This window comes from Pithys albifrons, chromosome 2 (assembly GCF_047495875.1).
Source record: "Pithys albifrons albifrons isolate INPA30051 chromosome 2, PitAlb_v1, whole genome shotgun sequence".
NCBI classification, from domain to species: Eukaryota; Metazoa; Chordata; class Aves; order Passeriformes; family Thamnophilidae; genus Pithys; species Pithys albifrons.
The window spans coordinates 120,461,480-120,600,628 of NC_092459.1; the positions used below are offsets into that span (position 1 = coordinate 120,461,480).

The 139,149-nt window shown below is 58.9% G+C and overlaps 5 protein-coding genes across 11 annotated transcripts in view; 3 read left to right on the forward strand and 2 right to left on the reverse strand.

Moving 5' to 3' along the window:
• The window catches only part of OTOF (otoferlin), a 66,181-nt gene extending 55,732 nt beyond the window's left edge, over window positions 1-10,449 (forward strand). For all 4 annotated transcript variants that reach the window (XM_071547635.1, XM_071547637.1, XM_071547636.1 and 1 more), the window contains 7 exons: window positions 928-1,070; window positions 2,978-3,066; window positions 5,137-5,235; window positions 6,352-6,593; window positions 7,830-8,008; window positions 8,175-8,275; window positions 9,346-10,449. In XM_071547635.1, coding sequence (XP_071403736.1) covers window positions 928-1,070; window positions 2,978-3,066; window positions 5,137-5,235; window positions 6,352-6,593; window positions 7,830-8,008; window positions 8,175-8,275; window positions 9,346-9,526 — 1,034 coding nt within the window. In that variant the 3' untranslated portion in view covers window positions 9,527-10,449. The remainder of the gene's footprint in view (window positions 1-927; window positions 1,071-2,977; window positions 3,067-5,136; window positions 5,236-6,351; window positions 6,594-7,829; window positions 8,009-8,174; window positions 8,276-9,345) is intronic.
• A 1,914-nt stretch (window positions 10,450-12,363) lies between these two features.
• On the forward strand, window positions 12,364-25,708 carry URGCP (upregulator of cell proliferation). Its single transcript, XM_071547639.1, has 3 exons — window positions 12,364-12,504; window positions 14,464-14,648; window positions 18,187-25,708. Exon 3 carries the CDS (start codon window positions 18,189-18,191, stop codon window positions 23,949-23,951), a length of 5,763 nt encoding a protein of 1,920 aa, XP_071403740.1. The 5' UTR covers window positions 12,364-12,504; window positions 14,464-14,648; window positions 18,187-18,188; the 3' UTR covers window positions 23,952-25,708.
• A 1,759-nt stretch (window positions 25,709-27,467) lies between these two features.
• Window positions 27,468-97,178, reverse strand: ASXL2 (ASXL transcriptional regulator 2). 4 transcript variants are annotated; one of them, XR_011696992.1, is made up of 13 exons: window positions 96,973-97,119; window positions 76,115-76,197; window positions 66,475-66,583; window positions 64,136-64,286; window positions 53,429-53,541; window positions 47,965-48,103; window positions 45,364-45,498; window positions 43,153-43,316; window positions 41,143-41,239; window positions 39,295-39,400; window positions 37,225-37,861; window positions 28,347-35,628; window positions 27,468-28,060 (listed from the first exon to the last, which is right to left on the reverse strand). XR_011696992.1 is itself a non-coding variant. In XM_071547641.1 (12 exons), the coding sequence occupies exons 1-12, from the start codon at window positions 97,027-97,029 to the stop codon at window positions 33,364-33,366; spliced, it is 4,056 nt and encodes a 1,351-aa protein (XP_071403742.1). In that variant the 5' UTR covers window positions 97,030-97,178; the 3' UTR covers window positions 27,468-33,363. The 4 variants fall into 4 exon arrangements, 2 of the variants coding, with proteins under 2 accessions (XP_071403742.1, XP_071403741.1); XR_011696991.1 differs by having other exon boundaries at window positions 28,102-35,628; XM_071547641.1 differs by having other exon boundaries at window positions 27,468-35,628; window positions 96,973-97,178.
• A 2,085-nt stretch (window positions 97,179-99,263) lies between these two features.
• On the reverse strand, window positions 99,264-116,574 carry KIF3C (kinesin family member 3C). The gene is made up of 8 exons (XM_071547644.1): window positions 114,979-116,574; window positions 107,880-107,981; window positions 107,678-107,800; window positions 107,453-107,571; window positions 105,453-105,569; window positions 104,528-104,636; window positions 103,355-103,530; window positions 99,264-102,520 (listed from the first exon to the last, which is right to left on the reverse strand). The coding sequence occupies exons 1-8, from the start codon at window positions 116,389-116,391 to the stop codon at window positions 102,427-102,429; spliced, it is 2,253 nt and encodes a 750-aa protein (XP_071403745.1). The 5' UTR covers window positions 116,392-116,574; the 3' UTR covers window positions 99,264-102,426.
• An 11,883-nt stretch (window positions 116,575-128,457) lies between these two features.
• RAB10 (RAB10, member RAS oncogene family) overlaps window positions 128,458-139,149 on the forward strand; it is a 50,924-nt gene continuing 40,232 nt past the window's right edge. Inside the window, exon 1 of the mRNA XM_071547662.1 lies at window positions 128,458-128,986. Within this exon, the coding sequence (XP_071403763.1) occupies window positions 128,860-128,986 (127 nt within the window). The 5' untranslated portion in view covers window positions 128,458-128,859. The remainder of the gene's footprint in view (window positions 128,987-139,149) is intronic.

Here is a 139,149-nt window from a genome sequence, read left to right on the forward strand (position 1 = left end):
GTCAATGGACATGGAAGGGATCCAGACTGGGATGGGGATTGGACCTTCTGTTGAGATAGAGAGAGTAGGAGAGGAGTCAGGAAGTGCTGACTGAAGGACAAACTGCACACAAGGAAAGGAGAGGACTGGGCAGTTCTTCACCACTGGAACAAAGCCCATCCTGAATTTTCCAGGTGTTAGGAAGCTCTGCTCCATGTGACTGCACCCCCAAACACTGGGAGAGGGGGGTTGTGCCCAGGAAAGAGGGAAGAAGGTCAGGAGGGCAACATCGTCAATGGACATGGAAGGGATCCAGACTGGGATGGGGATTGGACCTTCTGTTGGGATAGAGAGAGGAGTCAGGAAGTGTTGGCTGAAGGACAAACTCCACACAAGGAAAGGAGAGGACTGGGCAGTTCCACACCATTGGAACAAAGCCCATCCTGAATTTTCCAGGGATTAGGAAGCTTTTCTCCATGTGACTGCACCCCCAAGCACTGGGAGATGGGGGGCTGTGCCCAGGAAAGAGAGAAGAAGGTCAGGAGGGCAACGTGGTCAATGGGCATGGAATGGGTCCAGACTGGGATGGGGATTGGACCTTCTGTCAGGATAGAGAGAGGAGTCAGGAAGTGTTGGCTGAAGGACAAACTCCACACAAGGAAAGGAGAGGACTGGGCAGTTCTTCACCATTGGAATGAAGCCCACCCCACCTTCTCCAGGGGTTAGGAAGCTCTGCTCCATGTGACTGCACCCCCAAGCACTGGGAGATGGGGGGCTGTGCCCAACACTCTCAGTGTGCCCAAGAAAGAAGGAGGCAGGTCGGGAGAGGTGAAGACAAACCGTGCACAAGGAACTGGGGAGGACTGGGCAGTTCGGTGGCAGTGGAGGCACAGGGAGGGTCCCTGCTGTCCCCCTGCCCCGTTCTCCAGGCTCTGCTGTGCCCCCCAGGCCAGAAGAAGCCGACGGACGAGCACCTGGCGCTGACGGTGCTGCGGCACTGGGAGGACATCCCGCGGGCAGGCTGCCACCTGGTGCCCGAGCACGTGGAGACGCGGCCGCTGCTCAACCCCGACAAGCCGGGCATCGAGCAGGTCCTGGGGGCCCGGGGGGCGGGGACAGAGCAGCCCTGACCTCCCCTCAGGGTGGGCAAAGCAGCCCTGACCCCCTTCAGCATGGGCAGGGCAGGGGGGTGGTCACCCCAGAGCGGCGCGTGGGCATCAACACCCCTTTGAGGTCACCCTTTGGTCCCATCAGACTCAATCTCCTCCTGCTCCAGCCGCACCCATTCCATGCCCTCAGTCCCTGATCCTCCTCCCCTGAGCACCTTGGGAACCCACCAGGGCATGGGGCACTTCTGCAGGGGGTGGAGAAGGTCTCATGGCACAGGAGAACCTTGTCCTGCCCCACATCTGGAGGGTTCAGGATTGCAGGTCCTGCCCCACATCTGGAGGGTTCCACACTGCAGGTCCTGCCCCACATCTGGAGGGTTCCACACTGCAGGTCCTGCCCCACATCTGGAGGGTTCAGGATTGCAGGTCCTGCCCCACCTCTGAAGGGTTCAGGATTGCAGGTTCTGCCCCACATCTGGAGGGTTCAGGATTGCAGGTCCTGCCCCACATCTGGAGGGTTCAGCACTGCAGGTCCTGCCCCACATCTGGAGGGTTCAGGATTGCAGGTCCTGCCCCACCTCTGGAGGGTTCAGCACTGCAGGTCCTGCCCCACCTCTGGAGGGTTCAGCACTGCAGGTCCTGCCCCACCTCTGGAGGGTTCAGCACTGCAGGTCCTGCCCCACATCTGGAGGGTTCAGCACTGCAGGTCCTGCCCCACATCTGGAGGGTTCAGCACTGCAGGTTCTGCCCCACATCTGGAGGGTTCGGCACTGCAGGTCCTGCCCCACATCCAGAGGGTTCAGCACTGCAGGTCCTGCCCCACCTCTGAAGGGTTCAGGATTGCAGGTCCTGCCCCACATCTGGAGGGTTCAGCACTGCAGGTCCTGCCCCACATCTGGAGGGTTCAGGATTGCAGGTCCTGCCCCACATCTGGAGGGTTCAGGATTGCAGGTCCTGCCCCACATCTGGAGGGTTTTCAGCACTGCAGGTCCTGCCCCACATCCGGAGGGTTTTCAGCACTGCAGGTCCTGCCCCATATCTGGAGGGTTCAGGATTGCAGGTCCTGCCCCACATCTGGCACGACCAGGCTGCTGTTGGAGAGGAGGAGGAGCTGGGGGTGGTCTCTGTGGGCAGAGGGAGCAGGGAGGGCCAGGGGGGTCTGACTGTGGGCAGGGGGAGCAGGGAGGGCCAGGGGGGTCTGACTGTGGCCAGAGGGAGCAGGGAGGGTCAGGGGGGGTCTGACTGTGGGCAGGGGGAGCAGGGAGGGTCAGGGGGGTCTGACTGTGGGCAGAGGGAGCAGGGAGGGTCAGGGGGGGTCTGACTGTGGGCAGGGGGAGCAGGGAGGGTCAGGGGGGTCTGACTGTGGGCAGAGGGAGCAGGGAGGGTCGGGGGGGTCTGACTGTGGGCAGGGGGAGCAGGGAGGGTCAGGGGGGTCTGACTGTGGGCAGAGGGAGCAGGGAGGGTCGGGGGGGTCTGACTGTGGGCAGGGGGAGCAGGGAGGGCCAGGGGGGTCTGACTGTGGGCAGAGGGAGCAGGGAGGGTCGGGGGGGTCTGACTGTGGGCAGGGGGAGCAGGGAGGGTCAGGGGGGTCTGACTGTGGGCAGAGGGAGCAGGGAGGGTCGGGGGGGTCTGACTGTGGGCAGGGGGAGCAGGGAGGGCCAGGGGGGTCTGACTGTGGCCAGGGAGAGCAGGGAGGGCCAGGGGGGTCTGACTGTGGCCAGAGGGAGCAGGGAGGGTCAGGGGGGTCTGACTGTGGCCAGGGGGAGCAGGGAGGGCCAGGGGGGTCTGACTGTGGGCAGGGGGAGCAGGGAGGGCCAGGGGGGTCTGACTGTGGGCAGGGGGAGCAGGGAGGGTCAGGGGGGTCTGACTGCACCTCTCCAACCCCGCAGGGTCGCCTGGAGATGTGGGTGGACATGTTCCCCATGGACATGCCAGCGCCAGGCCCTGCCATTGACATCTCTCCCAGGAAACCCAAGAAGTAAGGAAGCAGCCCCGGGATAAGGGGAGCCTGGGGGTCAGCCCAGCTCTGCCCCTCCTGCTGCTGCCCCAGCCCAGCCCTCTGCTCAGGCTCCTCAGCCACATTGGCATTCCCAGAGACCCCAAGGCTGGAGGCACTGAGGGGTGTCCTCCCCTCCCAGAGCTGCTCCTGGGGGGGTGTCCCACCCCTCCCATGCCCTGCAGCCCCCCCATCTTTCTAGAGTAGGAAATCAAATCATTCCCAGTCCTTGGCACAGGGCCAGGGCAGTCAGAATGCCCAGCCCTGACTGTCTCCTATGCAGGATGGGTTAATCCCAGGGCATGGCATTCCAGGCAGTTTGGAATAGCCTTTTCCAGCAGGTGATGAATGAACCAGAGCCCTGGGGCTACAAGGACAGAGCTGGTTATTCCAAGCAGGACAGGGCAGTGTCTGAAGAGCCCTTTCATCCCCACCCTGCCCTCTCCCAACTCCTTCAGAGAGAAGAAAGACATTTTTTCCCTCAAAATCCCCCCTAGTCCTGCCCTGCCCAGCTGGACTCTGTCCCTGTGTCCCTTTTCCCACCACCAGGGCTGGAATACAGGAGTGATCCAGGGAGTCCTGGTGGGAGCCTCTTGTGCATCCCAGGCAGAGGGAACATCCCTGGATCCCACCTGGAGGTGCTGGAGAGGCAAAGAATGGGATAAGCTCCCACCTGTGGGTGCAGCCAGGAGGGGGCTGGAGGAGATGACAGGAGTCAGATGGGCCCATCCAGGGCACTGCCAGAGGGAGATCCCAAAGGGAGTGGGATTAAGGCAGGTGTAAGTCTCCTTCCCCTCACCTGAAGGACTCCCTGGGGTTGTGCTTGTGGCCACACATCCCTCAGCATTCCCACGCTGAGCTGGGAGCTGGAAGGAGCCTGGATTCTGCTCTTCCCACACCCAACCCCACCAGAGCTGATCTCTCCATCATCAAAATTCCCAGCCAAGCCAAACAGGACTGGGAACCCCCAGGTTGCTGCACACAATGCTGGGAATACCCTGGAGGGTCTGAAGCTCCTGGAGTCCTAACAAGGACAGGGAGCCTGTTTTGGGAGGGACAGAGCCCTTGAGTAAAATAAAGGAGCTGCACTCTTGTTGTTTTGCAGACCCAGTTTTGGCCACAAATCTCCAAAACCCCAAGCCTGGGCTGTCCCCTCAAGCCTTTGGCTTGGGCCTTGCAGGGGTTCAGAGCAGAGGAGGAGAAGCTCCCCCTGCTGCTCTGCTCACACTGCTGGGGCTGATCTGAGCTCTCATGGAGGTCATGGAATGGTTTGAGTTGGAAGGCACATTAAAGATCATTTAATTTCAACCTCCTGCCATGGGCAGGGACACCTTCCACTATTCCAGGCTGCTCCAAGCCCAGTCCAGCCTGGCCTTGAACACTTCCGTGAGAGGAGATGGGTGAGGTCCAAACCACCTTGGATGGACATGCCAGGGTGACCCTTTGCAGATCCTGCCCTGACCCTGCCAATGGGGAGCTCTCCCAAAAGCTCCTTGGGAATTAACAGGGGCTGTTAATGACAGAATCACAGAATTCCTTGGGTGAGATGGGTCTTTAAAGAGAATTTAATTCCACCCTCTGCCATGGGCAGGGACACCTGTCAATGTCCCAGGTTGCTCCAAGCCCCATCCAACCTGGCCTTGGACACTCCCAGGGATGGAACAGCCAGAGGTTCCCTCCCCATCCTTTGCCAGGGTCTGCCCACCCTCACAGCCAATATCCCATTTATCCCTGCCCTCTGGCAGTGAGAAGCCCTGTTGGCTCCCTCCATGCCTTGTCCCCAGCCCCTCTCCAGCTATCCTGGAGCCCCTTCAGGCACTGGAAGGGGCTCTCAGGTCTCCCTGGATCTTTGTCCTCTCCACCTGAGCAATCCCAGCTCTCCCAGCCTGTCCCATAAGAACAGTCCCATCCCTCAGATGCATCCATTGTCCCCTCCTGTTCCTGCCCTCGTGATGCCTCAGATGGATCCCTGGGAGCTCCCTGTGATGCTGGTCTCTGGCAGCACCCCCGGTGCCCTCCCCCTGTGCCTCACCTGGCTTTTCCTCCTGCCAGGTATGAGCTCAGAGTGATAGTGTGGAACACAGACGAGGTCATCCTGGAGGACGATGATTATTTCACTGGCGAGAAATCCAGTGACATTTTTGTCCGGGGGTAGGTACAGGGTGACATTCCAGCACCACCTCCTCTGCTCCTCGCCGGGGTGGGGGGTCTGGGTGCTCACTGGGGTCTCCAGGGTGGTTCTGGGGTGGGAAGGGGAGTATGACACGGATGGTGGGCAGGGTGCCAATGCTGCCCGTCTTTCCTGTGCTGTTTTCTGCCTCTCCATCTCTCTTGGCTGCTTGGCCTGGGCTGGTGCCCAGCTCTGAGCTGTGGGTTGTTACCTGGAACACCTCTGAGGTGGTTTGGGAAGATGACACCTTGCTGGTGGGAGAGGAGATGTCTGACATGTCAGTCAGGGGGCAACGGCCACGGCCTCCCTGTCGGTCCTGTCTGCCCCTCTCTGGCCTTGCCTTGGTGCCCCTCTTGGCATTTCAGCCCTGCAACCTCCACTTCACTTTCTGCACCAAACTGTGGTTTGTTCCCATCTCTGCTTCCCTCTCATGCAGCAGGAGGAGAAAACCCCTTCCCAAACCTGCACACATCGTGGAATCACAGAATCATGGAATGGTTTGTGAAGGAAGGAACTTCAAAAATAAATTCCAACTCTCCTGCCATGGGCAGGGACATTTCCACTATCCCAGAGTGCTCCAAGACCTGTCCAGCCTGGCCTTGGACACTCCCAGGGATGGGGCAGCCACAGCTTCTCTGCCCAACCTGTGCCAGGGCCTGCCCACCCTCCCAGGGAAAAATTCCTTCCCAACACCCCACCCATCCCTGCCCTCTGGCAGTGGGAAGCCATTCCCTGTGTCCTGTTCCTCCATGCATTGTCCCCAGTCTCTCTCCAGCTCTCCTGGAGCCTCTTCCAGCCTGCTCTGCTCCAGCAACACTCCCAGCTCCTGCCCACCTCTTTAATGTCTCCCTGCCCAGAGACAACCCATTTCCATCCCTTTCTCCCAATCTTCTCTGTTCCCCCTGGAACCCTCCTGACCCCACTCCCACTGTGCCCCCTGGAGATGCTGCTGCAGTGACTGGAACAGCCCCAGCCCTTTGCTCACCTCTTTTAGGTCCTTCCAATCCTGAAGCCATCCCAGCTGCACAGACAGGATGGTCCTGTGCCCCCTCCTGCCCCATATAAGCTGTGCCCCTCCTCTCCCCTTGGCCCTGCAGGTGGCTGAAGGGTCAGCAGGAGGACAAACAGGACACTGATGTCCATTACCACTCGCTGACTGGTGAAGGCAACTTCAACTGGAGGTACATCTTTCCCTTTGACTACCTGATGGCTGAGGAGAAGATTGTCATCTCCAAGAAGGAGTCCATGTTCTCCTGGGATGAGACTGAGTACAAGATCCCAGCTCGCCTCACCCTGCAGGTCTGGGACGCCGACCACTTCTCAGCCGATGATTTCCTGGGTGAGTGGAGGGGCCACAGCATCCTACAAACCCCTTGAGATGTGCTGGTGAGAGCAGCTGGGATGGGAGGGCAGGAGGACCCTGCAGAAGGATCTGGACAGGCTGGATCCGTGGGCTGACCATGTGAGGGTCAAGCAAGCCAAGTGCCAGATCCTGCCCTTGGGTCACAACAGCCCCTTGGAAGGCTCCAGGCTGGGGCAGAAGGACTGCAAAGAGGGAAAAGGCCCTGGGGGTGCTGTGACAGCAGCTGGACATGAGCCCAGGTGTGCCCAGGTGTGCCCAGGTGTGCAAGAGGCCAGTGGCCCCGGGGCTGTGCCAGCCCTGCTGTGGCAGCAGGGCCAGGGCAGTGCCCGTCCCTGTGCTGGCCCTGCTGAGGCACCTCCAGGGCTGGGGCAGTTCTGGGCCCTCAGCCAAGAGACACCCGGAGGGGCTGCAGCGTGTGCAGGGCAGGGAGCGGAGCTGGGAAGGGGCTGGAGCAGCAGGAGGGGCTGAGGGAGCTGGGGGGGCTCAGCCTGGAGCAAAGGAGGCTCAGGGGGCACCTTCTGGCTCTGCAATCCCTGCCAGGAGGGGGGAGCCGGGACAGGGGGTCGGGCTGTGCCCCAGGGCACAGGGACAGGAGGAGAGGGCACGGCCTCAGGCTGGGCCAGGGCAGGGGCAGGGGGCACAGGAGGAGGAATTGGTTGCTGGAAAGGGTGGGCAGGCCCTGGCAGGGGCTGCCCAGGGAGGTTTGGAGTGCCCAGCCCTGGAGGTGCCCAAGGCAGGACTGGCCGTGGCACTGAGTGCTCTGGGCTGGGGGACAAGGTGGGCATCGGGCACAGGGTGGGCTCCAGGGGCTGGGAGGGCTTTGCCAAGGTGGGCATCGGGCACAGGGTGGGCTCCATGGGTTGGGAGGGCTTTGCCAAGGTGGGCATTGGGCACAGGGTGGGCTCCATGGGCTGGGAGGGCTTTTCCAAGGTGGGCATCGGGCACAGGGTGGGCTCCATGGGCTGGGAGGGCTTTGCCAAGGTGGGCATCGGGCACAGGGTGGGCTCCATGGGCTGGGAGGGCTTTTCCAACCCAAATTCCCTGATTCTGAGAGCCCTTGTCTCCACTGCTCCTGTAGCACCATCAGCATTTTCCTTCCCAGAGCCGGTTCAGAGCTGCTCCCCCGGGCAGGAGAGGCTGGTCCAGCCCATTCCAGCCAAGCACTCGGCATTGTGGGGGTGCCAACCCCTGTGCTCCCCTTTCTCCCTCCAGGGGCCATCGAGCTGGACCTGAACCGCTTTCCCCGGGGGGCCAAGACGTCCAAGCAGTGCAGCCTGGAGATGGTGACCAACGAGGCAGAGCTGCCCATGATCTCCATCTTCAAGCAGAAGCGGGTGAAGGGCTGGTGGCCCTTCGTGGCCAGAGATGAGAACGATGAGCTGGAGATCACTGTAAGGATGGGCAAAAGGGAGGGGTCTGCACCCTGGGGGTGACACTCTTGGCAGACACCTTCCATCCCCTCCCACTGCATCTCCTGAGGGCCCCTCTGTCACCCTGTCCTGGGGGCTGAGGTGGGAGCGTGCCCCAGGTCTCAGCACAGCTCTCTGCTCCCTGCAGGGCAAAGTCGAGGCTGAACTGCACCTTCTGACAGCTGAGGAGGCTGAGAAATCCCCCGCTGGGCTGGCTCGGAACGAGCCTGATCCCCTGGAGAAACCCAAGTAAGTGGGAAACCCTTGCCCAGAGCAGGCATGTGGGATTCTGGGCTTCTGCTCCCACCTGGAGTGCTGCATCCAGCTCTGGGCTCTGGGAATGAGTGCAGAGGCCATGGAGATGCTCCAAGGGCTGGAGCCCCTCTGCTCTGGAGCCAGGCTGGGAGAGCTGGGGGGTCACCTGGAGAAGAGAAGGCTCCAGGGACACCTGAGAGCCCCTGGCAGGGCCTGAAGGGGCTCCAGGAGAGCTGGGGAGGGACTGGGGACAAGGGCTGGAGGGACAGGACACAGGGAATGGCTTCCCAGTGCCAGAGGGCAGGGAGAGATGGGATATTGGGAAGGAGTTCTTGGCTGTGAGGTTGGGGAGGGGCTGGAATGGCATTCCCAGGGAAGCTGTGACTGCTCCATCCCTACAAGTGTCCAAGGCCAGGCTGGAAAGGACTTAGAACAATCTGGGCTGGTGGAAGGTGTCCGTGCCCATGACAGGGAGAGGAATGGGATGAGCTTTAAGGTCCCTCCCCACCCAAACCACTCTGGGATTCAGTGACTCTGGGAGATGTGGTGGGATGATCCCTCAGGAGGGACACAGGTATGGGAAGTGTGGAGGAGTCACACTGGGGGATGTGGGAATGACTGAGAGTCATGGGCAGAGCCACTGCTGGTGCCCCCCATTGCCTGCTCTTCACTGCCCCACTGCTTTGCCTTCATCCATTCCTCCTCTGCCTCTCCTCTTGGCTCCATCTCCTTCCCTTGGTCTTCCACCCCCTCCTCCTCCTCTCTGCTCCTCCCCACCAGCTCCAACATTGACTGGAATCTTCCTCTTCCCTCAATAGCCTGCAGTCCTTCTGCTGGCACATGTCATAGAATCTTGGAATCATGGAAGGGTTTGGGTGGGGAGTGACCTTAAAGCTCCTCCTCTTCCACCCCCTGGCATGGGCAGGGACACCTCCCACCAGCCCAGGTTGCTCCAAGCCCCGTCCAACCTGTCCTTGGACACTTCCAGGGATGGGGCAGCCACAGCACTCCGGGCACCCTTCTCCGTGGTGCTGAAATAACGCCGGGCGTTGCTTCCCCCGCAGCCGCCCGGACACGTCCTTCATCTGGTTCCTGAACCCGCTCAAGTCCATCAAATACCTCATCTGCACGCGCTACAAGTGGCTCATCATCAAGATCGTGCTGGCGCTGCTGCTCCTCATCATGATTGCCCTCTTCCTCTACAGCATGCCGGGGTACATGGTCAAGAAGCTGCTGGGAGCCTGAAGAGCAGGAGCCTCTCCCACCTCCCAGCCCTGCGGCACAGCCTGCCCGGGCTCCACATCCTTCTCCTCCCCGCAGCCCTCGGCAGCTTCGGGGGGCATCTCCTTCCTGCTGGCGCTGCTGGGCCTCCTCTTTGATTCCTCCTCTGCAGGTTCTTCAGGCTCTGGCCCCAGAGAAATGGGGCTGGGGGCTGCCATCCATCCCGGGGCTGTGCATCCCTCGCCGGGGCTGGGAGAGGTGCCCAGTGGGCTCAGGGGGCTCAGAGGCCTCTGCCCACTGGGGTCGTGGCCGGTGCCCTCTTGGGGACCTCAGTCCAGTCCCAGGGGAAGGAGAGGGGAGCTGGGGCTGCACGGATGGAGCTGTGGGAGTGCTCTCAAAAGGCTCCTGGAGGGATGTTCAGAAACCAGGATGGAGCAGGGACCTGGCTTGGAGCAGCTGGGGACATGCCAGTCCCACCAGTGTGAGGGCACAGAGCACCCCCAGTGGTGTCCCCCCTGCCAGCACCATCCCTGCCCCACTCGTAGCTCTGGAGGTCACAGTTCCCTGGCACAGGGATTGGTCCCACCACGGGGACACCTGACACGGTGCCCCAGCAGCCACCGCGGCCCCACAGGGAGCCCTGGGGGTGGGTGAGGGCCAGACCCTGCCCTTCCCTCCCCATGGGGGTGTCCCTCAGCTCAAACACCTTCCTAAAATAACCCCCCACACGTGCTGGTGGCTGCAGGTCCCCAGGGCTCACAGGATCTGTGGCACAGTGGGAGCTCCCCGTGTCCCTCTGGATTCTCCACGTATTTTGTTTGGATTGATGACCATGGCTGGAGTCTTTCCTGCCATGTATGTTCAGGAAGGGCTCTTCTCCATGATATCCAGCTGGTGAAGAGCCACCTTTCCCAGCCTCCAGTGTGCAAGACCCTCACTGAATAATTAAGGACATCTCAGAGGTGTTTTGAGGATATTACTGTTGAAATCAGTCAATAAAAAGCACCTTCATGTCCGGGCTCCCTGTGCAGGTCTGGTGTTAGTGGGGAGGCTGCTCAGGGCTCCTGCTTTTCCAGAGGAGCCCTTTCCTCCCTTTCCTCCTGCCCTCCATCTGCCCTGTTCTTTCCTGGTCCCCCCTGCTTTTCCTGCTGCCTGTGCCCTGTTCCTGTGCCCTGGGTGAGGGGGATGGCTGGGCAGGGACACCCCAGTCACTGCCCTCCTGTGTCTGTTGGAGAGAGGAAGGAGGTGAGGAGGGACCGTGGGGCTGCATTTGTCCCACTCAGGGGGTTGCAATGTCACTATCCTGAGCTTTCTCCAGCTCTTAGTACCATAGAATCATGGAATCACTCAAGTTGGGAAAGCCCTCCAAGACCATCCAGCCCAACCATCCCCCAGCACTGCCAAGGCCACCACTGACCATGTCCCCAAGTGCCACATCCACATGGCTTTGAAATCCCTGCAGGGATGGGCACTCCAGCCCTGCCCTGGGCAGTTGTGCTGATGCCTGAAGAGCTTCCAGCAGGTCCAGTCAGGCTGAGGTTATGTCCAGGGACTCCATCACAGCAGCTCTGACCTGGTCTCAACCCCAAAATTTGCCCCTTGACCCACATCTCCTGGCTCCCATGGCATCTCCCTTCCAGGAGCTCTTCCCCTACCCCAACTGGTTTGTCACTGCTGAACTCCACAGGGCTCTCTCCATTGTGGGGAACAATCTCAGCTGGACCAGAGGGGCTGTGGTGGAGCAGGACAGACCCCACACCCTCTCTCTGCCTTCCCCTGACTGACTGGGTGATCTCCCAACTTCCTGGAACCAGCCCTGGGGTGCTCTGGGGCAGGTGGGGTCTTGGGGACACAGGGTGAGGTGGAGAGAGGATGAAAAGTCCACCAAGGGAACAGGTTTTGCAGGGAGAAGCTGTCAGGCAGCATAACCCACCCATGGAGCAGCAGCTGGGAGGTCAAGAACCCTCTGCAGCCCCCTCCCCTCTAGGAAACATTGACCAAATACCCCAAAAATCACTCCAGGAAAGTGTACCCATGATTAGTAAGCTGATCCATAGAATGCCAGAATGGGTTTGGTGGGCCAAGGGACAGGGACACCTCCCACTAGCCCAGGTTGCTCCAACCTGGCCTTGGACACTCCCCGGGATGGGGCAGCCACAGCTGCTCTGCCCAACCTGTGCCAGGGCCTGCCCACCCTCACAGGGAACAATTCCTTCCCAACATCCCATCCATCCCTGCCCTCAGGCACTGGGAAGCCATTCCCTGTGTCCTGTCCCTCCATCCCTTGTCCCCAGTCCCTCTCCAGCTCTTTTTACACATATTTGCCCTCAGCTATCACAGTTTACAACATCATTATCAGCCATCAGTGATATCACACTGCAACTGTGATAACAATCCATTCTACCAGCAGCCACTTCTAATTAATTATGTTATTTAACAGCAGCAGTCAATACCAGTATTAGTGATATTATTTTATTATTATATATATCCGTAGTCAATAGCACTAATAACAACAGCAATCAAACACACATTATATTAAGGATCACTACAATGTTGTCACTAGTGAAGGAAACTTCTAAATGGTAGAACATTAAATAAACTTATAAACAATTCTGCATAACCATCTCTACAATGGTGGTGCTGAGCTCCCCCTGCTCCTTTGCCTGCTGGAGCACCTGGCACCGGGACGGGCATGGCCACACCTGCCTTCAGGTGATAACTCAGCAATCAGGGCTCAGGTGTGTTCAGCAGGGAAAGGTTAACTGAGTGTGACCCGACCCTCGGCCAGGGAGGAAACTGGGCTGGAACAGAATCATCTGACTCCAAAAACTGTTTCGCTTTCACACTCGGCTGCAGAAAACCACCCGATTTCCCGGAAAGCAGCAGCCGCCCCACGACCCCTCTGAAAGGGGAAGCAGCAGCAGGGGCAGAGCCGGGGCTGGCCGAGGAGAGGGGAGCGGGGGCTGCCCCCAGCCCGGGAGCTGCGGGCACCGAGGGACACGGTAGGAGCGGGGGCTGAGCTGCGGGGCTGGCACCGGCACCGGCACGGAGCGGCATCTGGGTGGGCTCCTGCTTGCCAGGGCAGGGCTGGGGCCGGGGCTCGGCACATGCCAGGGAAGCAGCAGAGCGCTCGGGGGGCAGCGGGCGGGTGGGCTCTGCTCCGACAGGGGCTGCACGAAGCCGCCTGTGCTCGCAGCCGCTCGGAGGGAGCTCGGGGGAGCCGAGTGCGCTGCGGGGGCTGAGCGGGGACGGTGGGAAGGAGGCGGGGGGGGGAGCGGGAGCGGGGCAAGGAGGAGGGTGCGGGGGGCTCCGGGGGCAGAGCGGGGGGTGCAGAGGCGCAAAGCCCGGCCCGGCGCCGGCAGCGGGGCTGGCTGGGGACACATCCCTTGCGGAGCCCCTGCCCTTGGCGGCCCGTGCCCCGCTGGAAGCGCTCCCCGCAGGCGGGGCCGCTCCTGCCCGGCCCGGGCACCACCAGCCCCACGCCGGGGCCGGGGGGCTGCGCTCCCCTGCGGGCAGGGGCGGCGGGTGCCGGGGCCGGGCTGGGGCTGCGGGTGCTGCCTTTGCCCCGCGCCGCTCCTTGGGGAGCAGGGCAGCTCCGGGGCTGGGGGGCTCTGCTGGCACATCCTGCTCTGGCCCCGGCGCTCGGGGGAAACTTCTGCCTTTGCCTCCGCAGGGAGGGACGGTGGGTTTCACTTCTCTTACGGTCTAAACTTCACCGCCCAGAGCGCTCTGCCCCCTGGTGCAGCCTCTCAAAGGCACAAGGGCTTTCAGAGCCCATCTCCCTGGGGCAGGAAGAGAAGTTGGGAGGGGACACAGCTGGGACAATTGTCCTGAGTGGAAAACATCCGGCAGTGGCCGTGAGCCAGGAGTTGCCTTCCCGAGCAGCCGCCCCGCACGCCAAGGCTGTGCTGCCCAGGGAGCAGCTGCACATCTGCCCCCGGGGGCAGTTGCGGACTAAACTGCCTCCTTTGTTCTGCTGCACACCCAGTTTGCAGCCTCAACTCCCCAGATCTCGACCCAGCCCCTTCTCTCCCCTCTGCTGTTCCCCGTGTCTCCCCCATCACAGGAGCTGCTGGGGGGGTGTCAGTGCCTGGGGCGATCCAACCCCGGCGCTGCTTCTGCCCCCTCTCCGCGGGCTGGAGCTTCACCCCCAGCAGCAGATGCACCATGTGGGCAGTGTGGGGACGGGGCACCTGCTGCCACATGGTCAGGGCTGTTCCCCCGGGCTCTGCCACCTCCACCCCTGCTCTCATGCCCGGGGAGCACAGATGTTCCCTGCACAGCTGTCTGTGTAGCTGGGGCTGTTCTGCAGCTCTCCAGCCTTTGCCCTCCCACACCAACCTCCTCCCCATCCTCTGCCCTGCTCTCCATCCATCACTCCGTGCCTTTTCCCCTCGGGAAAGCCGGAGGGAGCCCTGCACTCTGCCTTGCTGCTGGTGCTCCCTGGTGGCAGGAGGTGGGCAGGGAGCTGGGCACTGGGGGAGGCTCCCTGTGCTGGGCATCCTTTTAAATTCCAGTCCCACTGAGCTTTGCCTTTACGGCCAGGCTTGCTCTCCCTGCCTGGGGTGTTGTTCTGGTGTCCAGGAATAGAGCTCTGTCCTGAGGCACCTTCTGGGCACCTTTGGCTGTGTGCAGGAGACACTCTCAAAGCAGGAGATACAGACCTTGCTCCCTGTCCCTGGATAATGGACAGGATGGGAATGGAATCAGAGAATGCTTTGGGTGAGAAGGGTTTGCACTGTCCCACCTTTCTGGTATGTCCAGGTCCCTTTTGCAGAGGCATAAGGATTTATGTCCCAGGTGAAACTCTGCTCTGGGCACCACCCCAAAAAGGCCCTGATGAGTCTTTGCTGACTGGGCAATCCCCACTGGAGGAGAAGGCTTGGCCTCCACTGCTCCCTGGAATGAATCCTCCATAGTGATGGGTTGCCATCTCCTCACTCTCTGCTCTTCTCCTTTAGGATTTGGGCCTTTCCTTCCTGCTGCTCTTCCTCCAGAATTCTTGAGGAGGTTCCCATTTCTCCACCTCCTGCAGTGTCCCCCAGGCCTGTGGTGTGACAGGGCTGTGTCACCTGAGCTGGGGACCTTTGCTGCCCTTGTGCTCTGGGAAGTCAAGGCTTGGACCAAGAGGAGCATCTGCTGTCAGGTGGGTGAGGTGACTCAGAGCCCACAGCCATTGCCCAGATTGCCCAGATCTCCACTGGCTGGAGAGGGCAAGCTGACACTTGAGCCTCTGGAAGGGTCCAGCAGCCCAGTCCAAAAAGGGTCCATCAATTGGCTTCCTTTGATCAGCTACGTGGGTTAATGTGTCATACCAGGAAATCCAGTTTAATGAGCAGCACCTTCCCCTCATTACCCTGTGCTGGCTGTGACCAATGACTGCTTGTCCTTCAGGACAACAGGCAGGCAGGGAAAAGCCAAGAGCAATTCCAGTGGGTAATGGGGACCCTGCACTGGTCAATAAGGCCTGGGCTGGTGGTATTGCAGTGTCCCTCTTGATTCCCCCAGCCCTTTCAGGGGTGTCCCCAACAAATGCACATGTCCCTTATTAATGTTCTGACTCTGGATAAAACCATGACTCTGGAGGATCTCCTGGCCCTTCTTTACATCTACTGGCATCATCCTGGGAGATTCATGTTGAGGCTTTAAATCCCTGTCACGCACCATTTGCAAACAGGCAGATTTTTGTACATTTGCCACTATTTGATCAACAGTTCCCATTATTGCCAGGGTGGGTTTCTGCCCTTTCCAGGGCACTCAGTCTGCCAGCCCAGTAAGCCACTCTTTGAGTGAGGGACCAGGGCCCACAGTTGTCCCCTGCAGTCAGGAGGACTCTGGCTCCCCACTAATCCTTCAGCTTCCCTCTCTGACCACAGAATTTGGTCGGCTCCAGTGAGTGAGACTCTGCAAACCTTTTCAGTCTCAGACCCCACAGGGACCCGACTCTGTTCTCTTTTACAGCGTGGCCAGTTCAGTCGCTGTGTATGGGACTTCTTCAGCAGGTACCTGTGGTGTGCCACCCTCTCAGCCCCCAAACACCTGTTCTGTCTCAATCAGTCGTTGTAGCCAAACTGGCAGTTTATCCTCGTTCCCCCAAGGGGTCCAGGTCAGAATGGGGGGAAATGGGTGTTTCTCTGGATGACACCCTTGGAGTCATTGTCCCTTCTCTCATCAATCGTCCATGCAATTCTTCCTGGTGGTTGAGCCCTTTCCTCCTCCAGCTGTGCCTGCAAGGTTTGAACAAAGCCTTGCAAAGCTGGGATGGTTTCCAGCTCTGTGTTGTTCCTCTCTTTCCTTTGTAGCAGCCATTACAGCTGTGCCCAGCATAGCACATGCTACAGGTTTGCCTTTCCCTTTTGAGACTTTTCCCCTGGCCCACAGGGCAGTGATTCAATCACCAATTCCTTGTATGTTCCACTGGTTTTCTTGAGCCCACTCCAACCTGGAGGGGATGGCTTAGTGCCAACCTCTTCCCACAAATCTGTAAGATCTTTGTTTTCCATACTGCAACAACAAAGACATCTCCTTGAGGGGCACCTTTATTTAATTTCAATGTCCCACTCCTCACCTCGAGGGGTAAAATAAAAACTGTTGATCTATTTTGAGCTCCCGAGGATTCGGCGCGAGAGTCAAAGACGTTCCCTCCACAGGAGTGTGGTCAGGGCTCAGATTTATTGTTTCCATTACACACTCTGTATCTCAGACTTCTAAAAGCACGTGAGTAATACAGGCACATTATTGGCTAAAAGGGTTTATGCTTCACAACACAATTCGATGGGTCTTTGCTATTGCAAGTCTGTTCCCTTTTATCTCAAGGACACAGACTTTGCTGCATAGACTGGGTTGTGCACCAAGCTTCCAAGTTCAAATTTCTCCCAACAGAGGGTACCAGCTTTCAGTCACTTCCTATTCCTGCCCACTTTGAGGGTGTTATGGGTTCCCCCAGGTGGGCCTAGATTTGGGCTCTGAAGTCTGGACTAGGCTGAAGCTGTCAGCTGACTTGAGCTGGGCTGAGCCAACAGCTGACCTCTTCTAGCCAGTAATTTTGTATTCCATCCCACACTATGGCATCATCTCCAGGGAAGTAGGAACCAGTGTGGGAGTGGTTAAGGCAGGGAAGTAGGAACCAGTGTGGGAGTGGTTAAGGCAGGGAAGTAGGAACCAGTGTGGGAGTGGTTAAGGCAGGGAAGTAGGAACCAGTGTGGGAGTGGTTAAGGCAGGGAAGTAGGAACCAGTGTGGGAGTGGTTAAGGCAGGGAAGTAGGAACCAGTGTGGGAGTGGTTAAGGCAGGGAAGTAGGAACCAGTGTGGGAGTGGTTAAGGCAGGGCAGTGGGAACCAGTGTGGGAGTGGTTAAGGCAGGGAAGTAGGAACCAGGGTGGGAGTGGTTAAGGCAGGGCAGTAGGAACCAGTGTGGGAGTGGTTAAGGCAGGGCAGTAGGAACCAGTGTGGGAGTGGTTAAGGCAGGGAAGTAGGAACCAGTGTGGGAGTGGTTAAGGCAGGGAAGTAGGAACCAGTGTGGGAGTGGTTAAGGCAGTCTCTTCTCAGCCTCCTCTTGGGAGGACACACGATGCTGTCCCAGGGGGGATGGAGAGGACCAGGCCCACCACTGGCTCACAGGGTATCTCAGGGAAGTAAATTGTGTTGTTCTGGGTCTCTCCTTTCTGCTTGGGTTTGTCTCCCTGGGGAATAAGTATTTTCTTAAGTAATGTGTAGTTAGGACAGTAGAATTTGTGTGTTCGTTAAGAAGTTGAGGTGGGGATCTTGTTGTTGCAGACTTGTGTGAGTGTGTATTTGTACTCTCTTCTAATTGTCTCTTTCTTTCTGTGAAAAATATATGTAGTTTTAGTATAAATGCAGTTTGAAGTGTTTTTTTTTTCTTTCCCCTCTCTTTTCCTCCCTTTCCCTGGTGTTGGGAGGGAGGCTTTTCTCTCTGTGCTTGGGGGGGTTGGCAGTTGCTTATCTCAAACCAAGACAGAGGGGCACTTGTACCTCTTCATTAAACAAAGAGTTATACAGGAACCTTACTTTAGTTGGGGTTTTAGCAAATAATACAATTACAGTTTTGGAACCAACACTCTCACTTTTACGATTTCCTGTCTGTGATGCCCTTAAATGTCCCAATCCACAGAGTGCAGAGAGGCAAATTATGTCTTGATCTGCCTGGGTGGAAAAGAGAAAAGTTCAAATACACTCAAAGTGAGATTAAGACACAAAAAAGGTCAAGTGTTGGCATCCAAAATGATAATTCATCTTTATCTTCTATGAAAGAGGAGAGAAAGAAGGAGATTGGGAAAATAGGAGAAAACCAAGAACAATTACAAAAATCAAAGGATAGAAACTTCCATGGGTCCAACAGGTCCTATACACCCCTTCCTCTTCAGTGCTACAGTGGGGTAAGCTCCATTGGGCTTGCCAGGTGCTGCTTATACATACTGTGGGAAGGGAGAAAGTGCTGGGGTGGGGCTTGGTACATTCTATGGGATGCACACTGAGATTCAGCACTGATACAAAAACAGGCACATCCATTTTCCCCCGAAGGAGATCCCAAATTTTATGACATCCCAGGCTGGGCTCCAGCAGCCGGGTTGGAGCATCCCCAGGGCTGGAGCTGCTGCAGAGCCTCTTAGAGGGGGCTGGGGCCTCACAACAAACCTTAGGGAATGTCTCTTCTCTTCCTCCACAGCCATGGCTTCACACAAGGACGCACGAGAGGAGGATGGAAAGGCACAGCTCCTGGCAGGGGCACTTGAGAAGGAAGGGCTGGAGGCTGCATACTGGCTCCCCAGACTGTCCCAGCTACTGGGAGTCCAGTGCATACAAGCCCTGCAACATCTGCAGTATCAGGAGTACCTTGAGCTGGAGCGCGAAGTGCGGCACCCCTGGGAGAAAAGGGCGCTCCAGAAACTCCTGCAAATAACAGATGACAGAGGAACACCCGGGGAGCTGCAGAAGCAGCACTTGGAGAGGACAAAGCAGAGACAAGAAGTCTCTGATTTTGAAGAGCTCATGGCAATCCTGCAGCAAATGATGGAGCACATCCGTGATGTCGCCGACACACCAGGGACCTCTGGCTGTGCCCTTCAGGAAGCAAAGAGAGAAGCCACCCGGACTACGAGCCTCGCGACTTATTCCTTGCTCCAGTCTCTCCAGGAAAGGGCTCAGAAGGACGTGGAACTCTTGGTGCTCCTAATTGTGACCAGCACGGGGTACCAGGTGGAAAGCAGCACTTTTCAGCACCTCCTTGGACAAACAGAAATCCAGTACATGGCCAAGGAAATGGCAGCGGCACACGAGGAGTATGTGAGTCTGAAGGAGCAAGATGCTGACAGAGCTCAGGCCTCCCTTCTGCTGACAGGTCTGACCGTGACACCAGAAAGTAAAGAGCTGTCCCCTGAGCAGAAGAGGCAGCGTTTGGTTTTCATGGAAGGTCACATGGAAGGCTTATGGTCCACAGGGATAAAGAATCTCCTCCAGAAACACAGTGAGCACAACGACTGGGAGATGCTGGAACATAACTTGAGATCCCTCATCAGTGGGAGCTTTGATGATACATGGGATGATGTGAGGATGCAGAACATACTCAAAGACATGGAAGACACTTTACAAACACCAGAGCCTTCCAGTCTCTCCAAATCCCAGTCAGGTGGCAGCAAATCCAAAGCAAATGAAGCCACTGCAAACCAAGAGTTCCTCCACTTGCTCAAGCGCCTGGGACTAGAAAGTCACTACCCAAGGAAAATGGGGACAAGACATTTCCACATCATCTGCAAGATATATCTGCACGACAGCCAGCCCAGCAAGGACCAGGAACTGCCATTTTACTTCTTGCAGAAGCTCTTAACTGTGGATTATCGGGTGAGGTACCTGACTTGCAAGGACAAGAGTAATGCAGGACCTGCCCCCGAGCCAGAAACCACAGAGCAAGAGCACAAACCCTCAGACTCCTTTGAAAACTTTCTTGGTGATTTCGAGGAAGCAGCCCCTGAATCTGCACCCAGGCACGGCCACGTGCACCCCATGGACCTCCAGATGGCAATTTTCCACTGTGCTGATGACTTCCTGAGACAGTCCATTGCAACCAAGCTCGCCTTCTGGCAACTGGCGCTGCCTCTGCTGGTGCCCAAGCCGGGCACTGCCCAGATAGAGTTCCCGCTCTGGTCCCTCACCCAAATCAAAAGGAGCTGGAAAGAGGCTGAGAAGTCGGGAAAGCAGCCCGGAATGAAAAGCTACAACAACAAGCTCCTTTATCGGGCAGAGACACCCATCGTGTCCTTCATCCGCATTGGCACCTCTGCCTCCTCTTCCAAGTCTCAGCTCCTCAATGCCCTGCTGAGCAAACAAAGACACGACACCTTTTTCCACCGCCATTGCCGAGGCAGCACCAGAGAGCGTTTGCTGCTGGCAGGGGTTGTGGAGATCGCCTGGTACTGTCCCCGGGGCAGCCCTGACGAGCCCTTTGAGTGCTGTGTGGCTTTCTGTAACCTGCGTGGGGACGCCAGGGATCACGGGGAGCAGCTGCAGTTCCTCCAGGAGATCTCTGCTGTCAACGTGGCTCTTGTATCCGAGTCTGAGCCTCTGGATGACAGGGGGAAGAAACTGCTGCAGGACCTGTGGCAGTCGCCAAGGCCTCTGGTTTGTCTTCTCACTGACAAAGAGAAGGTTGGAGCTGGACGATCCAGCACAAACATAAAAATGGGAATCAAGAACAGAAACGAAGCAGAACTGGTGGACGAGCTGAGCCAAACAATCAGGAATCTCCTTGCAGGGCCCAAGCCACGTTTCAGCCTGGACGCCTGCCTGGACAAAGCTCGCCAGCACGGATTCTTAGTGGATGAAGATCAACCCCAGTGTGTGACAGCCAAAGCAAAGGCAAAGGAGCTGGTGGGCCTTCTGAAGAAAGAGAAGCTGTCTGAGATCAAATCCCAGCTCCTGCCTCTTCAAGGAAAACTGTGGCACCAGTGGTGCAAAAAGGACAAAGAACTCACTCGCTTGCAGGAGAAGGTGGACAAGAGCATTGAGCATCATCGGAGCCAAATTGAAGGTGAGAAGGCAGCAATAAGAAGAAAGCAACTAGAGAAAGCTTTCCCTCTCAATCAGCTGATGAGATCATTCCTCAGCTTTCTCCAGTCCCAGCCAGCAGACACCAAGAAATACTTCCTGCAGTGGATGAAGGTCTTTATGGATGACCTGTCCTGCAGTCGCCTTGAAAAACTGAGGAGAGAATATCACAAGTTATGGTCTGAAATCCTGACAGTAAAGAAAAGCAAGGAAATCACCAATGTGAACCCTGAGTGTCTCAGTACTCTGAATACTCTCTCTCATGAAATCAGTGATTCATCCATTGGCCTGGAGCACCTTTTGAGAGAGGTTGGGCAGATTTATGAGGCTGTGGAAGTGATGAGCACAAACAATTACAATGTTGTCAAACTGCCCAAAATTGCAGCAGATCTGATGGTTTCGGGGTACCCTGTGGAGCTGATGGACGGGGACGCTTCTTACCTCCCCCTGCGCTGGGTGGGAGCAATCTTTGACAGCCTCATGGAGAGGCTGGGGGACAAGAGAGTGTTTGTTCTCTCCGTGCTCGGCATCCAGAGCACGGGCAAGTCGACCCTGCTGAACGCCATGTTTGGGCTGCAGTTCAGCGTCAGCGCCGGGAGATGCACCCGCGGAGCGTTTATGCAGCTCCTTCCACTGCACGAGGAGCTGCGCCGAGACCTGGGCTTTGATTACATGCTGGTTGTTGACACGGAGGGGCTTCGTGCCACAGAGATGGCCAGTAAACAGTCCCTGAACCACGACAACGAGCTGGCCACCTTTGTCATTGGCATTGGCAGCATGACCCTGATCAACATCTTTGGGGAAAACCCCTCCGAAATGCAGGATGTTCTTCAGATTGCTGTGCAGGCTTTTCTGAGGATGAAGAAAGTAAATCTTTCCCCAAGCTGCCTCTTTGTCCACCAAAATGTGGGAGAAGTCACTGCCAGGGAACAGAACATGGAAGGACGGCGCCGTTTGCAGGAAAAGCTGGATGAAATGGCCGTGACAGCTGCCCAGCAGGAATTCTGTGACGTCTCCTCCTTCAGCGACGTCATCCGCTTTGATGTCAACACCCACATTCACTACTTTGCCCACCTGTGGGAAGGAAACCCCCCGATGGCACCACCCAACCCCACCTACAGCCAGAACGTCCAGGAACTAAAGAGCAAAATCCTCCAGGCTGCCAAGGAGGCACAAGGCAGCATTTTGAGGCTCTCCAGCCTGAAGGTTCGTGTCGGGGACCTCTGGAATGCTTTGCTGAATGAGAACTTTGTTTTCAGCTTCAAGAACTCACTGGAGATTGCTGCACACAGGAAACTGGAAACTGCCCTTAGGCAGTGGACCTGGAGGCTGAGGAGTCACATCTTAGATGTACAAATGAGACTGAACAACAGAATCCGCAACGGGGACTTGCAGGAAATCACCACAGAACACCTCGAAGAACCTGTGCAAGAGACAATTGATGCCATCATGAAAGACGTGGAAAAGTATTTCAATGAAGATAAAGACTGTGAGATCCTGGTCCAGTGGAGAAGCAGCACAGAGCGGAAGCTGGAAGAGCTAAAAGAGACTCTTCTGCATGAAACAAGAAAGAAATGTGTGAATCTTATTGAGCTGCAGAAGAACCAGAGTAAACTGGATGCAAAGAAGTCAGAATATGAAGACGAGCTCCTGGAAAGGAGCAGGCAGTTGGCTCGGACTCTGAAAGGCAAAAGCCTCAGTGACAGAGAACTGAGAGACAACTTTACTGCTGTCTGGAACAAGTGGATTGCTGAAGTTTCCCGTGCTGTTCCCACTCCGGAGCCCGTGGACATCGATGCAGAAATAGAAGATGTCCTTCGAAGGCGCTTTAACGAGCCTGGTTTCCAAGCACAGATCACGCCATGTCCCAAAGGCACAGAATTTTCTTTCCACTTGGAGAAACACGCCATGAAGAAAAGAAAATTCCCTGGCTTCTCTAGTACTGTTAGTGAGACTGAAGAGAACAACTTGCAGGACATCACAGAAAACATCAAAAAGCGTGTGAGGGCAAACATTAAGAAGAAGGAACAAGAGAAACAGGATTACAGTCAAAGTTTTGTTCATGAAATACTCGAGGAAGTACAGAAAGGTGTGGACTCTGTCCCCAGCAACTCACCATTTGTGTTTAACAATGCTTACACCATGGAATTATCCCTGTACCTGTGCAGAATGGCAGCAGGAAGCTTTAAAGCCATGCACGAGGAGTTCCGGAAGGCAAATGACCCAGTGCGCTACCTGAGCACCAAGAGAGAAGATTTCTTCACCTGTTTCCAGATTTCCTGCCAAGGAGCCACTTCTGTCACAACCTTTGCTGTGTTCCTTTGTGACAAGATTGCCCCAGCTCTTCGCCAGGCCGTCTGTGAGAGGGCAGCTAAAGCCATTGCTGGAGACATGCAGGGGAAAGTCCCAGATTTCAGGGGCAACAAAGCCGATCTGGAAGTTTGTATCCTGAGATTCCTGGCACAGGAAGAAAACTTTGAGTATTTCAAGCAGTACCTTAAACACCCAAAAGAGTTTTTTCAGAGCTACATTGAGACATGTGTTAAGAGTTACTGTTTAGATGAGAACAGGAGGCTGGAGAAGTTTTTGGATTCCTCTCTTGATCTCCTCTGTAGAAGCATCCTGGCAGCTGTTTCTGTATCAACCCACAGTGTCAAAGACAGGAAAGACAGAGAAGACAAAATGTCTCTCTGGCTGGATGAATTTTGCAGGGAACTGACAGAGGTGATCAACTTGCCCAGAAGTGACCTGAAGGGCCTCGAGCACCAGGAGATCACAGACATCGAGTTCCTGAGAAATGCCATGGCAGAAGCACTGGATGCCACGAGGGACGGGCTCAGGAAAGAATTTGCTGAGGCTGATCTGAGCTTGTTTGAAAGGCAGCCTCACACCATCCTGGCGGAGCAGTTCTCGGGCTGCTGGGAGCAGTGTCCCTTCTGTGGGGCTGTCTGCACAAACACCATGCAGGGACACGATGGAGACCATCAGCCTGTCCTGCATCGCCCACAGGCTGTGAATGGTTGGACGTGGCTCTACACAAACCACATGACAATCGACATTTGTTCCAGCCTTGTTGCCAGTAACCGTAGATTCGTCATTGATTCTTGGAGAAAGAAAAGTGTCCCCACATTCAGGTATATTGTGAGTCTCATCATTTTCGATGACAAAACAATCCCCTACAAGAGATACCGGGATGCAGGACATCCTTATTCCACTTGGAAGATTCTTCCTGATCCATCCAGACAAGCCTACTGGAAATGGTTCGTGTGTCGCTTCAGCACAGAGCTGGAAACTTTGTACCGTGGGAAATTTTGGGGCAGAGGAGAAATCCCTGGTGCCTGGTGGAGAATTCCCAAGCAGGAAGCACTTGCTGAGCTGGACAAGCCTTAGGCCACGCTGATGGGAAGGGAGAACCCGAAAGGCTTTGCAGTTTAGGAGCACAGAGCACAAGGCTGTGCACAAGATGCTGTAGCAATGCTTGTGCTCTCAGCCACATGAGGACAGTGGGGTGGAACTGCTCCCAGGCTTGGGTGGAATAAGGCTCGTTACTGCGGCCATCGCTCAGAAACTCCCTCGCTCCACCATGAACCAGAACCCTCCTCCCTTCCTGCCACGAGCGTTTCCCTCTGCTTTGTCCTCCAGCAAAAATGCAAACCCTCCCTGCAGTGATCACTGCCCTGGCCCGGGTGGAACCCGAGTGCCAGGGGAAGTGCTGCAATCAAGAGCTGCACAGAGAAAATCTCCCTGGAATAGGGGGCAGGGGCTGGATTTGCCACGTGGAGGCCGTTGATAAACTGCCTTATCCCAGTCCACGAGTTCCATCTTCTGCTCTCTCCCTTTATGGCTGGGGAGGGGAGTGATGGAGCAGCTGGGTGGGCACCTGGCACCCAGCCAAGGGCAACCCCCACAGCTGGGAATAAAGGTGGTTTAAGGGGGTCCTTTGGGTTGTAAGTGTTGGGAAGAAGGGATTTCAGTAATGAGAAATAAATACAAGGCCATAGTTAGAATCTATAGGTGCACATATAATTAGGGGGGGTCTGGCTGTGACAGAAATGGTGTGCACAGAGATGGAGATGGTATTTAGTCTGGTGAGCTGGAGTTCATTTCCCACAGGGGCTCTCCCAGGGCTGTGCTTTGCACTGGAAGCAGGGAAGGTGTTGGAGTTTTGGCTCCTGCTGGGCAGGGCTGGCACAGCATCAGCACCAACTCCCCACATTGCCCCCCATCCAGGGACTTGGAGTGGGCAAGATCCTGCGAGAGGACCCAGCCAGGCCAGCTGACCCCAAGTGACCAGAGGGATGTTCCAGACCTTACCATACAAAAGCTGAGATAAGGAGCAGTGTTATGGTTTAGCCAAGTAGGCCTAACATTTAAGTTTTAAGGTTCAGACCAGGCCTGGGATTGTCAGCTGCCTCGAGCTGGGCTGAGCCAGCTAACAGCTGATTTCTTCTAGCCAGCAATGTTGTGTTCCATACCATATTACCACACCATCTTAAAAGGGGTAAAATCCAGTGTGTGGGTGTAGCTCAGTCAGTTCTGCCATGGCCGAGGAACAAGCCAAACGTGGTGCAGCTCCTGTCTCAGAGTTGGCCTTGCTCCTGCTGCTGCTGCTGCTTGCATTTTGTGTGAGTTCAGGGAAGTAGAAACATTTTGTTGTTACTCTTTCTTGCAGAGTGTCTTTTAGAGTGCTTATGAATCCAGAGTAACAGACTTTTCTTTGTATTAACTGGGGAGTAGGAGCTTATTTCTTGTTATATGTAACTTGTGTAAATGTGGGTTATATTGTAGTTTTCTCTTAATTTTCTCTTTCCTGTATGAATACACATAGTTAGATTCAGCATAAACCTGGTTTAGAGGGTTTTTTTCCCTCTCCTTCTTTTTCTCTGGGCTGGTGGGGGGGGAGGAACATTTTTCACTCTTGTCTTGGACAGTTGGCATTTTCCCAGCTCAACCTGAGACAAGGGGGTATTTGTTATTATCAGCATTGGCTTCCACAGCAACCTCTCCATGTGCCAGAGTTCTGCTTGCTGGGAAGTGGCTGGACATTGCCTGCTGGGGGGAAGCACAGAATGAAATCCTTGGGCTTTTCTCTTGGCTTGTGTGTGCAGAACATTTGGCTTTTGCTTCAGTAAAGTGCCTTATCTCAACCTGTGAGTTGTTTTCCACCTTATTTTCTCGCCTGGGGGGTGACAGCCTTGAGAAGCTCTTGAAGGGTTGAGGGAAACCCCTCAGCCCCTGCAGGGGGGCTCCCAGAAACCACTGTCAGAGGACAAAGAAGCCCCAGGGGCTTTCCAAAAGTGCTCAAGCCAGACTGGTAAGATTAACAAAGGATGGAGTGTTGCAGAAAAAGCATGGCTTTCCTTTGCCACATCTTCTGGGAACACAGGGAGCCACTCCTTAGGCCTGTGCCATCTGCCTATCACCCAAAAACAATCACTGACCATAGTCACTCAAACTACCTAAGAAAAAAGTCCAAGAAGAGATGGGACATGAGCAAATACTGGGGGGGAAAGTCCATCATGGTTGCAGGAGTAGCCAGCGAGCTGCCCTGTCTGCTGCACCTCCCTCAGACAGTGTAGGGTGAGCAACCATGTCCTCTGTTTTCCTGAGCCCATCACTTATCCCCTCACCCTTATGTTCTCTTCCAATGCCTATTCCCTTACACTTGCCCTCATGCCCCTGTAACAGCTGATCCCTGATGGAATACAGCCCTTCACGTTTCCCCTGTATCTGCCTTATTCAATCCTCTTCCCTGGCTCTCTCTCTATTTCAGAAACACCTTATTTACTAACTGGACTCTGCTACTGATTTTCCTTTGCCCTACACTTTGTAACTTTCTGGGTATAGAGCTTACTTTTTATTTGTTGTTTTGGTTTGTTATACTGTCACTTTCTTACCTTAGTTCCTCTAAAAGGTGTGGGAACTGATCCCTCGGGGCAGAGAGACCCAGCCCGGCTGGGAATGTTTTTGTTTTTGTGAGGGCAGGTCGGGGCTGGGGTATCAGCAGGGCACAGGGACCTCACCTGGTACCCATTAAACAGTGGACCAATTTCCAGATTGCTCCTGTGCAGGGCAGGGGCTGCATCCCCACAGACACAGGGATTGCTGCTGGGCTGGGAAGGGCAGGACTGCCCTGGGAAGAGCTTCAGGAGGCTGTGCTGGGATTCCCAGCACGTGGTGCTGTGTCTCAGCTGGACCCCAGAAACACCGGGACCCCCTTCCCTGCCCATCCCTGCCCTTCCCTGCCTTTTCTGCCCTTCCCTGCCCATCCCTGCCCTTCCCTGTCCATCCCTGCCCATCCCTGCCCTTCCCTGCCCATCCCTGCCCTTCCCTGCCTTTCCCTGCCCATCCCTGCCCTTTTCTGCCCTCTCCTGCCCATCCCTGTCCTTTCCCTGCCCCTCCCTGCCCATCCCTGCCCATCCCTGCCCTTCCCTGCCCATCCCTGCCTTTCCCTGCCCATCCCTGCCTTTCCCTGCCCTTCCCTGCCTATCCCTGCCCTTCCCTGCCCTGGCAGTGCCCGTCAGGGGGAGCATCTCTGGGTGGGACTCCCCTCCTGATGGGAATTCCCTCCAGGACTCACAGCTGCAAAGATGGATCAACCTCTGCAGGGGGATTTGCACCACAACCCCTGCAAGGCAAACCAAAGTCCTCTTCTTTGCTGGAGTTCCCCAGAAATCCCTGGAGGTTCATGTCTGGATTCCCTGAGGATGCTCCAGGTGGTCACGAGGCAAAGGAAAGGTGAATGGAACACGGACAGGGAAGTGTCCTGAAGGCTGTGGAAGTGCTAAAGCCTCCCCCACCCCTTTGCTCTGGACTGTGGCTCCCTGCAGAGCTCACAGACCCTTCTCCCTCCCGGCTCCTCTGCCCTTTCTGTGTGTTTAAAACATTATTACACCTCAGAGCCAACCAGCTCAAATACTTTTTAATACATTGAAAATGTAAAATAAAGCATATACGAAGTACATACAGTATATATATATACACATATTTCAAATACTTAAAATTCTTATGTAAAATATGATTTTTTTTTCTATATTATTTGTGTAAAAATACATTTTCAAATGGTGTCACCTCGATTTCACTGTACAGACCCTCGAGCCCAATTGAAGTCCCTTTTAAAAAGGCAGAAGACAAAGGTTTAGGATTTTTGGAACTGTGTTTACATGTCTGTTGTCCACACAGGAAAAGCCTCTGGGAAACAGTGTTGGATTGCTTTGTTGTGAGAATTCCCATTTTTATTGCATTAATGGCAAACACTGAACCTTTTCAGTTTTCCTGCAAGAAACCCCCCTTGGCCTCGCTGAGGAACTGCTCCCTCCTGGACCCTGTTACCCTCCTCAGAAATCATCCCTTGCCCACGATTTTTACAGATACTAAAATATATATTACTTAAAATATATTACTGTAAGCTCTTAAACTCGCTCTGCAGTTATAGCAAACTTATAGCATTAAAAACAACCCAGGGAACACCTGGGGACACCCTGGGCACAGGGACCCACCTGGGGGCTGTCCCTGGCTCACCCTGGGCACAGGGACCCACCTGGGGACTGTCCCTGACACCCCTGGGCACAGGGACCCACCTGGGGGCTGTCCCTGGCTCACCCTGGGCACAGGGACCCACCTGAGGACTGTCCCTGGCACACCCTGGACACAGGGACCCACCTGGGGGCTGTCCCTGGCTCACCCTGGGCACAGGGACCCACCTGGGGACTGTCCCTGGCTCACCCTGGGCACAGGGACCAACCTGGGGACTGTCCCTGGCACACCCTGGGCACAGGGACCCACCTGGGGACTGTCCCTGACACCCCTGGGCACAGGGACCCACCTGGGGACTGTCCCTGGCACACCCTGGGCACAGGGACCCACCTGGGGACTGTCCCTGACACCCCTGGGCACAGGGACCCACCTGGGGACTGTCCCTGGCACACCCTGGGCACAGGGACCCACCTGGGGACTGTCCCTGGCTCACCCTGGGCACAGGGACCCACCTGGGGGCTGTCCCTGACACCCCTGGGCACAGGGACCCACCTGGGGGCTGTCCCTGACACCCCTGGGCACAGGGACCCACCTGAGGACCATTCCTGACACCCCTGGGCACAGGGACCCACATCCTGAGGCCACCCCCGGGTGGCTCCGCAGGGAGCCCAGGAATGGTGTCTGTGCCCCTGCAGTTCATCTGTGCTAACCCAAGTGGTACCCTGGGGAGCAAGTGCCACTCCAGCCCCCCCTGCCCCTGCAGCCACCCACATTCCCACAGCCACCCACATTCCCACAGCCACCCACATTCCCACTCCAGGGCCCAGCTGAGCCACCTCCTCCCAGCTGAGCCTGAACACAACTCCCAAGGGATGCAAAGATCCTTCCCCCAGGCTCCAGGTGCCTCCAGAGGCCATTCCTGTGCCAAACCTGAGGCCCTGCAGTGGGAAAAGCCCCATCCCGGTCCTGTTCTCCAAACCTCCCTGTGGTTCACCTGAACCACCAGACTGAGCCTCCCCCAAGGAGAGAAGCCCCAAACCCGTTTCCAATCCACCCTCCTGCCCCAGGATGGGTTTTGCTGCCTCTGGAGCAGCCTCTGGAGCAGCCACATCCATCAGGGAGGGCCTGGGGATCCCTCTGGCTGCAGGACCTGACCTGGAACTGCTGCCCAGCAGCTGTTCTGTACAACCCAACCAGAGATGTGACTCCCCAGGCAGTGCAACTGCTCCCAACCTCCTTCCAACCTGAGCATTCAGGAGGGACAGTGAAATTCCACAACCAATCCCTCCCCTGCTGCCCACCCGGCTCAAACCTCGACCTCCCAGAGCTGCCCTGGCCCTTCCAGTGCCACCACCTGTCCGGGGGGTTTGGGGCTGGGGAGGGAAGTGCTGGTCAGGCTGTGATTCCAGTTCTTTTCCCTGAACAGGGAAACTGAAACCTGAGTCTCTTTCCTCACGGAGGTTCCTTTCCTTTCCCTGCCACAAGCACCCCAACATCAGGCTCCAGAATCATTTATTCTGGATTGGGATGCAGCATTCCCTGCAGTGCTGTTAAAGGAATTCCTTGGGAACCAAAGTCTAATGGCTTATCCTACACCACATCCCTGTGTTTATAAATCCACTGGGAATGTGGTTTATTGTCTTGCAGGAAGGTCAGAGGATGGGAAGGAGCCTCAGTGGTGGGGCAGGAACTACACAGGCCACAGGATCCCCCTTCCAAAACATCATCCCACAACCAGCCACAGCTTCCAGGGCTTTATCCCTCTGCCAGGGGTGCTTACAGTGATTATTACACCAAGCCAATTATCCCAAACGATTCCCTCCCATCAGTGCCCTCTGCACACCCCAGAGCTGCTGCACCGACTGCCCCCGCAGCGGGTCAGGACCAGGGATGGGCCTAAGGGAGTTTATGTTCTTAAAAAGAAACAGAAGCCCAAGCAAAGTGTTGATCCATGAAATGGAACTAAGGCACAGACAGAGGTGTAAAATTCCCAGTCACCAACCACCATCCTGTGCTGGTCAGTGCCAGCCTGGGGCCACCACGATGTCCGGGGTCACCAACCATCCCACCCCAGATCTCCAGCCATCCCACCTTGGATTTCCAGCTGTCCCATCCCAGATCTCCAGCCATCCCACCCTGGATCTCCAACCATCCCATCCTGGGTCACCAGCCATCCCACCCTGGATCTTCAACCACCCCACCCCAGATCTCCAGCCATCCCACCTTGGATTTCCAGCCATCCCACCCCGGATTTCCAGCTGTCCCATCCCAGATCTCCAGCCATCCCACCCTGGATCTCCAACCATCCCACCCTGGATTTCTAGCTGTCCCATCCCAGATCTCCAGCCATCCCACTCTGGATCTCCAGCTGTCCCATCCCAGATCTCCAGCCATCCCACCCTGGGTCACCACCCATCCCACCCTGGATCTCCAGCCACCCCATCCCAGATGATCAGCCATCCCACCCTGGATTCACTAACCATTCCCCCTTGGATCTCCAGATATCCCATCCCAGATTTCCAGCCATCCCACTCCAGATCTCCAGCCATCCCACCCTAGATCTCCAGCCATCCCACCCTAGATCTCCAGCCATCCCACCCTGGATCTCCAGCCATCCCACCCTGGATCTCCAGCCATCCCACCCTGGATCTCCAGCCATCCCACCCTGGATCTCCAGCCATCCCACCCTGGATCTCCAGCCATCCCATCCTGGATCTCCAGCCATCCCATCCTGGATCTCCAGCCATCCCATCCCGGATCTTCAGCCATCCCATCCCGGATCTTCAGCCATCCCACGCTGGGACAGTGAGGGCAGGTCAGGCACGTTCCATGGGGCAGCTCAGGGAACAGCAGCTCCCTGCCCTGCCAGGGAACTGGCACAGAACCCCAAATCCATGGACAGCAGAGGACACTGCTACAATTTAATGGGAGGGATGAGCTGGAAGTGCAGCTGGGGCAGGGACAGTTTGGGAAATGCTGGAGGAGCACCAAGACAGCCTCTCCAGCAGCAGCCTGTGCGCACTCAGGGCACAGCAGCTCCCTCCTCATCCTCTCCTTCAGCCTGGAAACCACACCAAGGAGAGCCAGGGGGGGACCAGAACTGCTCCAACTGTGCAGCAGAACCTCTCCCTCTGTGCCAGTTCACTCTGTAACCAGCACCAGTCTGCAAACTGGATTCTCCCAGGGCTGTCCCAGGCAGGAATGGGTGTGTCTGTCCAGGATTACACTGCTGGAACCTCCCTCACATCCACACATGGCCAGAGTTACTCAGGAATGGACAGACCCTGCTCTCAGCCCCAAACCTTCTACACTGTTCCCAGGTTTACAAAATACAGGAATTCCTCTTCCAGAACATGAGCTGAAGGTGGGAACTGGTGGGAATACACACACAGACTGGGGCTCTCCTGGGCTACACCCACCACCAACTCAGGGGTGAGATGCTCATGGGAGCAACTTTGTGCAATTCATTTGAGATTTCAGGTTTAGATTTAAAAAATGGAGTTTATTTCTAATCCCTAAATCCTTCTCGCCATGGGATGCCTGAGCAGTGATGTGGAATCAGCCAGTGTGGGGTCACTGCTCTGCAATGGATTTAAGAGGAGCAAAACCCACACCAAGAGATGGAACTGCAGCTCCTGCAACTCCCTCTCCCTTACCACCACCAAATAAATCACAGAATCATGGAATATCCTGAGCTGGAAGGACCATCCAGTCCAACTCCTGGCCCTGCACAGACACCCCAACAATCCCACCCTGTGTCTCAGAGCGTTGCCCAAACGCTCCTGGAGCTCTGGCAGGTTTGGGCACCAGCCACTCCTTGGACAATCCCCCAGACCACCGTTCCTGCTCCTCCCCACCATGTGCCGGGTTCCCAGGGGCAGAAGGGAGGGGAAGCAGCAGCACAGCCACAGGGCAGGAGGGGAGGGCTGAGGCCCCCGTGCACCACACGCCGTCCCACTGCTGGGGGAATATTGCTTCAGCTTAGAAAGGCCTTTGGATTCAAAGTGAATTCAGTGCTTTCCACCAGACTCACCCACAGCCCTGCTCCCTGAGCAGGATCCAGCAGGGCTGTGTGTGAGCCCATCCTCAGCTCCCTGGGGAACACGGGCACTCCTGCCTGCTCTGCCTCCCATTTATCCAGGGGAAGGACTCCATGAAGGGACAGTGAGGACGGGCAGCCCCAGCTGTGCCTGTGCCCTGCGTGCAGCCCTGTCCCCACCCCACCCTCAGCTGAGCCCCATTGGGTATTTCACACACAAAGAGCTGCCCAGCCAGGCCCAACCAGACCAGACAATTGTTTGCCTTTCCCTACACCAAGTAAATCCAAAGTCTTGGATGGAAACGGGGGATGTGTGACCATGGAGGGTGTGGGTCAGCACAAAACTTCCCAGAACACGGCAGGTCCCAGGGCAACACCTTGTGCCCCTCACCTGCCCCCATGTCCCACCCCCTGCTGGCTCTGGGCTGCAGGATGGCCCCTCCCAGCTCCCTGGGAATGCCCAGGAGAGCAGATTCCTGCCCATCCCAACAGTCCAAGCACAGCTGTGTGAGCTCTGCCCTCAGTGGTTCCAGAGTCACCAACAGTCCCAGCCACTGAGTGTTCAGTGACTCTGGACCCACGGCCAGGACAGTTGCCCCAGCAGCACATCCAGACACCACCTCCCTTAAAGGTGGTGACTGGAGGTGCCTCCTGGGAGAGGGGAGGATTTGCAGATCAGAAACACCAGCCCATATTGCACAGCCCAGGAGCCTCCTGGGAACAGCCAGGTCATGGGGAAAGGCAATGACTGGAAAGGCTGGCACCGCATTGGCAGTGCCTTCCAATTCCCAAAGATTGGAACCAGAGAGCAGCCAAGGGAGCCCGCTCAGGGCTCCTGCCAGGGCGCTCCATCACCGGGCAGCACAGAGGGATGGATTTGGATTATCCTGTTCTCTTTGCCAGGAGAAGACCAACAACAGGCTGCGGGTTGGATCCCCCGTGTCAGGCAGAGCTCAGCAAACACGCTCAGAGCAGGCTGGGGTTACTGAAACTGCAGCACAAGTCAAACACTATCTCCTAAAAGATTGAAAAAATATCTTTAAACAAAATAACGTGACATATTTACATAATTCCTTAAGTGCAAACTCTTGTCACAATTCACGTCGTCGGGCGCGACTTCGACTCCCTGTACAAGGTGCTCTTTCATTAATGAAAGAAGGACTCTACTCTGTTTTCCTGATTCAGTAACGGGTCTCTTGTGCAAGGCAGTAAAATTCCTGTTTCTTCCCAACATACTTCTGAAAGCAAACCCTCCACCAGGGCGTCCTCGTCCCCTCCCCGCCCCGGTTACCGCACCACGAGGCAGGAGACGCAGAGCTTGGAGGGGCCGATGCAGTCGTCGTGGCAGAAGGCCCCGCAGCCCTTGCACATGATCATGGCTTTCAACCTGCAGTAACATTTGGAAGGGGAATCCTCCACGCTGCCGTCCTCGGGGAAGGCCTGCACCGGGAGGGGCTGCCCGTGCGCGCCAGAGTTCACGGCCTGGCCGGCGGGGATGGTGGTGACAGTCACGGAGAAGGACATGACGTTGCCCATGGAACTGGCCAGCTGGTTGCACTCGGACAGCCCAGTGATGAGGGAGCCCTGGCTCACGTCGGGCGAGGTGGACACGTTGATGGTGCCGCTGTAGCTGTGCCCCAGGAGCGGCGCCCCGGCAGCCCCGGGCAGCGTCGGGGGGTGCGGGGCGGGCAGCAGTGGAGGCTGTGCCGGGTCTGGGGCAGGAGGCCCGAAGAGCTCCGGGCTGCTGCGCATCCTGCCCCTCATGGCGTGTGCCATCTGCTCCTGCGCCGCCTGCAGCAGATCCCGGGCCAGCGCCGCGCCCGCCAGCGCCGCTGTGCTCTCCGTGGTGCCGCCTCCGGGCACTGCCGGCGCTGCCTCGGCCTGCCCAGCCCTCCTGCCCGGGGCACCGGGGTCTGCAGTGCCAGGACTGTGCAGCTCCTGCTCCTTCCCACACGGACCGGGTGCCCGCGGCTCCTCTTTGACACCAACGGGCTCCCGCTCGTCACCGGTGCTCTCGTCATCCGCATCCTCCTCGCTGCTGCTGCTGCTGCTGCCGCCGCTGCCGTGCCCAGCCACGTCCTCACCCTCCCCAAACTCTGCTCTGGGACCCTCCGCAGGACTGCTCAGCCCCAGGCGGTGCTCGGCGTTCAGGGAGAAGCCTCTCCTCACGCTCTCCGAGCCACGGCCGTAGGTGGAGATGTTGAGCAGGTAATGCCCAGACATGGCAGGCTTGGACGTCCTCCTGCCCGTGAAGCCCAGCATGAATCTCTGGCTGGTGGAGCTGTTTTCCACCGGGAGACCTGAGTGTGGGAGGTTCAGCTGCGAGGGCTGAAGGACGGGAAGCAAGTTCTGCCTCTGCACCCTCTTGATGAGGGTCTGCAGGATCTGCTCCTGCGTCGCCTTGCTCAGCGCCTCGTGGCCCTGCTGCTGCTCATGGCCGGGCTCCTTTCCCGAGGGCAGCGGGAAGGTCCTTGGAATGTGAGGCAGAGGCCTGTTCTGGCAGAAGATCTTCCCGAGCTGCTGTGAGGGTGCACCCGGGGGTCTGTCCCCTGCCTCGGCCCCGTTCCCCGCAGCAGCACAGGGGGCTGCCACCCCTCTCTCCTCCGGAGGAGCCCCGGGGGCCGTTGTCACGTCTGCTTTGGTGAGGGGCTTCGGCAGGATCTGCTCCAGAGGGACGCTCTTGCCCTGGAGCAGCTGGGTGACCAAGGGGTTGTTGGCAGGAATGCTGGAGCTCGGCCTGGGCAGGGGCCCCCCCGGGTGGGTTTTAAGGCTGGGCGGTGTCGGGGCAGCACAGGGGGGTGGGAGGGGGGCAGCAGCGCCCACAGCCCCAGCCTGGGCTGCAGGGCCTGCAGGTGGGACCGAGGGCACCACAGGGGAAGGGGATTTGCCTTTGGAAGTGTCACAGCTGGTCCCTCCTGAGGCTGCAGGTGCTCCCGTGGCTACGCTCGTGCCGGTGCCACAGCCAGGCCTGTCCCTGAGCGCTGGGGCAGGAGGGGCTGGGGCGGAAGGGGCTGTCCCTGGAGTGTCCCCAGTGCCTGTCCCCGGGGTCACCGTGACCCGCGGGGGGCTCGGCTTGGCTCCCACGCTCCCTCCTGCCGGGGTGGGGGTCCCGGGCGCTCCGGGGGCGCTTGGCTGTAGTTGTGCTCCAGCAGCACCGCGAGCAGCTCCCTGTGCCGTGGCCGGGCCCTCCATCTGGGAGCGCGGCCCCGGGCAGGGGACAGGAACCCTTCTCGGACCTCCCCCGCCTCCAGCTCCTGCCAGTTCCAGTGCGTTCCCTGCCGTGCCAGCCGCGGTGCTGCCGGTGCTCGGGTGGGTCCCCCCGCCCGGGCCGGGCCCTGGCACGGTCCCCCCGGCAGAGGCGGCGGCGCTGGCGGCGGCGGCGGCAGCAGCGGCCGCTGCCCTCTGAGCCTTGGCTTGCTGTGCTCTTGCCTTGATGTCTGCCAAGGTCCTGGCCCCTGTCCTGCCCGGAGTGGTGAGGGAGAAGGGGAAACGTGCCCTGGGAGAGACCTGGCCCGCAGGAAATGGCATCGGGGAGATCCTGGAGACGGGAATCTGGAACAGAGCAGAGCAAAGCACAGCTGAGACACGGCAACGTTCCACCCTTGGGTTTGAGAACGTCAGTGTCTGCAGTTTAGTCTCACAGAACTAACTGTAGTTTTGGAGAAAGGCCCCCTCTCCACACAAGCAATAGGAGAGGGGCAGGACCCCTGGGTGCCAGTTAAGTGCAGTACAGGCCCAGTGGCTCAGAGGGGAGCTCATCCCTCGCAGTCCCAGCCAGAACCACCAGAGAGCATCACTCAGAGCCCATCCCTGTAGGGCTGTTCCAGACCCCAGCCCCTGCTGGCCCTTCCTCTTTGACACACTATTCAGATGTATTTCTGCCCTTTGACAGGTCAGTGTCACCATCCTGCTTGTCCTGGTCTTGCTCTTCCCCCTGCACACCCACCACTCGTCTTCTCAGTGTCTTTGTACAACACCATAAAACCCCCTCCACTGGCCAGTATTAAATGCCAATATTCAGTCCTTTCTTCCAAAGCATTTCCCTCGATGTCCCAGCTGACATTCCTTACATTTGCTCTTCCCAACGTGCTGAGCCCTGCACTGCCCCTGGTGCTTCCCTGTCCCCCCTGCAGGACCTCAGGGAGTTTATCTGAGCTTACATTTGTTTTCTGTACCCACAAAACCTCAGAGTCCCACTGAGCTCTGATCAGCCACTTCACCACTTCTCTCTCTTCTGGGAATGACACACCTTGGGGACACATCTGTCCCCATGTTCCCCTCCTTTTGCAGTCACCATTTGCAATCACCTTTAACTCACTCTGCTAAATTAAATCCCTTTATTTCCCTGGCAGACCAACCCTCCTTCCTGAATGGTATTCCAGGCCTCTTATGGACAATTTTCCCCCAGTTCTGTGTCACTGACAATTTCCCTGAAGTTTTCCTGCCTTGGTGCTGTACTTGGTAACATGGTGAGGATAATGAACCTCTTTCAGAGTACTGAGTTTGCAGCCCTCTGGTACATAAAGGATATTAACAGGGGAGGAATGCAGGAATTAACCCATTTCCCATCTTCTGCCTAAGGCCCCAGACCAGCAGGTTCAGCAGCAGGTGCCTGGTCCTATGACCTGGCTCCCAAACCCAAGGGGCTGCCCTGTGCAGGCAAAGCCTGGAATGTTCCTGTCCTGCCTGTCCCAGCAGTGACCGATGGCTCATTTTCTTTCCCAGGTGGGTTCTTGTCAAGTCTGGGCAGCTCAAGGGCCTCTGAACTGTTCTCCAAACTCTGTCCCTGCTCCTCACCTGGCACTGCTGTCCTCAGCTCTACAGACACATGGTCTGCTTCAGACACAGGAATACCTGAGTGTCTGGACTGGCTCTAAGGAAGCTGTGGATGGCACTCCTTCCACAGCTGGACCTCCCACACCTGCAGGGCTCTCTGCACTCCTGGCTACACCTGCCCTGTCACTACAGCCTTGCAGTGCCCCTGCAGCTCATCCTGGTTTCCAACCTGGTACCTGGGATAGTGGGAGGTGTCCCTGCCCATGGCAGGGGGTGGAATGAGATGAGCTTTAAGGTCCCTTCCCACCCAAACCCTTCTGGGATTCCATGAGAGCCCCTGTGTGAGGCCAGGCCGTGGCTGTGCCCCCTTACCTTGAGGGGTGGCACTCGTGGCACGGCGTTCCCGGCACCAGGAAAGGGCTGGGGCTGGCTCCGAAACGCCTGCTGGTGCTGACAGGTCTCCACGACCCGGGGCTTCTTCTCAGGAGTGGCTGCAGCTTCCTCCTGACTCTCTGCCTTCCTCTTCTGGGCCTCCACACTGACCTCCATGTCTTCACTCACCGGGGGCTTCTTCTCCACCGGGGCCGGAGCCACCGCCGGGCTTTGCACCTTGGCTGCTACTTCTCCTGCTTCGGGGCTCTTTGGTTTGCTGGGGGCACCCACAGTCTCTTTCCCTGGCACCTCCTTGGCTGCACTGTGCTTCCTCTCCTCCTCTGGCTTCTGCCTGGGGGCAGTTTGGGGTTTCTCCTGAACAGACTCTCCGTGGACTCTGACAGGGAGACAACGGTCGCTGGGTTTTGCCGCTCGCCCGTCTGGGCACGCCGAGGCCTCGGGGGGCTTGGCTGGCTTTGGTGTGTCCTCTCTTCCTTCCTCTCCTCCTCTTCTCACTGCTGGTGCCTCCTGGGCTGCCTGTGCCCGGGGCTCGGGGGCAGAGGGGCCGAGCTCCCGGCGTGGCTCTGCCTCGGCGTGCGCCGTCAGCCGCTGCGACTCCTCGCGGCTCAGCCCAGAGCTGGGGAGAGAACACAGGCTTTAGGGGCAAACACTGGGGCAGAACACACACCAGCCCCGGGGAAACAGGCAGGATGCCCTGCACCCCACCCTAAACAAGTGTCTCACCCACCTCCGAGAACCTTCTGTCCTGTTACTCCTCCCACAGAGAACAGGAATTGGTAGCAAAGTTTAAAAGCACCAAAACACAACACGTGGGACACCAGGCAGCTCCAGGCCTCTGTCCAGACTCCAGTTTTCCAGGCTACAAATCCAATGGGTTTGGCCAACAGTGCATATTCCCTGTATCAGCCACCAGAGTCCCTGCAGGGTGAGAACAAGCCCCTGGCTCGGGGCTGGCCTGGGCTCACACGGGGACTGTGGCAGGAAGGGACACTGAAAAGGGGCCCATTTTTTCCAGAGCAATGTGGAATCCAATCCCCAGAGTGATTCATTTCATCCACCCCTCTCAAAGAACCATTACATTCTACTTTTTCCCTAAGCATGACTCCATGAAGCCCAAGTAAGGCACTCCAATGAATCTCTGGGGATGGTTTCTACCAGACAAGCTCTCAGGAGCTGAAGGGAACTGAAGATCTGCAATTCCACATGTGCCCTCCACACTGTCCCCTGTCCCCCTAAAGCTCCACCACTGTGGCTGTTGCCACCTTTCAGTACCCTGTGGGGGACCAAAGCTCTTTCCAATGCACCAGGTCACCTGCAGCCCCAGCCTGGTGAATTCCTGTAGTTGGTACCACAGCCTGTAGGTACACTCAGAGCAGCCCCTGGCAAACCCACAACATCCCAATCAGGCCATGGGGTGGCAGAAATAATGGTTTGGAGGGTTAAAACAACCTGAATAACTGGGAAGCAAATGGATTTGCAGACACAGACCAAGTAGAAAAGCTGGCACGATGCAGAGTAAGAAACTCCTTATCAGTTATTTGTATTTATCTGCTCCTTTCCAGGTCTCTCAGTAACTCACACAGAAACCTGAAAACCTCTCCATAGCCCCAAAGGATGGGAAAACCTTGAACCAGGAGGAAACACACAGTACAAGACTGGCAGATTTGGGATAACCAAGTACTGTGGGATTGAAGATGTGGGGAACACACCAGAGGTGGAACATGCTCAGCCACCACAGCTCCAAGGACCTCCAGAGCCCCAGCACCAGGAGAACTGTGGGGGTGGCTCAAAGTATTGGAGCAAGGAGTGGGAAAAGGTGTAAATCCAAGGACATCCTGCCCAAGGAGAACAGGCTGAAGCACAGGGTATCATGGCAGCAAACACCTGACACCTGAGCAGGATCCCCTGGCATTCCCACCCCTGGCAGCCTGGGGAAGCCACAGACCTCCTTCAGGTTTCAGGACTAATGAAACCCAGTGTTTAGTCAGTGGACAAACACACACAGGTACCCCTGGCCAGGCAGGGCACAGGTACAAGCTCAGTTCTCACCTCTGGCCATAGTAGCTCTCAAAAAAGTGTTCCTTCCACAGCTCCACCTTCTTCTCCTTCTCGATTTCTTGCCGGATTCGGAGCTGCATTTCTGGAGTAAACTCACCTGCAGGGACAACAGGGATGTTGTCAGAGCCAGGACACGGGGGGTGAACCAGGGAGCCCCAGGAGCCCTCACAGCCCCAGGAGAGCCTGTCCCAGGTGGCCCCAGCAGACTGGGATGCTGCACCCCCCCAGCCCCTCCTGAGCCCCAGGGGCTCCTCTGGACACGATGCTGTCACAGGCAGGAGTTTGTGGCTGCTCAGAAACGTTCCCCTGTGCCCTGGGAGCCCTTCCCAGCAGCTCTGCACTGGGAAGGTGTGTGAGATGTGAGCCAGTCCCACGAGGGCATTACAGGCACCACTGCAGGCTGAGAGGACCTGGAGCCTCAAGGCTGAGAGGACCTGGAGCCTCAAGGCTGAGAGGACCTGGAGCCTCAAGGCTGAGAGGACCTGGAGCCTCAAGGCTGAGAGGACCTGGAGCCTCAAGGTTTCAGTCACTCTCCAGGTTTATCTCCTTCCCACACCATTCCCTTTGTGCTCTCCAGCACTGGAGGGAAGTGACAGGAATCAGGTCTTTTCCAACACTGCAGTTACCAGAGAGGGGGTTCCCTAAAGAGATGCACAGAAATGGGATGTTTCCATCACTGCTCAGTTTGACTCTCAACAGTTTTCTCAAATAACAGGATTGGAAGAAATTCTTGCTGAGTTTGTTCTTTGTGCAATGACTGAAATCTGTCCAAAGGAAACTGAGTGTCCCTTGGGAGCAAAGATCCTGTCAGGGTGGAATGGGGACAGTCCAGGAAGGGGCTGGAGCAGCAGGAGCAGCTGAAGGAGCTGGGGGGGCTCAGCCTGGAGCAAAGGAGGCTCAGGGGGCACCTTCTGGCTCTGCAATCCCTGATGGATCCAGGGGAGGGCCGGGCTCTGCTCCAGGGCACAGGGACAGGAGGAGAGGGAACGGGTAAGGGGAATCCCCTGGGCATGAGGAACTGAGACTCCTTCCTCCTAAAGGCAGTCAGGATTTGCTGCTGCAGCCTTTGCAACCCTCTGGGAACAGGCCATGCTTCAGTTCCATAGAGGAGGAGGTGCCTGCCCACAGCCAGTGATGTGATTGGATCAAATGATGGAATTGAGCACCTCTGAACTCAAGTTAAAATTAATTTTGAAGGTGCAGGAGTCTCACAGATCAGTAAATGGCTGACTCTGTGTTACAGAAGATCACATCACCAGGGCATGGTTTGGGTGGGAAGGGACCTTAAAGATCATCCAGTCCCACCCCCTGCCATGGACAGGGACACCTTCCACCAGCCCAGGGTGCTCCAACCTGGCCTGGGACACTCCCAGGGATGGGGCAGCCACAGCTTCTCTGGGCACCTGTGCCAGGGCCTGCCCACCCCCTCAAGGGAGAATTTCTCCCCAGTATCCAATCCCAGTATCAGAACTGCTGTCTCAAAGGACACCCCACTGACTGTGGCTGATGACACTGTCCATTGCTCTGGGAACAGAATTCCCCTTCCCTCCTGAGCTCAGCAGGGTCTGTATTAGGCACCATTACTCCAGAATGCCACAGCCTCACTGTCATTTCACAGAGACTTTAAGCACATTTTCCCTTATTTTCTCATGTTTTCCAGAGATCTGCTCTGTTCCACATGGTAAGTGAAACAGAGAACTCCTTCTGAGCCCCTTGGAGCTCCCCAAATTCTGACAGTGAGTCCTGCAATGCTCCAGCTTTTCCATGAAACACCCTTGAGGCATTCCCAACTCATTCCCCAGCTGGAAGCCTGCTGGGGTTGGTGTGGGGAGGCTTTACCTTCCGACAGCCTCTCCTTCCAGCCCTGGGCAGCCGAGGTGAAGAACTCGTTGTTGAGAGCGGAGCCACTGAGCTTCATCAGCCCGTCTGTGCCGACCTGCAATGGGCACAGCTGTCACCTGCTGGCATGGGACAGCCCCAGATCCCTTGGGAATGCAGCACAGCTGGCACCTGCTGGCATGGGACAGCCTCAGATCCCTTGGGAACACAGCACAGCTGGCACCTGCTGGCATGGGACAGCCCCTCACACACAGCTGTCACCTGCTGGCATGGGACAGCCCCTCACACACAGCTGTCACCTGCTGGCATGGGACAGCCCCTCACACACAGCTGTCACCTGCTGGCATGGGACAGCCCCAGATCCCTTGGGAATGCAGCACAGCTGTCACCTGCTGGCATGGGACAGCCCCAGATCCCTTGGGAATGCAGCACAGCTGTCACCTGCTGGCATGGGACAGCCCCTCACACACAGCTGTCACCTGCTGGCATGGGACAGCCCCTCACACACAGCTGTCACCTGCTGGCATGGGACAGCCTCAGATCCCTTGGGAACACAGCACAGCTGGCACCTGCTGGCATGGGACAGCCCCTCACACACAGCTGTCACCTGCTGGCATGGGACAGCCTCAGATCCCTTGGGAACACAGCACAGCTGGCACCTCCTGGCATGGGACAGCCCCTCACACACAGCTGTCACCTGCTGGCATGGGACAGCCCCTCACACACAGCTGGCACCTGCTGGCATGGGACAGCCCCTCACACACAGCTGTCACCTGCTGGCATGGGACAGTCCCTCACACACAGCTGTCACCTGCTGGCATGGGACAGCCTCAGATCCCTTGGGAATGCAGCACAGCTGTCACCTGCCTGCATGGGACAGCCTCAGACCCCTTGGGAATGCAGCACAGCTGGCACCTGCCTGCATGGGACAGCCCCTCACACACAGCTGTCACCTGCTGGCATGGGACAGCCTCAGATCCCTTGGGAATGCAGCACAGCTGGCACCTGCTGGCATGGGACAGCCCCTCACACACAGCTGTCACCTGCTGGCATGGGACAGCCTCAGATCCCTTGGGAACACAGCACAGCTGGCACCTGCTGGCATGGGACAGCCTCAGACCCCTTGAGAATGCAGCACAGCTGGCACCTGCTGGCATGGGACTGCCCCTCACACACAGCTGTCACCTGCTGGCATGGGACAGCCTCAGATCCCTTGGGAATGCAGCACAGCTGGCACCTGCTGGCATGGGACAGCCTCAGATCCCTTGGGAATGCAGCACAGCTGGCACCTGCTGGCATGGGACTGCCCCTCACACACAGCCTGAGCCCCAGCACTCACAGACCCCTTGGGGGCCTGCCTGGAGCTCCCCTGGGGGAAACCAACAGCCCCAGTCTGGCTGTGCCTGGCCAAGGCTGGATCTTGGAGGCTGCAATGGCTCCTCCTCATCCTCCCCTCAGCCCAGCCTCCCCAGTCCTGCTGCTGCCCCAACACCTGTGGCAGCAACGAGCACCCAAACGAGCCCCAGGAGGATTTTCCAACTTTTGTGCTTTCTGCACTGAAGAAAAGGTTGCTCCCATTGATAGAAATTCAGGATTTGGATGTCTGGGATCATAGAATGATAGAATCCCAGAATGGTTTGAGTTGGGAGGGACCTCAAAGCCCATCCAGTCCCACCCCCTGCCATGGGCAGGGACACCTCTCACTGTCCCAGGTTGCTCCCAGGGAATCCAACCCGGCCTTGGATACTTCCAGGAATGGAACATCCACAACCTCTCTGGGATTTCCAGATCCTTGTGTCCCATTGTCTGTGCTGGGATGAGTCCTGAGGGGTGGGAGGGTCTGGAAAGCTCATCCAGTTCCACCCAAGGACACCTCCCACTGTCCCAAGTTGCTCCAAGCCCCATCCAGCCTCCCCTTGGACACTCCCAGGGCTGGGGCAGCCCCAGCCCCTCTGTGGCAGCCCCCTGGGAGTGCCCTGGCTGTGCTGCCCTGCCCTGCCCAGCCCGTACCTGCCTGTCCACCTCGGGCAGCAGCAGCAGCAGGCGCTGCTGGCACTCGGAGGGCAGCACGGAGAACGTGTGCTTGTTGATCAGTGCCCGCAGGTTGGTGTTCACCAGGATGGAGTCGGGCGTCTCCACGTCGATCTCGGCACACTTGGCTCTCTTCAGCTGCCCTGCAACAAACCACAGCCCTGTCACACCCCACCTGAGGGCTCCTCTGGACTCCCCTGCACGTGGCAGTGTCCAAATGCCACTGCAGGGATCCATTCCATGACTTGGAACACACTCTGCAAAGCAAAGGGTGGGAGGTCCTTCCCAGCACAGAAGGTCCCACCCTGATGCCCTGCAGCCTGTGGCAGTTATCCTCTCTTTCTGGGATCCTGGCTGGCTGGGCCCTGGCAAGAAGGGGTTCTCAGGAGGGTTTCTAGAACTCCCTTTAGACACACCAATTTTCTATTCTAAGCCTCCAGTTAAGGTCAGTTTGATCCTCTGGATTTTCTTTTGGACTTGCCTACTTTGTTCACAGGAAAAGCATTCCAGAAAAACTCATCAGCTCATCATGTCTGCGTGGAAACCCCAAGACCAGACACAGCAGGAAGCCAAGGAGTACCTTGCTGGTCCTTTCCTTTGCTGTGTGAGAGCCACCACGTTCAGTTTATGGCTGTGCTGCTGATTCAGGGGTGAGTAACATGGGAAGGATGTCATGAAATCATGGACTGTCCCGAGCTGGAGGGGACCCACAAGGATCATTCCAGTCTAGATGTTTAATATCTCCCATTTTGCTGAAAATGCACATTTGATTGAAGCTTCAGACCCCAGGTGTGTGGCCAGTCAGAGTGGATGCATCCAAAGGAAATGGAATACAACTGTATCACCTGAGGGAAGGGCTCGAGCTGTGCCAGGGCAGGGACAAGGCACAGGGAAGGGCTGGAGCTGTGCCAGGGCAGGGACAGGGCACAGGGAAGGGCTGGAGCTGTGCCAGGGCAGGGGCAGCACCCAGGGAAGGGCTGGAGCTGTGCCAGGGCAGGGACAGCACCCAGGGAAGGGCTGGAGCTGTGCCAGGGCAGGGACAGCACCCAGGGAAGGGCTGGAGCTGTGCCAGGGCAGGGACAGGGCACAGGGAAGGACTGGGGCTGTGCCAGGGCAGGGGCAGCACCCAGGGAAGGGCTGGAGCTGTGCCAGGGCAGGGAGAGGGCACAGGGAAGGGCTGGAGCTGTGCCAGGGCAGGGAGAGGGCACAGGGAAGGGCTGGAGCTGTGCCAGGGCAGGGACAGGGCACAGGGAAGGGCTGGAGCTGTGCCAGGGCAGGGAGAGGGCACAGGGAAGGGCTGGAGCTGTGCCAGGGCAGGGACAGGGCACAGGGAAGGGCTGGAGCTGTGCCAGGGCAGGGACAGGGCACAGGGAAGGGCTGGAGCTGTGCCAGGGCAGGGACAGGGCACAGGGAAGGGCTGGAGCTGTGCCAGGGCAGGGACAGGGCACAGGGAAGGGCTGGAGCTGTGCCAGGGCAGGGACAGGGCACAGGGAAGGGCTGGAGCTGTGCCAGGGCAGGGACAGGTGGGATCTCAGGAAAAGCTCTTTCCCCCAGAGGGTGGTGGGCACTGCCCAGGCTCCCCAGGGCAGTGGGCACAGCCCCAGGGCTGCCAGAGCTCCAGGAGGGTTTGGACAATGAGACAGGGACAGGGGGGATTGTTGGGGTGTCTCTGCAGGGCCAGGGGTTGGACTGATGATCCCTGTGGGTCCCTCCCAGCCCAGGATAGTCTGTGATTCCATAAGAAGAGGAATTCCACCCTTGGTAAATGTAAAAAGAACCAGAAAGCTCAGGAGGGCTGAGAAAGCCTCCAGTGAGGGGCCAGGCACCAAACCACAGCAGGGTCTGAAGGATGAGGACCTGGGAAGGAATTTCTTTGTCCTTTTTAATGTTACCAGAGTGTGCAAGAACATTAAAAAGCCTGATAAATAATGCAGGTCCTTTTGTGCTCTCAAACAGCTGCACATTCCCGGGAGAAAGCGCCAAGGATGAGGACTGAGAAAGGCTGATTTGCATACGGAAGGTTGAATAATTTATCCCAATTCCCACAGCAGACTGGCAGCACCTTCCTGGGCTCTCCAGAAGTGCCCCCCAGCAATGGAATTAACACACTTCACTCAACTTTGCAGTTTGGGCTTTTGTTCTGGCTCTGGAGCAGCCAAACCCCTGGGAGCAGGACAACCAATCTCTTACTTGCATGGAGCCTGTCGGACCTCTGGAAGGGCTTCTTCCCCAGCCCTGGCAGGGAGTTCTCGAGCTTCCCAGAGGGAGAGCAGCTGGAGCTGGAGTTCTGGGGGCTGCTGCACTGCCCGTGCTTCCCTTCCCAGCCTGCCCGGGAAAAGGACACGTTGGAGCACAGGGAGGGACAGAGCAGGGCTGGGGGGCATCTCCTGGGGTGGAACACGGTCCCCCAACACACAATCCCAGCCCTGGGACAGGCACTTCCAGGACACTGACACCCCTCTGTCCCTGTAGCACCTGCTGGCCAACAGGCTGAACATGGGACACCCCTCTGGAACCACCAGAATACCCCAAAATAAAGGGATGGACAGCCATGCCATGTGTGGTTTGAGTCTATTTCCCAGTTAGTCCCCATTTATTTTCTCCCTGGAAGGTGTGAATCCACCCCAGGAATGGTCTTAACACTTCCAGAGTTAACAGAGTTCCTGTCAGAATTCACCACCAGGAAAAAGCTCTTCATACTTTGTGTCCTTTCTAAACTTCACTGTCACAGCTTTTGTTCCCTCAGCCCACCCCTGGGAATTCCTCCTCCCCCTTCCAGTCCTCGGGAGAGTTTCACACCCAACCCACCACTCAGCCAAACCAGACAGATCCCACCCTGATTCTCCTCACACATCCCTGCCCACATGCTCTGGACAGCAGAATTCCTGCTGCTGGGAAGAGCTTCTCCCCAGGATCTCCTGCCTCCCTGTCCCTCCTCCTCCTCAGGGAGAGGAATCAACCTGAGCTGCTCTTTCCTCTGCTCTCCTTAGTTTATGTGAGTACCAGGCACTCCCTCAGTATGGAAAGGTGCTCTGGAGTCCCAGACCTTGGAAGAGAAACTCCACAAGACAGGGGATTAAGTCACAAACTAAACAAATTCAGGCTCTGATTAATGACTTGCACTAATCAGTTCCTTCCCCTGCTGTGCCAGCTGTTTATCCCTCCCCCTCCTCTGGGCCTGGTTCCCTTCCCTCCCTTCTCTTCCTCACAGTGAGCTGTTCCAGCTCTGACTAAATCCTGGGAATTGTGGAATCAGTGCATTGCTTTCCATGAGAATATTGTGCCCTCCCCACCTGACATTTCATTTACTCCTCCTGCCCCTCCTGTCCCACTGGGGAGCTGTCCCTGAGCACTGTCCCAGGGACAGGAGAGGGAAAAGGGACCTCGTGGGTGCTGCTAAACCACACCAGAGCCACTCCTGCCACAGGAACCTCCAAAGCTCTGCCAGGAATGGATTTACAGCCTGACTGGGGCTGCTGCACACCCACTGATCCCACTGGAATCAGACAAGGAAATCAAGAAAAAGCCTGGAAGCAAGAAAAGATCCTGATCTGAGCCTAAGGACAGCATTTTAAGGCTGAAGTTGCCAAGCAGGAAGGGCAAAACTTGCTGGGAATTTCTGGCCTTTGCACCTGTAGCCCCTCTCAGAACAGGCTGGAGAAACATCCCCCGGGAATGAATCCCAATCCTGCCCCGAGGACAGGCTGAGCCTCCAGGGGCACTCCCAGGCTGAGCTTCCCATGGCTCCAGGAAAATCCTCAGCCTGCACAGGGAGTTCAGCTGAACATTCACACAACTACACACAGAATATGCAAGAGAAAATGTTTTTCATGCTAATCCTGTTCTACTGCTGTTCCAACATCTTCCCTGGCTGCCTCTACTCCAGGGACAGAATGGGGACACTGGGAATCCCCCTGGCCTGGAGAGGGACTGGCACTGGCTGGCCCCGTTCCACATCCCAGCTGCCTGCAGGGAATGGGGGTGGAATGCCCAGCCCTGCCAAGGACTGCCTGGGGGACTGAGCCTGTCCTGAGCCAACCCTGTGCCAGGGAATCCTCTGGTAACAGAGCCAGGACAGGATTACCAGCCTTTTAGTCCTGCAAACAGTGACCACTTTTTATTTTCTCTTACAGTTCATTGAAATAAATGGAGGTTCTTTGCCATTTCAGCTCTTGCATTAGTGAGAAAGCTGAAGCAGAAACACTGGGAGATTCCCACCTCTGCTTTGGAGCCAGGCTGGGAGAGCTGGGGGGGTCACCTGGAGAAGAGGAGACTCCAGAGTCACCTGAGAGCCCCTGGCAGGGCCTGAAGGGGCTCCAGGAGAGCTGGAGAGGGACTGGGGACAAGGGATGGAGGGAAAGGACACAGGGAATGGCTTCCCAGTGCCAGAGGGCAGGGAGAGATGGGATATTGGGAAGGAATTCCTGGCTGGGATGGAGGGCAGGCCCTGGCACAGGCTGGGCAGAGCAGCTGTGGCTGCCCCATCCCTGGGAGTGTCCTAGGCCAGGCTGGACAGGGCTTGGAGCAACCTGGGATAGGAGAAGGTGTCCCTGTCCATGGCCATCCCCATCCCCACTCCCATCCCCATCCCCATCCCCACTCCCATCCCCATCCCCCTCCCCATTCCCATCCCCGTCCCCCTCCCCATCCCCATCCCCATCCCCATCCCCGTCCCCATCCCCGTCCCCGTCCCCGTCCCCGTCCCCATCCCCGTCCCCATCCCCGTCCCCATCCCCGTCCCCGTCCCCATCCCCATCCCCATTCCCATTCCCATCCCCATTCCCAAGGTACCTGCTCTCCCAGGGGGGGTGTCTCCTGCTGCCTTGACAGCCTTGAGCAGGACGTGCTGGTTGGAGGGGACGGGCATGCCCGCCCGGCACTGCTGCTGCTGCTGCTGCTGCTGCTGCTTCTGCTGCTGCTGCTTCAGGGCCTGGGGGACAGCAGGGACAGGCCATCAGCTGTGTCCTTGGACAGGGCACACACCATGGGGTCCCTGCTGTGCCACGGCAAGGGGTGCCCACACATCAGCCCCCTGGGAGCTGCTGGGTGTGCAGGGGATGCAGTGGCAGTGAGTGTGACACAGGCACTCCCTCTGCACCTAAAGCTCAGAGCTGGTGGCCACAGAACATCCCAAGCTGTGCTATTTCATGAAAAAAGGATCTCCAGAGAGGGGAATCCGAATGTGGAGATGGTTCAGGAAGTAATTACACAAATAACTTCAAAGCAGAAGGATCACTGTGTCCTTCACTCCCTCTCTGGGGAGAAGCAAACAGCAACTTCCTAAAAACCTTCAACAGACTCACTGCCCATTGGAGAGGGGTTTTTAATTCTAGGAAAGTAACAGATTCAAACACTAAAGGAAAGCAAATAAAATCCTTTGTTTCAGGAAAGACTCTTCAAGCAGCAACCAGGACACAGCCCAAAGGGAACTCCTGGCTGAGACAAGGAAGGAGGGAGGGATTGGGTTAAACCAAAGGGTCTGTTGTTTGCAAAAGCTGAAATGCAAACCCAACCGACCCCAAGAGCAGAATAAATCACAGCAGCTCAAGGATCCCCTGGAATTCCAGAACAGGAGGTAACAGGATGTGCTGTGGTGCAGAGACACAAATGAGTGGGACTGTTCCCTGAGATCATCCCTGTCTCAAAGAACAACATGAACAAGGACATCAATAATAACACAGTTAGAAGTAGGAGGGGGGAACAAAACCACACAGGAACCTGCAGGATGTGCCTCCTGAGGAAGGGAGAAGGGACTGACTTTGACTGTGTAAAGACAAAGAAGGCAGTGACAGCAAAGGGATCTGCACAGCCAAGAGACACCTCAGATCCCATTTATTAAGTAGTTCCTGTTTAGCCCTTCTACCACAGGTTACAAAAACATTCAGCCAAAGAGAAACAGCAAAACTGAACTGACCTCCTGTTACTGAGGGCAAAAGCTTTCAAGAAAAAAAAAGAGAAATAAAAATAGGAACCTGGCAAAAATCCATGAACAAGTCCAAGAAAGCTTTTCCAACTTGTCCCTTTTGAAGATGGACCCCAGGGAACAGTGACCATGAGGAAAGCACTGACTGAGCTCTCTGCTGTGCTCAGGGTTGGGTGAACAAACCCCACACCCCACTGTGCAAATCACTTCCCATATTGCAGGTTCCACACCCTGACTGCACTTTTCTTGGCTTAGGTGAAACACCTCTGGGTTTGTCCCCCGTGTCCCCTCAGCTCTCAGCTGGAGGTGGAATGAACAGGAAACCACAACTCATTAGATGCCTTTTAAATTCCCTGCCAGCTTTGCACTTCTGCTCTGTTAGGAACTCCTGGGGGTTCCTTTGATAACTCTAAAGCTCCATGGAGTGCTGTCAGAGGGCTGGAGCAGCTGTGCCATCAGGAAAGGCTGAGAGAGCTGGGAGTGCTCAGCCTGGAGGAGGAGAGAAGGCTCTGGGGTGACCAAACTGTGGCCTCCCAGGACCTGAAGGAGCCAACAGGAAAGAGGGACAGAGACCTTTTCCTGCAAAGCTCCAGCTCAGGACCCTCCCAGGGGGCTGCCAGGAATGCAAACTGGGTAACCTGCCCCGTGGAGGGGGACTGGCACAGCAGGGCAAGGCTCAGGACTCACCTGCATTTTCCAGGTTTAGCCCCAGTGTGTTTATGAACCAAATCCTGTCCTCGTTTCTTCAATATCCCAATGCCCTTCCCAGTCTGGCAGAGTGTGGAGTGCCAGAGTTAAAGGTTCTCCCTCAGAAACCCCCCTGACCCCCAGGAATGTTGGGATTGCTGAGCATGGAGAGGGGAGGGCTGAGCCCAAGCACTGCCAAGGAGCAGCGAGGGGCACACAGAGCCTGAGGGACAGCAGAGCTTCCCCTGACCCTCCTTTCCCTCAGGGTTGTTCTTCCAGCCCTGCTGCCTCCTCCCCACCATCTCTGTTTGCTCTGTGTTTATCTCCTTTCTGTGACCTGTCCTGCCCACAGAGGCTGCCACACTTGGGAAGAGGTGACAGCTGGTCACAGTGGCAGGAAGGCGGAACCAGAAGAGCTCCAAGGTCCCCTCCAGCCCAAACCCTTCCAGGATTCCAAGAGGAGCTGCTGAGCATGGGAAGGGAAAGGGGTTTGTAACAAACCCTGAGCCTGCTTCACAGAATCATCCCATCCCAGACTGGTTTGGGTGGGAAGGGACCTTAAAGCCCATCCCATCCCACCCCTGCCATGGGCAGGGACACCTCCCACTGTCCCAGGTCACTCCAAGCCCTGTCCAGCCTGGCCTTGGACACTCCCAGGGCTGGGGCAGCCACAGCTGCTCTGGGCACCTGTGCCAGTTTGATCATTCCCTGAATTACAGGCCCTGCTGAGCTCATCCCCTCTCCCTGCAGGTCCTTTCCCAAGGCACAGTCACCTCTGGAATGCCATCCTGATGCTGCTCCTCAGCTGCAAAAACTGAGGGAAACAGGCTGGGCTGGAAGAGGGAAATCCATGTGGACACATCACAATCACAGCAGCTGTGACAAGTTCCCAAAATCCCTGACTCCAACCCCTCTGCTCTGGATCCATAAACTCCTCACAGCCTTTCACTCCTCCAAGAAGTAAATCCAGCCCTGATAAAGCATTTCCTTTCCAAGGATCACGGGAAACTGAGCAAAGCACTTGGGGAAACACCTGCAAATCCAGCACTGGAGACAAATTCATCTGGAATTCTTCATGAGGAGAAGCAAACCGTGTGAAGCACAAACACTTCCCATTCCATGCTGTGCTCAACATGATCCACAACAGTCATTCCCAAGCATGGAAAAGAGTCAGTTCTTCTCTGTCCCTTACAACAACCAGCAGAGATGCAACACCAAGGCAGAGTGTTCTCCTTCCCCTCACACAGAATTCCTGGTGTTCCCATCACACTCTGCACCCACAGAATTCCTGGTGTTCCCATCACACTCTGCACCCACAGAATTCCTGCTCCTATTCCCTCACACCCCCTGCACCCACAGAATTCCTGGTGTTCCCATCACACTCTGCACCCACAGAATTCCTGCTATTCCAATCACTCTGCACCCACAGAATTCCTGCTATTCCCTCCCACCCCCTGCACCCACAGAATTCCTGCTATTCCCATCACACTCTGCACCCACAGAATTCCTGCTATTCCCATCACACTCTGCACCCACAGAATTCCTGCTATTCCCTCACACCCCCTGCACCCACAGAATTCCTGCTATTCCCATCACACTCTGCACCCACAGAATTCCTGCTATTCCCTCACACCCCCTGCACCCACAGAATTCCTGCTATTCCCATCACACTCTGCACCCACAGAATTCCTGGTGTTCCCTCACACCCCCTGCACCCACAGAATTCCTGCTCCTATTCCCTCACACCCCCTGCACCCACAGAATTCCTGGTGTTCCCTCCCACCCCCTGCACCCACAGAATTCCTGTTATTCCCATCACTCTGCACCCACAGAATTCCTGCTATTCCCTCCCACTCCCTGCACCCACAGAATTCCTGTCCTCCTTCCCTTTCCCTCCATACACTCTCTCAGCACCCACAGAATTCCTGCTCCTATTCCCTTCCTCCCACATGGACACACAGCTCCCATGGAATTCCTTGGAATGGGATTGCTGCCAACCAGGGGCACCAGTCAGGGCATTTCATGTTCCCCCAAAGATTAAATTCACTAAAAATATTTCCTAAACCAGAGTGTGGAAAACTGTGGCCACTCATCACAGGGGTGGGGGGAAAGAAATCCCATTTTACAGCCATTCCCTAAAATCAGACTATAAAAGAGTCCAGATGCTTATTCAGGGGAAAAGCAAAGGAAACACCTTTGGGAGAGAGGGAAGTGTCAGTCAAAGGAATCACCTTGAGGAGGGAGGGAAGTGTCAGTCAAAGGAATCACCTTGAGGAGGGAGGGAAGTGTCAGTCAAAGGAATCACCTTGAGGAGGGAGGGAATTGTCAGTCAAAGGAATCACCTTGAGGAGGGAGGGAATTGTCAGTCAAAGGAATCACCTTGAGGAGGGAGGGAAGTGTCAAAGGAATCACCTTGAGGAGGGAGGGAAGTGTCAAAGGAATCACCTTGAGGAGGGAGGGAAGTGTCAAAGGAATCACCTTGAGGAGGGAGGGAAGTGTCAAAGGAATCACCTTGAGGAGGGAGGGAAGTGTCAAAGGAATCACCTTGAGGAGGGAGGGAAGTGTCAAAGGAATCACCTTGAGGAGAGAGGGAAGTGTCAAAGGAATCACCTTGAGGAGAGAGGGAAGTGTCAAAGGAATCACCTTGAGGAGAGAGGGAAGTGTCAAAGGAATCACCTTGAGGAGAGGGAAGTGTCAAAGGAATCACCTTGAGGAGAGGGAAGTGTCAAAGGAATCACCTCCAGGAGAGAGGGAAGTGTCAAAGGAATCACCTACAGGCCAGAGGGAAGTGTCAAAGGAATCACCTACAGGCCAGAGGGAAGTGTCAAAGGAATCACCTACAGGCCAGAGGGAAGTGTCAAAGGAATCACCTTGAGGAGAGAGGGAAGTGTCAAAGGAATCACCTTGAGGAGAGAGGGAAGTGTCAAAGGAATCACCTTGAGGAGAGAGGGAAGTGTCAAAGGAATCACCTTGAGGAGAGAGGGAAGTGTCAAAGGAATCACCTCCAGGAGGGAATTGTCAAAGGAATCACCTTGAGGAGGGAGGGAATTGTCAAAGGAATCACCTCCAGGGGAGAGGGAAGTGTCAAAGGAATCACCTTCCAGGGGAGAGGGAATTGTCAAAGGAATCACCTCCAGGGGAGAGGGAAGTGTCAAAGGAATCACCTTCCAGGGGAGAGGGAATTATCAAAGGAATCACCTCCAGGAGGGAATTGTCAAAGGAATCACCTCCAGGCCAGAGGGAAGTGTCCAAGGAATCACCTCCAGGCCAGAGGGAAGTGTCCAAGGAATCACCTCCAGGCCAGAGGGAAGTGTCCAAGGAATCACCTCCAGGCCAGAGGGAAGTGTCCAAGGAATCACCTCCAGGCCAGAGGGAAGTGTCCAAGGAATCACCTCCAGGCCAGAGGGAAGTGTCCAAGGAATCACCTCCAGGCCAGAGGGAAGTGTCCAAGGAATCACCTCCAGGCCAGAGGGAAGTGTCCAAGGAATCACCTCCAGGCCAGAGGGAAGTGCCAGCCCGACCCTGTTCCCAGCCACCAGGAATTCCTGGATTCCCTCCCTGCACGGGGCAGTTTTCCTGACAAACACCATTCCCCAGGGAACAGAAGCACTGCAGAGTCCCCAGGGAGCTTCCAGAGCCACTCACCTGCTTGAGAGCCTTCTTGCTGTGCTTCTGGGAGGAGGAGAGGCCCTTGCCCTGGATGGAGGGGGACGGGCAGCCGGGCTGTGGCGAGGCCGTCTGGGCCAGGCGGGACGACACTGCGGGGGCAAAGGAGAGTTATGGTTGGGGCAGGTTGGGGTGGGTTTAGCTGGGCCTCAGCTCAGCAGGCTCAGAATCCACGTAGATCAGGAGAGACAGGAGTCACCTGGGTAAGTAACCACAGAATGTTTCATAGCAGATGACACGAAGCTGAGATACAAACACAGCAGAGCAGGAGTGCTCTCCCAGCCCCAGCTCTCTGCAGGGGAGACAGGACACACTGCCCTGTCCTGCTGTGCTGGGCCTTGGCTGCTGCCTCTGCTACTCTGCACTTTGTGTGAGTTCAGGGAAGTACAAACATTTTGTTGTTATTCTTTCTGTTCTTTTGGGGTGTTTTACCAATCTAGAGTAATGAAATGTGGTTTTGGTGGGAGGTGGGAAATGGTTGTTATTTCTAACCTGTCTAAGTGTGTGTTACATTGTAGTTTTCATTTTCTCTTTTCTGTATAAATATATATAATTAAAGTATATACCTAGTTTGAGTTTCTAGTTTTTTCCCTTTCTCCCTTTTCTCAGCAGGGGGAGGGAGGCCTTGACTCTGGACTGGGGTGTTGGCATTTCACCAGCCCAACCCAAGACAGTGGCCATGGCCCAACCTCTGTGCCTTCTCCTCACCAAGGCACAGCATCCCAGGAGGCTCCCAAAACCAGCACCTCTGCCAAATGTTTGCTGAGGGATCCCTTCTGCTCCCTCCTCCCCGCAGAGGGATGCTCTCCAAGAGCCAACAGCAACTCCAAGCCCACCCCAGATGTCCATCCCTGCTCTGGCTTGCTCATTAATCTCACAAACAGCTGCTGTCAAACCCCAGCACAGTGTGAGGAAAAGCTCTGGGTGCAGCCAATTCCAGCTGGGAAGCACAGACAGGCCATGTTCCTCTGGAGTGACCTGTGGTTGGGGACCCACGGACAGCAGTGCCTGCTCAGGGCAAATCTGAGGCCCACAAACAGTGGGAACCCCCACGGGATGTAATGGAAGAGGAGCTGCACTGGCATTGACTCCTGCTTAAAAAGAAACTTGGGAATACACAGGATATCCCAGGAAGTGAAGGTGCAGTGCCAGTGGATGAGTGGAGACACATAAAGGAGTCTGGTCCAAGCCAGGAGGAGTCCTGGAGTGAGGGAGGCTTCCAGTTCCAGGAGTCTCAGCCTTTGAGGAGCCTCATCACAAGCACAGACTGGGGATGGGAATCAAACAACAGCTGCCTGTGCCACTCAGATAAACCTGGGCTGGCACAGGACACCCAAAGTGCCCAGCTCTGGGGACACCTCCCACCACCCAGGGTGCTCCAAGCCCTGTCCAGCCTGGCCTTGGACACTCCCAGGGATGGGGCAGCCACAGCTGCTCTGCCCAACCTGTGCCAGGGCCTGCCCACCCTCCCAGACAGCAATTCCTTCCCAATATCCCATCTATCCCTGCCCTCTGGCAGTGGGAAGCCATTCCCTGTGTCCTGTCCCTCCATCCCTTGTCCCCAGTCCCTCTCCAGCTCTCCTGGAGCCCCTTCAGGCCCTGCCAGGGGCTCTCAGGTCTCCCTGGAATCTTCCCTTAAAAACAAAACCCCTGAGTGAGCGAATTCCTGGTCTGTGTATTTGTGGGATAACAACAAACACTGGAAGATCAAGGAAAACAAGCGAAGAGTGAAAGGGTGTTTGATGCTGGGCAGCCCTGCCATGGGGGATAATTAATACATTCACATGCAAACCAATTAGCACTTCCTGAAGCAATTAGTGCTCGAAGACACCAGATCAAGGCAGCAAAGGAGCCCGGGGATAATGAGGCAGCTCTTCATGGAGCAGAGCCAGGGGGATCCCGCTGGGATCCAGGGAGGAGAGGGGCAGCCCCTGGAACGGGGCAGGGACCGTGAGCAGCAGAGAGAGCCATTCCAAGAGAACACACAGAATTAGGGACAACGAACCACAAGGAGGGAAACCCTCCCGTGTGGCCTGGCTTGGATTAGCTGCAAAGAGCAGGTTTTCAGAGGAGGCAATTCCAGCCTCTGAGATGCCTCCAAATGCAGCAGCGATTGAAAGGTTTGGGTGAGAAATGGGTCACTGGAGGGGCACTGAGGGATTAACCACACCCAGAGATCCCTGCCCGGGACAGAAGGTGGCACAGAGAGCAGAATCACCACTTCAAAGGCAGAAATAACCCCAAAGCCCTGATGTTACACCGGGAGCTGCCCAGCAAAGCCTGTGCTGAGACAGCACAAAGTCTGCAGCCCTGTGTCTGTCCCCCTGTTTGGGTGGAACTGGAGAGCAGAAGATGCTGGAAAAGTTCTGAGTCTGCCCAGCACCTGGAGAGGCAAAGCAGATCCCAAACCCACCGGGATTCTCTGAACACTTGGATAAAGAGAACTGGGAGAAGATCTGTTGTTGTTAAGATCTCACTCACATGTCCAGGGAATGTCAACAAAAGGCTTCTAAAAATTGTTTGCCCATTGTTTAAAAAACAAAGAATTGACATAAGTGATGCTGGATGGGACAGAAGGAAAGAATGGAATAAGGGGGTAACTGGGCAAGAAATGGGCAAAAGTCCTGCAGGGTCATGGACCAACAGGGGCAGCTGGAGGCTGGAAATAGGAAAATGGGAAAGTTCAGTTCAGTTCCAGTCAGAGAGAATTGTGTGGGAATACAGAGGAACAGAACCCAAAGAACAAAAGACCAAAACTACAGAGGAAACCATCAAAAAAGGGAAAGTGCATTTCTGGAGGAAAACCCCGAGATCCTCAAGGAACCTGCAGGAATCTGACTGGGCTGTGCCACCAGCAGGGACAGTTTTGGCCAATGGGTGAGCGAGAATGGCAGGAAGATCCCAAAATCCCAGAATCCCTGAGGTTGGAAAAGCCCTCCCAGCCCATGGAGCCCACTCTGTGCCCGATGCCCACCTTGGCAAAGCCCTCCCAGCCCCTGGAGCCCACCCTGTGCCCGATGCCCACCTTGGCAAAGCCCTCCCAGCCCATGGAGCCCACCCTGTGCCCGATGCTCACCTTGGCAAAGCCCTCCCAGCCCCTGGAGCCCACCCTGTGCCCGATGCCCACCTTGGAAAAGCCCTCCCAGCCCATGGAGCCCACCCTGTGCCCGATGCCCACCTGTGCAGCAGCATCTTCTGTGCTGGTCAAACCACACAGCTGGCCAGGAAACAGTTATTTTAGACTACTTAGGAGTTCTCTAAAAGACTTTTATGCAGAGAAAGTGATGAAGAAAATAAACCACCAAGTCCTAAATTTGCTTCCAAGTCCTAAATTTGGGGTCAGAGTTCAACCAGCACTGGTGAACTTAAACTGTTTCCCTCATTCCCTGCTCTGCTCTTACCTCCTGTCACTCACACAAACCAGCAGTGAGTTCCCCTGGGCAGGAATCCTGTGCAGAGCACCCAGGCCCGGGGCCTCTGATCCAGGAGCCAGCACAGGGGGCAACACTTCCAGCCAAGGTTCACTGTTAGAACTTGGAATCATCCAATCCCAGGAGGGTTTGGGTGGGAAGGGACCTTCGAGCTCATCCCATCCCACCTCTGCCATGGGCAGGGACACCTTCCACCAGCCCAGGGTGCTCCAAGCCCTGTCCAGCCTGGCCTTGGACACTCCCAGGGATCAGCCAAGATGAAATTCAGGTTCTTCTCTGCCACTGAGAGCAGTTTCCAGCCAGCACTCTCAAAAGCCATCCCACTGAAGCCATTTGAGCTCTTCCTCCCACAGTTGTTTGCAATTAACTCTTCCTGATTCGCTCCAGATGGGAACAGCTCGGAACAGGAGGGTCTGCCTGTGGAATTCACTGTCAACAGCACTCCCAGCTCACACCCCAAGCTCCTGTTCGTTAATTTGCAGTATTAAAAAAGGCCAAGGAGCCTCCAGTGCTGGCTCTGACCCCACAGCCCAGGCCCATGGGCAGCGATTCCCGATGGGCAGGGGCAGCCGGAGCAGCCAATCCTGCACTCCAACCACGGATCCCACAGCCCAGGGTTGGAACAGGGGAAGGTCCCAGCGAGGTACTCACATTCTGGTGGAACTCACAGCACCACAACCCTCCTCTGTGCGACCCCAGAGCCCTCCCAGCTCCGGCTGCTCCGCCTGGATCCTCCATCCCGGAGCGGCCGCGGGGTCGGGGAAGCAGCAAAGGGGTGGGTTGTTTTTCTCAGCCAGGAACTACAGCCAGCTGTGAATCCCCGGGCTGAGGCACTGCCATGGCAGGGGATGGCACCAGAACATGGCTGGGAACGGGACAAAGCCCGGCCCTTCCCCTGCAGCTCACCCTCAGCAGCCACTGCAGATCCTGCCCGTGGCAGAGACACTCCCCTTCCCCAGACAGACACGAGAGCCTCCGGAGGGAAGTTTGGCAGGAGAAGAAGGTGTTTAAAAGCAGATGGCTGGGCAGCTCCAACCACAGGCACTCCCACTGCCATGGCCTCCCAAGGGCACCACGGGAATGCCGGAGAGGGAAGGGGAAAGTGTCCCTGGGCCCCTCGGGCTGCCACCAGCACTGCTGGGACGGGACAGGGACAGGGACAGGGACAGGGAGCATCCTCCCCACAGGACAGGGAGCATCCTCCCCACACCCAGCCTCTGCTCACACTTACTGAGCTCTCCCTGCTCCGAGCCATGGGCTGCTCCCGACCCAGCACGGGATCCAGCAGCAGGAACCTCGCAGGCTGACAGGAATACATGGAATGAGAGTGGAAATTCCCGAGTCGGGAGCTCCTGCAGCCCCACGGGAGCACCAGCAGGGGCTTTGATGCTCCTGGAAGTCAGGAGATTGCTGCAGGCCATGTTTCGGGAGGGAAGGATTAACTATTAACTATTCTTTAACTATTATCCAAGTCTTTAGCCATTAACTCCTTCTCCCCTGGGAGGGTGGGCAGGCCCTGGCACAGGTTGGGCAGAGCAGCTGTGGCTGCCCCAGCCCTGGGAGTGTCCAAGGCCAGGCTGGACAGGGCTTGGAGCAACCTGGGATAGGGGAAGGTGTCCCTGCCCATGGCAGGGGTGGGATGGGATGGGATGAGCTTTAAGGTCCTTCCCAGTGCAAACCACTCCACGTTCCAGGAACTCCTGGCCCAGATAAACCACCCAGGCTGTGGTCAGTGAGGGCAGGGATGTCCAATGCACTGATACATGTTCTTCCTTTTAAAAGACTTAACTTCCCACAAAGGATGAAAACAGAACCAACCTCACTGCTGAGAAAAACGTTGCCAAGAAACACAACTGAAAACTGCACCTTGTTACGAGACACTAATCAGAGCATGAGGCACCACAGGGAATGGTTTCACCCACAGGAAACAGGGAATGGGACAATCCTCCTCCTGGAGGAGAAGCAAAGGAAGCAGTTTGGATAAAAAATGTATTATTTATGGCTATGAGACCTTCCCAGGTGAAGATGATGGCCCAGCTGGGAGTGTCACTGCAAGCTGGGACTCTGCTGATACTGATGTTAAAACTCCTGCTGGGGCAGCGTTACCCATTTCTTAAAAACTCCATTTCAGGAAGGTTAAAAGCATTTTATCCTGGACTGGTGAAACTGGATGTTTTTTATCCCCCAGGCCAAGCACTCCAACTCCCAACAATGGTCCTGAGGACTCCTGATGCCCCTACAGCCAACACTCTGTATGTCTGTCTATACAGATGGTGTTCCTACGTTGTGCTTCTACTTTAAATAATGGTTGGACAGGAAATTCAACCAAATTCAGAGTGCTCACAACAACCAGCAAGTCCCACCAGAGACACATGATTTGCATGGAGCTGGTGCTGCCACTGATACCTGACAGTGCCAGGTGTGAAACACAAACACCCTCAGATGCCCAAAATACCCCTCAGACCATGGAAACAAACAGAGCTCTCACAGGGGCAGGTTCTGCCCCAAACACCAGCCAGGGCCATCGCTCTGTCACAAGGCACAAGCAACTGGCCAAGAGGCCAATGGCCCCGGGGCTGTGCCAGCCCTGGTGTGGCAGCAGGGCCAGGGCAGTGCCCGTCCCTGTGCTGGCCCTGCTGAGGCACCTCCAGGGCTGGGGCAGTTCTGGGCCCTCAGCCAAGAGACACCCGGAGGGGCTGCAGCGTGTGCAGGGCAGGGAGCGGAGCTGGGAAGGGGCTGGAGCAGCAGGAGGGGCTGAGGGAGCTGGGGGGGCTCAGCCTGGAGCAAAGGAGGCTCAGGGAGCACCTTCTGGCTCTGCAATCCCTGCCAGGAGGGGGGAGCCGGGACAGGGGGTCGGGCTGTGCCCCAGGGCACAGGGACAGGAGGAGAGGGCACGGCCTCAGGCTGGGCCAGGGCAGGGGCAGGGGGCACAGGAGGAGGAATTGGTTGCTGGAAAGGGTGGGCAGGCCCTGGCAGGGGCTGCCCAGGGAGGTTTGGAGTGCCCAGCCCTGCAGGTGCCCAAGGCAGGACTGGCCGTGGCACTGAGTGCTCTGGGCTGGGGGACAAGGTGGGCACCGGGCACAGGGTGGGCTCCATGGGCTGGGAGGGCTTTGCCAAGGTGGGCATCGGGCACAGGGTGGGCTCCATGGGCTGGGAGGGCTTTGCCAAGGTGGGCATCGGGCACAGGGTGGGCTCCATGGGCTGGGAGGGCTTTGCCAAGGTGGGCATCGGGCACAGGGTGGGCTCCATGGGCTGGGAGGGTTTTGCCAAGGTGGGCACTGGGCACAGAGTGGGCTGAAGAGAAGCTCCCCTAACCCACCCAAAGGAGAAAGGCACATTTATCCCTGCCCTGTGTGTGCCCATCCCCGGGTGAATCACTCAGTGGGACCCTCAGGAAGCAGCTTCTTCCCTTGTCACACGCACAGGCAGGAACTGGCTCTGCTTAGAAAAGCTGATTTTTCTACCACATCTTCAGCAGGAAGAAACAAAGTGACAGCACCAAAGAGCACCCACGTGGTATCTCTTTTCTTTCTAAGCTGTTTCTGGCAGCTGTTTTGGGTGGCAGCAGTGCCTGGGCAGGGCCTGGCAGTTGGGGACACCCAGAGCCACTGGCACACAAAGCTCTTACAGCAAGAGGTGCCACCCTCCAGCTGTGACCTGACCCTGCTGTGACTCCCAGGGGGCTCCTCAAGTCACAATGCACAAAATCTCAGACACAGAGCAGTGTTTTGTCCCTCATTCCCACTTCCCTAAGCAGGGCCCACTGGCAGTGCACACAGCACAGACTGAAATTGCTCCAGGTATTCTCCTTCACTGCCCCACTTCAGAAAAGTTGATGATCATAACCTGGTTCAGCCTTGCCCAAACCTTCTAACCAATTTTCAGTACCTGACATTTTGCCAAATGCAGAGGGTTGTCACTCTGATCTGGTCAAACAGACCTCTGGGAGCCAGGAGGGACCTCCAGTTGCACAAAGATTCCAGACAAGCTGATTGTTGGCCAGTGGAGAAGGATCACCCACAACCTTGCCCAGTTCATTTCCCCCCTTTCCCCTCAAGTTACAGAGGAAACTTGGGTTGGGTTTTGCTGGAGGAGAGCCACGACTGCAGCTGTTTCTCATGATCACAACAACCACCTGCACCTGGTCCTACAGAACACTGGTGAGATGGTGCTAAAATCACCTTATTGAGGCGTTTTCACACTTTAACTTTCAGAATGGTTTAAAACACCACAGAACCCAAAATGACTCACCAGCAACTTTTCAGAATCATGGAATTGTTTGGCTTGGAAAAGCCCTCTGAGATCGAGTCCAACCATTCCCAGCACTGCCAAGGCCACCACTGACTCATGTCCCCAAGTGCCACATCCACAGGGCTTTTAAATCCCCCAGGGATGGGGACTCATGTCCAGCCAGGATTGCACAACTCTTTCCATGAAGGAATTGTTCCCAATATCCAAGTGAAACCTTCCCATGGTGCAGCTGGGGCCGTTTCCACCAGCCCTGCATCCCAAAGGAGCTGCTGGAATCCCCCAACTCCAAGGATGACCCCAAGTAGCTGCTCCACTTCCAGGCCCAACAACGGGGTCTGTCTCCCCTCTGATGGGCACCGAGGGACCCCCAAGGCCCTGCAGGGGGAACTGTGCCAGATCCCCCAGCTGGAGCAGCCCCCCCTCCCCTTACCTGCACAGAGGGGCAGTGCCCAGAGCCGCTCCATGAGCATTCCTGCTGCTCCCGGGGCTGGCTCTGCCCCGTGCCCGCTGTGCCCCATGTGGGGCAGCAGCTGCCCCTGTCCCTGGCAATCCAAGTGTCACTGTGCTGCTGGCAGAGCCCTTCAGTTTTGCACATATAAGGAAGTGGCTGTCGATGCTATCTGAGCACACACTTCCTGTTCGTGCGGGGTGAGCACAAACCGCGTCTCGGCTCCTCCATCCTCTGCCTGCCCCGCGTCGCATTCACTGCCTCCATTCTTATCTCACTTCTGTCCTCTCACAGTCAAACTGTCCTGCAGGAACAGCGAGCTGGGCCCTGTCCAAGTGCTGCTTCCCACCAAACCCTGAGGATCAGTGGGATTCCCAAGGCTTGGGGATGCTCCAAGCCCCAGTGTCACACAGGTGACACGGGAACAGCACCCACGTGGTATCTCAAGACACCTCTGGCTGAGGTTGGAATTTAACTATTCTGGAATTTAACTCTGAGGTTCCAGGGGGGTTTTTCCCTGAGGAAGGAGGTTCTGGGTGCTCCAGGTCGGCACAGTTCAGGGAGCAGCCATGTAGGAGGGATGCATTCCAAGGCTGGTGCTCCACAGCTCCAGCCCAAGGAATCTCCCCAGCTGGAATGTGACGCCTTGCTGGTTAAAGAAGAGCAAATAAATGCACTGAGTGAAAATAAAACCAGCAGGAAAGGGCAAGGAGGGATCTCAGGGATCCCTGCCAGCACCAACCCCACATGGCCTGAGCCCCAAAGCCAGGATGTCACTGCTGGGGACTCCTGGGGCTGCACATCCCACCCTCCCACCTCCACTGCCCCCTGACTGCAGCGTGGGGAGATGGACCCAGGCTGGGTGGGTCACCAGCCCACCTTCTGCTTTCATTCTGCTCTTCACTGGAATGGGCTGCCCAGGGAGGGGGTGGATTCTCTGACCCTGGAGGTTTTTAAGATGAGACTGGACATGGCACTGAGTGCCAGGATCTGTGATCACAGTAGGGTTGGACCAATGGTTGGACTTGATGATCTCAGAGGTCTCTTCCAACCCAACTGATTCTATGATTCTATACTGGTGATGTCTGCTGTGCCTGAAACAGTGAGACAAGTGGCACTCCCTTCCCAGGGACAAGTGGGACAAGTGGCTAATAGTGTGCTGGCACATTATAGACAAGATGTGATGGTGTTATGGGTGTAGCTAAGTAGGCCTAAATTTAGGCTTTACATAACAGTCTAGGCCTGGGACTGTCCCCTGACTTGAGCTGGGCTGGGCTAACTGACAGCTGACTTCTTCTAGCCAAGAGTGTTGTACTCCATACCATATAATGACATCATCTTAAAGGGTAAGAGCCACTGTGGGAGTGGTTTGGTCAGTTCCTTCACAGCTGAGGCCCTGGGAGGACCCACCACGATGTCCCAGAAGGGACAGGAGGGCCAGGCCCAGCACCAGCTCACCACCATGTTATCTTAGGGAAGTAAAATGTTTGGTTTTAGTCTTTCTGCTTAAGTCTGTCTCTCTGGGGACTGAGTTCTCTGGAGTGATTTGTAGTTAGAATGGCAGAATTTGTGTTTACTGGGGAGTGGGAAGTTATTTCTTGTTATTTCTGACTTGTGTGTATGTTACATTGTAGTTACTCTTTTCATTTTCTCTTTTCTGTATAAATATACATAGTTAGTTTAAGCATAAACATAGTTTGAAGGTTTTTTTCCCTTTCCTCCCTTCTCTTGGTGAGGAGAGGGAAGCTCTGACTCTGTACTGGGCAGTTGCCATTTTGCCAGTTCAACCCAAGACAGGAGGTTTGATCCAGGCTTTCCCTGGTAACCAGATGGAACCAGGGAGGGGCTTGTCTCTCAGGTTTTCCTCACCCCTTCTTTCCCCTCCCACGGGACAAGGGAGGATGTGAGAGGAGACAGAAGTGCTGGTTCTTTGGTTTCCAGCAAGGGTTGGGGAGCTGGGAGTTTCTGCTGCTCTCAGTCCCTTGTTCAGAGCCAGGCAGAAGATCAGAGAGAAGGTGTGAGTGAGGGGGTGTGAGAGAGGGGTCTGGCTTTCCTCTGGGAGGGGTTGGTGGGATTGCATTGTACTGGTTTACTTGGAGGGGGGTGAGGGTGTTTGTTACCTATTGCTTTTGTTTTCTCTCTTTGATGCCCCTGTTTCCCCCTTCCCTTTTCCCTTTCCCTACTGTGGGTGCAGATTGTATACACATAATTGTAAACGTTTAGAAATATACATATATATCTCCTGACTTAACTCAGTTTCTTTCAAGTTTTTTTCCCTTTTTCCCTTTTCCCTGCTTTGAGGAACGGAGGGAAAAGGGGGGCAGCCCAGGGCTGGGAAACCAAAATGATAAAATTGGATAAAAGTAGATAAAAGTGAAGCTGTAACTAAAAATAAAGTCCTTTGTCTTCAGTGTGAGCCTTCGGATCAAACTGCAGCCTGAGCTGTCTCTGCCTGCTCTGACCACCACAAATCCCCCTTACCCCGACAGATAAACGCTCCCAGTCCCTCCCAGACACAGAGCAGGTCACAACCCTCACTCCCCCACGGGAACTCACCTTTCCTTTTCCACCTGCTCTTCCTGCCATCCTTGTGGGCGCAGCCGTCGCTGCTGCTGCTGCTGTGGCCGGAGCTGGGCGAGTCGGACGGGGCGTCGCTGCTCTCCTCGGAGCCCTCGGACAGCTCCTTCAGCCCGTCCGGAACGTCCTTCTGCGGGGCACAGTCACAGTGTCACAGAGTCACACGGTGACAGTCACACCCTCATAGTCACAGTCACACGGTGACAGTCACACCCTCACAGTCACAGTCACACCCTCATAGTCACAGTCACACGGTGACAGTCACACCCTCACAGTCACAGTCACATCCTCATAGTCACAGTCACACAGTCAGTCACACAGTCACACGGTGACAGTCACACCCTCACAGTCACATCCTCACAGTCACAGTCACACAGTCAGTCACACAGTCACACGGTGACAGTCACACCCTCACAGTCACATCCTCATAGTCACAGTCACACAGTCAGTCACACAGTCACACGGTGACAGTCACACCCTCACAATGACAGTCACACAGACATACACCATCACAGTCACAACCACACAGTCACACCCACACACCCTCACAGTCACACCCTAACAGTCACATCCTCACAGTCACACCCTCACAGTCACACCGTGACAGTCACACCCTCACAGTCACACCGTCACAGTCACACCCTCACAATGACAGTCACACAGACATACACCATCACAGTCACAACCACACAGTCACAGTCACACACCCTCACAGTCACACAGACACATACACCATCACAGTCACCCCCTCACAGTCACAACCACACAGTCACACCCTCACAATCACAGTCACACAGTCACACCCACACAGTCACACCCACACAGTCACACCCACACCCTCACACCCACACCCTCACACCCACACCCTCACACCCACACAGTCACACACCCTCACAGTCACACCCCCTCACAGTCACACCCCCTCACAGTCACACCCCCTCACAGTCACACCCCCTCACAGTCACAGTCACACCCTCACACCATCACAGTCACACACCCACAGTCACACCCTGCCAGCTCCACCCCAGGGCCTTCAGACAGAGGGGTTACTGACCCAGCAGCAACTGGGCATTTCCTGATGCTCCAGGGCAGTGTCACCACTGGCCTCAAACTCTGCTGCCCTCTGGGAGCCCCCATGGAACACTTAATGAGGTGACAGGTCCTTAACACCACCCTCATCATCTCTCACAGGTGACTTTCACTGCCCTTCCCTGACCTGTCCATCCCTAAGCACCAACTCCAGCGCAAGGGCCCAGAGTGCCAGGACACAGGGAATGGCTTCCCAGGGCCAGAGGGCAGGGTTAGATGGGATATTGGGAAGGAATTCCTGGCTGGGAGGGTGGGCAGGCCCTGGCACAGGTTGGGCAGAGCAGCTGTGGCTGCCCCAGCCCTGGGAGCATCCAAGGCCAGGTTGGACAGGGCTTGGAGCAACCTGGGCTGGTGGGAGGTGTCCCTGCCATGGCAGGGGTGGGATGGGATGAGCTTTGAGGTCCCTTCCAACCCATCTGTTCCTTGGTTCTATAATATACTCCAACTCTAGGAGAAATCCAGGCAATTTTTGAACTTCAGGACAGAAGAAAATTGGTTTGAGGGCTTAAAGCCCCTGGTGCCAGAAAACATTCTTGTTCCCACCAGACCAGAGCACCCCTGACTGCCAACACAAGTCCTTGTTAAAAACACACCTGGCAGGGGGTTCACTGAGGTCCCCAAGTCCTGTGAGGAGCAGCTGAGGGAGCTGGGGGGGCTGAGCCTGGAGCAAAGGAGGCTCAGGGGGCACCTTCTGGCTCTGCAATCCCTGCCAGGAGGGGGGAGCCGGGACAGGGGGTCGGGCTGTGCCCCAGGGCACAGGGACAGGAGCAGAGGGCACGGCCTCAGGCTGGGCCAGGGCAGGGGCAGGGGGCACAGGAGGAGGAATTGGTTGCTGGAAAGGGTGGGCAGGCCCTGGCAGGGGCTGCCCAGGGAGGGTTGGAGTGCCCAGCCCTGGAGGTGCCCAAGGCAGGACTGGCCGTGGCACTGAGTGCTCTGGGCTGGGGGACAAGGTGGGCATCGGGCACAGGGTGGGCTCCATGGGCCGGGAGGGCTCTGCCAAGGTGGGCATCGGGCACAGGGTGGGCTCCATGGGCTGGGAGGGCTTTGCCAAGGTGGGCATCGGGCACAGGGTGGGCTCCATGGGCTGGGAGGGCTTTGCCAAGGTGGGCATTGGGCACAGGGTGGGCTCCATGGGCTGGGAGGGCTTTGCCAGCCTCAGTGACTCTGAGTATTTGTAAATGCCCAGAAGTCCCCTGAGCCTGCAGGGAGGCTCCCAGGGTGACACTCACCTTGAGGGTGTAGACTCCCATGCGTCCTGGCACCTTGTAGAAGATGCCCTCCTCCCCCCGGGAGTTGGTGTGTAACATGGCATTCAGGCAGGCCAGGGGGGACGTGCCACTGCAACAGAGCACAGGCTGTTGGGGGGCTCTGCTCACCCACCCCTGCCAGGAACCCCCCTCAATGTGTCCTGGGGGGCTCTGCACACCCACCATCCCCCAGGAACCCCCTCAATGTGTCCTGGGGGGCTCTGCACATCCACCATCCCCCAGGAACCCCCCCAGTGTGTCCAGGGGGGCTCTGCACACCCACCCCTGCCAGGAACCCCCTCAATGTGTCCAGGGGGGCTCTGCACACCCACCCCTGCCAGGAACCCCCTCAATGTGTCCATGGGGGGCTCTGCACACCCACCCCCCTGAGATCCCTCAGTGTCCAGGGGGGCTCTGCACACCCACCCAGCCCCTCAGTGTCCAGGGGGGCTCTTGCACACCCACCATCCCCCAGGAACCCTTCCAGTGTGTCCAGGGGGGCTCTGCACACCCACCCAGCCCCTCAGTGTCCAGGGGGGCTCTGCACACCCACCATCCCCCAGGAACCCTCCCAGTGCGTCCAGGGGGGCTCTGCACACCCCCCCAGCCCCCCAGTAGCCCCTCACCCACCCCACACCCTCAGAGGTGCCAGCCCCTGCACTCCCAAGGAGAACCCCACAAGCTGCAGCTGCCACAACAAGCACCAGTGACTCCAGCCCCTCCGTGCTCCAGCCCCAGGAAAAAGGCAAACAAAAAAGCCCCCAGGCTCAGGCTCTGCAAGACGATTTTTGCCAAACATCCAACCAATCCCAGAGTTTTCCAGCTCTGGATGCTCCACGTGGCTGGTTTGGTGGGAGCTGAGAATGGGCTGCACAGGGATTTTAAGTTCTGGTGTGGGGATTTTTTCCGAAAAAGAACCCACACCACATTGAAATGAGGGTTGTGGGATGAGGAATGGAACCAAATTACACAAATTCCCCTGGAAAGAGCAGAGATCTCTGATCCCAGTCAGGAGAGTGGAGACAGAAGGTCCATCTTTTCCCTAGTGGGGGCTTTTTGTTTGTTTTTTTTAAAGCCCTCCTGCTGCAGGTGGGAGCAGACCCAGGAGGGCTCAGCAGGGCAGGTGCCCCATGTTCCCACTGCAGGGACAGCCCCTCCCAGCCAGGTGTCCCTGCTCATAAAGCACACTGGGATCCAGCAGGGCCCTGCATGGAAATGGAGAATCCTTCAGGAACCAGAACCAACAAACTCACTAAACCCCTGAATTTGTGCCTGAGGAACTCCCTGAGCAGGAGGCACAGCTGGGTCTGGAGTAAGCCCTGAATATCCCAACAAACCCCACCAGACTGGTGAAATAGGCCCTGGGAGGGCAGGGACACACAGTGAGGGTGGGAACAGCCCCCAGCAAGGGCTCAGGACAGGCAGGTCCAGGGGCTGAGCCCACAGTGGGGCCAAGCAAAGCTCAGCTGAGCTCTGCATAAAATCCACCCACACTGCACTTGTTCTTTTAGGGAAGGACACAGTTCTCTGTCCTGGGAGGGTGGGCAGGCCCTGGCACAGGTTGGGCAGAGCAGCTGTGGCTGCCCCAGCCCTGGGAGTGTCCCAGGCCAGGCTGGACAGGGCTTGGAGTGACCTGGGCTGGTGGGAGGTGTCCCAGCCCGTGGCAGAGGGTGGGATGGGATGAGCTTTAATGTCCCTTCCCACCCAAACCAGTCTGGGATTTGCTGATTCTGTGCCTTTCCCAGCCTGTAGCAGAGCAGGGATCACTCCCAATCCCTCCTCTCCCTCAGGAGACTCTGCCACAGACCTGACCTGCTCCTCCCCAGGCACATCCTTCCAAAAACTGCACCAGAGCAGAACTCAGTGTCAAGCCAAGCATTTCACAGCAGTGCAGGCAGAGCTCTGCTCTGGAAGCTGCCCAAGGAATGAGGCCTTGGCAGGGCCCATCTTCACAAAAGCTCTGCTCATCTGGCACCTCCACTGCTCCTCCTGAGCTGATCCCTGTCCAACAGCCTCTCTTGAATTTACTGTTTTCTCCTGTTTGCCCCTCTCAAGGTGTGTGCCTGTCTCTGCAGCTCTGCTGAACTCTGGCACGAAGCAAACACCACTCCAGCCTGTCACACAGCCTATTACTACCTTTTTAAATTAGTCAACAAATCCCACTTAACTTTGAAAAAAAAGTGTTGGATTTGGGTAGAAGATACAGGGTCATTTCACACCCTTTCTGCCTCTGTGGGCTAATCCTCAGGAGCACTCACTCAATCCCTACAGGAACCATCCCATTTCCAGGAATATCCCTCACTCTGAGCCCTGCTCTGGGGGCAGGATGGTGGTTCCCAGCTCCAACATGAGCTGTGCCCCCAGCAGCTCCCAACTGCACTGATCTGGATCTCCAGTGGCACAGGAACCTCCAAACTGGACACTGGAACCTTCAAATCAGACACACAAACCTCCAACCTGAAAAAAACTCACCAAATCACACCCAAGAAGACAAATGAAAACAAGCCCAGGTGCTCCCCCAGAACGGGGATGAAGCCCAGGCTGTACCAGCCCTGCCTGATCCCAGGGGAAACTCCTCTTGGATAAAAGGTGCCCCAGCCCAGGCAGTTTGCTCACACACAGGTGCAGTGAGACTGGGGTTATGCTCATTCTCAGGGATGAAACTTGTTCTCCTTGGAGGGAAGGATTTCACCCCTTGCTGGTCTCTGCTGCCCCTGTGCTCACACTCCCCCAGCATTCCCTTATTCCCTTCTCCAGCTCCCTGTGCTCTGCACCCTGCCCACCTTTGTTACTTGGGATGCAACAGCTGCCCCAAACCAGCCAGATGTTCTTCTTCCATTTATTTTATTGCCCTTTCCCTTACTTTAATCAGGAAGCTCCCCCGTTTGCCAGGAACAGACTCTGGATCAACAGCCACCCTGGCAGATCCCACCATCCCACCTCAAACCAACACTTGGACAAGCAGAGGATGTAAAAGGTGATTTTCTGTCCCCTCCTAGTCCCTTTTTCACTCCACTCATTCCCATCCCACCCAAACCCATACAGAGCCACACTCAGCTCCAGTACTGATGACTGGAAATGCTCCAGTCCTTCTGGGAGGTCTCCAACCAGGATTTATCCTTCAGGAAACAGCCTGTGGAGCTCAGCAAGACTTTGCCATGCCCAGTCTGTAACTGCTCTGCTCCTCCAGGGAGCTCCATCAGATCTGCTGGAGCTCAAATCCCTCAGCTGATTTCCAAAGGCTCTGAACTGGAATGTTCTCCAGCTTTGGATCCCAGCCATGGATCCCCCTGGGCTCTGACTAAGCCCAGCTTTGGGTCTAGGCTGAAAGATGAGAGGTTTGAGCTGCAGATGCACAAACCTGCTGAGTTGGAGAGGCAGGAATGACATCAGGATTAGGCTGGACAGGGCTTGGAGCAACCTGGGATAGTGGAAAGTGTCCCTGCCCATGGCAGGGGTGGAATGGGATGAGCTTTAAGGTCCCTTTCACCCCAAACCATCCCATCATTCCATGACTCAAAATGCCCTTTTCTTCTCCCAGCTCCATGTCTGATGTGCCCACCTGGGACATGACACAGCCCAAACCAGCAGCAGGAGCAGCTCAAACTCCATTTTACTGCACCCAGACACAGGTTTTATCTATCAATCCATGCACTTGGGTTAAGCTGCTGCCCCTGCAGGATTTCAGGATTTCCCTGAACTGGCATTTCCCTCAGGAACCACCTGCAGGGATAGCCCAGCCTGGCTTGTGCTGGGGGTGATTTCCCTGGATCTGCCTGGGCTGTTTCCATCCCAAACCCTCCTTATGCACTGAAACCCAAACACAGCCCCCCTCCCAGTGTGCTGCCCAGTGCCAGGAGCCCTTGCCAGGCTGCCTGGGCACACCAGGCTGGCCCTGCCTGGCCAGGCCCCTTCCCTGCCCACAAAGCACTGCCCTGATGAACCCAGACAAGTCCAGCTGCAGCAAATACCACCCAGGGCATCCTGCACCTCCAGGAAGCTCCTGCTGCCTCATCCAGCCCTTCCAACGGGCATTTCTGGCCAAAACTTCAGCAGATCCAGACACAGCCCTGGGGTCAATCCATGCCTGGGGTATCAGCCCCCTGTGCTCTCAGCCTTTCCATGCAAACCCTGCTCAGGATGTGCCACCTCAGGGAGTGCCCACACTCTGGGTGTGCTGCTGGCAGCACAAAGCCTGCTCAGCTGTATTTTCATTGAGGCACTCCCAGCAATGCTCTCCCCCAGTTTATTCCAACTGGGAATTGCACATTAGCAATGGCAGCAAACCTGTTTTAACTGGTGTGGTGATGAGTGGGGTGATCACCTTTATCAGTCACATTTATCCATCCCCCTGTGCTGGGACAGCATTAAAATGGGATGGTTTCAAAGCCCCTGGTTCCAGGAGCCTGGAGGTGCCAGGATGGCAGAGCCAGGAGCCCCCCACCCACCCCATCATGGAGTCTGGAGGTGCCAGGATGGCAGAGCCAGAGCCAGGAGCCCCCCACCCACCCCATCATGGAGGTGCCAGGATGGCAGAGCCAGAGCCAGGAGCCCCCTACCCACCCCATCATGGAGGTGCCAGGATGGCAGAGCCAGAGCCAGGAGCCCCCCACCCACCCCATCATGGAGGTGCCAGGATGGCAGAGCCAGGAGCCCCCCACCCACCCCATCATGGAGCCTGGAGGTGCCAGGGATGGCAGAGCCAGAGCCAGGAGCCCACCACCCACCCCATCATGGAGGTGCCAGGATGGCAGAGCCAGGAGCCCCCCACCCACCCCATCATGGAGCCTGGAGGTGCCAGGGATGGCAGGGCCAGAGCCAGGAACCCCCACCCACCCCAGCATGGCAGGGCCAGGGCAGCAGCACCTTCCCCATGCCCACATCGTCCCTGCCCCATGTGCAGTGCCAGGCAGAGCCCCCCCAGGTGCACAGACCCCCCATGCAAACCCAGCACCCCCTCACCCAAACCAGCAGGGCCAGGGGGGCACAGCGAGGGGCCACACCCCACACAGGGCACACACGGGGAGCTGCCAGGTCTGGGATGCAAAGGGCATGCAGGGAGGGCACAGCAGGGCAGGGCAGGGCTGGCAGTGTCACCCCAGGGCCACACCAGGAGCAGGGGGCAAAGCAGGGGCTCTGGGTTAGGGTTGGCAGGGGCAGCAGCAGCAGCAGCTTTGAGACAAACAGCAGTGGGTCTTACCTTCTGGAGGTGGAGGGCAACCCAAAAAAAGGAGAGAAACACCCCTTTAAAAACTTGAGCAAAACAATGGACTCATCAGCAATTCCCACAGACCCTCCCCCCATCCACCAGCACCCCATTTTCATAGCTTGGGGTGGACCTGCAGGAACCCTGAGCCCAGGGGAGCCCTGGGGACAAAGGTGTCACCTGCCAGGCGGGCCCAGGATGGTCCCACCACAGCTGGGACAGCTCCAGCTGCACAAGGTCCCCCTCACCTGGGAATGAGCCCCCAGGAGCCAGGAGGGCCCTTGGGAAGCTTCCCATGCAGACAGAGAGCAGGACAGGAACCCACTCCCTCCTTCAGCCCCCTCAGCACCACTCCCAGGTGCCAACCCCAGCGCCAACCCCAGCCCTGCAGCCCAGACTGGCAGAGGGGCAATGGAGCAGGACCCCCATCCCCTCCATGGGGGACCCACGGCCTCACCGACCCACCAGCAATGCCAATCCATGCCCACCTGAACACCCCCTGAACAGCACTGGGGCTGGGGGCACCTGCTGTGCCCACACCCTGCAGTGCCCAAACCCTCCTGTGCCCCACACCCTCCTGTGCCCCACACCCTGCAGTGCCCAAACCCTCCTGTGCCCCATGCCCTCCTGTGCCCCACACCCTCCTGTGCCCCACACCCTCCTGTGCCCCCACCCTGCAGTGCCCCACACCCTGCAGTGCCCAAACCCTCCTGTGCCCCCACCCTGCAGTGCCCCACACCCTCCTGTGCCCCACGCCCTGCAGTGCCCAAACCCTCCTGTGCCCCATGCCCTCCTGTGCCCCACGCCCTCCTGTGCCCCACGCCCTCCTGTGCCCCACACCCTCCTGTGCCCCACACCCTGCAGTGCCCAAACCCTCCTGTGCCCCCACCCTGCAGTGCCCCACACCCTCCTGTGCCCACACCCTGCAGTGCCCAAACCCTCCTGTGCCCCACACCCTGCAGTGCCCCACACCCTGCAGTGCCCCACACCCTCCTGTGCCCACACCCTGCAGTGTCCCACGCCCTGCAGTGTCCCACGCCCTGCAGTGCCCCACGCCCTGCAGTGCCCCACGCCCTCCTGTGCCCACGCCCTGCAGTGTCCCACGCCCTGCAGTGCCCCACGCCCTGCAGTGCCCACGCCCTCCTGTGCCCACGCCCTGCAGTGCCCACGCCCTCCTGTGCCCCACGCCCTCCTGTGCCCCACGCCCTGCAGTGCCCCACGCCCTCCTGTGCCCCACGCCCTCCTGTGCCCCACGCCCTCCTGTGCCCCACGCCCTCCTGTGCCCCACGCCCTGCAGTGCCCACGCCCTGCAGTGCCCACGCCCTGCAGTGCCCCACGCCCTGCAGTGCCCCACGCCCTGCAGCCCCCCTGGGCACACCAGCAGTGCCAGGCTGGGTCTGTGGCTGCCCCCAGGGATTCTGAGGGTTCCTGGAGCTGCCAGGAGCACCCAAAGCAGGGGCTGGGGCAGGAGGGCTCAGTGAGTGTGGGAGGGGCCACACTCAGAGCACAGAGTAAGGAGGGCCCAGGAGGCCCCTGGGGACAAGGACGGGCCTGGGGGACACTGGGCAGCTCTCAGGGACACACTGAAGCTGCACTAATTTATATCTTTAATTAAAGGTCTACACTGACAGCTGCAGGAACATCACAGACTGAAGTGCCAGGTCCTGGGTAAGAACAAACCCCCTGCAGGACACCCTGACTGTCTCAGACGTGGTTTAAGGGGGAGGCAGCACCTCCAGGGTCCCAGCACTGCTCCAGGGCCACCTCACCAGTGTCCCCAGGGCCACCCCACCAGTGTCCCCAGGGCCACCCCACCAGTGTCCCCAGGTCCAACACGTGCTCAGGGCTCTCCACACACTGCAGGGACAATGCAGGAATCAGCAGCTCCTGATTTTAAAGGAGGACTCAAAGGGCACAGAGTCTCAGTGGGTTTGGGTTCCCCCTCTGAGTTTCTGCTGCAGAACCACAAGCCCTAAAACCCTGAGGGGTTTGAGACTCCAGCTCTGGAGTTTTCCAGGAGAGAGTCAAGCTCCCAAACTCCTGCAGTGCTCATCAGTAGAGGAGATTTCTCCTTGCACAGGGAACACACTCCTGAACATGAGGAGAACCTGTGTGTGACTTTATTTGGAGGAGCCAACAAGAACTGCCACACCCACAGGCTGAGCTGGGATGGGAGAAGGGGAACACTCTGTGAGCTGGATTTGATAACTTTGGAAAAACTCACCTTGTGAGAGTTTCTCCTCCATGCAATAAAAGTATTTAACCCTCCCTGCCCATGGCACTAACCCAGCCTTGTCCCAGCAATGCTCTTGCTGAACTATTATTTTTCAAACCAACACTTTCCCCTACATTTATTATTTATGGCACCCACCATCTCCAGTGACACATCCCTTGGCCCCAGTCCCTCTCCAGCTCTCCTGGAGCCCCTTCAGGCCCTGCCAGGGGCTCTCAGGTGTCCCTGGAGCCTTCTCTTCTCCAGGTGACCCCCCAGCTCTCCCAGCCTGGCTCCAAAGGGGCTCCAGCCCTGCAGCATCTCCGGGGCCTCCTCTGGCCTGGCTGCAGCAGCTCCACGCCCTTGTGCTGTTGTTCCCAGGGCTGGAGGGGCAGGTGGGGTCTCACCTGAGCAGGGCAGAGGGACAGAACCCCCCCTGATGTCCTGCCCACACTTGAGGTGCTCCCTGTGTGCTCTAGAGGGTAAACCAGGCTCCCCAGGGAGCACAGCCACCAACCACAGCCAAAGGTTCATGAGGCAGCACCAAAGCCCAGCATGGCCTGGAGCTGGTGGTGCCAGGGGGTGTTCAAGGGGCAGAAGTGGCACCTCCAGATATTCCTCACTTCAGGAAATGTGTTGGTAGAAGGCCCTGTCTGGTTCAGAGCAGAAAACCCTCAACAAGGGGCTAGTAGGAAGTGCCCAGAGGAGACACCCAGATATCCAGTGACCAGTTAAACATTAACTGGAGCTGCCCCTGGGGTGGCACCTGATGGGCATTTATCCCAAAACAGCCCTGACCTGCACTGTACATGGGAACCCCACACAGGTTTCATTATCCACATCCCAAAGGCCTCACACAACACCTGTCCTACCTTCAGCTACAAATGTCACTTGGTCACTGTTTGTCTCCTCAAAAGGCCAAACCCAGCTCTGAGCTGACTGAGGAACTCCCTGCCCCAGCATTCCTGACCCTCCCTCCTCCCAGTCCCAATCCTGAGGAACTCAGGGAGAAACCCTGGAGGGTCTTGCTATTAAAATCCTTCCAATAAATTCCCCTTTCGCACTGGGAAAACATCAGCACCCCAGCTATGAGTAAGAAATCCTGCACAGGACAGCCCTGAGAGGCTGGCAGTGTTTTATGGACATTTCAGGAGACCCATCTCCCAGAAAAATTACAAAAATCTCACTCACTGGAGAGGTCTGAGGTCCCCCAGGCTGGGGGTTCCTTGGTAAGGAACGTGGATGTCCCTGTCCTACCCACAGACACTCAGCACAGCCAACACCAAACCTATGGGACATCAACTCCAGTGTCCTGCCCTTTGGCCACCCCAACCCCTGCAGCGCTCCAGGCTGGGCACAGAGTGGCTGGAGAGCAGCCAGGCAGAGGGACCTGGGGGGACTGAGGGACAGGAAGCTCAACAGGAGCCACCAGTGTGCCCAGGTGGCCAAGAAGGCCAAGGGGATCCTGGCCTGGATCCAAAGTAGCGTGGCCAGCAGGCCCAGGGCAGTGACCCTTCCCCTGGACTCTGCCTTGGGGAGGCCACACCTTGAGTGTTGTGTTCAGTTCTGGGCCCCTCAGTTGAGGCAAGAGATTGAGGGGCTGGAGCGGGGCCAGAGAAGAGCAACGAGGCTGGAGAAGGGACTGGAGGTGGCACTGAGTGTCCTCTGAAACACCTCCAGGGACAGAGAATCCACCATGTCTTGATCCAACCCCACTGTGATCACCAGCCCAGGGCACAGAGTGCCAGAGTGATCCCAGTGGGGTTGGATCAAGGGTTGATGATCTCAGAGGTCTCTTCCAACCCAACTGAGAAGAGCAACGAGGCTGGAGAAGGGACTGGATGTGGCTCTGAGTGTCCTCTGAAACACCTCCAGGGACAGAGAATCCAACATGTCTTGATCCAACCCTACTGTGATCACCAGCCCAGGGCACTGAGTGCACAGAGTGATCCCAGTGGGGTTGGATCAAGGGTTGGACTTGATGATCTCAGAGGTCTCCTGGAGAGCTGCACACCTGGGGCAGGAATGGCCCTCACCAACTCCCCTGGGGAAAAGCACCAGTGACTTGAGGCCTTGTTTGCAAATGGGAGCCACCCACCAAACCTGCAGCACTTGGGTACAAACCTCCTGAGGAGATGGGGCTCACCAGCAAACCCCTCTGAGCTGGAGCCAAAGGGCTTTACTGGCACAGGGACTCAACTCACCTGATTTCCTTAAGTCCTTCCTTCTGGATAACTTGAAGGATCTCTTTATGGCTCATGGGTGTGTTGGGATATTTCTCCAGGACCTGGCAAGAGAAAGCAGAGGGAGAGGAAGTCACTCATTTGCATTTGACAAGAATATTCAGCTGCACCAAACCCTACAATTAATGGTCTGCACTTCTCCAAGGAAGGGACTGACCCTCTCCCACCTCATGGCCACTCCCTGAGGGACACAGGGAGCACAGACACTCCAGGGACAGGCTGAAGAACCTCAGTGCAACTCCCAACTCCATTTGGAACGTGCTGCCCCAGGACAGCCCTTCATGGAGAATTAGAGGCTCCCCAGCACTGGGGCAGCTCCCCAGCCATCAGCTCCCCAGCCCATCAGCTCCCCAGCCATCAGCTCCCCAGCCCATCAGCTCCCCAGCCCATCAGCTCCCCAGCCCATCAGCTCCCCAGCCCATCAGCTCCCCAGCCCATCAGCTCCCCAGCTCATCAGCTCCCCAGCCCATCAGCTCCCCAGCCATCAGCTCCTCAGCACTGGGGCAGCTCCCCAGCCCATCAGCTCCCCAGCCATCAGCTCCCCAGCACTGGGGCAGCTCCCCAGTCATCAGCTCCCCACCCATCAGCTCCCCACCCATCAGCTCCCCACCCATCAGCTCCCCACCCATCAGCTCCCCACCCATCAGCTCCCCAGCACTGGGGCAGCTCCCCAACCATCAGCTCCCCAACCATCAGCTCCCCAACCATCAGCTCCCCAACCATCAGCTCCCCAACCATCAGCTCCCCAACCATCAGCTCCCCAGCACTGGGGCAGCTCCCCAACCCATCAGCTCCCCAACCCATCAGCTCCCCAACCCATCAGCTCCCCAACCCATCAGCTCCCCAACCCATCAGCTCCCCAACCCATCAGCTCCTCAGCCATCACCTCCCCAACCATCAGCTCCCCAACCCATCAGCTCCCCAACCATCAGCACCCCAGCCTGGAATGGTTCAGGAGCTCAGGGCACCTCACACACAACACTTCCAAAAAACCCCAAACCCTTAAGCTGAAACTACTGCTCAGTTTGGCTGAAAGGATTAAAGAAGCTGATGGAAATGGGGCAGTTGGCACAGTTGGGGCAGTTTGGAACTCTCTGCACACAGTTCAGGCTTAAAAATCCATAAATATGACCCATGAAAATGGTGCCTGTGTTGCAGTGTCACATTCCCACCCCTTCCCCAGCCCAGCCCAGCCCCTTGGCATCGCTCTCCTCCCTCCCAGGGGCAGCAGATGCCAAAGTACAGATGGAAGAATGACCAGAGAGGTGTCTGAGGCCTCTGGGGAAGATGCCAGTTCCTCCACACTTGGAGATGTGAAGCAGTTGGAGGGGGATGGGCAGGAAGTGCCTCCTTTCCTTCTTACTCATCAGCTTTTGACCTCAGCCCCGGCCCTGACTTGGGGCTTCCACCACCACCAAACCACAAGTTTGTTCAGCACAAACCCCACAAGTGACTCTGCAGAAGGAAATGAACAGTTTCAGTTCCTCTGCCCAACAGTTGTGCAGGACCCAAAGCTCCTCCTGAGCTCCTGCACCTCCTTCCCCCCAGGAAACCAAGTTCTCCCCATGGCTGCAGATTCCACTCTCCCTGGAAGGGCTTTGAAGGCCCTTTTTGGGCTGCAGCTTCTCCCTGCTCAGAGAACAACATTCCTACACATGTCACTGCACCTGCAGCCCTGGAAGCTCCAGCTGATGGTCCCATCCTGGGGAATCTCTCAGGTGATGTTAAAACCTGACTTTTGTAGAGTCAGAGAATCATAAAACATCTTGGGTGGGAAGGGAGATTAAAGATCATCATTAAAGTTCCATCCCTGGCAGGGGCACCTTCCACCAGCCCAGCAGATAAATCTGAAAGCTGGTTCTGCACTGTGTGCTGGGAGGGCATTCCCAGGAACCCCAGGGCACTGCTCACACACAGCCCCAGAGGGGCATTGTGCTTCCTGGGCACTGTGCTCTCCTGACTGTCACTGCCTGGACCTGCTCCTGACAAGCCCCATCTCACTCCCCCTGGAGCAGCAACACCACATTTCACTCCTTTTCCATCAGGCACCACCACAGGGCACACTAATGCCATGGCCAGCCAGGGAACCTCAGCAGAGAGCACAGAGGGGAAGAGAAGCTTTGCCCATTGAAGCCCTGCCTGCCCCCAGGGTGCTCCAAACACCTGTCCCAGGTCACCTGTGCCCACATTTTCCTGCCACAGGGCTCTCTGTGGGAGCTGAGCTCAGCAGGGTGGGCTCAGCCTCCTGCCACCCCTGCCTGGCTTCCTGCAGATCCTGCTGGGCTGCTCTGAGGTCACTCTGGAACATCAACCAGCTTTCCTGGGGCTCTGTGCTCTCCAGGAGACATTCCTAGAATCATGGAATTAATTTGGAAGACTGGAAGACACCCTGAGGATCAGCCAGTCCAACCAATCCCCAGCACTGCCAAGGCCACCACTGTCCATGTCCCCAAGTGCCACATCCACAGGGCTTTAAAATCCCTTCAGGGCTGGGCACTCCACCCTGCCCTGGGCAGCTGTGCCAGGGCTGGATAACCCTTTCCAGGAAGGAATTGTTCCCAGTATCCAACCAAACCATCCATCCCTGGCCCAGCCTGAGGCCGTGCCCTCTCCTCCTGTCCCTGTGCCCGACCCCCTGTCCCGGCTCCCCCCTCCTGGCAGGGATTGCAGAGCCAGAAGGTGCCCCCTGAGCCTCCTTTGCTCCAGGCTGAGCCCCCTCCAGCTCCCTCAGCTGCTGCTCCAGCCCCTTCCCAGCCCCATTCCCTTTCCCTCCCTCCTCTGGAATGATGAAGGTGTGTAGGGGTAGAAAGATGAAGTGTGTAAAATTCTTTGCCAGCTCAGGATCAAAGTTTCTTGTGTTGAGCAACCCCCAGCACAGGGGAAACCACCAAACACCCTGTTTGGCTCCCCAGGACTGGCATTAATTTGCTCCCTCCTGATAAGTCTCACCTCGTGCTCTTCAAGAAACTTATTTACCATTAACTCTCAGGCTCGTTAGATAAGCAGAGCAGCTACACCCCCAGCTGCCACACAGGCTGAGCCAGACCAACCAGGAACGAGGACTAAAGAGACTCAAAAAAACCAGATACACCTTAAGCACCTTCTCCTCTCTCTCCTGCCCTGGTAATCCCCTACCAGATCTTGCACTGCACCCATTTTTAGTTACTGTGTGTAAATAAATAAAAACTTCTGTCTGCCAGAGGACTGGATGTGAGAGGCATTGGAAAATGGAGAGAGAGGGTTTATGAGGCACCTTTGCACTTGCTGAGCCAGAGGAACCCCTGGGAACAACCCAGCAAGTGCCAGCACAGGGTACAGAGAACCCTCCTGGCCTGGGCAGAGCTGGGAGTGCTGCAGTGTTGGCTCAGGGCAGGGCAAGGGCTCAGGTGGGGCCACTGATGCCCAGATTACACCCCCCCCAGGGGGCAAAACAGTCCAGGTGGCTCTGGTTAACAAAAAACACTAATCATGGAGTGGTTTGGGTCAGGAGGGACCCTAAAGATCTCCTCATTCCAACCCCTGATGATCCCATTTTCCAGTTCTAAGAAACCAGGACCATCAGAAGAAAAGAGATTTCCTCATCCTACACCCTGATTGGGCTCAATGGTCTTAGAGGGCCTTCCCAACCTCACCAACCCTGTGGTTCATCTCTTTTGTATCATGGGCTTGCTGAGCTCAGCTCACAGTCCATGTTCTGCCTCCAGGTTCTGGGTCAGGATATTGCAACCCAATCCAGAGGAACCCCCAGCTCTGGCTGTGCTGCCAGAGGGCATTCCCCATTTCCAGAATAAAACATAAGGACTCATGAATTCCCAGCAGGGAAAGCTGCACTTCCAGCATCTCCCTAAACAAGGCCTGGCCCATAACAAAGTGTCCTCTTAACCCCCAGGGGCAGAGTTCCTGCCAGGAGTCTGGACCTGCTGCAAGTGGGAGATGGGACCACCAGGCTCCAGCAGCAGAAGGGCAGAGCCAAGGGCAGGGCAGGGCAGGGAAGGGCAGGGCAGGGCTGGGAAGGGCAAAGCCGAGGGCAGGGCTGGGAAGGGCAGGGCAGGGCTGGGAAGGGCAAAGCCGAGGGCAGGGCAGGGCAGGGAAGGGCAGGGCAGGGCAGAGCCGAGGAGGGCAGAGCTGAGGGCAGGGCAGGGCTGGGAAGGGCAGGGCAGGGCAGAGCCGAGGAGGGCAGAGCTGAGGGCAGGGCAGGGCTGGGGAGGGCAGGGCAGGGCTGGGGAGGGCAGGGCAGGGCTGGGGAGGGCAGGGCAGGGCTGGGGAGGGCTGGGGAGGGCTGGGGAGGGCTGGGGAGGGCTGGGGAGGGCAGAGCAGGGCTGGGGAGGGAAGGGAAGGGCAGGGCAGGGCAGGGCAGGGCTGGGCAGGGCTGAGGGCAGAGGCGAGGGCAGAGGCGAGGGCAGAGGCGAGGGCAGAGGCGAGGGCAGAGGCGAGGGCAGAGGCGAGGGCAGGGCAGGGCTGGGAAGGGCAGGGCAGGGCTGAGAAGGGCAGGGCAGGGCTGAGAAGGGCAGGGCAGGGCTGAGAAGGGCAGGGCTGAGAAGGGCAGGGCAGGGCTGGGAAGGGCAGGGCAGGGCTGGGAAGGGCAGGGCAGGGCTGGGAAGGGCAGGGCAGGGCTGGGAAGGGCAGGGCAGGGCTGGGAAGGGCAGAGCAGGGCTGGGAAGGGCAGAGCAGGGCTGGGAAGGGCAGAGCAGGGCTGGGAAGGGCAGAGCAGGGCTGGGAAGGGCAGAGCAGGGCTGGGAAGGGCAGGGCAGGGCAGAGGGCAGGGCCGAGGAGGGCAGGGCTGGGGAGGGCAGGGCAGGGCTGGGGAGGGCAGGGCCGAGGGCAGAGGCAAGGGCAGAGCAGGGCTGGGAGTTGCTGCACCTCAGACAAGACCCACAGGGACAGGGGATGACTTTGGCACAGGTGGCAAGCCCAGCAGGGAACAGGGCACAGACCATCAAACAGGTGTTTATAAGATGTCTACAGGAATTAGCTGATATTGGTGTCAAGTGCAAACAGGAGAGGCTCAAAAGTTAAAGCCAAACCAACCACCAGGACCACCCAGGACTGGCTGCTTTGGGAGTGGTTGGCCACGTGTTTTGCAGCACTGGTAACCCCAAAACAACCTCATCTCTACATCAAAGCTTTCACCCCATTTTTAGAAATGCTTTAAATTAAATCAACAGCCCTTCCCACTCTGCACCCCAGGGAAGAGCAGCCAGTGCCCCACAGGAGATCCCTGGAGGGACAGCAATTCCAGGAGCTGCACTGGCCAAGGGAACCATAACAACCCCTGGGAATGAAACCAACACTGAACAAGAGTGGAGTGTCTACACAGCTCCAGTTCTTGTGCTGGACATGGGAACAGCCACAGCTTCACTCTGAAAACACCCCAACCACTGACCTGGCCAGCACAGACACAAACTGACCTGGCACCAGTGGTACTGAAACAAACACAGCACAGAGAAACTGGTCACAGAGAGAGAAATGCTGGTCACAAAAGCCCCCTGTAACCCACCAGGCTGGGGCAGAGGGGCTGGAAAGCTGGGAAAGGCTCTGTGGGTGCTGTGGCAGCAGCTGGACACGAGCCCAGGTGTGCCCAGGTGTGCCCAGGTGTGCAGGAGGCCAATGGCCCCGGGGCTGTGCCAGCCCTGGTGTGGCAGCAGGGCCAGGGCAGTGCCCGTCCCTGTGCTGGCCCTGCTGAGGCACCTCCAGGGCTGGGGCAGTTCTGGGCCCTCAGCCAAGAGACACCCGGAGGGGCTGCAGCGTGTGCAGGGCAGGGAGCGGAGCTGGGAAGGGGCTGGAGCAGCAGGAGGGGCTGAGGGAGCTGGGGGGGCTCAGCCTGGAGCAAAGGAGGCTCAGGGGGCACCTTCTGGCTCTGCAATCCCTGCCAGGAGGGGGGAGCCGGGACAGGGGGTCGGGCTGTGCCCCAGGGCACAGGGACAGGAGGAGAGGGCACGGCCTCAGGCTGGGCCAGGGCAGGGGCAGGGGGCACAGGAGGAGGAATTGGTTGCTGGAAAGGGTGGGCAGGCCCTGGCAGGGGCTGCCCAGGGAGGTTTGGAGTGCCCAGCCCTGGAGGTGCCCAAGGCAGGACTGGCCGTGGCACTGATTGCTCTGGGCTGGGGGACAAGTTGGGCATCGGGCACAGGGTGGGCTCCATGGGCTGGGAGGGCTTTGCCAAGGTGGGCATTGGGCACAGGGTGGGCTCCAGGGCCTGGGAGGGCTTTGCCAAGGTGGGCATTGGGCACAGGGTGGGCTCCAGGGGCTGGGAGGGCTTTGCCAAGGTGGGCATCGGGCACAGGGTGGGCTCCATGGGCTGGGAGGGCTGTGCCAAGGTGGGCATCAGGCACAGGGTGGGCTCTCTGTGATCTTGGAGGGCTTTTCCAGCCTCAGGGATTCTGTGAAATGTGTCCTGGGCTGCTGGATCTGTAAACAGTAAGACATTTACCCCCTGTGCTCCCCAAGGCTCCCCAGTCAGTAGAAATCACTGCTCAGTTACAGCTCTGGTTTCACAGTGAAAACTGGCAAGAGAAAACAGCACCAGAGTGAGCAGATAATGTGCCCATTTACTGGTTTTATTCCTTTCCTCAGTCCTTTGCCAGAGAGGGAGGTGTGAACCCACAGGAAGGTGATCTGAAAGCACAAGAGCAGGGCAAGGGCTGGGACTGTCCCATGGATGGGGGATTAGCTGAGACCAGCAGAGCAAGGAAGGGGTGAGAAGCTCAGCTGGGCCAGCTCAGAGCTCAGGCAGGGGAGCAGGGCTGGGCCTGGAGCTGGAACCTGCACAGCACCCTCAGCTGGGGAGGGACTTCCACACACACTATTCACAGAATCCCAGACTATTCTGAGCTGGAAGGGACCCACAAGGATCATCCAGTCCAACTCTGGAGTCAATGGCCCACACAGGGGATTGAATCCATGACCTTGGCATTGTTACAACCAAGTTTTAACCAACTGAGCTACCTAAATTCTCCCTAAAAACCACACAGATTAAGTCATGGTTCTTCACATTCCACATTTTCCTACAGCTTCCCACCAGGAAAAGAAAAATTACTCTTCCCAAAGAGCTTCCAAGGACCCTGCACTGAATTTCCTCATTCCAGAAAAACATGGGAATTAACCAAACCACTACTGTTCTTCCCCTTCCCAGCCTCACCTGCTGCATGAACACAGCCCTGGGCAGAGGAGAGTTCCATGCAGAGCACTGGACCATTGGGATGGTCACCAAGGCTGTGCTCTCTGGTGATTCCAAACACACCATCCCAGCAGCACTGGAGGTGCCCCAGCAGTGCCCAGCACAGGCACAGGCACTGCCCTGGCCTGGGGCCACACCATCCTGGTACAGAACAAACATCAGGGCCTCAGAACGAGCTCCAGATCCAACACCAGCTCTGCAGGAAATGCAGCAGGTGCTGAACCAAACGCAGTGTTTGGTGCTGGTTCCTGGGCCAAGAGGGACAATGCCATGGCAGGGAAGCCATGGCCTCTCCCACAGGGAATGAATCCACCCCTCCACCCCCAGGACAGGCCTCAGGGCTCCCTGAGAGCTTCTGAGCACTCCCAGGGCACCACACGGACATGCAGGACACCCCAACAGCCACACCAGGGCAAGGGCTCCTTGGGAGGCTGCACTGGATTGTCCATGGAATGGGAGCTGAAACCCCCAGTGAGGGAGTTAAAGCCAGACCTGCCCTCCCCCAGACCTGCCCAGCACAAACCACCAACTCTGAGTGGGCCACAGGGCTGGTTTTGGAGCTCAGCCCTGGCCAGCAGCAAGAGCTGCCTGCACCATTCCATTCAGGAAAGCTCGGAGTGATCCAAGTCCTGCCCACGTAAATCCAACAGTGCACCGTGCCAGGATTCAAATGGAGGAGGATGAAAGCCCCGTGGAAACGGGTTTGAAGTGGTTGGGTTTGTTTGGGTTTGGGTTTAGCAGCAATCAGCCCATCAAGGTTTAGTCCTGAGATTCCCCAGGGTGGATATGAAGGAGCACCTCAGCCCATCAGTGCTTTCAGAGGGCCTTTGTAAAACTGCACTTTGGAATTCCTGCTCCTGGTTGTTCTCTTACAGAAAGGGGGAATTAAAATTGGACAACCTAATGGTGTGAACACAGGTCATCACTCACACTCAGGCTCCTTCCTGGAAACAGAATTGAAACTTGCCAAATCCATGAATCCCCAGGAGTTGCCACCTCAATCCCCACATGCTCTGGAGAGGGACAGCTAAACCTGATCACCTGGTTACACCTCCCATCCCACACAGACCTGTGAGCCCCTGGCCATGCCTCTCCAGGAGCAATTCCTGCTGCAGACACCAGCAAGGGCTGCAGGTCTGCTGTGGGCAGCAAAGCATCCCCTGCAGTGCAAACCTGGGAGAGGGAAGTGGGTCAGCTATAAAAAGCCCAGAGAGAATGAGAAGTTCCTGCTCAGTCGGTGCCCCTGGAGCAGCCAAACCCCACAAACCCCACAGAGCAGCAGCACAGACAGCAGGGGATGATGAAGGGCTTGACCCAGATTGCAGGATCTGCTCCACTCATCCAATTAGCCAAATGCTGCCCAGGGCTTTAGCCAGAAACGAGGTCAGGAAGGAATGGGCAATTCCAGGTGCCACTCAATGCCAGGGGATGTTGCCATGGCACTGTGTGCTCTGGACACGACTCCCAAGGGCCACCTGGGGACCTGCCAGGCAACAGCACAGCTCAGAGTGCAGCAGGAACCTGGAGGGGGACACAGAGCACGGCAGGGAGTGGAGCCCCAGGGTGCTCATTCAGGGACTGCAGGGAGTGGAGCCCCAGGGTGGTCAGGGACTGCAGGGAGTGGAGCCCCAGGGTGCTCATTCAGGGACTGCAGGGAATGGAGCCCCAGGGTGCTCAGGGACTGCAGGGAGTGGAGCCCCAGGGTGCTCAGGGACTGCAGGGAATGGAGCCCCAGGGTGCTCAGGGACTGCAGGGAATGGAGCCCCAGGGTGCTCAGGGACTGCAGGGAGTGGAGCCCCAGGGTGCTCATTCAGGGACTGCAGGGAATGGAGCCCCAGGGTGCTCAGGGACTGCAGGGAGTGGAGCCCCAGGGTGCTCAGGGACTGCAGGGAGTGGAGCCCCAGGGTGCTCAGGGACTGAGGCTGTGCTGCCACAGCACCCCAGGGTGCTCATTCAGGGACTGCAGGGAATGGAGCCCCAGGGTGCTCATTCAGGGACTGCAGGGAGTGGAGCCCCAGGGTGCTCATTCAGGGACTGCAGGGAGTGGAGCCCCAGGGTGCTCATTCAGGGACTGCAGGGAGTGGAGCCCCAGGGTGCTCATTCAGGGACTGCAGGGAATGGAGCCCCAGGGTGCTCAGGGACTGCAGGGAATGGAGCCCCAGGGTGCTCAGGGACTGCAGGGAATGGAGCCCCAGGGTGCTCATTCAGGGACTGCAGGGAGTGGAGCCCCAGGGTGCTCATTCAGGGACTGCAGGGAGTGGAGCCCCAGGGTGCTCATTCAGGGACTGCAGGGAGTGGAGCCCCAGGGTGCTCAGGGACTGCAGGCTGTGCTGTCACAGCACCCCAGGGTGCTCAGGGACTGCTCAGGCACTGCAGGCTGTGCTGTCACAGCACCCCAGGGTGCTCAGGCACTGCCTGTTCCTGCAGGGATCCGGCCCTGGAGAGCTGGGACAGAACTGGGACATGGTGCTCAGGGTGTGCCCCATGCTCAGCAGGGGCAGGAACCAAACTTACAATCCCAGACTGGTTTAGGCTGAAGGAACATTAAAGCTCATCCCATCCCACCCCCTGCCATGGGCAGGGACACCTTTCACTGTCCCAAGTCACTCCAAGCCCTGGCCAGCCTGGCCTGGGACACTCCCAGGGATGGGGCAGCCACAGCTGCTCTGCCCAACCTGTACCAGGGCCTGCCCACCCTCCCAGACAGGAATTCTTCCCAATATCCCATCTATCCCTGCCCTCTGGCAGTGGGAAGCCATTCCCTGTGTCCTGTCCCTCCAGCCCTTGTCCCCAGTCCCTCTCCAGCTCTCCTGGAGCCCCTTCAGGCCCTGCCAGGGGCTCTCAGGTGTCCCTGGAGCCTTCTCTTCTCCAGGTGAACCCCCCGCCAGCTCTCCCAGGTCCTACTGAGGCTGCTCCTGGGGATGTGCATTTGGACCAGGCCCCTGAGAGGGTCCCATAGTTGGTTCCAGCAGAGATGTCAGAGACACCACAGCCATCAGACCCAACGTCCTGGCTGCTCTTGGGCCTCTCTTTTTCCTGCTCCAAACACAACCTCAGATGCAGAAAACCTGACAACAACAGAAAAAAACCATACATGAAGGACCTGCTGGTGCTGAGCATGGCCTGGGGCACAAGCAGCACGGCCTGGGGCACAAGCAGCACGGCCTGGGGGCACAAGCAGCACGGCCTGGGGGCACAAGCAGCACGGCCTGGGGGCACAAGCAGCACGGCCTGGGGGCACAAGCAGCACGGCCTGGGGGCACAAGCAGCACGGCCTGGGGGCACAAGCAGCACGGCCTGGGGCACAGGGGGGCAGCACAAGGTACCTGAGTTTCCCCCTCCTTAGAGACAAAGCTGTGTGAGACCCAGAACCCACCCCAGTTAATCAAAGCTGATGGTTCCACCTCTCTCAGACACCAGCCCGGAGCTGCTGGGGCACAGTGAGCAGAGCCAGCCACACCTGCCCCTGCAGAAGCTGCAGAGCCCAGGGCAGGGTGCAAGGGGCTGATCTCTGGGTGCCCCCCAAGCCCTCTGGGATTGTATGTCCAGCAAACACAACTGGCTTTGGAGCTCAGCCATCCCCACCTGCAAAAGCCTGGCACAGAAATGCTCGAGCCAGACTTGCACATGTGCAAGAGAGGAGACCACAAGTTGTGCAGAGAAGCCTCCCAGGTGCTCCTGCAGAGTCAGAGGAGCTCAGAGCAGCCAGCAGGACACCCCTCAAACCCTTCTGAGCTCAGAGCAACCAGCAGGACACCCCCAGCCCTTCTGAGGAGCTCAGAGCAGCCAGCAGGACACCCCCAGTCCTTCTGAGGAGCTCAGAGCAGCCAGCACGACACCCCCAGTCCTTCTGAGGAGCTCAGAGCAGCCAGCAGGACAACCCCAGCCCTTCTGAGGAGCTCAGAGCAGCCAGCAGGACAACCCCAGCCCTTCTGAGGAGCTCAGAGCAGCCAGCAGGACACCCCCCAACCCTTCTGAGGAGCTCAGAGCAGCCAGCACGACACCCCCAGTCCTTCTGAGGAGCTCAGAGCAGCCAGCACGACACCCCCAGCCCTTCTGAGGAGCTCAGAGCAGCCAGCAGGACACCCCCCAGCCCTTCTGAGCTGAAATTGTATTAATGAGAGAGTAAACAAAAGTGCAGCTGAGCTCTGGAGTAAAACTGGTATATAAACTGCACTTTTTAAGTAAGGACAGAAATTCTTCTCCCCTGGGAGGGTGGGCAGGCCCTGGCACAGGTTGGGCAGAGCAGCTGTGGCTGCCACAGCCCTGGGAGTGTCCAAGGCCAGGCTGGACAGGGCTTGGAGTGACCTGGGACAGTGGGAGGTGTCCCTGCCCATGGCAGGGGTGGGATGGGACAATGCTTAAGCTCTTCCAACCCAACCCAGCCTGTGCCTGGTGGACATAACGAGGACATGTCTGAGATCCCTCCCCAGCACTGAATTTTTCTCCTGGAACAACAGCACAGGGTGAATGAACAGCTGCCCAAAGCTCTGCCTGGGATCCTGCTGGGAGTGGCACTCCCAGGCAGGGCAGTGGGGACTCCCCACCTGGCACAGCCTCTGCCTTCCCCTTCCTGCTGGGCTCTCACACTCCTGAGCAGGGAAACAACAGCCCAGCATTGACCCAGCTGCACTGATGCCTCAGGACAGGTGTGAGCCACAGTCCCCAGGCCAAGAGCCAGTCCCTCAGGTGGCTTGGAAAACAAGGAGTACTGCCAATAACCACCAAATGAACCCCCTCAGCCCAGGGTTGTGCTGCCAACCATGCCCATCAGCCCCACAAAAGGGCTTGGCCCAGCCCCAGCCCCAGTAAGCACACCTGAACTTCCAGCTGCAACAAGGGATGTGCAACAACTCACAGGGATTTCAATGCCTTTAACAGGTTAAAATTCCCAGCAGGAACACAAGCTCCAACTTGGAAATTAGTGTTTCAAATGGCAGGCCAATAATTGGATTATTGTGACTGGAAGAAGGATTTTGTAGTCTGGTTGTTTGCTGCAGCCATTAAAGGGGATTACAGTTCCCACCTCATGCATTCCAAGTTCCAGTTCCATACAGGAACCAGCACTTGAAGCCTCCAGGTGTCTATTACTGGTCCCCAGGGTGAGCTCAAAGCACCTTTCAATTCCCTTGAAGTTCTAGGACCCAGAGATGAGATCTCTGAGCTCACACCCCCAGAGCAGTGTCTGACTTTGCAGGGAACTCACAGGATCATTTGGGTTGGCAAAGCCCTCCCAGCCCATGGAGCCCACCCTGTGCCCGATGCCCACCTTGGCAAAGCCCTCCCAGCCCATGGAGCCCACCCTGTGCCCGATGCCCACCTTGGCAAAGCCCTCCCAGCCCATGGAGCCCACCCTGTGCCCAATGCCCACCTTGGCAAAGCCCTCCCAGCCCATGGAGCCCACCCTGTGCCCAATGCCCCCCTTGGCAAAGCCCTCCCAACCCACGGAGCCCACCCTGTGCCCGATGCCCACCTTGTCCCCCAGCCCAGAGCACTCAGTGCCACGGCCAGTCCTGCCTTGGGCACCTCCAGGGCTGGGCACTCCAAACCTCCCTGGGCAGCCCCTGCCAGGGCCTGACCACCCTTTCCAGCAACCAATTCCTCCTCCTGTGCCCCCTGCCCCTGCCCTGGCCCAGCCTGAGGCCGTGCCCTCTCCTCCTGTCCCTGTGCCCTGGGGCACAGCCCGACCCCCTGTCCCGGCTCCCCCCTCCTGGCAGGGATTGCAGAGCCAGAAGGTGCCCCCTGAGCCTCCTTTGCTCCAGGCTGAGCCCCCCCAGCTCCCTCAGCCCCTCCTGCTGCTCCAGCCCCTTCCCAGCTCCGCTCCCTGCCCTGCACACGCTGCAGCCCCTCCGGGTGTCTCTTGGCTGAGGGCCCAGAACTGCCCCAGCCCTGGAGGTGCCTCAGCAGGGCCAGCACAGAAGTCTGAAGAAACAATTTGTAAAAATGCAGGAAAACACCTCCAAGGGCTGTAGCTGCTCAAAGACGTGTGTGAGTGAGGAGTGGAGGAAACTGCAGCTCTCCATTACCATGTGCCAGAGTCTGTGCCAAGGGCTGCTCAGCCCCCTGAGCCTCTGCCAGGGTGTCCCCACCCAGCAGACACGTCGCTCTGTCACGTGGTTTGGTCCCCAGAGCAATGGCCACCAAGTGCCTGTCCCTGTCCTGCAGATCCCTCCACAAAAACACTCAACAGACACCACAGACCAACCTCCACCTCTGCTCTGAGTCCACCTGGAAACAGGTCCTTGTGCCTGGACACAGACCAAGAGCAGGGAAGGAGCTGAGATGCTGCTCAGGGCATTAAAACCAAACAAAATCCACAACCAAGAAACCCAAAGGAGCAACAAACAATCCCTTCCAGAACAAAAAAATTGAAGAAGCCTTTTCCAGCTTCAGCCATCAGCTCATTCCAGGAGCTGGGATTAATCCCTTAATCTTCCACAGCCTCACCTCGTTCAACACCTCCCTGAGAAGTGCAAAGCCTGTTCTCAGGTTCTCCAGGAAGAACCTGCTGAGCTCCACCTCAGCCTCAAGGCTTTTCCCATGGAGCTGCTGGAGCCAGTCCAGAGGAGGCCACCAGGGTGCTCAGAGGGCTGGAGCTCCCCTGCCATGAGGAAACTGGGAGAACTGGGCTTGTCCAGCCTGGAGAAGGTTCAGGGGGAACTGACTGTGGCCCTCCAGCACCTGAAGGAGCCAACAAGGACCATGGAGAGAGGCTGTTTACAAGGGCCTGGAGGGACAGGACACAGGGAATGGCTTCCCACTGCCAGAGGGCAGGGAGAGATGGGATACTGGGAAGGAATTCCTGGCTATGAGGGTGGGCAGGCCCTGGCACAGGGTGGGCAGAGCAGCTGTGGCTGCCCCATCCCTGGGAGTGTCCAAGGCCAGGCTGGACAGGGCTTGGAGCAACCTGGGCTGGTGGGAGGTGTCCCTGATCATGGGAGAGGGTGGGACTGGATGAGCTTTAAGGTCCCTTCCCATCCAACCCATTCTGGGATTCCAAAGCTGCAGCAGCTCCCCCTCACACTGAACACTCCATTTTGTGTTCCTGGCTGACCTGGCCAAGGAGCATTCCCAGAACTCCTGTCCTCACACACGACAGGGAGCACTCCCAGAGCTCATGTCCCTCCTCTCCCCCTGTCCTCACACAGCCCAAGGGGGCATTCCCAGACCCCCTGTCCCTCCTGTCCTGCACTCACACAGGACAGGGAGCACTCCCAGAGCTGCTCTCCCCCTGCACTCAGACAGCCCAAGGAGCTCTCCCAGAGCTCTCTCCCTGCCCTCACACAGCCCAAGGAGCTCTCCCAGAGCTGCTCTCCCTCTGAGCTCTCTCCCTGCCCTCACACAGCCCAAGGAGCTCTCCCAGAGCTCTCTCCCTGCCCTCACCCAGCCCAAGGAGCTCTCCCAGAGCTCTCTCCCTGCCCTCACCCAGCCCAAGGAGCTCTCCCAGAGCTCTCTCCCTGCCCTCACACAGCCCAAGGAGCTCTCCCAGAGCTCTCTCCCTGCCCTCACACAGCCCAAGGAGCTCTCCCAGAGCTGCTCTCCCTCTCAGAGCTCTCTCCCTGCCCTCACCCAGCCCCAAGGAGCTCTCCCAGAGCTCTCTCCCTCTCAGAGCTCTCTCCCTGCCCTCACACAGCCCAAGGAGCTTTCCCAGAGCTCTCTCCCTCTCAGAGCTCTCTCCCTGCCCTCACCCAGCCCAAGGAGCTCTCCCAGAGCTCTCTCCCTGCCCTCACACAGCCCCAGCCCACCAGCACTGTGAGCAGGAGCTTCTCAGTCAGGTCACAGCGGGGACTTCCCGTGCTGTGACACAACCAAGGCAGGGCTCTCCCCTCGGTGCCAGCACTGCCTCCCTCCCTGCACACGGGGTGGGACAGCCTGGCTGTGCTTCCCGCCTGGAATGGGACAGCTGGGCCGGATGGGAGCAGGTCCCTGTGGCACCACCACGGCCACGTGGAGCTGCATCCCAAGGACTGCATTAAACACAGCAAAAAAAAAGCAACGACTCCGAGACCCGAGTGGTGAAAACAACACACTGAACTTCCCTGCTGCACAACAAAAACCCCATCTCCACATGGAACAACACGAGACCTGCCCCAGAACCACAGCCCTGGGAGGAGCCATTCCACACCACACTGGGGATGGTGGAACCATGGAATGGTTTGGCTGGGAAGGAACCTTAAAGTTCATCTCATTCCACCCCCTGCCATGGGCAGGGACACCTCCCACTGTCCCAGGTCACTCCAAGCCCTGTCCAGCCTGGCCTTGGGCACTCCCAGGGATGGGGCAGCCACAGCTGCTCTGCCCAACCTGTGCCAGGGCCTGCCCACCCTCACAGACACCAATTCCTTCCCAATATCCCATCTATCCCTGCCCTCTGGCAGTGGGAAGCCATTCCCTGTGTCCTGTCCCTCCATCCCTTGTCCCCAGTCCCTCTCCAGCTCTCCTGGAGCCCCTTCAGGCCCTGCCAGGGGCTCTCAGGTGTCCCTGGAGCCTTCTCTTCTCCAGGTGACCCCCCAGCTCTCCCAGCCTGGCTCCAAAGGGGCTCCAGCCCTGCAGCATCTCCGGGGCCTCCTCTGGCCTGGCTGCAGCAGCTCCACGTCCTTGTGCTGTTGTTGCCCCGGGCTGGGGCAGCTCTGCAGGGTTTGGGGTCTGCCCTGAGGGGGCAGAGGGGCAGAGTACCCCCTGTGCTGCTGTGGGGCCAGCCCAGGGTAACACACCCCAAATCAGACTAAAGCCAGTCCTAGTGAGTGTTTGCTCTCCCTGCCAGCACTGGGTTAACAGCAGCACTTGCAGAGCTCAGTTGAACACGGGGCTGCCCCAGGCAGGTGTCTGAGCTCAGGCCCAGCCTGGCACAGCACAGGCATTGCCCTGGCACAGCACAGACCCAGCCTGGCACAGCACAGGCACTGCCCTGGCACAGCATAGACCCAGCCTGGCACAGCACGGGCATCGCGCTGGCACAGCACAGGCACTGCCTTGGCACAGCACGGGCACCACCCTGGCACAGCACAGGCCCAGCCTGGCACAGCACAGGCCCAGCCTTGGCACAGCACGGGCACCACCCTGGCACAGCACAGGCCCAGCCTGGCACAGCACAGGCATCACCCTGGCACAGCATAGGCCCAGCCTGGCACAGCACAGGCACCGCCTTGGCACAGCACGGACACTACCCTGGCACAGCATAGGTCCAGCCTGGCACAGCACAGGCATTGCCCTGGCACAGCATAGGCTCAGCCTGGCACAGCGCAGACATCGCCCTGGCACAGCACAGGCTCAGCCTGGCACAGCGCAGACATCGCCCTGGCACAGCACAGGCTCAGCCTGGCACAGCACGGGTATCACCCTGGCACAGCTCTGGGTGCAGGGTCAGCACCCAGGACACCAGTGGCTGGTCCAGCTCAAGAACTGGCCCAGGCTGGCACCTGAAAGCTGTGCTGGTGCCCTCAGCCTCTGCACTGCCTGTACCAGCTGCTCATCACCCCGTGCCAGGTGGGGCTGGGACACCCACCCAGCCCTGGCCCGGCAGAGCCAGCAGTTCCCACCACCCGCAGCTGCACCTTGGCCGGGGAGCGGGAAATGAGAGCAACGTTGTTTATCAACAGCAACTTCCTGCCCACAGGGGCCTGCCCACACCTCCCCCTGCGCTGCTGCCCCCCTGCACAGCCCCACAGCTCTGACTGCAGGACCCACAGCTGGGCTCCCCCTGCACAGCCCCACAGCTCTGACTGCAGGACCCACAGCTCTGACTGCAGGACCCACAGCTGCCCCCCTGCACAGCCCCACAGCTGCCCCCCTGCACAGCCCCACATGCCTGACTGCAGGACCCACAGCTGCCCCCCTGCACAGCCCCACAGCTGCCCCCCTGCACAGCCCCACAGCTCTGACTGCAGGACCCACAGCTGCCCCCCTGCACAGCCCCACAGCTCTGACTGCAGGACCCACAGTTGGGCTGCCCCACTGCACAGCCCCACAGCTGCCCCCCTGCACAGCCCCACAGCTGCCCCCCTGCACAGCCCCACAGCTCTGACTGCAGGACCCACAGCTGGGCTCCCCCTGCACAGCCCCACAGCTGCCCCCCTGCACAGCCCCACAGCTCTGACTGCAGGACCCACAGCTGGGCTCCCCCTGCACAGCCCCACAGCTGCCCCCCTGCACAGCCCCACAGCTGCCCCCCTGCACAGCCCCACAGCTCTGACTGTAGGACCCACAGTTGGGCTGCCCCACTGCACAGCCCCACAGCTGCCCCCCTGCACAGCCCCACAGCTCTGACTGCAGGACCCACAGCTGGGCTCCCCCTGCACAGCCCCACAGCTGCCCCCCTGCACAGCCCCACAGCTCTGACTGCAGGACCCACAGCTGGGCTCCCCCTGCACAGCCCCACAGTTCTGACTGCAGGACCCACAGCTGGGCTCCCCCTGCACAGCCCCACAGCTCTGACTGCAGGACCCACAGCTGGGCTCCCCCTGCACAGCCCCACAGCTCTGACTGCAGGACCCACAGCTGGGCTCCCCCTGCACAGCCCCACAGTTCTGACTGCAGGACCCACAGCTGGGCTCCCCCTGCACAGCCCCACAGTTCTGACTGCAGGACCCACAGCTCTGACTGCAGGACCCACAGCTGGGCTCCCCCTGCACAGCCCCACAGCTCTGACTGCAGGACCCACAGCTGGGCTCCCCCTGCACAGCCCCACAGCTCTGACTGCAGGACCCACAGCTGCCCCACTGCACAGCCCCACAGCTCTAACTGCAGGACCCACAGCTGGGCTCCCACCCAATCCCTGACCCACACAGCTTCCCAAGCCTTTCCAGCAAACAGCAAGGCCACACTTCAGTGCCTCTCCCTCTTTCCAGCTGTTTCCTTGGAGTAGTGAACTGCTCCAAGGGATTAGGCAAATTCAGGAAGATACTGCCTTGGTGCTCTCCCCTCCTCACAGTCCCACCATCTCCCCAGCACTGGAGGACACTAATCCCAAACTCCTGGCTGGAAAGACTGAACTGACATGAGAACTGATTAGCCCCAAAAGTTAATTGCAAAAAACAACGTTTTTTGGCTGGCTCAGCTGCCTTAACCATCTGCCAGCACCAGTGGGGAGGTGACAGAGTGAGAGAGGAGAGGGAGGGGACAGAACTACACCAGAACATCCAGCTGAGATGCCCCAGGGCTGCAGCTCAGGGCCCAGCACAGGGAATTCCCCAGGACAAGATTTCCTGGAGAGTTAAGCCTGTTGAAGAGCTCCTGAGAGAGCTGGGGGGGCTCAGCCTGGAGCAAAGGAGGCTCAGGGGGCACCTTCTGGCTCTGCAATCCCTGCCAGGAGGGGGGAGCCGGGACAGGGGGTCGGGCTGTGCCCCAGGGCACAGGGACAGGAGAAGAGGGCACGGCCTCAGGCTGGGCCAGGGCAGGGGCAGGGGGCACAGGAGGAGGAATTGGTTGCTGGAAAGGGTGGGCAGGCCCTGGCAGGGGCTGCCCAGGGAGGTTGGGAGTGCCCAGCCCTGCAGGTGCCCAAGGCAGGACTGGCCGTGGCACTGAGTGCTCTGGGCTGGGGGACAAGGTGGGCATCGGGCACAGGGTGGGCTCCATGGGCTGGGAGGGCTTTGCCAAGGTGGGCATTGGGCACAGGGTGGGCTCCATGGGCTGGGAGGGCTTTGCCAAGGTGGGCATTGGGCACAGGGTGGGCTCCATGGGCTGGGAGGGCTTTGCCAAGGTGGGCATTGGGCACAGGGTGGGCTCCATGGGCTGGGAGGGCTTTGCCAAGGTGGGCATCGGGCACAGGGTGGGCTCCAGGGGCTGGGAGGGCTTTTGCCAAGGTGGGCATCGGGCACAGGGTGGACTCCAGGGGCTGGGAGGGCTCTCCCACCCACCTGGATGCCCCTGTAACAAGCAGGTCTCCAAACACAGAGCCCCAGACCCTTCCCCACAGTGACTTTTGGGGTCACCCCCCCCAGAGCTCAGCGAGGGCCCCTCCCTGGGGCACCTGGAGATGAACCAGGAGGTTCCCAGGCCTGGGAACAGGTTGGTGTCACCTCTCAAGAGCAGAAGCACAAGATACCTGAGAGCTGCCCCATTCTCAGCCTGGTTTTCTGCTCTTCCCCACAAGCCCCAACCAGCAGCCAGAGCCAGCCCAGGCACACGAGCCAGGACAAGAACCAAAATCCAGGATTTCAACCCAAAACCGCAGGGAAATTTAGGAAAGATTGGAGCTGGAGTTTGACCAGAATGGTTTAACATTCCTGCTGAACACACAAATAGACACATCTGCCAAAGCTGAGGTTTTGGCAGAGCTTTGCTCATCTTGTTCTGCTCCTGACTGGGCAACGTGGGACCTGCAGCCCTGAGGCCTCAGAGCAGCCTCTGCTCAGGACGGGGCTGAGCCCTTAAGTGGATCTGGGATTGAGCAGGGCATGGACAGCAGAGCAGAGGCTGCAAAAATCTGCTCCCCCTTATACCCTCCACTGGAGACTCTCCCACTGTTCTTCCAAAAGAAACAGGTAAAAATGAAACACACAGAGAGAAATACTGAAGTGTTTGCCCATGGGACAGTATCTTATTTCTTAACATCTCAAACTGCATCACATCTCCTGAAAGCACAGCAGCCGTTCTGATGCCTTTCAAACCATAAATACAAATTTATTTATTAAAATATCCCTTGCAAGTCTCAACCGCAGGTTTCTATTTACATTTGCTTCCTCGCCAGACTTTTCCAGTCTTGTTTGAACAGATCCCCGTCCCAGTGAGGCTGGCGGGGCTGCTCCGGCCGCCCCGGCCCCCGCCGGGGGCTGCTCCGGCCGCCCCGGCCCCCGCCGGGGGCTGCTCCGGCCGCCCCGGCCCCCGCCGGGGGCTGCTCCGGCCGCCCCGGCCCCCGCCGGGGGCTGCTCCGGCCGCCCCGGCCCCCGCCGGGGGCTGCTCCGGCTCCCTCGGCCCTCGCCGGGGGCTGCTCCGGCTCCCTCGGCCCCCGCCGGGGGCTGCTCCGGCTCCCTCGGCCCCCGCCGGGGGCTGCTCCGGCCGCCCCGGCCCCCGCCGGGGGCTGCTCCGGCTCCCTCGGCCCCTGCCGGGGGCTGCACCCCTTGGGGGTGTCGGGGAGGCAGCGGAGCTTCCCCAGCGCCCCCTTCCAGCCCAGCTCCGTCCTCATCCTCACCCAACTTCCCTTTTCTCTCCCCACCCCGGACCGCGCCGGTCCCGCACAGGGACTGCCCCGAGCGCGGCCGGAGGGCCGGGCAGCACCAGGCAGGGCCAGGCTGCGGAACGGGACGGTACAAACCCCCCTCGGAGTGTCCGCGCCCCGCCGGCCCCGGGGCAGCTCCGCGCTGGGCACCGACACGCGGCCAGCGCCGACAAACAGCGCCGAGAGCGCCACCGGCCCCAGGAACCGACCGGATCCCTCGCTCGGCACCGCAAAGCCAAGCGGCAATCCCGCCCCCGCCGCTTCCCAGGGGAATTCCTGCCGGGAAACAGCGACCGGAGAGCAGGTCGAAATAAAAACCCGCCTGTGCGAGCGCGGGCGGCCGAGCGGAGCCAGGCCGGCCCCGGGGCAGGCCCCGTGCCCCGCGGGCAGCCCGAGCCCGAGGCCGCCCCGCCGCCCCCCCCGGGCCCCGCCGGGATCGCCCCGACCCGCCCCGCGGCCTCCGACCCGCCCCGCGGCCCCCCCGCGCACCGTCCGGGCGGCCTCTGCCCAGGTCCTGCCCTTCTTCCTGCGGCCCTTCTCCCTCATGTCGGACGCGGCGGGGCTCGGGGCGCTGCGGGGAGGCTGCGGGGAGGCTGCGGCGGGCGGGGGCGCGGCGGGGCCGGGGCCGGGGCCGGGCCGCCCCTCAGGCTCGGGGAGCGCCGAGCGCGGCCCCTCCGCCCGCCGCCGCCGCCATGTTGGCTCGGGCTGCGCACGGGCCGCGGTCATGTGACCCCGCCCGCGGCCCCGCCCACCGCGGGGCGGGGCCTCAGACCACGCCCATTGCGTCACGTGGGTGCCGTTCCCGCCTTCGGGGGGGGGGGGGCAAACATGGCGGCGGCGCCTGAGGGACAAACATGGCGGCGGCTCCTCAGGACGGACCGGCCGCCCCGCCATGGCCGACCTGGGTCCTCCCGGCCCTCACTGCCACTGCCACTGCCACCGCCACTGCCACCAGCTCCGCTCGCCCGCTGCCAACAAGGGCCACCAGCAGCACCCTCGTCGGCGGTGCCCTCAGTGCCCTCAGCCCCCGCCTCTGTCGCGGCGCCTCAGGGCCAAAGATGGCGCCGGTGGCGGCTCCTTCAAAACAACTGCCCCTGACAGCAGCAACTGCCCCTGACAGCAGCAACTGCCCCCTCACAGCCGCAACTGCCCCCTCACAGCCACAACTGCCCCCTCACAGCCACAACTGCCCCTCACAGCCATAACTGCCCCCTCAGGGCAGACCCCAAGCCCTGCAGAGCTGCCCCAGCCCGGGGCAACAACAGCACAAGGACGTGGAGCTGCTGCAGCCAGGCCAGAGGAGGCCCCAGAGATGCTGCAGGGCTGGAGCCCCTTTGGAGCCAGGCTGGGAGAGCTGGGGGGGTCACCTGGAGAAGAGAAGGCTCCAGGGACACCTGAGAGCCCCTGGCAGGGCCTGAAGGGGCTCCAGGAGAGCTGGAGAGGGACTGGGGACAAGGGAGGGAGGGACAGGACACAGGGAATGGCTTCCCACTGCCAGAGGGCAGGGATAGGTGGGATATTGGGAAGGAATTGGTGTCTGTGAGGGTGGGCAGGCCCTGGCACAGGTTGGGCAGAGCAGCTGTGGCTGCCCCATCCCTGGGAGTGTCCAAGGCCAGGCTGGACAGGGCTTGGAGTGACCTGGGCTGGTGGGAGGTGTCCCTGCCCATGGCAGGGGGTGGGATGATGTGAAGAGCTTTAAGGTCTCTCCCAACCCAAAACTTTGCCATCTCCCCCTTTGCCATCCCCCCTTTGCCATCTCCCCTTTGCCACCCCCCTTTGCCATCTCATCTCCTCTTTGCCATCTCCCCTTTGCCATCCCCTCATTGCCATCCCCTCTTTGCCATCTCCCTCTTTGCCATCCCACTCTGCCATCTCCTCTTTGCCATCTCCCCTTGCCATCCCCTCTTTGCCATCCCCTCTTTGCCATCTCCCTCTTTGCCATCCCACTCTGCCATCTCCCCTTTGCCATCCCCTCTTTGCCATCTCCCCTTTGCCATCTCCTCTTTGCCATCCCCTCTTTGCCATCCCACTCTGCCATCTCCTCTTTGCCATCTCCCCTTTGCCATCTCCCTCTTTGCCATCTCATCTCCTCTTTGCCATCCCCCCTTTGCCATCTCCCCTTTGCCATCTCCCCTTTGCCATCCCCCCTTTGCCATCTCCCCCTTTGCCATCTCCCCCTTTGCCATCCCCCCTTTGCCATCCCCCCTTTGCCATCTCCCTCTTTGCCATCTCCCCTTTGCCATCCCCTCTTTGCCATCTCCCTCTTTGCCATCCCACTCTGCCATCTCCTCTTTGCCATCTCCCTTTGCCATCTCCCCTTTGCCATCTCCCCTTTGCCATCTCCCTCTTTGCCATCTCCCTCTTTGCCATCTCCCCTTTGCCATCTCCCCTTTGCCATCTCCCCTTTGCCATCCCCCTTTGCCATCTCATCTTCTCTTTGCCATCTCCCCTTTGCCATCCCCCTTTGTCGCCCCCCCTTTGGCATCCCCCCTTTGCCCTCTCCCCTTTGCCATCTCCCTTTGCCATCCCCCTTTCTACCCCCCTCGCCATCCCCCCCGGGCTGTGTCCCTGTGACAGACCGGACTGTGCCGGGCCATTCCCGGCGTCCTTGTCCCTGAGCTCGTTTAGAACAAACGCTCCGTGTCACATGAACCGGGAGCAGGCGGAGCAATCCTGGCACGGCTCCCCCGTGCCCCCAGCCCACCCCCTGCCCGAGGCCGCCCCCCAAGCGCCCCGAGCGGTGCCCGCGGGCCGAAGGAGCAGCGCAGGCCCCGCAGGGATGATGCTCATTCCTTTATTGTGCCGTCGCCGTTCCCGGGCGGGGGCGGGATGGGCGGCCCCTCTCCAGACAGTTTGTATAATATATATATATTTATAATATGTCCTGTATATTCCTATGTATAGAGTGACAAGGATGGGCCACCAGACAGTAAACTTTTGATTTCTAAATAAATCACCAGAGCAACAGGCACAAAAATTTGGTCCTAATCGAGGCCCTCACCTTGTCCATGAACCCGAACAGCCCCGCACCCACCCCCGCGCGGAAACGCCTCCAAACCTGGACCCCAAAGGGACAGTTCAACAACAACAGAAGAAGCCCCCGCCCAGCCCCGTCCCCCGGGGGCTTTGCCCCGTCCCGCCGCTCACACGGAGGGTCACGGGCCCCGGGACTCCCACGCACCCGACACGCACGCACCGACACACGGACACCGCTGCGGGACTGCCCGAACAGCCCCCCGGGCGGGGGGACCCGCTCAGCTGCTCCAGCGCCCCTCGGGGTCTGTGCTGGGGGCTCGGGGGGCTCCCGGACCCCTCGGCACGAGCAGCACTTGGATGTTGGAAGCGGCTACTCCGTCCCCCGCCCCGGGAGCTCCCGCGCCCGCCCCGTGCTCTGCTGGAAGGGCTTCCTCGGGGATCCCACCGTGACCACCCTCCTGCCGGAGCTGGGCCCGGGTCTGTCCCTCGCCGTGACACCCGCAGGGGCCACGCACGCCGTGGGCACATCCACCCCCCCCGCGGTGCTCCGTGGCCCGGGCACGCCGCGGGCAGGAGGGCACCGTCAGCTCCTGAGCTGTTCCCACACCCGGGCCGGGCTGGTCCAACCCCTCAGGGCTCCACCAGCCGCTCATCTGCTGAAGGTGAACTGGGGCCACTGGGAAACAAGGAAGGGAGGAAAACCCATTCCTGCAGGCTCCCCAAGTTTCTCCCTGTTCTGAGGCTGCTCTTCCTGACCCCGATTCCTGACACTTTCCTGGAAACTAAACAAAGAACCATCTCCCTCATCCACTGTCTTCCACAGGATCGTGGAATGACAGACTGGTTTGGGTGGGAAGGGACCTTAAAGCTCATCTCATTCCACCCCCTGCTGTGGGCAGGGACACCTTCCACTGTCCCAGGTTGTTCCCAGCCTCATCCAACCTGGCCTGGAACACTTGCAGGGATGGGACGGTTTTGCAGAGCCACCTTGTCCCCGGGGGACACTCACAGACACCCCTGTTTGCTGGGAGTACCTGTGACACCCCAGACCTCACCCCAGACCCACCCCTCACTCCTCAAACCCCCTGCCCCCTCCTCCCCAGGCCGAGCACAGAAGGGCGAGAGCTCAGCCCTGGGAGCCTCCTGCACCGAGCCAGGGAGAGAAGGGGACAAGGGTTTGGGAGGGGCAGAAGGTGTTCTGGGGGGCAGATGGAGAAGGGATCGAGAGCTCGTGGCAGGAGTGATAGAGGGGCCGGGCAGGAGACACGCGAGGCAGTGCAGGCGAGTGCAGGATTGCCCTGGCCCGGCCGCACGGACAGACTGGGCTGCAGGGGGAGCCTGTCCGGCTCTGGCTCAGCACGGACGGTGCTTCTGCTCCTGCTGGCCCTGCCCTGCCTGGGCCTCGCTCAGCCCCACCCTGTGTGCAAGGTTAGGGAGCCGGGGCCACTCCAACAGCAGAACAGGCTGCCCAGGGAGGTTCTGGAGTCTCCTTCCCTGGGGATACTCCAAAGCCATCTGGACACAATCCTGAGTAAGAGCTCCAGGGGTCCCTTCCAGTCTCAACCACTCTGTGAAGGGACTCTCTTTGTTACCAGAAGACATTCCCTGCCTGCAATCTTCTCTGACCTCCCTCCCGGGGGCTGCCAACCCACACCCTCCCAGGTGAGCCTTATCCTGCTCCCTTATCCACGAGGACCTTGTCAAACAGATCTTCCCCCCTCCACCAACCCAGGTAAGCCTCAGCTGCTGGCCTGGCACTGCCAGGAAGGGTCTTCACCAAGGTCCCACCTTCCCTCCCTCCCAAAGCTGCATCCCACAGAACTCCAAGCGCTGTCCCAACACTTGCGTGTGCGGCAGCTGGGATGGGATTCCCACCCCCAGAGCAGCCTCCTGGCCTCCCCCTCACCCATCACCCACTTCACATCCAGCCCTCCAGTACCCACTGGGAAACTTCTCCCAGCTCAGAAGTGACTTCCCTGTGGCATTTCCCAGCCCGGAGGAGAGCGATGACATCACTCCCCTGGTGTCACCACCTTGTCCCACGTTTTCCCACTGCCTTTAGCTGCAGGTTGGAGCCACCCTCACTGCTGTTCTCCACAGGCAGCATCGCTCCCCAGACCGCCTGTCTCTGGGAAGGGTGGGTGGAAGGGGATGGCAAGTTCCAGCTCTTGTTGTTGCTATCAGGAGTGCCACACCCACGTGGTCAGCGATGGCAGACGGTGTCGGGCACCTTGACAGGCCGGGGCTGCCTCCAGAGTGTCTCCAGAGTGTGGCACAGGTGGGCAAAGCCCTTGGCTTTGGTTGACTTTGGTGACTCTGCAAGCCCTGTGGATGGAGCTGGTGCTCCTGGAGTGACAGTCCTGCCCCAGGCCGTGACACGTCCCTGCTGCCACCACCAGTGTTGGCACAGGCTGGGCAGTCCCGCTGGGCACTCTGACAAGGTGCTGCCACCACCAAGTCCCCAAATCCGTGTGGAAATCTCCAAATTCCCTGGGATCCAGCAAAGCAAAGCCAGCACCAGAGTCCAGGGTGGCCTCAGCCCCCGCCAAGCCCCCGGGGAGGGTCCGTGCCCCTCCTGGCTGGCTGGCAGTGTCCTGGCAGTGCCACCCCGGCGCTGTGCCGGTGCCCAGCCCTGTGCCAGGCCGGTGTGGGCAGGGCCGGGAGCTGGGCAGACCCGGGGTGGTCAGCACAGTGCCCTCCACCAGCCCTGCCCGTCCAACAGTCCGAGTGCATCTCCTGCCTCCGCCACCAACCACTCCATAAATAAATAGGTTAAATAAATAAAGTGAGGGAGCCGGCCCGGGGCGGGAGGGCGGGCGGGGCAGGGCCCCCCGGCGGGCCGGGCCGTCCGTGTCTCGCACAAACACACGCACACAAAGCAGCTGCAGACGAGGACGAGCCGGCGCTGGGGGACGCGGCCGGGCCCTCCCTCGCCCGCGGGCTCAGTCCGGACCGCGCTCCAGGCCGTCACTGCTGAGCTGGCATCGCGGCGGCGCTGGCGGAGCTGGAGCTCAGGGACACGTGGGTGGTGGAGGAGGGCAGAGACCGCGGCGTCTGGCACCTGGGGGGACACACAGACAGGCAAACGCTGTTTTCTTCCTGCCTCCCCTGCCCCTGCTTCCCACTCACCCCAAAATCCCCCAGATCCGGCCGTTTTCAGTCATTTGCAGGCAGCACCCTGGGCAGGGCAGTGCCTTGTGTGTGGGATGTATGTCCACCATGGAATCATGGAATGGTTTGGGTGGGAAAGGGTCTTAAAGCTCATCTCATCCCATCCCCTGAAATGGGCAGGGACACCTCCCATCCGCCCAGGTTGCTCCAAGCCCTGTCTAGCCTGGCCTTGGACACTCCCAGGGATGGGGCAGCCACAGCTGCTCTGCCCAACCTGTGCCAGCCCCTGCCCAGCCTCCCAGACAACAATTCCTTCCCAATATCCCCTTTCCCATCCCTGCCCTCTGGCAGTGGAAGCCATTCCCTGTGTCCTGTCCCTCCAGCCCTTGTCCCCAGTCCCTCTCCAGCTCTCCTGGAGCCCCTTCAGGCCCTGCCAGGGGCTCTCAGATGTCCCTGGAGCCTTCTCTTCTCCAGGTGACCCCCCCAGCTCTCCCAGCCTGGCTCCAAAGGGGCTCCAGCCCTTCAGCATCTCCGGGGCCTCCTCTGGACTCTCCAGCAGCTCCCTGTCCCTCCTGCTCTGAGCTGTGCACATGCTGTACAACAGTGCAACATCAGCAGCATTTTAAACTCTGATCCCCCCAGCAGCTCAGGGCCAGTTTCAACCCCAGAGGGAACAGGGGTTTGCAGCCCCAACGTGACTCCCCCACCCCTCCCAAGGCCCCACTTTACCCACCCTGGGGCATCCCAGCCCTGCCACAGCCCCCGTGTTCCCCCTGGCACTCACCAGGAGCGGGACTTGCGCACACGGGAGGCCGCCGGTCGCTCCAGGAGACTGTCCAGGTGCATCAGCCGCTCCAGGTGCAGCGCCCGAGGGTCCTGCTCCGCCGGGTCCCTGCTCCGCTCGAACTCGAAGATGGCCGGGGGGGACAGGTCCAGCTCCAGGAACATGATGTTCTCAGCCTGCAGTGGGACAGGGCACAGGGAGAGCCCAAACGGAGTCACCACACGGCAGGGCAAGGCACCAGCTCCAGCAAACTGCACAGCCAGAGACGCTGCCGGCACGGTGGGGAGCAGGACCCTGCTCTGGCTGCTGTGGCACAGGGACAGCTCCACGCTGGCTCACGGCCCTGCTCGGGCTCTGCTGGCCTTTCCCAGGGCTGAGCCCAGCGGGTCAGGCTGAGCAGCCCAATCCTTCCCAACAGCAGGAGCTGCCAGAGCCAGGGCCAGCAGCTCCAGGAGCAGCTGAGGGCAGTGATCTGCCAAGGGGCAGGATAGAGATGGGAGCTTGAATTGACATATCCCAGGTTACTGTGAGCTTGTTTACTCCATCTTCTCTCCCAATGTTTGTTTATCTTTCTATTCATCCATCCATCCACCCACCCACCCATCCATCCCTCCATCTACCCACCCACCCATCCATCCATCCACCCATCCATCCATCCATCCACCCATCCATCCATCCATCCATCCATCCATCCATCCATCCATCCATCCATCCATCCATCCACCCACCCATCCATCCATCCATCCATCCATCCATCCATCCATCCATCCATCCATCCCTCCATCCACCCATCCATCCATCCCTCCATCCACCCATCCATCCATCCATCCATCCATCCATCCATCCATCCATCCATCCACCCATCCATCCCTCCATCCACCCATCCATCCATCCATCCATCCATCCATCCATCCATCCATCCATCCATCCATCCATCCATCCACCCATCCATCCATCCATCCACCCACCCATCCATCCATCCACCCACCCATCCATCCATCCATCCATCCCCCCATCCATCCATCCATCCATCCATCCATCCATCCATCCATCCATCCATCCACCCATCCACCCATCCATCCATCCATCCACCCACCCATCCATCCATCCACCCACCCACCCACCCATCCGATGCCTCCCTGCCCGCAGGACACGCCGGTGCCCGCCCCGTACCCGGAATCGGGGGTGGGATCTCATGGCCATGGCCACCCGGGCATACTGGCTGATGGGTCTCTTGTAGCCCACGGCAGAGGTCGGACGCCTCTTCATCTGGGAGCTGTTCCTGGAGCACAGATTGGGGAGAACCCGCGTTAGGGAACACAGACTGACCCCACCTGTGTCTGGTGGGGACCGAGGGAGCTCTTGGCCCTTCCCACCAGCGCTTGGCGTGGGGGGGATTTCCACCTGTGGGCACCTGCAGGTGTCCCTGGTGTCCCCCACACTGGGGACAGTCATGCCCACCAGCAGTGATGGGGCAGCACATGGGCCAGGCACAGGGACCAGGCACAGGGACAAGGCACAGGGACAAGGCACAGGGACCAGGCACAGGGACCAGGCACAGGGACCAGGCACAGGGACAAGGCACAGGGACCAGCACGGGGACCAGCACGGGGACCAGCACGGGGACCAGCACAGGGACCAGCACAGGGACCAGGCACAGGGACCAGGCACAGGGACCAGCACAGGGACCAGGCACAGGGACCGGCACAGGAACCAGGCACAGGGATCAGCACAGGGACCAGGCACAGGGACCAGCACAGGGACCAGGCACAGGGACCAGGCACAGGGACCAGGCACAGGGATCAGCACAGGGACCAGCACAGGGACCAGCACAGGGACCAGGCACAGGGACCAGCACAGGGACCAGGCACAGGGACCAGCACAGGGACCAGCACAGGGACAAGGCACAGGGACAAGGCACAGGGACCAGGCACAGGGACCAGCACAGGGATCAGCACAGGGACCAGGCACAGGGCCCAGGCACAGGGACCAGCACAGGGACCAGCACATGGACAAGGCACAGGGACCAGCACGGGGACCAGCACGGGGACCAGGCACAGGGACCAGCACAGGGACCAGCACAGGGCCAGGGACGTACCCCCCAGTCGGCACCAGCGGCTGGAACTTCCACTGGTCCTCATCGCCATCGAAGTACAGGCGGTTCATGATCTTGTTCTTCTCCTCAGGTGGGATGAAGTTCTCAATGATCAAGTACCTGAGCCAGAGACCATCCAAGAGAGACAGACAGGGAGTGAAGGGGGAAGGAGCAGGAGAGGAAGGAGTTAATGTGACAGGAGACAGAAAACAGGTCGGGAAGGGAGAGGAAAGGGATGTCAGGAAGAGAGTGAGACAGCACAGGGAGGGGAAACATGCAGAGGATGAAAATGTGATGGAAGTGGAGAGGTTGAAGTAACAGATGCAGCCACAGGAAGGGGAGAGGCAGGAGAGGGAGGGCAAGGGGGACAGTCATCAGAGGGCAGCCAGGACTCCTGGGAGCTCTGGGGCTCCAGGCAGCACAAGGACCATCCTCCTCTTCTCCCGCCTGCTCCCCTGGCTGCCTGACCCAAAGATCAAGGAAAGCTCAACGATGCCAAATGGACCCCAAAGGGAATCCTTTTCCCCATGTTTTTTGGGGCAAATTGAGCAACTGCTGAAAACTGTTTTGAGTTGATGAGCTGCTTTGCTGAGCTGTGGCTTCTGAACAGCCTGATCGTGCTGGGAGAGAAAGGGGGGAAACTGGAGATGGAATATTGTTTCTAATAAAACTGTTTTGCCCGGAAAATGCTGAAGTGCTTGTAAATGTCTGGGGGGGTTAAAGAAAAAGATGAGTGTTTGAAGTGAGAACAAACCCCCGGGGGCGGTGGAGCAACAGCTGCTTCTGTGGGAGGCTCCTGGAAGGAAAACACTGCCTGGCTCTGCTGGTGCCACTGGAGTTGGGAACTCTCCCAGGGCGAGCCCTCCCAGAGCTGCTCTCCCTCCAAGGCTGGCACTGGGGCCAGGGCAGGTCTCCAGATGCCTCAGCCCCAGCCAACACTGCCCCCCTCGAGTCACCCCCAGCCGGTGCCGCTGCTGCGTGGGCGTTTCTGCCCAAATATTTTCTGGTTTTCCCCTTTCTCAGCAAGTTTTGGACGCTCCGTGTGCTGCTCGCCCAGCGCTCGGCATTCCAACACCTTCTGGCACCACTGGTGGGTGGGAAGGGCTCAGCTGTCCCTGCCAGTGGGGGGTGAGTGCACAGCTCTGCCCTGAGCACCCCAGCTCTGCCCTGAGCACCTCAGTTCTGATCTGAGCACCTCAGTTCTGATCTGAGCACCCCAGCTCTGCCCTGAGCACCCCAGTTCTGATCTGAGCACCCCAGCTTTGATCTGAGCACCTCAGTCCTGCTCTGAGCACACCAACCCTGCCCTGAGCACCCCAGTTCTGATCTGAGCACACCAACCCTGCCCTGAGCACGCCAGCCCTGCCCTGAGCACCCCAGCTCTGCCCTGAGCACCTCAGCTCTGATCTGAGCAACTCAGCCCTGCCCTGAGCACCTCAGCTCTGACCTGAGCACCCCAGCTCTGATCTGAGCACCCCAGCTCTGCCCTGAGCACCTCAGCCCTGCCCTGAGCACCTCAGCTCTGACCTGAGCACGCCAGCCCTGCCCTGAGCACCCCAACTCTGCTCTGAGCACTCCAGCTCTGATCTGAGCGCCCCAGCCCTGCCTTGGAAACCCCAACTTTGCCCTGAGCACCTCAGCTTTGCTTTGTAAACCCCAACTCTGTCCTGCTCATCCCAGCCCTGCTCTGAGCACCTGAGATCTGCCCTGCACACCCCAACTCTGCTCTGAGCACCCCAGACCTGCCCTGTGCCCCCCAACTCTGCTTTGCGCACCCAGATTCTGCCCAGCACACCCCAGTTCGGCCCAGTAATTCTGCCCAGCACATCCCAGCTTGACCCTGCACATCCCAGTTCTGCCCAGTACAACCCAACTCTGCCCAGCACACCCCAGCTTGGCACTGCACACTCCAATTCTGCCCAGCACACCCCAGCTCTGCCCAGCACACCCCACAGGACTGTGTCAGGGCCCAGGTGACCCACAGGGACCCCACAACCACCTACTTGAGCTTCAGCTCCCGCGTCTGCTCGTTCTGGGCCTCCTCCAGGTCCTGGCGCACACGGATGTACTCGTCGTGCTGGTCCTGGATCTCGGCCTTCACAGCCTGCAGCTTGGCATAGAGCTGGGGGAGGGAGCAGCACCCTCAGCCCCGTGCCAGGGCTGCGGGGACCCTGGGGAGGGACATCCTGTCCTCGTTCCCACCCCTGCACCCTCCTGCCACGCCTCACCTTCTTCAGCTTCTTGGTTTTGATCTCCACCTCCTGCTGCAGGGAGGTGAAGGTCTCCCGCAGCTCCATGGTCTCCTCGTCCCGCAGCAGCATCTGCTGCTGCATCTCCCGCTCGCGGCGTTTCTGCGGCGCAGGGGACACGGTCAGAGCCGGGACTGGCACTGTCCCTGTCCCTGTCACCCCTCCCTGTGCCATTCCATACCTGCTCTGCGATCTCCTGCCGCCTCAGCTCCAGCATCTTCTGCTGCTCGTTGGTGTGGTCCACGATGGTCCTGCCCCCGATGAGCAGCTTGCTCTCCATCGCCTGGGAGGGGGCAGAGCGTGGGTGACCACCCCCCATCCGGGGGGTCACCTCAGGCCACCCTCACTGGGAGGTCACTCCCATCCCTGGTTCCTGTCCCCGTCCCTTGTTCCTGTTCCTGCCCCTGGTTCCTGTCCTGTCCATCCCTGGTTCCTGTCCCCGTCCCTTGTTCCTGTCACCATCACTGTTCCTGTCCCTGCCCCTGGTTCCTGTCCTGTCCATCCCTGGTTCCTGTCCCCATCCCTGGTTCCTGTCCCCATTCCTGGTTCCTGTCCCCATCCCTGGTTCCTGTCCTGTCCATCCCTGGTTCCTGTCCCCATCCCTGGTTCCTGTCCCCATCCCTGGTTCCTGTCCCCATCCCTGGTTCCTGTCCTGTCCATCCCTGGTTCCTGTCCTGTCCATCCCTGGTTCCTGTCCCCGTCCCTGGTTCCTGTCCCCATCCCTGGTTCCTGTCCCCATCCCTGATTCCTGTCCCCGTCCCTGGTTCCTGTCCCCGTCCCCGTCCCTGGTTCCTGTCCCCATCCCTGGTTCCTGTCCCCGTCCCTGGTTCCTGTCCCCATCCCTGATTCCTGTCCCCGTCCCTGGTTCCTGTCCCCGTCCCTGGTTCCTGTCCCCATCCCTGGTTCTGAGAAGGCTGGAGGCCTTGATGTGGCACACACTTCATCCCCAGCTGATGGGGAGGGGGCTGTGCATGATTACACTGGATATTGGGAACAATTCCTTCCTGCAAAGGGCTGCCCAGCCCTGGCACAGCTGCCCAGGGCAGGAGTGGAGTCCCCATCCCTGCAGGGATTTCAAAGCCCTATGGATGTGGCACTTGGGGACATGGTCAGTGGTGGCCTTGGCAGTGCCGGAAGATGGTTGGACTGGATGGTCTCAGAGGGCTCTTCCCACCTAACTAATTCCACGATGCTGTGGACACCCAGCAGCCCGGGGCTGGTTCAGCTCTGTGGGCGCAGTGGTGGGACTGGACTGGGGGTGTGGGTGACGTGTCCCCTCCACTGGCTCCGAGCCCAGGCCAGTCCGGCTTCCTTCCGCACAGCTGGGACCCCGTGGGACTGCACGGATGGGCAGCGGCTGCGGCAGCGGGGCCGGGCCTGCCCTCCCCAGCTGTGCACACAGACAGAGACACAGACACAAACACAGAGCCTGTGCACATACACACACAGAGACACAGATAAAGAGAAATACAGACACACACAGACACACACACAGAGACACACAGATAGACACACACAGACACACACAGAGACACACAGATAGACACACACAGACACACACACAGACACACACAGAGCCTGTGGATGCAGACACAGACACACAGACACACACACACACAGACACACACACACACACAGACACACACACACACACAGACACACACACACACACACACAGACACACAGACACACACACACACACACACAGACACACACACAGACACACACACACACATAGATACACACACAGATACACACAGAGAGACACACACAGAGCCTGTGGATGCAGACACAGACACACACACACACACACACACACAGACACACACATAGATACACACACAGATACACACAGAGAGACACACACAGAGCCTGTGGATGCAGACACAGACACACACACACACACACACAGACACACACATAGATACACACACAGATACACACACAGATACACACACACAGACACACACATAGATACACACACAGATACACACACAGACATACACACACAGACACACACACACACAGACACACAGACACACACATAGATACACACACAGATACACACACAGATACACACACAGATACACACAGATACACACACATACATAGATACACACACAGATACACACACAGATATACACACAGACACACACACACAGACACACACACACATAGATACACACACAGATACACAGATACACACACACACATAGATACACACACAGATACACACACACAGACACACAGATACACAGACACAGATGGACACACAGATAGACACACACAGACACAGATACACAGATAGACACACACAGACACACAGATACACAGACAAGACACAGACACACACACAGCCTGTGCACACACACAGACACAGACACACACACACACACAGACACACACACGTGCACACACCCTGTGCACACACAGACACACACACACACACACACAGACACACACACGTGCACACACCCTGTGCACACACAGACACACACACACAGACACACAGACACACACACACAGACACAGACACACACACACAGACACACACACGTGCACACACCCTGTGCACACACAGACACACACACACAGACACACAGACACACACAGACACACACACACAGACACACACACACACACACACACACAGAGACACACACACACAGACACACAGACACACAGACAGACACACACACACAGACAGACACACACACACACACACAGAGACACACACACACAGACACACAGACACACAGACAGACACACACACACACACAGACACACACACACAGACACACCCCCACACAGACACACACAGACACACACACACACACACCCTGTGCACACACAGACACACACACACACACACCCTGTGCGCACACACACACACACACACACACACACACACACACACACACAGACGTGCACAGGCCCAGGCTGCACACACCGTGCCAGGCTGAACACATTCACACACACATCAGTGACAGGGCACGGAGGGCAGAGCTGTGTAGGAGGGCAGCACAGTGCGTGTGCACACAAATGTGTACCCATGCAGCCGTGTGCCAGCCATGTGCCAGCCGTGTGCCCAGCCGTGTGCCCAGCCGTGTGCCCAGATGTGTGCCAGCCGTGTGCCCAGCTGTGTGCCCAGCCGTGTGCCCAGCCGTGTGCCAGCCGTGTGCCCAGATGTGTGCCAGCCGTGTGCCCAGCCGTGTGCCAGCCGTGTGCCAGCCGTGTGCCCAGATGTGTGCCAGCCGTGTGCCAGCCGTGTGCCCAGCCGTGTGCCCAGCCATGTGCCCAGCCGTGTGCCCAGCTGTGTGCCCAGCCGTGTGCCAGCCGTGTACCAGCCGTGTGCCCAGCCGTGTGCCCAGCCGTGTTCCCAGCCGTGTGCCCAGCTGTGTGCCCAGCCGTGTGCCAGCCGTGTACCAGCCGTGTGCCCAGCCGTGTGCCCAGCCGTGTGCCCAGCTGTGTGCCCAGCCGTGTGCCAGCCGTGTACCAGCCGTGTGCCCAGCCGTGTGCCCAGCCGTGTGCCAGCCGTGTGCCCAGACGTGTGCCCAGACGTGTGCCCAGACGTGTGCCAGCCGTGTGCCCAGACGTGTGCCCGCCGTGTGCCCAGACGTGTGCCCAGCTGTGAGGCTCTGGGGGCACACAGGCAGCCCCCCAACACCCACAGGACACCCCATGACTGGACCAGCAGCTCCCACCTTCCCCCACCCCAGTGAGACCCCTGCAGCTGTTCAGCACTGTGGGGGCACAGCACTCCTGACCCCAGCCCTGGGGATTCCTCCTTGTGCCAGCCCCAACACCTCCAGACGGGTGTTGCTGGCTGGGTGTTCTGTTGGGGGGCTCAGACCTCCGAGGGCAGCCCCCCAATCCTGTGCCATGCCCTGCCAGGGCTCCCTGAGCAGCACTGGGGTGCCCCAGGCCCCTCAGCTCTTCTCCAAACCCGGATCTCGGCCCTCATTGCTCCCCAGGATGCCAACTGTGCCCTCCCCGTGCTGGGGTGCAGGAGGGGGCTGGGTGGGGGCTGGGATGCTGCTGCTGCTGCCTCCCCTCCCTAGCAGTGCCACCCTCCCAGCAGTGCCACCCTCCCCACCAGTGCCACCCTACCCAGGCAGTGCCATCCTCCCAGCAGTGTCACCCTCCCAGCAGTGCCACCCTCCCAGCAGTGCCACCCTCCCCACCAGTGCCACCCTACCCAGGCAGTGCCATCCTCCCAGCAGTGTCACCCTCCCAGCAGTGCCACCCTCTCAGCAGTGCCACCCTCCCAGCAGTGTCACCCTCTCAGCAGTGCCACCCTCTCAGCAGTGCCACCCTCCCAGCAGTGGCACCCTCCCATCAGTGCCACCCTCCCAGCAGTGCCACCATCCCCAGCAGTGCCACCCTCCCAGCAGTGCCACCCTCCCTGCTGCATTAAGGTGTTTCTCAGTGCCACTCTTTGCTCCCTGCCAGAGTGTTTATTCCCTCTAACGAGGACTCTCCCAATCCCCTTTCCCCCTGAGCCTCTCCTGGGAACTCATTTCCGGCACCCAAAGAACTGCCCAGCACTTTCCCTCTGGCTGACCCGGCCTCAGCCCCGGGCAGAGCTGGCACAGCCCACAGCACCCACACCCAGCTCGCCCATGGCACGGCCCCTCCACCTGGGCACACCTGGGAGCCAAGGGGCACATCTGGGAGCACAGGGCCACATCTGGGAGCCAAGGGGCACACCTGGGGCACACCTGAGAGCCAAGGGGCACACCTGGGAGTACAGGAGAACATCTGGGACCCAAGGGGCACACCTGGGAGCCAAGGGGCACATCTGGGAGCACAGGGCCACACCTGGGAGCCAAGGGGCACACCTGCCCCGGGTGGGCTGGCCCCCACCTCTCTGAGCTCAGTTCTGCCCATGTTTCCAGCTGTGTGGCAGAGGCAGAGCCCACCCCCACCAGTGTGATGGCAAGACAGGGCACAGAGTGTGTCACCCCTGGGCGTGGGGGGCACCCCGTGTCCCCCCAGCCACCTCAGCTGCCCCTGCCATGGTCACTACAGAGAAGTGCTGTGTGCCAGAGCTGCCCATGGGCACCAGGAGGCCACCCAATTTTCCCCCAGTGTCCCCCCAGATGGTGGGGTGAGCACTGGGCTGGTACAGGGGGGGTTTGTGCTCCCTGAGGTGACACCCCCCTGGTGTGACAGTGCTGTGTCCCCATGGCCACAGGGGCTCTGTGTGCAGAGCAGCCCCAAAGGCCACCGAAGGGGCCGTGGTGTCACCTCTGCTCGGGCCCTGCCTGGTTACTCAGCAGTTCCAGGACACTCCAGGGCCCAGGGCCAGCCCCGCCGTGCTGTGCCCAGTGAGGAGACCACGCTGGGCAGTTGCCAGCCCCAAACTGTGCCCCCAAACTGCACCCCACAGCCTGAAACCACAGCCTGCACCCCACAACCTGCACCCCCAGCCTGTACCCCACAACCTGCACCCATAACCTGCACCCATAACCTGCACCCCACAACCTGCACCCCACAACCTGCACCCCAAAACCTGCACCCCATAACCTGCACCCCATAACCTGCACCCACAGCCTGCACCCCATAGCCTGAAATCCATAACCTGCACCCCCATAACCTGCACCCCATAGCCTGAAACCCATAACCTGCACCCCACAGCCTGCAGCCCACAGCCTGCACCCCATAACCTGCACCCCACAGCCTGCACCCCACAGCCTGCACCCCGTAACATGCACCCCATAACCTGCCCCCCACAGCCTGCACCCACTGTGGCAGGGGGCAGCTGCAGGGACTGGGCTGGGCATCCTGCTGTGCCAGGACAACAGTCACGGGACACCCGCCATGCCAGCCAGTGACTGACCAGTGTCCCCACCCTGGCTCTGCACCAGTGGCACGTCCCAGCAGGTTCCCACGGGTCTCTGTGCAGGCATCCAGGCATGGCCACGCATCCCTGGGCATGATCACGCATCCCTGGGCACAGTCATGTGTCCCTGGGCACGGCCATGTGTCCCTGGGCACGGCCCTGAGTCCCCAGAGCTGCAACAAACACAGCTCAGGGAGGAGGGTCCAGAGCCCCCTGCTCAGCCCTCACACCCCAGGCATGTCCCCCTGGAGGGGTCCCTGCTTGTGCTCCAGCCCTGTCACTGCACCCAGGCCAGCGTGGTGACCGAGGGGCTGTGCTGGAGTGCCAATGGAGGCTCAGGGTGCTGGGGCTCCCTCCCCACCCAAATCTGGGTGCTGAGCTCCCTCCCCACCTGGCTCAGGGTGCTGGGGTTCCCTCCCCACCCAAATCTGGGTGCTGAGCTCCCTCCCCACCTGGCTCAGGGTGCTGGGGCTCCCTCCCCACCCAAATCTGGGTGCTGAGCTCCCTCCCCACCTGGCTCAGGGTGCTCAGCTCCCTCCCCAGCACCCTCACTGGTGTCCTGGCCCCACAGCCGCCACAGGCAAGTGGGGGTTCAGAACCCCCCAGCCTCACCGGGGACAGGAGCACGGCTGGGGTGGGGGCAGAGGTGCAGCCTCAGCCCCCCAGCATGGCTGGGGCTGCCACAGCCCCTCCCAGCCCCACAACCCTGAGCATCCCTGAGCATCTCTGAGCATCCCTGAGTATCCCTGAGCATCCCTGAGTATCCCTGAGCATCCCTGAGCCAGCCGAGGTGCCAGTTACGTGCCCCCACCCAATCCATTTGGGCTCAGGGTGCCAGGAAGGATTTGGGGTTGGGGGGGCATGGGGTCCCTGCAGAGCTGCCAGGCTGTGCCATGGGCTCACAGCCCTGCCCAGCCTGGCAGAGCCCAGTGGGAGCTGGACAGAACTGGGGAGCTGGTGGGGAGCAGGTGGGGGGCAGGGGGGGCAGGGGGGGCAGGTGCACTGTATCTCCAGCCCCAGCCCTGGGCACGCTCCTGGTGCCACCAGGGACCAATCTGCAGCATCACTCCCATCATTCCCCCTCCCTGCCACAAGATGCTTTGTTGTGCAGAGCGGGACCAGAGCTGAGCACAGCAACCTCGTGCCACCAGTGACCCACTCCTCCACAGCCCTTCCCACCTGCCCCACTGCAGCTCCCACACAGGGTCCCCACACAGGTCTGTGTCTGAGGGCCACCCCAGCCCAGCCCCACACACCAGGGTGGGTCAGGGTCTCTCAGGGACCCTGCCTGGACACTTGGGTTGGGAGCCCCCCAGCCTGGGCCCCTTGGTGGGTGCCTGGCACAGGGTCCCTGCTGGGGCCCCATTCCCACGCCCCTGAGGGGCTGGTGGCGCAGCAGGTCTTCCCCCTCATGATGGCTTGTGGTGCCACGTACCTTGTACTTGATGGCCAGCAGCTCCGTGGCCTCCTGCTCCTTCCGCAGGTCCTCTATCATCTTCTCCTTCTCCTGGAGCAGCTTCTGCTTCTCCTCACTCACCAGGCTGTGGTCATCCTGGATAGCTGCTTTCTCCTCTTCCAGCCTCTCCTTCTGTTCCTTCAAGTAATTCTCCATGTTCTTCTCCAGGCCATCCTCATTGTCATCCTCCCCTTCGTTCTCCACGACACCTTCTCCATCCATCGCTTTCTTCCTCCTGCTGCTCCTTCTCCTCTTCTTCCCAAGCATCCCGCGCTTCTCCAGCTGGGCTTTCAGCCGGATGATCTCCTCCTGGAACTCCCGCAGCAAGGTGTCCTTGGGGTCCTCGTTCACCCGCGGCTTGTTCTTGATGTTCTTGGCCCTGTTGGCGAACCTGAGGGTGGAGAGGCTCTCGTCGTAGCTGTGGGAGGCCGGGCCCAAGGTGGCCACCATGATTGTCTTGGCGTTGCCCCCGAGGGAGTCCTGCAGCAGGCGGGTCAGCTTGGAGTCCCGGTACGGGATGTGCGTGCTCCTGCCGTCCACCAGCGCGGAGATGACGTTGCCCAGGGCGGAGAGGGACAGGTTGATCTTGGAGGCTTCCTTGGGGCGCTCCCCGTGGGCCCCCATTTTGTTCTGGCGCTCGCTGCCTGCCAGGTCCACCAGGTTGAGCTTCCCCACACGGATGTGCTCCTCGCCGTCCGGCCCTGTCTCGCTGCACTCGATGGTGATGAGGAAGATGGCGTGGGAGCGGGAGCTGTGCTCGTTCATGTTGGTGCTGCCCACGGAGCGCGTCTGGCTGCCCAGGTTCATCACGTGCTCGATCTCCTTCACGTTCTTGGTCACGAAGGAGGAGAGGTCCTTGATGTAGACCCCCGTCTCGGGGTTCTCCTTCAGCTCCAGCTTCTTGCTCTGGTCCTTGGCGAGGAGGTCCCTGATCTCCTCCTGGTAGATCTCCAGGTACGAGGCCCTCACCAGGTACTGCTGGTTCTGGGAGCGGGAGATGTGTGTGAAGATGTGCTCGAAGGCGCTGGGGATGATGCCGCGCTTCTCGGGCTCGGCCCAGGCGCCCTGCATGGTGTATGTCTTGCCGGTGCCGGTCTGGCCGTAGGCGAACACGGTGCCATTGAAGCCCTGCAGCACCGAGTCGATGAGCGGCCGCACCGTCTCGTCGTACAGATCGGCCTGCTTGGAGCTGGCGTCGTACACGGCATCGAAGGTGAAGGTCTTGGGCAGCTCCCCGGGGGCGGCGCGCGGGTTGCGGATGCTCACCTGGCCCAGCTTCACGTCCAGCTCCAGGACGCGCTCGTACCCCGCCGCCTCCTCGCGCCGGCTCATGGGCCGGCACCGAGCCACCACCCGGAGCGCCTCGCAGCCGCTGCGGGGCTTACCGGCCATGGCGGCGGCGGGCGGGGCCGGCGGCGCAGCGGGGCTGGGGGGCTCAGCCGCGCCGCCCCCGCGGCTCCCCCGCGGCCGGGGCCGGGGCCGGGGCGGAGCGGGAGCGGCCGGGGCGGGGGGCGCGGGGGGCCGGGGCGCGGCGGGGCGGCCCCGCCGGGCGCTCGCTCATGGCAGCGCGGCCGCTGCGCCCCGCCCGGTGCGGGGATGGGGCGGGCGGGGCGGGCCGGGGCGGGGCGCGGCCGGTCGGCGATTGGTGCGCGCATCGCACGCGAACGCGGACCCCGCACGCACCCGCGCACCGCACCCGCGAGCGCGCACCCCGCACCCGCCCCGGGAGCGCTCCGGCCCCCCCGGCTCCCCCCGGGCTGTAGTGCGGCCTTTGTGCTCTGCCCGCGGGCGGCGGCGGCGCTGGGATGTGGGAATGGGATGCGCTACTGGGATGTGGGATGAAGGGTGAACGAACGGCTGCGATGCAGGATGCAAGACTGGGATGCGGGATGCGTTGTGCAGGATGTGGGATGAGAAATGCAGAACTGGAATGTGGGATGAGAAATGCAGAACTGGAATGTGGGATGCAGGATGCAGGACTGGAATGTGGGATGCAGGATGCAGGACTGGGATGTGGGATGCAGGATGCAGGACTGGGATGTGGGATGCAGGATGCAGAACTGGGATGTGGGATGCAGGATGCAGAACTGGGATGTGGGATGCAGGATGCAGGACTGGGATGTGGGATGCAGGATGCAGGACTGGGATGTGGGATGCAGGATGCAGAACTGGGATGTGGGATGCAGGATGCAGGACTGGGATGTGGGATGCAGGATGCAGGACTGGGATGTGGAATGCAGGATGCAGGATTGGGATGTGGGATCCAGGATGCAGGATGCAAGACTGGGATGCGGGATGCGTTGTGCAGGATGTGGAATGAGAAATGCAGAACTGGGATGTGAGATGCAGGATGCAGGAGTGGGATGTGGGATGCAGGATGCAGGAGTGGGATGTGGGATCCAGGATGCAGGATGCAGGACTCGGATGCTGCTCTGGGATGTGGGATCCAGGATGCAGGATGCAGGATGCAGGACTGGGATGTGGGATGCAGGATGCAGAACTGGGATGTGGGATGCAGGATGCAGGACTGGGATGTGGGATGCAGGATGCAGGACTGGGATGTGGAATGCAGGATGCAGGATTGGGATGTGGGATCCAGGATGCAGGATGCAAGACTGGGATGCGGGATGCGTTGTGCAGGATGTGGGATGAAAAATGCAGAATTGGAATGTGGGATGCAGGATGCAGAATTGGAATGTGGGATGCAGGATGCAGAACTGGGATGTGGGATGCAGGATGCAGGAGTGGGATGTGGGATGCAGGATGCAGGACTGGGATGTGGGATGCAGGATGCAGGAGTGGGATGCAGGATGCAGGACTGGGATGTGGGATCCAGGATGCAGGATGCAGGATGCAGGACTGGGATGCTGCCCTGGGACGTGGGATGCAGCGTGCAGAATGTGGGATGAAGAATGCACGATTGGGATGTGGGATGAAGGGTGCAGGATTAAGATGCAGGATTGGGACACAGGATGAAGGAGGCAGTACTGGAAAACAGGACAGGCACGTGGGATGAAGAATACAGGATTGGGATGTGGAATGAGGGAAAAGGACTGGAACTGTAGGACTGGAATGCAGGACTGGAATGTGGGATGCTGGATGCAGGACCAAGACACAGGTCTGGGATGCTGCACTGGAATGCAGGATGGGGATGTGGGATGAAGGATATAAGACTGGGATATGCTATGCAGGGTACGTGAGGTGGGTTGCAGGATGCAGGACTGGGATGTGGGATATAGGGTGTGGGTTGCACAATGCAGGATGTGGGATTTGTATGTGGAATACAGGACTGGGATTGGGATGCAGGGTGCAGGGTCCATGATGGGAAATGTGGGACTGGGATGCAGGGTGCAGGGTCCATGATGTGGGATTGGGATGCAGGGTGCAGGGCCTATGACAGGAATGGGGTATTGGGATGCAGTGTGCAGGATCCATGATGGGAATGTGGGATTGGGATGCCGGGTGCAGGGTCCATGATGGGGGATGCAGGATTGGGATGCAGGGTGCAGGACTGGGATTGGGATGCAGGATGCAGGGTCCATGATGTGGGATTGGGATGCAGGGTCCTTGATGGGGGATGCAGGATTGGGATGCAGGATGCAGGGTCCATGATGGGGGATGCAGGATTGGGATGCAGGGTGCAGGACTGGGATCGGGATGCAGGATGCAGGGTCCATGATGTGGTATTGGGATGCAGGGTCCTTGATGGGGAATGTGGGATTGGGATTCAGGGTGCAGGGGCCACCGTGGGCAATGTGGGATTGGGATGCAGGTGCAGGACAGAGGGCAGGAGAGGCAGGGGGTGCCCAGCCCCAGCACCCCAGCTGGGACACAGCCCTTCCCTCAGGCCTGGCAGCTGGCACAGAGATAACTCGCTCTCCCAACCCATCCCTGTGGAGCCGGGGCAGGGCTCCCTTGGCAGCCAGCTGGGGTGTTGGGGGTCCCTGGGCTCTCCCAGCTCTGTGTCCCTCACAGGCTGGTGCATCCCTGCACAGCCCAGTGGGAATAATCCCAGTGCCTTATGGGGCTGTGGGGGGAGATTAAACATTCTTGTGGTTAATCGAGTCTGAGCAGCTGCCCGTTCCTTCCCCGGAACCAGAGATTATCCCATAATTAATTAATTAGGGTATTTGTGGCCATATGCAGGCCTGCCTGGCCCTACCCAAGTCCTCTGGCTCCAGAAGAAGCTTCCAGGGGGAGACAGTCCCCTCCCCAAAGGCACAGCCCCAGTGATGGAGTGTGACCAGGGGACAAAGGAGGGTGTGGGAGAAGGGGGTGGGAGGGAGATGCAGCAGAGATGGAGGGGAGATGGAAGTGGGATGGAGGGGGACAATGGAGGGGAGATGTGGGGGATGGAGAAGATGATGGGGGGGAGTGGAGGGGGATGGAGGAGGGATGGAGAGAGATGGAGGGAGTTGGAAGCTTCAGGGGAGGCTTCAGCATGTTAGACAGGGCTGGAAGGGAGGATACAGCAGTGATGGAAGGAGAGATGGAGGGGGGTGGAAGAGGGATGAAAGGGATGATGCAGTAGGGTTGGAGAGGGATGGAGGTGATGGAGAGGGGGGCAGGATATGGAGGGGGCAATAAAGGGGGATGGAGAAGGTGGAGGGAGCAATGGGGAAGTAGAGAAGTGGGAGGATGGAGAGGCAATGGAGGGGATGGAGAGTATTATGGAGAGGGGATGGAGAAGGGGTGGAGGGGATGATGGGGAGATGGAGAAGGTAGAGAATGGGATGGGGGCACGATGGGGCCTATGGAGGGGGCCACTGCTGGGGCAATTCCCTCTCCTGCCATTTTCCAAGGAAAGATTCACCTGGAGGGCCCTGCAGATGCCCCCACTGCAGTCACAGCCATCGAGTGGGGGGCAGCCCCACTCGAGCCAGCACAGACCTGATAATCTCATCCCTGCTGCAGCCCCCTCGTCCTGGCTCCCTCCCACATCCCTGTGCCACAGGGCAGGGAGCCCAGTGCCACCTGGCTCTGCCTGTGGCACTCTCCCCATGTCCCCAAGGGTGGGTTCAAGGGCACCATAACCCTGCTCCCCCAAATGTGGTGCCCATGTCCCAGATCCCCCCCAGGGTCAGGCTGCAGGGACAGGCAGGCCAGTGACACCCAGGAACAGGAGGAGATTTAGGCAGGACATGAGATAAGGGCAAAGTGACAGAGGGACAGGGTGACATGTCAGGAGTGGGGACATGTAGTGAGGGGGGGACAGGTGGGGACAGCGTGACCTGTAGGGACACACTGACACAGGGGGGATGGGGTGACATGTAGGGGCAGAATGACACATGGAGACACAGTGCCAGGTAGGGCAGGGTGCCAGGTAGGGCAGGGTGACACGTGAGGACCGTCCCTCACCTGCAGGTGTCACCATGGGGCAGAGTGTGCTGCTGATGGCTGGTGCCCTGGGGCTGACCCTTAGGGCTGCAGCTCAGAAGGTGGATCCTCTCACTGTCTTCCACTGATGTTCCTTCTCCCTCCTTCTCTCTTGGCTTCTACAGGGGAAAGGGACATTGGGGGTCCAGCAGACATTTGGCTGCTTTCCCCCAAACCAGTTCACCAGCATTCCCAGAGATCCAGTGGATTTATTTCCCATTTCCCATCTCCACAGCAGGTCTGTGATTCAGCTCAGCCATGTCCCCAGCTGGCTGTGGCACTCCTCACCCACCCCATGCTCCTCACTTCTCTCCTGCCATCCCCATTTCCATGTGCCAGATCCCTGGTGGGGGAGCTTTGGAAGCAGCAGAGCCTCAGGCTCCAGCCACAACTTGGGCTGAGATCAGAAGTTTTCTGGTTTTGGGGCTGTGAACTGAGCAGGGACTGCCTGGGCATGGCACAGGAGGGCTGGGAAGGGGGAGCTACCACAGTCACCCTGGAAGGCAGAAAGGGGATCTGTGCAATATTCACCCCATATCCAAAGGGGGGGAGTTGGAGGGGCCAGCACAGCTCATAATAAACCTGGATTTGGGATGGATCAGTTGCCAGCAGCTGACTCCTCTATAATTAGATGGTGGCAGGGAAAAGGGAGCCAGCTCAGGGTGCAGAGCTCCAACATCTTCCATCCACAGGCATGTCATTCCACATGACCCCGAGATGCTTAAAACAGCCACAGGAGGGATGAGCTGTGTCTCCTGATGAACAGGACACGAGGAGTAAAAGCTACTGCAAAGTGCTCTCTGTCCTGCAGGCTCTTGGGGCCGCCCTGAGGAGAAGATGTGGCTCCAGAGGACAAATCCTGTTGGGATGTGGGGCTGGATGGCTTAGCAGTACCTTGTCCCACTTCACCAATCCCCAGCCACACTGCTGGAGGTCTGGAAGGAGCTGCAGCCCTGCCTGGTTCAGGCTGGGAGCCCACAAGTGCCCAGTGCTCCTTGGCTGTGGCTCCTGAGCCGTGTCCCAACTCCTGTAGCACTTGGGGAACTCGGTGGCCTCTTCCCAAGGTCGCACAGCCCTGGGCTGTGCCCCACCACCCCTCTGCCCACCTCTGCCAATGTCCCACGGAAGCTGAAGAGGAGGGCAAAGGGATGGCTGGCAAGCATGTGGGAGGCTGCAGGCTTTTATCTTGGACCGTGGTTTCCAACAGATGTGGAGTGAGCAATGTCTGTAAGGCAGCGGCTCAGCATCGTCGCTCTGAGATTAAAGGATTTAATAATCTGCTGGCAAGATGTAATTGAAAAAGGCAGAGTCTGCCTGTGCTGCACTCACTGAGGCACAGGGGCATTCCCACGCTCCCGAGATCCCTCCAAACCCTCTGGCAAGCACAATGAATCCCCAGTGTGTGTGGATCCAGAGACTAACCCTTCATCTTCCCTCACAGGTAACTATTGATTTACCATTAACAACCTGCCAGGAGCCTGTCACTCAGTACCCTGAGCTGCTCCAGCAAGAATTAGGAATTGGAACTGGCACTACCTGCTTTCCAAATCCCTGTGGATGTGGCAGCTGGGGACATGGGTGAGTGGTGGCCTTGGCAGTGCTGGGGAGTGGTTGAACTCGATGGTCTCAGAGGGCTTTTCCACTGTCAGTGACTCTGTGATTTCATCATTCCAGGGAGGAGTCCCCGGGCACTGGGGGAAGCAGAACTGCCCTTGCCAGAGGTCCAAGCCCCCTCCAGCAGCGGGAGGGATTCAGCAGTCACAGCCTCTCAGTCCCTCATTCCGTCGCTCCTCCGCTCCCGTTCCCCGCCGCAGGGAACAAGGCTGTGACTGGCTCTGCAAAGCACTGACAACAATGCCGGGCTTCTTCCCCCGCTCCGCAGCGCAGGATCGTGACCCGGCACAAGCAAGCGATGCCGCGGCTGGAGGGCAGGAATTTCTGGCAGCAGACAGAGGGGCTGACCCTCTTGACGGGGGCTGGCTGTGCTGGGCGGGGGCAGAGGCACGGGAGGAGCGAGGTCCGTGGGCATTGCAGCTGGGGAAGGAGCCATTGGAGCGCATGGCCGAGCTCTGTCCCGGCAGCGGTGAGGGGAGGAAGAGCTGCCGGGATGTGCCCGGCGTGCCGCTGGCAGAGCCTGGCTGAGCAGCCCGTGCTGGCACCACCGTGCCAGGAGCCAGGCTGAGGTGACTGTGCAGAAAGAGCCGTGCCCAGCACATGGAGCCACCTGCCAAAGCCTCCACAAGCCCTCTGTGTCCCCGCTGTCACCTGGAAGCACTGACCGAGTCCTTCTGCTCCCGATGGCAGGGCTGGACCAGAAATCGGCGTGGGGAGTGCCCGTTTCAGGGACAGGGAGCTGCCTTCCTTGTTCCTCTCGTGCTCTGCCTGCCCCTGTGCCTGGGAGGGGCGATCCAGGGTGGTGAGAGGCAGACCCTGCTGGCAGCGGTGACAGGAGCTGCACAAAACACCATCTTCTCCTTCCACTGCCCAGAGGGCTGCTCCGTGTGGCTGTGCGGGTCAGCTGGAGGCGGGACGGTGGCTGGAAGCCTGGGGAGAGTGAACACCGAGTTTGGAAAAGAGAAGAGCAGTGGGGGGACCCTCCCTGCACCCCTGTGACTTCCCCTCCTCAGGAATTCAACTTCCTGAAAAAGTTTCTTTCTTACATTGGGCTTTCCAAGGTGGATCAAAAAAATCACCACACCTGAGGCTGTTTAGCCTGGAGCAAAGGAGGCTCAGGGGGCACCTTCTGGCTCTGCAATCCCTGCCAGGAGGGGGGAGCCGGGACAGGGGGTCGGGCTGTGCCCCAGGGCACAGGGACAGGAGCAGAGGGCACGGCCTCAGGCTGGGCCAGGGCAGGGGCAGGGGGCACAGGAGGAGGAATTTGTTGCTGGAAAGGGTGGGCAGGCCCTGGCAGGGGCTGCCCAGGGAGGTTTGGAGTGCCCAGCCCTGGAGGTGCCCAAGGCAGGACTGGCCGTGGCACTGAGTGCTCTGGGCTGGGGGACAAGGTGGGCATTGGGCACAGGGTGGGCTCCATGGGCTGGGAGGGCTTTGCCAAGGTGGGCATCGGGCACAGGGTGGGCTCCATGGGCTGGGAGGGCTTTGCCAAGGTGGGCATCGGGCACAGGGTGGGCTCCATGGGCTGGGAGGGCTTTGCCAAGGTGGGCATTGGGCACAGGGTGGGCTCCAGGGGCTGGGAGGGCTTTGCCAAGGTGGGCATCGGGCACAAGGTTGGCTCCAGGGGCTGGGAGGGCTCTGCCAAGGTGGGCATCAGGCACAGAGTGGGCTCCAGGGGCTGGCAGGGCTTTGCCAACCTCAGGGATTCTGGGAGTCTGTATTTGGGCTCTCCTGCCTCGAGGATGACAACAGCCAAACAATAAAGGCAGCTGGGCCCTGCACACACCTGTGGCTGAGGGGTGACTGGAGTTTGGAGCTCCTGCTCTGGTGCCTGAGCCCAGACCACACTGTGGGCACCCCTGCTGTGGGGACAGTGTCCTGTGGCAGCAGGTGGAGCAACTTCAACCACTCTCTGTTCCTCCTCAGACAATGCCCTGAGCATCTGGGGCTCTTTAACAGCTCTGTAGGGGCTCTTGTCCTCACACAAGGTCTGAGTTCCAGCCATTCCCAAAGTGGTGGGAGCTGGGGATGTCCAAGGGCTGGGAGGGTCTGTGGTCCATGGGAGCCCATCCCTCAAGGAGAGCAGCCAGGAATGGTGGGCCCAGAAGCTCCTCAGATGGCCTGACCTGGGCCTGGGCTTGGCAGCAGAGCCTTGTCCTTGGCTGGGGGAGGAGCTGGAGAACACAAAGGGGATTGTTCACAGCAGCCCCGGGGTGACAAAGCCTCCTCCATCCGCGCACACCACGGGCTGGGCCCTGCTCTGAGCGCGCTTGAGTAACCAGCAAGGCCAGGGTGAGTAACCAGCTCTCCCCAGTGAACCTCCCCAGCCTCAGACCCTGTTGCACAACTCGCTGGTGATTCACTCTTCCCGTCCCCAGGGAGGTCTGCAGGGCACACACAGGACACACATCTCCAGCTCTGGGTGTTGCAACTCCCAGGGCTCAGCTGTCGCCCAGGAAGAGGCTGTTGGGTTCAGCTGCCTCTCCCCTTCCACCCCATTCCTCCTAATTGGGGAATTTCCCCTCATCACACCAAATCAGTGCCCCGCTGGGATCAGGACAGAAGATCTTGAGGAGGGTGTGGTGGGGAGAGATGTGAGAGCAGTTCCACCTCAGCCAGGGGACCCCCAAACACACCAATGATGGTTTCCTGACCGAGCAACCAAGACTAAAGGTGTCCTTGTCCTTGGTGGGGCATCCCCTGTGGGATCGTGCCCCTCAGGGGATAACATTTCACAGCTTAACATCAAGGGCCAGCCTCAGACAACAGACAGAAGGTACTTCATCTTGTTTGCAGAGGGATAAGTGAGAGTCTCAGAGAGAATTTCATTACAGAAAGGGCTCTTGGAAGGCCCTGGCAGGGGCTGCCCAGGGAGGGTTGGAGTGCCCAGCCCTGCAGGTGCCCAAGGCAGGACTGGCCATGGCGCTGAGTGCTCTGGGCTGGGGGACAAGGTGGGCATTGGGCACAGGGTGGGCTCCATGGGCTGGGAGGGCTTTACCAAGGTGGGCATCGGGCACAGGGTGGGCTCCATGGGCTGGGAGGGCTTTGCCAAGGTGGGCATTGGGCACAGGGTGGGTTCCCTGGGCTGGGAGGGCTTTGCCAACCTCAGTGACTCTGGGATTCTGTGTAGTTCCACTTTCTGTCTAGGACCCTGGAGATAAACTTGTTTGACATGTTGAAGTCCATGAGCAAACTCTCCAGGACAAAAGGTTGTTGTACCATCAATGCAAACACCCAGTGCTCACAAACCTTCCTGAGTGACTGGGAGCTGCCAGCCTGTGGGTGCCCAGCCAGGATCTGTGGCAGTGCCAGTGCCACAGAGCTCTCCATGGACAGCAGAGCTTTCCCCTGCTCTGCTCAGTCACAGAGAGGAAGTGTTTGTGCAGTGCCCTCACACTGATCCAGCAAAGGGCTAAAAATAAACCTTCCCTGTGAAGCTGCAAACTCCTGCATGTCTGCAGTGTCAGCTCTGGGAGAGGAGACACCGCCGCAGTCGGGGCTTCTGGAGGCACAGGGAGAGCAGGGGCAGCTGCTGCAGGGCAGTGCCACATCAACCCGAGTGTCTGCCCTCAGAGCTGCACCCTGGCAGGGACACCACTCGTATGAAACCCTTTCACAGGATCACTGAGGTTGGAAAAGCCCTCCCAGACCACAGAGCCCACCCTGTGCCCGATGCCCACCTTGGCAAAGCCCTCCCAGACCACAGAGCCCACGCTGTGCCCGATGCCCACCTTGGCAAAGCCCTCCCAGCCCATGGAGCCCACCCTGTGCCCAATGCCCACCTTGGCAAAGCCCTCCCAGCCCATGGAGCCCACCCTGTGCCCGATGCCCACCTTGTCCCCCAGCCCAGAGCACTCAGTGCCACAGCCAGTCCTGCCTTGGGCACCTCCAGGGCTGGGCACTCCAAACCTCCCTGGGCAGCCCCTGCCAGGGCCTGCCCACCCTTTCCAGCAACCAATTCCTCCTCCTGTGCCCCCTGCCCCTGCCCTGGCCCAGCCTGAGGCCGTGCCCTCTCCTCCTGTCCCTGTGCCCTGGGGCACAGCCCGACCCCCTGTCCCGGCTCCCCCCTCCTGGCAGGGATTGCAGAGCCAGAAGGTGCCCCCTGAGCCTCCTTTGCTCCAGGCTGAGCCCCCCCAGCTCCCTCAGCCCCTCCTGCTGCTCCAGCCCCTTCCCAGCTCCGCTCCCTGCCCTGCACACGCTGCAGCCCCTCCGGGTGTCTCTTGGCTGAGGGCCCAGAACTGCCCCAGCCCTGGAGGTGCCTCAGCAGGGCCAGCACAGGGACGGGCACTGCCCTGGCCCTGCTGCCACACCAGGGCTGGCACAGCCCCGGGGCCATTGGCCTCCTGCTCTCCTGGGCACACCTGGGCACACCTGAGCTCATGTCCAGCTGCTGTCACAGCACCCCCAGGGCCTTTCCCAGCTTTCCAGCCCCTCTGCCCACAGATGAGCTGAGCCAACTCCTGCAGCAAAGAGCAGGAAATGGCTGAAGGCAGGTACGTACTGCAGCCGGCGGCGCTGGGTCACACAGAGGGACAGCTCCTGATCCACCGCGCTGGGAAGGGGCTGATCCTCCCCACACCGCCCTGTGGACCCGTCCAGCCCCAGGGAAGGGGCTCTCCAGCACTCCCGGAGCCTCACTGGGGGCTCCACAGCTCGGCCCTTGCAGGGGGGTTTGATCTGCCGTGAGGGAAGAGCCGGAGCTGGGAGTAAATCCCACCTTGTCCAGGTGGGAATTCTCTTTCCCTTGACCAGGGGTTTGACAACCGGGAAGGGCTTCGCGCTGCCAGCGGGCAGGGCTGGGTGGGATATTGGGAAGGAGTTCCTGGCTGGGAGGGTGGGCAGGCCCTGGCACAGGTTGGGCAGAGCAGCTGTGGCTGCCCCATCCCTGGGAGTGTCCCAGGCCAGGCTGGACTGGGCTTGGAGCACCCTGGGAGAGTGGAAGGTGTCCCTGCCATGGCAGGGGGCGGGACAGGGTGATCTCCACGGTTCCTGCAGCCCAGGCCGTTCCCGACGCCCCCAGTTCCCGGTGTCCCGTCGGGACCCCCGCGGGGGACTCGCTGTCCCCTCACGCCGCCGCCGCCAGGGGGCGCCTCCCGCCCCAGCGCCCGCGCTCGGCCCCTCCGCCATGACGTCACCGCGTGGGGGGGGGTGGACCGTGAGTGGCAGCGAGCGCAGCCAATGGGAGCGTGGAGAGCGCGGAGGGGGCGGGGCTAACGCGGCACAGGGGCGGGCGCCGATGACGTCACGGCGGCCGGGGCTTGGCGGGCCCGTCCTGTCCTGGGATGTGCTGGAATTGCTTCCAACGCCCCATCCCATCCTGCCCTCTGGCACTGGGAAGCCATTCCCTGTGTCCTGTCCCTCCAGCCCTTGGCCCCAGTCCCTCTCCAGCTCTCCTGGAGCCCCTTCAGGCTCTGCAAGGGCCTCCAAGGTCTCCCTGGATCCTTCTCCTCTCCAGCCTGGACACCCCCAGCTCTCCCAGCCTGGCTCCAGAGCTGCCATTGGATCCATGCCCAGCCCAGCTCCCAACTGGGAAGGAGCTCAGGGAACAAGGGGCTTCTCTGGGAATCTTGTGATTCCTTCCTGCCTTTTGCATCCCTGATTTCCATAAAAACCCCTCTGGATGGATTCTGAGTGTCCTTTGTCATGGAATCCCAGACTGGTTTGGGTGGGAAGGACCTGAAAGCCCATCCAGTGCCACCCCCTGCCATGGGCAGGGACACCTCCCACTGTCCCAGGTTGCTCCAAGCCCTGTCCAGCCTGGCCTTGGACACTCCGGGGAGCTGCTCTGGGCACCTGTGCCAGGGCCTGCCCACCCTCTCAGGGAAGGATTTCTCCCCAATATCCCATCTCTCCCTGTCCTCTGGCAGTGGGAAGCCATTCCCTGTGTCCTGTCCCTCCCTCCCTTGTCCCCAGTCCCTCCCCAGCTCTCCTGGAGCCCCTTCAGGCCCTGCCAGGGGCTCTCAGGTGTCCCTGGAGCCTTCTCTTCTCCAGGTGACCCCCCCAGCTCTCCCAGCCTGGCTCCAAAGGGGCTCCAGCCCTGCAGCATCTCCGGGGCCTCCTCTGGCCTGGCTGCAGCAGCTCCACGTCCTTGTGCTGTTGTTGCCCCGGGCTGGGGCAGCTCTGCAGGGTTTGGGGTCTGCCCTGAGGGGGCACAGGGGCACAATCCCCCCCGTCCTGCTGCCCACGCTGTGGGATCACCAAGGACACAGGGGGTGTCTGGGCTGGGCCTTGTCCGGCCTCCCCCAAGATGCCCCGTCGGTCCCGGGGCGCTTCCCCCGCGGGTGTAACCCCTGCCTTTGGCCTCGCCAAACCTCACCATGTCCCCCCCGGCCCTTCCCCCGGGGTAATAAACCCCCTAAAACCCCCCAAAGGGCCCAACCCTGGGCCGCTCCGCGCGGTGACGTCACCCTCCTCCCCGCGCGGTGACGTCACGGAGGGGGGTGCGCGCGCGCCCCCGCCGCGCCTGCGCGGTCTGTGCGGGCGGTGTGGGGGGGGCAGGCTGCGCGCGCAGCCTCGGCAGCGCCTGCGAGGAGCGGCCGCGACCCCGGGGAGAGCCGGGACCGCACCGGGACAGCCGGGACAGCGCCGGGACCGCCGGGACAGCACCGGGACAGCCCGCACGGCCGCGGGGGAATGAGGGCGGGCCCCGCCGCCGCCGCCCCGTGAGGAGCCGCGGGGAGCGCGCGAGGCCGCCCCGCCACAGGAAGCCATTTTGTGGGCCCCCTCCTCCTCCTCCTCCTCCTCCTCGCTCTCTTCCTCCTCCTTCTCCTCCTCCTCCTCCTCGCCCTCCGCCGTCGCCGCCGCCCTCGGGAGCGGCCGGGCCCGCTGAAGGAGGCGGCGAGGAGGGGCGGCGGCGGCCGCCGCGCCCTCCCCATGGCGAAGAAAACCTACGACCTGCTCTTCAAGCTGCTGCTCATCGGGGACTCGGGGGTCGGCAAGACCTGCGTGCTCTTCCGCTTCTCCGACGATGCCTTCAACACCACCTTCATCTCCACCATCGGTCAGTGCCTTTGCCCCCCGCCGGTTCCCACAGACCCCCCCGCTCCGGTTCCTGTTCCCCCCCCGGGACCTCCAGGGTCCCTCTCAGGGACCTTCTGTGTGTCCTCCCCTCAGGGACTCCTTGTGTCGCCTTCCAGGGACCCCCTCTGTCATTCCTAGAGACTCCCTGTGTCATTCCTAGAGTTCCCCTGTGTCATACCCCCAGTCCCGCGCCTGTGTCCCCCCAGGGACTCCCTGTGTCATTCCCAGGAATCTCCTCTCCCCTCCAATCCCACTCCTGTGTGTTCCCCCCGCCCAGGACCCTGTTATGTCCCCTCCCGGTCCCCGTTGTGTGTGTGTATCACCCCCCAGGGACTCCCCCGTGTGTGTCCCCCCTCGGGATCCCCCGTTGTGTCCCCCCACTCAGGACCCCGTGGGTGTCCTCCTGTCCCCCCCGTTGTGTCCCCCCACTCAGGACCCCGTGGGTGTCCTCCTGTCCCCCCCGTTGTGTCCCCCCACTCAGGACCCCGTGGGTGTCCTCCTGTCCCCCCCGTTGTGTCCCCCCACTCAGGACCCCGTGGGTGTCTTCCTGTCCCCCCCAAGGACCCCCCGTTGTGTCCTGTCCCCAGGACCCCGTGTGTGTCCCCTGGACCCCCCGTGTGTCCCACCCCCGTCCCCCCTTGTCCCCCCTGTCCCCCCGTGTGTCCCCCGTCCCCCTTGTGTGTGTCCCGTGTCCCACCCCTTGTGTCCCCCTGTCCCCCCCGTGTGTCCCACCCCCGTCCCCCCTTGTCCCCCTGTCCCCCCGTGTGTCCCACCCTCGTCCCCCCTGTCCCCCCCGTGTGTGTCCTCCTGTCCCACCCCCGTGCCCCCCGGCAGAGCCTCCCGGTGCCGCCTCTCCCCCTCTGCAGGGCCGGGCAGGGCAGGGCGGGTCCGGTCCGTGCTCGGTGCCCGCAGTGCCCGGGCCGGGGGTGCCCCTGCGCGACCCTGTCTGGCCGCTCGCCCCGCTCGGCCGGTGCCAGCGCCCACCTGGCCCCTTCCATCAGTGGCGGGGCGGGCCCGGTGTCCCCCCCGCCTGTGATGTGGCTGCTGGGTGGGGTCTGTCTGCCCTCCCAGCAGAGCTGTCCCTCCTTCCCCCTGGCCGGGCTGCCCCCAGCCCTCCCCGCTGTGCAGCTCCTGGCCGAGGCAGAGCTGCTGCTCTGGCATCACCGAGGAGGGATGTGCCTTTCCCTGGGCTTTCCTTGGCCGTGGGATCTGTGCTGTGGGACAGGCCTGGTGCCCAACACCCTTCCAGGTGTGTCAGAGCACTTTGTTTGCCTTCTCCTGAACGTCTTGTTTTGCAGAGGAAGAGTTCAGGTCAGCAGCTTCTCACCTTCTTGGTGACTGGCTCTGAAGATTCTCAAGTCCTGTCTGTGCTCTTTGTTGCTGGTGTAACACATATCTGCTGACATCTGGATAAAAAGGGAATTATTTGGGGGGGTTGAATTGGATCTGGCTTTAAATCCCTTCGATGTTGGGGGTTGCAGCTGCTCCCTGAGGGGAGGAGAGTGTGGAGTGTCTGTAGATCTTCGTGCTGGGTGTAAAGACACCCCTGGGAACTTCCTCATCGTGTTCAAACACCCCCAGAAATCGCAGCTCACACTGGAACACATAAAAAGACTGTCCCAGGGAAGCCTTGGGTGATATAAAGTGGGGGAAAAAAGGTGTTTGGGACTGTGAAGTGTCAAGAACGTTGCTGCCTGTGAGCTCGTAGGGCCTGAATGTGAGGTTTGGTTCAGTTTCCTGTGTGCCAGTCGGGTCGGGCTGTCCCTGCCCGTGGCTCCCCTGGCTCTGGGTTTGCTGCCCTGCTGTGTTCCAGTGCTGGCTGGCACATCCTGCCTGGGATCACATGGCATTCCTGGGCTCCTGAGCTCGTGGGGAGCTTTATTTCAATTCCCAACGTTAAAAATAGGCAGTGTCATAGTTGAGGAGTCAGCAGGCACAGGGTGGCTCCTGCCCCCCAGACCTTGTGCTTTTAGTGATCATCCAGCAATTAGGGAGTTAGTAATGAGGGGGAGTTACTGGTCTGACTGCTGGTTTGGGGCCTTCAAGAGGAGTATTCCCAAGTTCAGTACCTGCAGAGTTGGGATTTGCTTCCCACCAGTCCAACCAGTTCAGCCCAGTGGGTGTTTATTTCTGGAGTGCAGAAACTGGAAGGCAGAGGTGTTTTATTCCCTGGATTCTGGGCTGGGTGTCTGAGAACATCCCTTGGTGTGTCAGTGTTGCATCCTCAGGGTGGAATTTGGCAGTTTGGGGGCTACAAACAGATTTTCTGTGTGATGATGAAGTGCCCACAGATGCCTTAAGTGTGTTATTTCTGTGGTTTTTCTGGAAGTTCATGAGGGATCCTGGGGAAGTGTCCTGTGCAGGCAGTGTCAGTGGGAAGGGAGGCCTTGCATGAACACCTTGGGAAAAGCAGCCTATCCATGGAGGAAAAATCTGGGATAAAACACCTGTCCACTGCATTCTCCTCCACATTGTTACACAGAGGTGGAATAATCTGGCTGAAAATGAGATTTCAGATTCCCCCTGGTCACTGCAGTTCTGGGAGTGCCCCAGGTTCCCCCACTGCAGTGGGGCAGCAGGACTGGTCCAGGGGCCTGGGAAGGGGCTCTCCCTGGTGGTCCCTGCTGTGGGCAATCCCAGCACAGCAGCTGGAAGGAGGAGAGTTGGAAGAGCAGAGTTCCAGGGAGAACCTCCAGTGGAGTCTTGGACCTGTGGCAATGGGAAATGCTGTTCCCAAAGCACTTGTGTGCACAGTGGGTGACACTGGGGGTGCCTGTCCCTTGGCTGAGCCTCTCCTTGTGCTTGGATAACCCAAACAGCCCAGGAGTGTGGCAGCTCTGAGCTCTCTGTTTGCTCAGAGCCCCACCAAGAACCTGGGACAGGAACATGGCCTGGAGCGTTTGGTGGGGGCTGTGGGCAGGGACTGCTCATGGAATCCTGGAATCCCAGAGTGGTTTGGGTGGGAAGGACCTCACAGATCATCCCATTCCAGCCTCTGCCATGGGCAGGGACACCTCCCACTGTCCCAGGCTGCTTCAAGCCCTGTCCAGCCTGGCCTGGGACACTCCCAGGGCTGGGGCAGCCACAGCTGCTCTGCCCAACCTGTGCCAGGGCCTGCCCACCCTCCCAGCCAGGAATTCCTTCCCAGTATCCCATCTAGCCCTGCCCTCTGGCAGTGGGAAGCCATTCCCTGTGTCCTGTCCCTCCATCCTTGTAAATAGTCTCCCCATCTTTCTTGGGGGCTGTGTGCAGGGACTGTTCATGGAATCCTGGAATCCCAGAGTGGTTTGGGTGGGAAGGACCTCACAGTTCATCCAGTTCCACCCCCTGCCATGGGCAGGGACACCTCTCACTGTCCCAAGTTGCTCCAACCTGGCCTTGGACACTCCCAGGGATGGGGCAGCCACAGCTGCTCTGCCCACCCTGTCCCAAGGCCTGCCCACCCTCCCAGACAGGAATTCCTTCCCAATATCCCACCTATCCCTGCCCTCTGGCAGTGGGAGCCATTCCCTGTGTCCTGTCCCTCCAGCCCTTGTAAATAGTCTCCCCATCTTTCTTGTGGGCTGTTTCAGGCACTGGAAGGTTCAGCCTTTACTCTGTCAGGAAAACAAGGATCTCAAGGAATGTTGAAACCAGCCTGTGTCTGTGAAGGATGAGTGGGGAGAGGGTTTTAATTCTGCAGAACCAAAGGCCTGTCTGCTGTATAAGGAAAGATACAGTAACAAAGCAATTCTGCTTCACATTAGTCAGTTATATTCCCATTTCATCTTCACACACTGATTGCTCCTGATCCGTGGTGGCTGTTGGGGTGTAACTTACTGTGAGTGTCATTTGACATCCTTGGAGTCCCTCCAGTCTCGTATTTCCTGCTGGAGCAGCAGTTGAGCTTTTGGATGTGCTGAGGTGCAGGTGTGAGTGGTTTCATTGCCTGGCCCAGGCACTATAAATATTGCAGGGGCATTTCTGCAAGGACTCCTGGAGTCATAGAATCCTAGAATGGATTGGGTTGGAAAAGACCTCCAAGATCATCAAGTCCAATCCTTGATCCAACGACACTGTGATCACCAGCCCAGGGCACGGAGCGCCCTGGGCTGGTGATCACAGTAGGGTTGGATCAAGACATGGATTCTCACTCAGTGCCACATCCATAGAATCCTAGAATGGATTGGGTTGGAAGAGACCTCTGAGATCATCAAGTCCAACCCTTGGTCCAACTCCAGTCCCTTTACCAGATCATGGCACTCAGTGCCACGGCCAAGCTCAGCTGAAAAACCTCCAGGGATGGGGAATCCACCCCCTCTCTGGGCAGCCCATTCCAATCCCTGAGCACTCTCTCTGCAAAGAATTTCTTCCTGATATCCAACCTAAACCTCCCCTGGCAGAGCTTGAGCCCATTGTGCCCCCTTGTCCTATTGCTGAGTGCCTGGGAGAAGAGACCAACCCCCACCTGGCCAGAACTTCCCTTCAGGCAGTTCCAGACAGTGCTGAGGTCACCTCTGAGCCTCCTCTTCTCCAGGCTGAACACCCCCAGCTCCCTCAGCCTCTCCCCACAGCACTTGTGCTCCAGTCCCTTCTCCAGCCTTGTTGCTCTTCTCAGTTGGGTTGGAAGAGACCTCTGAGATCATCAACCCTTGATCCAACCCCACTGGGATCACTCTGGCACTCTGTGCCCTGGGCTGGTGATCACAGTGGGGTTGGATCAAGACATGGTGGATTCTCTGTCCCTGGAGGTGTTTCAGAGGACACTCAGTGCCACATCCAGTCCCTTCTCCAGCCTCGTTGCTCTTCTCTTCTCAGTTGGGTTGGAAGAGACCTCTGAGATCATCCAGTCCAACCCTTGGTCCAACTCCAGTCCCTTTACCAGATCATGGCACTCAGTGCCACGGCCAAGCTCAGCTGAAAACTCTCCAGGGATGGGGAATCCACCCCCTCTCTGGGCAGCCCATTCCAATCCCTGAGCACTCTCTCTGCAAAGAATTTTTCCTGCTCTCCAACTTGAATTTCCCCTGGCAGAGCTTGAGCCCATCGTGTCCCCTTGTCCTATTGCTGAGTGCCTGGGAGTCACTGTCACCTCCCCAGAGAGGGCAGGGCCAGCCTGCAACGTGCTCTTTGCAGGTAGAGAGGGGGTAAATCATGGGGCACACAGTCTGTCACAAACCATTGCAATTAATTCTAAGAACTCCAGCAATTTTCTGATGCAAAAGTAATTTTTGTGGTATTTATCTTTGTTTTTGGGGATTGTTGTGGCTTCTCAGTCGTGCTCTGTGGATACTCTGTGCTGGGTCATGTGTCAGTGTAGCTGATGGTTTTGGTACTTTCCCAGTTTCTACTTATGCTGCCACCAGATTTTCTTGATTTTTAATGTTAAAAGTGTTGCTAAAAGCAACTTCCAGTCAGTGTATCCCTGAGATCTGAATTTTTGAAATAATTTTTGTTGGCATTCAGCATGCCAAGCTGCTGGTGGTTTGAAGTGGGCCATGGGAAAGGACCTGTGGGAGCACTGGGCACCCTGGGGAGCTCTGGGGAGCTCTGGGCACACTGGGGAGCTCTGGGGAGCTCTGGGCACCCTGGGGAGCTCTGGGGAGCTCTGGGCACACTGGGGAGCACTGGGGAGCTCTGGGCACCCTGGGGAGCTCTGGGAACACTGGGGAGCACTGGGCACACTGGGGAGCTCAAGGGAGCACTGGGCACATTGGGGAGCACTGGGCACCCTGGGTAGCTCTGGGCACACTGGGGAGCACTGGGCACATTGGGGAGCACTGGGGATCACTGGGCACACTGGGGAGCTCTGGGCACATTGGGGAGCACTGGGGAGTACTGGGCACCCTGGGGAGCTCTGGGAGCTCTGGGCACCCTGGGGATCCCTGGGCCCACTGGGGAGCACTGGGGAGCTCTGGGCACACTGGGGAGCTCTGGGCACACTGGGGAGCTCTGGGGAGCACTGGGGTTCCCTGGGCACCCTGGGGATCCCTGGGCACCCTGGGGATCCCTGGGCACCCTGGGGAGCTCTGGGGAGCACTGGGCACCCTGGGGAGCTCTGGGGAGCACTGGGGATCACTGGGCACCCTGGGGAGCTCTGGGCACACTGGGGAACTCTGGGCACACTGGGGAGCTCTGGGGAGCACTGGGGATCACTGGGCACCCTGGGGAGCTCTGGGCACCCTGGGGAGCTCTGGGCACACTGGGGAGCTCTGGGCACACTGGGGAGCTCTGGGCACCCTTGGGAGCTCCTCGGGGTCAGCAGGTGAAGCTCCAGCTTTGGGACCTGGGACAGGCAGGCAGGGAGGGAGGGAGGGAGGGAGGGAGGCCCCTCTGGCCAGGGAGCTGCTGCACAGTTGGGATGGCAGAGCTGAGCTCCACCATGTAATCTGTGTCTGACTGAGCCAAATGCAAATCAAGGTGAGTCACAAAAAGTGTTTTCCCATGAACTGTGAGTGGTGACAGCTCAGGAGGATAAAGGGTGTGTGAGCTTTGGGAGATCCCTCCCAGGGAGGTGAAGCTTCCCTGGATCTTCCTTCCCACCTGCTCTGTGTTCCTGGCTGTGCCCACCTCTCTGCAACTCTGCAAATCCCAGGGGAAAACAGTGATCCTGAGGTCTGATCACCCACCCATGGTTTATTCTAACACTGCCAGAGCTGTGCAAAACTACTGTTTGAAATGTAGAAGTGTAAGAAAACTACTTTCTGATCAAATTATTGGCTTTTAAATATTTCTTTGGCCTTTGGCAGAAGTGGGTTTGGGTTTGGAAGCATTTTGGGACATTTAGGCAGTGAAGTTTTTTAAAATCAATCTTCAGATAATAAATGGAACAAGTTTGTTTGCTCACCCAGGACTGTGATATATTAATGTTGGGAAGGGAAGAGTCCCAGATAGAGAACAGGGAAAAATTTGGCAGATTGTGGGAAAACAACCTTGGTGTGAGTGATGGTTTGAATGGTGAAAATGCTTTTAGCTGAATGGTGGTTGCAATGAAGTTTGAACAAAAAAAGAGGATTTGGGTCCAAAAAAAAGAGGATTGCTACAATAGTTGGAAGTGCTGGTTTCCTCTTCCCAGAAACTGTGGCTGCTCCATCCCTGGGAGTGTCCCAGGCCAGGTTGGACAGGGCTTGGAGCAACCTGGGACAGTGGGAGGTGTCCCTGCCCATGGGTGGACTTTAAGATCCCTTCCAATGCAAAGTATTCCATGATTCCATTATTATATCCCCTCTTTGTCTCAGCCTGTAGGAGCAGCTGTGAGTTGTGCTCATGTTGTGCCCAGGCTGTGGGTCCAACCTGTTCCTGGCTCCTGGCATGGGGCAGGTGGATTAGAAAAGACAAAACCCCAACAAAGCCCCATCCCAACTCCTGCTCAGTCATTTCCAAACAGGGGGGTCCAGAATCCATCAGGCAGCAAGAGATGCCACAGCCCTTTGTACTTGTAGGTGGTTGAGCTGCAGAATTGGCTGCCAGGGGAATTTTGGAGGGGAAAAGATCAATGGCTTCAAAATGAAAGTAGAAATGGGAAGTGGTGTTGGACATGGTGCTCTGGATGCAGCTGGAGCTCAGGAATCCCCTCAGCTCTTGGCTGCTGGAGGTTGGGCAGGTATTGTGTGCCCTGGAGGGAGGGGTTCTCCTCACCCCTGGCTGCTGGGACCCCCAGAAGGGGCTGCAGAGTGACCTGGGCTTGGGTGATGCTGTACATGGTGGGTGGTTCTTTTTTTTTTTGTAGAGGAGTGTTTGGTTTTTCCCTCATCCAGGGCCCTGAATGATGAGCAGCAGTTTGGCCTGTGCACTCCCCACAGTGCTGATGAGAGGCTGGGATGGCTGTGGTGAGGAGCTGAGCTGGCTGGAGACGTCTGTGTGTAACGTGGCTGGTTCTGCAGCTCAGCTGGATCAGTTCCCTGCTCGGGCTCCTCATGTTCCCCTCCAAATCTGCACCGGGACAGTGACAGGACAGCAGGGGGGTGGAGACACTGCAGTGGGTGGTACTGTACTCACAATCCCAGGATCATCTGGGTTGGAAAAGACCCCCAAGACCATGGAGCCCACCCTGTGCCCGATGCCCACCTTGGCAAAGCCCTCCCAGCCCATGGAGCCCACCCTGTGCCCGATGCCCACCTTGGCAAAGCCCTCCCAGCCCATGGAGCCCACCCTGTGCCCGATGCCCACCTTGGCAAAGCCCTCCCAGCCCCTGGAGCCCACCCTGTGCCCGATGCCCACCTTGGCAAAGCCCTCCCAGCCCACAGAGCCCACCCTGTGCCCAATGCCCACCTTGTCCCCCAGCCCAGAGCACTCAGTGCCACGGCCAGTCCTGCCTTGGGCACCTCCAGGGCTGGGCACTCCAAACCTCCCTGGGCAGCCCCTGCCAGGGCCTGACCACCCTTTCCAGCAACCAATTCCTCCTCCTGTGCCCCCTGCCCCTGCCCTGGCCCAGCCTGAGGCCGTGCCCTCTCCTCCTGTCCCTGTGCCCTGGGGCACAGCCTGACCCCCTGTCCCGGCTCCCCCCTCCTGGCAGGGATTGCAGAGCCAGAAGGTGCCCCCTGAGCCTCCTTTGCTCCAGGCTGAGCCCCCCCAGCTCCCTCAGCCCCTCCTGCTGCTCCAGCCCCTTCCCAGCTCCGCTCCCTGCCCTGCACACGCTGCAGCCCCTCCGGGTGTCTCTTGACTGAGGGCCCAGAACTGCCCCAGCCCTGGAGGTGTCTCAGCAGGGCCAGCACTGCCCTGGCCCTGAGACGTTTCCCATGGAAATTCTCTGTGTGGTTGCAGTTCCCCACTACCAAAGCCCTTGGCACAGCCCCAGTGCGTGGCCCTGCCCCCAGTATGACACAGCCCCCAGACTGGGCCGGCTGCTCTGGCTGTCACAGCCCCGGGGCAGGGCAGGGCCGGGCAGGGCAGGAACGCTGCGGAGCCGCTTCCTCAGGCACAGACCTGTGCCCTGGCAGCCCTGCTGCTCCTCTCTGTCCCTGCTCTGACTTGCTGTGTCTGAGCAGCTGAAAGGAACAGGCAGCTGCTCCCCAGGTGTGCTCAGTGTGACCAGGAGGTGCACGGGGAGGACACAGGTGGGCTGTGCCAGGTGAGCCAGTGCCGTGTCCAGGACGGGCTGAGCTGTCACCTGAGCAGTGACAGGTTAAGAGTGAGGAAGTCACTGATGTTTTCTGGGCTAAAGTGTGTTCAGATTCAGAGCACAGGCCTGTGGCTTCTTCTGACAGGCTGTGTGATCCACAGGCTGCTCATGAATTTTAGGCAGACAAACCAAATGCCTGTTGGTGTTGGTAGAATCTTGCTCAAGGACTGCTGAGCAGGGACACAGCCTTTGTTTGGAACAGCCAAGGATTAGGTTTTAGTGCCCTGTGGAGTGATCAGCACAGCTGGGGGTGCAGAGAACTGATTTCCTCTTGACTTCTTGATTTTCCTCTTTTGAAAGATCTTATTCTCTTGCAGAAGTTCTTCCCAGGGAGGGTGGGCAGGCCCTGGCACAGGTTGGGCAGAGCAGCTGTGGCTGCCCCATCCCTGGGAGTGTCCAAGGCCAGGCTGGACAGGGCTTGGAGGAACCTGGGACAGTGGGAGGTGTCCCTGCCCATGGCTGGGGGTGGGATGGGATGGGATGAGCTTTAAGGTCCTTTCCCACCCAAACCATCCTGTGATTTGATGATTCTCTTTATCCTGAGAAAACACTTGATCTTCTCCACTCTTAAAGTCAATACTGAGATTTAATTAGAGGATCAATTGAGAGTCTGTTGATAAAATCCTCATCAGGGGATAGAGGAGAAACAATCCCAACCTGCAAGGGTTTAAAAGGCAGATGTTGGTGCCTCTGTTCCAGCAGTGCTGCCCACGAGGGTTCAGCCTTGCAGGCCCCTCTCAGTGTAGCTGCTCTGGGAGCTGGGCATGGGCTGTGCCAGCCCGGGGTGCCCATCCCTCTCCCCGCTGCTCCTGCCTGCCCCTGGCACAGCCAGCATGTCCCTGCCTGTCTGCTGGGGCATCTCAGAGGAGTGTGGCTGCTCTGCCAGAACCTTCATCCCACCTGGGGCTGGGAGATGCCCAGGAAGGGCATGGGATGGGAGCAGGTTGAACAGATTGTCTGGGCAGGGGCAGCCCGTGCCTGTTCTGCTCCGTGATGGCACAGGGAGGAGGGACCCAGCTGGTGTTGGGTTTGTGTAACCCTTG

Coding starts and splice junctions, on each gene's coding strand:
- URGCP (XM_071547639.1), top strand. CDS start 18,189: ATGGCTTCACACAAGGACGCACGAGAGGAGGATGGAAAGGCACAGCTC.
- ASXL2 (XM_071547641.1), bottom strand. CDS start 97,029: ATGAGGGAGAAGGGCCGCAGGAAGAAGGGCAGGACCTGGGCAGAGGCC. Junction 48,104..53,428: donor GCAAGAAGGCTCTCAAGCAG/GTGAGTGGCTCT, acceptor GCTGTCCCCCAG/GCCCTGAAGCAGCAGCAGCA. Junction 37,862..39,294: donor GAGAGCTACTATGGCCAGAG/GTGAGAACTGAG, acceptor TTCTCTCCCCAG/CTCTGGGCTGAGCCGCGAGG.
- KIF3C (XM_071547644.1), bottom strand. CDS start 116,391: ATGGCCGGTAAGCCCCGCAGCGGCTGCGAGGCGCTCCGGGTGGTGGCT. Junction 103,531..104,527: donor GATCCCACCCCCGATTCCGG/GTACGGGGCGGG, acceptor GTCCCACTGCAG/GCTGAGAACATCATGTTCCT. Junction 102,521..103,354: donor GTGCGCAAGTCCCGCTCCTG/GTGAGTGCCAGG, acceptor GTGTCCCCCCAG/GTGCCAGACGCCGCGGTCTC.